The sequence below is a fragment of the Leptodactylus fuscus genome, chromosome 4 (genome assembly GCF_031893055.1).
Source record: "Leptodactylus fuscus isolate aLepFus1 chromosome 4, aLepFus1.hap2, whole genome shotgun sequence".
Lineage (NCBI taxonomy): Eukaryota > Metazoa > Chordata > Amphibia > Anura > Leptodactylidae > Leptodactylus > Leptodactylus fuscus.
This window is the reverse complement of record NC_134268.1, coordinates 127321155-127465333: the sequence shown is the minus strand read 5'-3', so window position 1 is coordinate 127465333 and position 144179 is coordinate 127321155. Positions and strand designations below refer to the sequence as shown.

General features: G+C 42.9%; 2 protein-coding genes across 3 annotated transcripts; one reads left to right on the top strand and one right to left on the bottom strand.

Moving 5' to 3' along the window:
- The first annotated feature begins 61214 nt into the window (after positions 1–61214).
- On the top strand, positions 61215–113603 carry RPRD1A (regulation of nuclear pre-mRNA domain containing 1A). The gene is made up of 7 exons (XM_075271034.1): positions 61215–61570; positions 95727–95856; positions 100718–100824; positions 104573–104682; positions 110198–110324; positions 110783–110958; positions 113201–113603. The coding sequence occupies exons 1-7, from the start codon at positions 61420–61422 to the stop codon at positions 113348–113350; spliced, it is 951 nt and encodes a 316-aa protein (XP_075127135.1). The 5' UTR covers positions 61215–61419; the 3' UTR covers positions 113351–113603.
- A 5290-nt stretch (positions 113604–118893) lies between these two features.
- Positions 118894–143776, bottom strand: RMP24 (ribonuclease MRP subunit p24). 2 transcript variants are annotated; one of them, XM_075270988.1, is made up of 5 exons: positions 143652–143776; positions 136903–136925; positions 135941–136140; positions 125626–125831; positions 118894–121962 (listed from the first exon to the last, which is right to left on the bottom strand). In XM_075270988.1, exons 1-5 carry the CDS (start codon positions 143723–143725, stop codon positions 121806–121808), a joined length of 660 nt encoding a protein of 219 aa, XP_075127089.1. In that variant the 5' UTR covers positions 143726–143776; the 3' UTR covers positions 118894–121805. The 2 variants fall into 2 exon arrangements, with proteins under 2 accessions (XP_075127089.1, XP_075127090.1); XM_075270989.1 differs by lacking the exon at positions 136903–136925.
- Between the last annotated feature and the right edge of the window lie 403 nt (positions 143777–144179).

Here is a 144179-nt window from a genome sequence, read left to right as displayed (position 1 = left end):
TGGGAATTCAAAGAATATATGGGGGTTATGTGCACCCACAATTTTTAATACTGGTATACAGTGCCATTGTCTGACTGGGAATTCAAAGAATATATGGGGGTTACGTGCACCCACAATTTTTGCTACTGCTATACAGTTCCATTGTCTCACTGGGAATTCAAAGAATATATGGGGGTTATGTGCACCCACAATTTTTAATACTGGTATACAGTGCCATTGTCTGACTGGGAATTCAAAGAATATATGGGGGTTACGTGCACCCACAATTTTTAATACTGCTATACAGTTCCATTGCCTCACTGGGAATTCAAAGAATATATGGGGGTTATGTGCACCCACAATTTTTAATACTGGTATACAGTGCCATTGTCTGACTGGGAATTCAAAGAATATATGGGGGTTATGTGCACCCACAATTTTTAATACTGGTATACAGTGCCATTGTCTCACTGGGAATTCAAAGAATATATTGGGGTTATGTGCACCCACAATTTTTACTACTGGTATATAGTGCCATTGTCTGACTGGGAATTCAAAGAATATATGGGGGTTATGTGCACCCACAATTTTTAATACTGGTATACAGTGCCATTGTCTGACTGGGAATTCAAAGAATATATGGGGGTTATGTGCACCCACAATTTTTAATACTGGTATACAGTGCCATTGTCTGACTGGGAATTCAAAGAATATATTGGGGTTATGTGCACCCACAATTTTTACTACTGGTATACAGTGCCATTGTCTGACTGGGAATTCAAAGAATATATGGGGGTTATGTGCACCCACAATTTTTAATACTGGTATATAGTGCCATTGTCTGACTGGGAATTCAAAGAATATATGGGGGTTACGTGCACCCACAATTTTTGCTACTGCTATACAGTTCCATTGTCTCACTGGGAATTCAAAGAATATATGGGGGTTATGTGCACCCACAATTTTTAATACTGGTATACAGTGCCATTGTCTGACTGGGAATTCAAAGAATATATGGGGGTTATGTGCACCCACAATTTTTACTACTGGTATACAGTGCCATTGTCTGACTGGGAATTCAAAGAATATATTGGGGTGACGTGCACCCACAATTTTTGCTACTGCTATACAGTGCCATTGTCTCACTGGGAATTCAAAGAATATATGGGGGTTATGTGCACCCACAATTTTTAATACTGGTATACAGTGCCATTGTCTGACTGGGAATTCAAAGAATATATTGGGGTTATGTGCACCCACAATTTTTAATACTGGTATATAGTGCCATTGTCTGACTGGGAATTCAAAGAATATATAAGGGTTATGTGCACCCACAATTTTTAATACTGGTATACAGTGCCATTGTCTGACTGGGAATTCAAAGAATATATTGGGGTTATGTGCACCCACAATTTTTACTACTGGTATACAGTGCCATTGTCTCACTGGGAATTCAAAGAATATATTGGGGTTATGTGCACCCACAATTTTTACTACTGGTATATAGTGCCATTGTCTGACTGGGAATTCAAAGAATATATGGGGGTTACGTGCACCCACAATTTTTGCTACTGCTATACAGTTCCATTGTCTCACTGGGAATTCAAAGAATATATGGGGGTTATGTGCACCCACAATTTTTAATACTGGTATATAGTGCCATTGTCTGACTGGGAATTCAAAGAATATATGGGGGTTACGTGCACCCACAATTTTTGCTACTGCTATACAGTTCCATTGTCTCACTGGGAATTCAAAGAATATATGGGGGTTATGTGCACCCACAATTTTTAAAACTGGTATACAGTGCCATTGTCTGACTGGGAATTCAAAGAATATATGGGGGTTATGTGCACCCACAATTTTTACTACTGGTATACAGTGCCATTGTCTGACTGGGAATTCAAAGAATATATTGGGGTGACGTGCACCCACAATTTTTGCTACTGCTATACAGTGCCATTGTCTCACTGGGAATTCAAAGAATATATGGGGGTTATGTGCACCCACAATTTTTAATACTGGTATACAGTGCCATTGTCTGACTAGGAATTCAAAGAATATATTGGGGTTATGTGCACCCACAATTTTTAATACTGGTATATAGTGCCATTGTCTGACTGGGAATTCAAAGAATATATGGGGGTTATGTGCACCCACAATTTTTAATACTGGTATACAGTGCCATTGTCTGACTGGGAATTCAAAGAATATATTGGGGTTATGTGCACCCACAATTTTTACTACTGGTATACAGTGCCATTGTCTCACTGGGAATTCAAAGAATATATTGGGGTTATGTGCACCCACAATTTTTACTACTGGTATATAGTGCCATTGTCTGACTGGGAATTCAAAGAATATATGGGGGTTACGTGCACCCACAATTTTTGCTACTGCTATACAGTTCCATTGTCTGACTGGGAATTCAAAGAATATATGGGGGTTATGTGCACCCACAATTTTTAATACTGGTATATAGTGCCATTGTCTGACTGGGAATTCAAAGAATATATGGGGGTTACGTGCACCCACAATTTTTGCTACTGGTATACAGTGCCATTGTCTGACTGGGAATTCAAAGAATATATGGGGGTTATGTGCACCCACAATTTTTACTACTGGTATACAGTGCCATTGTCTGACTGGGAATTCAAAGAATATATTGGGGTTATGTGCACCCACAATTTTTACTACTGGTATACAGTGCCATTGTCTGACTGGGAATTCAAAGAATATATGGGGGTTATGTGCACCCACAATTTTTACTACTGGTATACAGTGCCATTGTCTGACTGGGAATTCAAAGAATATATGGGGGTTACGTGCACCCACAATTTTTGCTACTGGTATACAGTGCCATTGTCTGACTGGGAATTCAAAGAATATATGGGGGTTATGTGCACCCACAATTTTTACTACTGGTATACAGTGCCATTGTCTGACTGGGAATTCAAAGAATATATGGGGGTTATGTGCACCCACAATTTTTACTACTGGTATACAGTGCCATTGTCTCACTGGGAATTCAAAGAATATATGGGGGTTATGTGCACCCACAATTTTTAATACTGGTATACAGTGCCATTGTCTGACTGGGAATTCAAAGAATATATTGGGGTTATGTGCACCCACAATTTTTAATACTGGTATATAGTGCCATTGTCTGACTGGGAATTCAAAGAATATATGGGGGTTATGTGCACCCACAATTTTTAATACTGGTATACAGTGCCATTGTCTGACTGGGAATTCAAAGAATATATTGGGGTTATGTGCACCCACAATTTTTACTACTGGTATACAGTGCCATTGTCTCACTGGGAATTCAAAGAATATATTGGGGTTATGTGCACCCACAATTTTTACTACTGGTATATAGTGCCATTGTCTGACTGGGAATTCAAAGAATATATGGGGGTTATGTGCACCCACAATTTTTAATACTGGTATACAGTGCCATTGTCTGACTGGGAATTCAAAGAATATATGGGGGTTATGTGCACCCACAATTTTTAATACTGGTATACAGTGCCATTGTCTGACTGGGAATTCAAAGAATATATTGGGGTTATGTGCACCCACAATTTTTACTACTGGTATACAGTGCCATTGTCTGACTGGGAATTCAAAGAATATATGGGGGTTATGTGCACCCACAATTTTTAATACTGGTATACAGTGCCATTGTCTGACTGGGAATTCAAAGAATATATGGGGGTTATGTGCACCCACAATTTTTAATACTGGTATACAGTGCCATTGTCTGACTGGGAATTCAAAGAATATATTGGGGTTATGTGCACCCACAATTTTTACTACTGGTATACAGTGCCATTGTCTGACTGGGAATTCAAAGAATATATGGGGGTTATGTGCACCCACAATTTTTAATACTGGTATATAGTGCCATTGTCTGACTGGGAATTCAAAGAATATATGGGGGTTACGTGCACCCACAATTTTTACTACTGCTATACAGTTCCATTGTCTCACTGGGAATTCAAAGAATATATGGGGGTTATGTGCACCCACAATTTTTAATACTGGTATACAGTGCCATTGTCTGACTGGGAATTCAAAGAATATATGGGGGTTATGTGCACCCACAATTTTTACTACTGGTATACAGTGCCATTGTCTGACTGGGAATTCAAAGAATATATTGGGGTGACGTGCACCCACAATTTTTGCTACTGCTATACAGTGCCATTGTCTCACTGGGAATTCAAAGAATATATGGGGGTTATGTGCACCCACAATTTTTAATACTGGTATACAGTGCCATTGTCTGACTGGGAATTCAAAGAATATATTGGGGTTATGTGCACCCACAATTTTTAATACTGGTATATAGTGCCATTGTCTGACTGGGAATTCAAAGAATATTTGGGGGTTATGTGCACCCACAATTTTTAATACTGGTATACAGTGCCATTGTCTGACTGGGAATTCAAAGAATATATTGGGGTTATGTGCACCCACAATTTTTACTACTGGTATACAGTGCCATTGTCTGACTGGGAATTCAAAGAATATATGGGGGTTATGTGCACCCACAATTTTTAAAACTGGTATATAGTGCCATTGTCTGACTGGGAATTCAAAGAATATATGGGGGTTACGTGCACCCACAATTTTTGCTACTGCTATACAGTTCCATTGTCTCACTGGGAATTCAAAGAATATATGGGGGTTATGTGCACCCACAATTTTTAATACTGGTATACAGTGCCATTGTCTGACTGGGAATTCAAAGAATATATGGGGGTTATGTGCACCCACAATTTTTACTACTGGTATACACTGCCATTGTCTGACTGGGAATTCAAAGAATATATTGGGGTGACGTGCACCCACAATTTTTGCTACTGCTATACAGTGCCATTGTCTCACTGGGAATTCAAAGAATATATGGGGGTTATGTGCACCCACAATTTTTAATACTGGTATACAGTGCCATTGTCTGACTGGGAATTCAAAGAATATATTGGGGTTATGTGCACCCACAATTTTTAATACTGGTATATAGTGCCATTGTCTGACTGGGAATTCAAAGAATATATGGGGGTTATGTGCACCCACAATTTTTAATACTGGTATACAGTGCCATTGTCTGACTGGGAATTTAAAGAATATATGGGGGTTATGTGCACCCACAATTTTTACTACTGGTATACAGTGCCATTGTCTGACTGGGAATTCAAAGAATATATTGGGGTGACGTGCACCCACAATTTTTGCTACTGCTATACAGTGCCATTGTCTCACTGGGAATTCAAAGAATATATGGGGGTTATGTGCACCCACAATTTTTAATACTGGTATACAGTGCCATTGTCTGACTGGGAATCAAAGAATATATTGGGGTGACGTGCACCCACAATTTTTAATACTGGTATATAGTGCCATTGTCTGACTGGGAATTCAAAGAATATATGGGGGTTATGTGCACCCACAATTTTTACTACTGGTATACAGTGCCATTGTCTGACTGGGAATTCAAAGAATATATTGGGGTGACGTGCACCCACAATTTTTGCTACTGCTATACAGTGCCATTGTCTCACTGGGAATTCAAAGAATATATGGGGGTTATGTGCACCCACAATTTTTAATACTGGTATACAGTGCCATTGTCTGACTGGGAATTCAAAGAATATATTGGGGTTATGTGCACCCACAATTTTTAATACTGGTATATAGTGCCATTGTCTGACTGGGAATTCAAAGAATATATGGGGGTTATGTGCACCCACAATTTTTAATACTGGTATACAGTACCATTGTCTGACTGGGAATTCAAAGAATATATTGGGGTTATGTGCACCCACAATTTTTACTACTGGTATACAGTGCCATTGTCTGACTGGGAATTCAAAGAATATATGGGGGTTATGTGCACCCACAATTTTTAATACTGGTATATAGTGCCATTGTCTGACTGGGAATTCAAAGAATATATGGGGGTTACGTGCACCCACAATTTTTGCTACTGCTATACAGTTCCATTGTCTCACTGGGAATTCAAAGAATATATGGGGGTTATGTGCACCCACAATTTTTAATACTGGTATACAGTGCCATTGTCTGACTGGGAATTCAAAGAATATATGGGGGTTATGTGCACCCACAATTTTTACTACTGGTATACAGTGCCATTGTCTGACTGGGAATTCAAAGAATATATTGGGGTGACGTGCACCCACAATTTTTGCTACTGCTATACAGTGCGATTGTCTCACTGGGAATTCAAAGAATATATGGGGGTTATGTGCACCCACAATTTTTAATACTGGTATACAGTGCCATTGTCTGACTGGGAATTCAAAGAATATATTGGGGTTATGTGCACCCACAATTTTTAATACTGGTATATAGTGCCATTGTCTGACTGGGAATTCAAAGAATATATGGGGGTTATGTGCACCCACAATTTTTAATACTGGTATACAGTGCCATTGTCTGACTGGGAATTCAAAGAATATATTGGGGTTATGTGCACCCACAATTTTTACTACTGGTATACAGTGCCATTGTCTGACTGGGAATTCAAAGAATATATTGGGGTGACGTGCACCCACAATTTTTGCTACTGCTATACAGTGCCATTGTCTCACTGGGAATTCAAAGAATATATGGGGGTTATGTGCACCCACAATTTTTAATACTGGTATACAGTGCCATTGTCTGACTGGGAATTCAAAGAATATATTGGGGTGACGTGCACCCACAATTTTTGCTACTGCTATACAGTGCCATTGTCTCACTGGGAATTCAAAGAATATATGGGGGTTATGTGCACCCACAATTTTTAATACTGGTATACAGTGCCATTGTCTGACTGGGAATTCAAAGAATATATTGGGGTGACGTGCACCCACAATTTTTAATACTGGTATATAGTGCCATTGTCTGACTGGGAATTCAAAGAATATATGGGGGTTATGTGCACCCACAATTTTTAGTACTGGTATATAGTGCCATTGTCTGACTGGGAATTCAAAGAATATATTGGGGTTATGTGCACCCACAATTTTTAATACTGGTATACAGTGCCATTGTCTCACTGGGAATTCAAAGAATATATTGGGGTTATGTGCACCCACAATTTTTACTACTGGTATATAGTGCCATTGTCTGACTGGGAATTCAAAGAATATATGGGGGTTATGTGCACCCACAATTTTTAATACTGGTATACAGTGCCATTGTCTGACTGGGAATTCAAAGAATATATGGGAGTTATGTGCACCCACAATTTTTAATACTGGTATACAGTGCCATTGTCTGACTGGGAATTCAAAGAATATATTGGGGTTATGTGCACCCACAATTTTTACTACTGGTATACAGTGCCATTGTCTGACTGGGAATTCAAAGAATATATGGGGGTTATGTGCACCCACAATTTTTAATACTGGTATACAGTGCCATTGTCTGACTGGGAATTCAAAGAATATATGGGGGTTATGTGCACCCACAATTTTTAATACTGGTATACAGTGCCATTGTCTGACTGGGAATTCAAAGAATATATTGGGGTTATGTGCACCCACAATTTTTACTACTGGTATACAGTGCCATTGTCTGACTGGGAATTCAAAGAATATATGGGGGTTATGTGCACCCACAATTTTTAATACTGGTATATAGTGCCATTGTCTGACTGGGAATTCAAAGAATATATGGGGGTTACGTGCACCCACAATTTTTGCTACTGCTATACAGTTCCATTGTCTCACTGGGAATTCAAAGAATATATGGGGGTTATGTGCACCCACAATTTTTAATACTGGTATACAGTGCCATTGTCTGACTGGGAATTCAAAGAATATATGGGGGTTATGTGCACCCACAATTTTTACTACTGGTATACAGTGCCATTGTCTGACTGGGAATTCAAAGAATATATTGGGGTGACGTGCACCCACAATTTTTGCTACTGCTATACAGTGCCATTGTCTCACTGGGAATTCAAAGAATATATGGGGGTTATGTGCACCCACAATTTTTAATACTGGTATACAGTGCCATTGTCTGACTGGGAATTCAAAGAATATATTGGGGTTATGTGCACCCACAATTTTTAATACTGGTATATAGTGCCATTGTCTGACTGGGAATTCAAAGAATATATGGGGGTTATGTGCACCCACAATTTTTAATACTGGTATACAGTGCCATTGTCTGACTGGGAATTCAAAGAATATATTGGGGTTATGTGCACCCACAATTTTTACTACTGGTATACAGTGCCATTGTCTGACTGGGAATTCAAAGAATATATGGGGGTTATGTGCACCCACAATTTTTAATACTGGTATATAGTGCCATTGTCTGACTGGGAATTCAAAGAATATATGGGGGTTACGTGCACCCACAATTTTTGCTACTGCTATACAGTTCCATTGTCTCACTGGGAATTCAAAGAATATATGGGGGTTATGTGCACCCACAATTTTTAATACTGGTATACAGTGCCATTGTCTGACTGGGAATTCAAAGAATATATTGGGGTTATGTGCACCCACAATTTTTAATACTGGTATATAGTGCCATTGTCTGACTGGGAATTCAAAGAATATATGGGGGTTATGTGCACCCACAATTTTTAATACTGGTATACAGTGCCATTGTCTGACTGGGAATTCAAAGAATATATTGGGGTTATGTGCACCCACAATTTTTACTACTGGTATACAGTGCCATTGTCTGACTGGGAATTCAAAGAATATATGGGGGTTATGTGCACCCACAATTTTTAATACTGGTATATAGTGCCATTGTCTGACTGGGAATTCAAAGAATATATGGGGGTTACGTGCACCCACAATTTTTGCTACTGCTATACAGTTCCATTGTCTCACTGGGAATTCAAAGAATATATGGGGGTTATGTGCACCCACAATTTTTAATACTGGTATACAGTGCCATTGTCTGACTGGGAATTCAAAGAATATATGGGGGTTATGTGCACCCACAATTTTTACTACTGGTATACAGTGCCATTGTCTGACTGGGAATTCAAAGAATATATTGGGGTGACGTGCACCCACAATTTTTGCTACTGCTATACAGTGCCATTGTCTCACTGGGAATTCAAAGAATATATGGGGGTTATGTGCACCCACAATTTTTAATACTGGTATACAGTGCCATTGTCTGACTGGGAATTCAAAGAATATATTGGGGTTATGTGCACCCACAATTTTTAATACTGGTATATAGTGCCATTGTCTGACTGGGAATTCAAAGAATATATGGGGGTTATGTGCACCCACAATTTTTAATACTGGTATACAGTGCCATTGTCTGACTGGGAATTCAAAGAATATATTGGGGTTATGTGCACCCACAATTTTTACTACTGGTATACAGTGCCATTGTCTGACTGGGAATTCAAAGAATATATGGGGGTTACGTGCACCCACAATTTTTGCTACTGCTATACAGTTCCATTGTCTCACTGGGAATTCAAAGAATATATGGGGGTTATGTGCACCCACAATTTTTAATACTGGTATACAGTGCCATTGTCTGACTGGGAATTCAAAGAATATATGGGGGTTACGTGCACCCACAATTTTTAATACTGCTATACAGTTCCATTGTCTCACTGGGAATTCAAAGAATATATGGGGGTTATGTGCACCCACAATTTTTAATACTGGTATACAGTGCCATTGTCTGACTGGGAATTCAAAGAATATATGGGGGTTACGTGCACCCACAATTTTTAATACTGCTATACAGTTCCATTGTCTCACTGGGAATTCAAAGAATATATGGGGGTTATGTGCACCCACAATTTTTAATACTGGTATACAGTGCCATTGTCTGACTGGGATTTCAAAGAATATATGGGGGTTATGTGCACCCACAATTTTTAATACTGGTATATAGTGCCATTGTCTGACTGGGAATTCAAAGAATATATGGGGGTTACGTGCACCCACAATTTTTGCTACTGCTATACAGTTCCATTGTCTCACTGGGAATTCAAAGAATATATGGGGGTTATGTGCACCCACAATTTTTAATACTGGTATACAGTGCCATTGTCTTACTGGGAATTCCACAAATAATTTGGGGATTCATTCACCCTACATCTCAGGCTCTTGCCATATTCACCCAGGTTGTCAGTGCTGCACCAGCTCGTTCCCAGACAGCTCGGCCCGAAAAACACGTTACCTATATAGAGGATTTGGACAATGAAGACAACATGTTCTAAATCTAATGTCTGCACCTTCTCCAGAATTAAAATAAAGGCAGCGTTTAACTTTCAAATAGCACTGCACAAAGGAAGAGCTTATCAGCTTGTCTCATGACATGCTACTGAAAAGTTTCATTTGTGTATCCTAATGTAAATATAGTTGTATAAGCTTTTTGGGTTTTAGGCACTGCCAAGTTATTTATTACCACCCGCTCCCTTATAATGATGATGACGCCAAAGTCACTGTGGGTGTTCAGAGCTCACAGCTTTGGGTGACATTTGTCTTGCTCTCTGTCGGTACCAGCTGTCTTTTTGGATACCGTAAAGTTATGTTGACTTTATTAACAGCTATAGAAGCTTTAGCCAGGTTGTGACGGTGTGTAACCCTAACAACACTAAGTGGGATACACATTAATAGTCAGTCTATGTACGCTAAACGTATCACTGAAGTAATTTTTTTTCCCTCTCCCCTAATATAAGAAAGGAACAGACATTAGACCTAGACCGGGGTTCGAGGCTTGAAAAAATCCAGTATTATTTGTTCTTCATGATGTGAAATATGTGTTGAAAAGCAACCCAAGATGAAGTCAGCCATGTGTGCCAGTGTGTTACTTGGCATGCCTTTGCTGGCCCCAACTGTAAGGGTCACTCTCCATTTCCTCCATTTTCCACTCCCCTTCACACCATTTGTGGTGAAGCAATGGGATGCACTGGAGTGCACCCTCTAGCCTCGTGTGGGATAGGGACATCAGATGCCACTCCAACCCCCTCGTCTTCCTCCGCCAGCCAACGGTGCGAAGATGAGAGGAGTGTGCTCTGAATGTTTTCTGCCTAGCAGAGGCTAGTTCTCACTTACGAAAATGGCCCCACTTTGACCTGTATATCAGGCACAATGGTGTAGGTTTCAAAGAAACATGGCACCAACAAGTTGGAAAACGTGGGCCATGCGTGGACCGTGTTTGAGTCTGGCAAGCTCCAGATCTGCTACCAGGTTCCAGCCATTATCACAGGCGCAAAAATGCCAGGCCCCAGGTGTAGCAGGGAAAAAAAAATGCCATCTCAGCCAGGATGGCATCCCTGACCTCGGAGGCACTGTGCTGTCTGTCCCCCAAGCTGATCAGTTTCAGCACGGCCTGCTGACATCTCCCCATGTCAGTGTTACAGTGTTTTCCGCTAGTAGCTGGGGTGGAGGTTGCAGCTTCGTAGGGTTTCAGTCTACTCCTGCCATGAATTTTGGCCTGGGAGAGGAGATAGGCCACCCCAGTTTGCACCCGGGGAACAGACTCCACCACATTCACCCTGCCTGTCATTAAAGATAAGCACTGCAGCATCCCTGACCACAGGCGCTTGTCCATGTGTCGGTGGTCAAGTGGACCTTGCAGCAAAGCGCAGAGCTCTGGGCCCGACTGATGTTATGGGACACATGCAGGCGCAAGGCAGAGACAGCACACCAAGAGAAGTAGTAACGGCTAGGCCCAGCATAGGGAGGTGCCCCAGCTGCCATCTGCTGACGGAAGGCCTGGGTCTCCAGAAGCATAAACAAACACCAACATCTCCAGGGCCAGCAGTTTATCGATGAGGCTGTTACAGGCTTGGGCATGGGGGTGGGTTGTATTGTACTTCTGCCTGCAATGAAAAGCTTGGGAAATGTGGAGTGGCTGGGAAGAGGCGCATGATGGTGCAGGCCAAAAGGGCGCATGAGGGTGAACTCCCCAATGTGTCAGAGATAGGTGTGTAGGTGTCCTTGCATCATATACTTGCACCATATTTGGCTTTGGAAGTTAATTTTGTGCCAAAAAGTGGTTAAGACAGCGATCCCTCAGCTACTCCCGTTACACTGTCTATTGAAGTTACCATCTGTGGAAGTGGACCACCATTTCTAAGATCCCAAAGGAAGCAGGCAAGAGATGTGCAGTTCAGAAAAAAAGATGAGAAAATAAGTTTAGGCTGTAGAGCACAGAGGGATCGGAGAGGACAGAGCTGGTGTCGGCCAGGTATTCCCACAACATGCGCCTATACTTGTCCCTCCTGGTGACACTAGGCCCCTGAGTGGCAGTAATTTGTCCAGGGGGGCCATTAACGTGTTCCAGACCTAGGAATAAGTCTTCCAACAGGGTAGAGTTTTGCATGCCTTTGCTTCTACCCACTGTTTTTGCTGCTTAGCTTCCCTCCACATCTACTCTGCTTTCACCCCTAAACATCACCCCAGTTTATGCCTTTGCTTCTACCCAGGTTTTTTGTTGATTTAGCTTCCCTCTACATCTACACTGCTTTAGCCCCTAGACATCACCCCTGTCCATGTGGGGTCGGTGGCCTCGTCATCCACCAACTCCTCTTCCAATTGCGCACTGCCCCCTTACTGCAAACCGCACATGACCACAGCTTGCCTTGATGGCAACTGTGTCTCATGATCCCCACTTAGGTCCAGACAAGTCGGTGGCGGGTCCAAAACCCCAAAATTGGAAGGAAATGGCAGATGCTGCAGTATTTCTAACACCTGTTCCTGGTGCTCGGGCCTGGTCTGTGTTGTACCCTGCACCCTGCTTAACGCATCTGCCATATCCGAAGTTGTGCTGAGCGCATGCTAATGTTTCGTGTCCAGTGCAATGGATGGGATGGGATTTCACATAAGTCTGCCACCCATGGCCACTCATGGTTGAGCAACTGAGGGAGTTGACTTTGACGAACCCGAGGGTTTTGGAGTTGGAACTACATCAAAGGTCTGTGCTGCTCACACACTCTGCTCAACACATGATATGTTTAGTGCCAGCAGTGTGGAGACGTCGCACAACAGCCGTTGTTCCAGCAGGTACAGGCGTTGTAGGAGTGCATAGAGGCTAGCAGCGGCAACTATACACTTTAAAAACTATCCGCACAAGCGCCACACTTTCACCAGTAGCTCAGGAACATTGGGGTACCTTTTTCAAAAGATTAGCAGCAATGAGTTAAAAACGTGGCCCAGGCATGGAATATGTTGCAGGCTGCCAAGCTACAGAGCCAATCCCAGGTTACGGCCATTATCACACATGACAACATGCCTGGGCCCAGGTGCAGTGGCAAAAACCACATTGCCGTCTCATCGAGGATGGCATGACTCACTTTGTAGGCAGTGTGCTGTCTGGCCCCCAAGCTGATGAGCTTCAGCACGGCCCGCTGACGTCTCCCCACACCAGTGTTGCAGCGTTTCCAGCTCGTAGCTGGGGTCAATTTAACAGCGGAGGAGGGTGGTGTTTCAGCCCTCCTCCCAGGAATGTTGTGTGGGGAGACAAGTCAGGCCACCACATTTTGCGACCCGGTCCACGCCTCAACTACATTCAACCACTGTGCCCAAATTGAAAGGTAGCGTCCCTGTCCGCATGCACTTGTCCATTCGTAACTGGTCACATGGAACTTTAGGGCTAAGCGCTGAATTTAGGGACCGCCTCATGTTTGGGGGAAAGTGCTGGTGTGGACGGCACAGTGCGGTGGCGCAGTAGACACTCTGCCCAAAAAGGGCAGAGTGTCCCCCAGCCAGGACTCCAACATCTCCTGGGCCAGATTTCTTGAGATGAGGCCGTTGAAGCCTTGGGCATGTGGGTGGGTTGCGCTGTACTTTAGCATGAAATGAAAGGCTTGGGAGATGGGGAGTTGCTGGGAAGAGGCGCATGATGGCGCGGGCAAAAGGAGAAATGGCAGGAAAAGGTGAGGATAAGGGTGAACTCCCCAAAGTGTCAGAGGCAGATGTGGAGGTGTCCTGGCTCCTGGTCTGGACTGCAGCGCCAGCCCTGTCAACAGTGGAAGAGGCAGTGGCCGCCAGGCCAAACGACGATTATCCTGCGCTTGCTCTCACCCACTGAGCCCAGGGCTTGCCTTCCAAATGATGGCACCCGCAAGAGGTGGTGAGATTCCTCTCCGCAGATCTCCAAACCATCTTGGACTTGCAAATTGCACTAAATTTGTCATGTAACTGACATGTATATGATGAGTCTATCCATTGTCTGTTCATTTTGGTGAAAGTCAGCCTGTCAGCTGACAGACAGCTGTGCTTGTCAGTGATGATGTCACCGGCTGCTTGTACCCCCAGTTTTTGCTGCTTAGCTTGCCTCCACATCCACACTGCTTTTGCCCCTACACATCACCCCTATCCATGCCTGTGCCTCTAGCCATAAGTCTGCCACCCATGGAAACTCATGGTGCAGAAAGTGAGGGAGCTGACTCTGAGGAACCCTTGGGTTTTGTAGCTGGTACTCCATCAAAGGTCTCTGCTGCTCACACACCCTGCTGAACATACGGTATCTAGGGTTAGAGCGTGTGGTGACCTCGCACAACAGTAGGTGCTTCAGGCAGATGTAGGCCTTGCTGGAGTGTATTGCGGCTAGCTCCAGGTACTGTAGACTTGGGAAAGTGGGTGTCCAAGTGCCGCACTTTCACCCTTAGCTCAGCTAATTTGGGGTATGTTTTTAAAAATCATTGCACCACTACATTGAACATGTGGGCCAGGCATGGAACGTGTTGGAGGCTGGCAAGCTCCAGAGCCCTCCAACAAGCTAAAAAACCTGGCCCCAGGGGCAGCGGGGATAAACAAATTGCCATCTCATCCAGGATGGCATCCCTGACCTCAGAGGCAGTGTGCTGTCCGTCTCCCAAGCTGATGAGCTTCAGCCCAGCCTGCTGACGTCTCCCCACACCAGTGTTGCAGCGTTTTCAGCTCGTAGCTGGGGTAAATCTAACAGCGGAGGAGGAGGAGGGTGGTGTTTCAGCCCTCCTCCCAGGAATGTTTTGTGGGGAAACAAGTCAGGAAAATTCTTGAAACGGGAGAGTTTTGCATCTTTGCCCTTGCTGCCTATGGACATCCCTTTGCCTCTAGCCACCATTTTCCCTGCTTTGCTTGCCTCCACATCCACACTGCTTTTGCCCCTAGACATCACCCCAGTCCATGCCTTAGCTTGTACCCCCAGTTTTTCCTGCTTAGCTTGCCTCCACATCCACACTGCTTTTGCCCCTAGACATCACCCCAGTCCATGCCTTAGCTTGTACCCCCAGTTTTTCCTGCTTAGCTTGCCTCCACATCCACACTGCTTTTGCCCCTAGACATCACCCCAGTCCATGCCTTAGCTTGTACCCCCAGTTTTTCCTGCTTAGCTTGCCTCCACATCCACACTGCTTTTGCCCCTAGACATCACCCCAGTCCATGCCTTAGCTTGTACCCCCAGTTTTTCCTGCTTAGCTTGCCTCCACATCCACACTGCTTTTGCCCCTAGACATCATCCCTATCCATGCCTCTTCCCCTAGCCATAACTCTGCCACCCCTGGAAACTCATGGTGCAGAAACTTTGGTTGCTGACTTTGAGGAACCCTTGGGTTTTGTAGATGGAACTCCATCAAAGGTCTGTGCAGCTCACACACCCTGCTCAAGATATGGTATTGTAGGGTTTCAGCGTGTGTGAATGACGGACAACAGCCTGTGTTTGGACAGATGTAGGCCTTGCTAGAGTGTTTTTAGGCTAGCAGCGACTCCTGTGCACTTGCAAAAGTGGGCGCACAAGCGCCGCATTTTCAACAGTAGCTTCGGTACATTTGGGTATGTTTTTAAAAAACTTTGCACCACTAGGTTAGACGTGGGCCAAACATGGAACGTGTTGGAGGCTGGCAAGCTCCAGAGCCGCTACCAGGTTCCAGCCATTATCACAGGCGTAAAAATGCCAGGCCCCAGGTGTAGCAGGGAAAAAAAAATGCCATCTCAGCCAGGATGGCATCCCTGACCTCGGAGGCACTGTGCTGTCTGTCCCCCAAGCTGATGAGCTTCAGCACCGCCTGCTGACGTCTCCCCACACCAGTGTTTTAGCGTTTGCCGCTAGTAGCTGTGGTGGAGGTTGCAGCGTCGTAGGGTTTCAGTCTACTCCTGCCATGAATTTTGGCCTGGGAGAGGAGATAGGCCACCCCAGTTTGCACCCGGGGAACAGACTCCACCACATTCACCCTGCCTGTCATTAAAGATAAGCACTGCAGCATCCCTGACCACAGGCGCTTGTCCAAGTGTCGGTGGTCAAGTGGACCTTGCAGCAAAGCGCGGAACTAAGGGCCCACCTGATGTTGAGTGACACGTGCTGGTGCAAGGCGGGGACGCCACACCGGGAGAAGTTGAGACGGCTAGGGACGGCATAGTGAGGTGCCACAGTTGCCATCAGGTCCGGGAAGGCGGGAGTTTCAACAAGCCGGAACGCCAACCTCTCCTGGGCCAGCAGTTTAGCGATGTTGGCGTTCTAGGCTTGCGTGGGTGGGTGGTTAGCGGTGTATTTCTGCCGGCGCTCCAATGTCTGAGAGATGGTGGGTTGTTGTAAAGAAGCGCCTGATGGTGCCTTTGATGGTGCAGGAGAAGGAGATAAGACAGAAACAGGGGAGGATGAGGGAGAAGTCAACAAAGTGGCGGAGGCAGATGAAGTGATGTCCTGGCTCGTCCTCTGGAGTGCATCGCCAGCACTGTGAGCAGAGGCAGTGGCATGAACGGCGGGCGACGTTTGTCCTGCCGTTGCTGCCTGCCACTGATTCCATTGCTTGGATTCCAAATGACGGTGCATTGAAGTGGTGGACAGGTTGCTCTTCTCAGGGCCCCTACTTGATTTCGAGAGGCAAATTGTGTAGACGACACTATATCTGTCCTCGGCGCATTCCTTGAAAAAACTCTACACCTTCAAGAAACGTGCCCTCGATGGGGGAGTTTTTCTGGGCTGGGTACAAAAGGGAACATCTTCGGACATTCCGGGTCTGGCCTGGCTTCGGTAAAGCAGCTGACCTCTGCCTCTGGACATGTCTCTGCCTCTAGCTACCCTTTTTGGTGCTGCACCTGCCTCAACATCCACACTACTTTCCCAGCTTGACATCTGCCTTGTCCAGGTGGGGTCGGTGTCCTCGTCGTCCACCACCTCCTCTTCCAACTCCTGTCTCGCCTCCTCCTCCTGCACAATGCGCATGTCAACTGGCTGCCCTGACAGCAACTGCGTCTCATCGTCGTCGATGAGGGTGGGTTGCTGGTCATCCGCCACCAAATCGACCGGAGATGGAATGGAGGAGACTCTAGTGTTTGAGCATCTGGACACAGATACTCGTCTGTTAGGTCCGTGGAATCGGGAAATGGAGGGGCAGGTTGCGGTACAGTCAAAGGAAGGGAGAACAGCTCTGGGGAGCAGGGACAGTTGGGGTTATTGTTCTGGGAAGATTGGGAATTTTGGGTGGAAGGAGGACAAGACTGTTGGGTAAGAGGAGGTAGAGGCTGACTGGCTGGTGGACAATGTGCTTTAAGCGTTATCCGACAGCCATTGCAAGACCTGTTCCTGGTTCTCGGGCCTACTAATCTTTGTACCATTCAGCCTAGTTAATGTGGAACTTTTGTGCAAAGCGCAGAACTTAGGGCCCGCCTGATGTTAAGGGACACACGCTGGTACAAGGCTCAACTCACCCTAAGTGCCAAAAACACTGCTGGTGCAAGGCTCTACTCATGCCAAGGGCCTCAATCTCTGCTGGTAGCTCAGCTTAAGGTCATGTAACTTTGTTTGGAAGGGCTCATGTTAAGGGCTAGAAAAGTGAATTTTGGAAGGTCTTACCACATCACACACACACACACACACACACACACACACACACTCAAAATGACAGTTAAGGGTGAGGGCTTTTGGAATTCCCATTGCCTATTCCATTTGTGGTTGTCATGGGGAACGTGATTTAAAGGGGTGGTTGTTACTGTTTGTTGAGCTTAAATTGGGGTTTGTGTCCATCCATTTGGGGAGTAAAGAAGGTTTCCAGGTATTTTCCCACTTTGATAGAGGTTTTTTTGAATGCGGAAAGTGTGTAGTTGTTAGGCAGTGATGTTGGGGTAATAGAGGGTCTTTGGTGTGTTAGATGCCCCCAGACATGCTTCCCCTGCTGTCCCAGTGTCATTCCAGAGGTGTTGGCATCATTTCCTGGGGTGTCATAGTGGACTTGGTGACCCTCCAGACACGGATTTGGGTTTCCCCCTTAACGAGTATCTGTTCCCCATAGACTATAATGGGGTTCGAAACCCGTTCGAACACACGAACATTGAGCGGCTGTTCGAATCGAATTTCGAACCTCGAACATTTTAGTGTTCGCTCATCTCTAGTATTTATTATTTATATGTTTTCTTTTATTATGGTAAACAAAACCTCAATCGTGACCCTTTATTCATTTAGGCCTCCTACTCCTTTTTGATATTTCTTGCATTCCAACACGCCCCTACACATATGATCACGATTCCTCTGTTACCTCGCGGTCATGTGATTTTTTGCTCCTCCGTTGCCACAGAGGGCTTCCATACTTTTTTCTTATTGTTATTGTATTGGTGTATGCGTATGTCCTTTAACCGTCGTGGTCTTTCCCAATGCGTTTTCTTCCCGAAATAATCCATGGTGAGTGATATGCATATATCTTATTTCCATATATTCATTATGACCTCTGACAATCATGAATATGAATGTGTGGAGTATTATATGAGGAGTTCATTCTCCGATAATATACTTTTTTTCTTTAGATGTTATTTGTATTCAATTGTTGATATTCAAATGTGTTATACAACAATATGGGTTTGTATGTTTCCGGCATTCACCAGCTGTTTTTAATTATGTGTTAGTCTTTGTTACATTGATGGTTGTTTTCCTTTCACCTGTGATCGCGGCTATATAAAATCCTATCGCAGGGAACACTTTCATATCGCCATGAGTAAGGTACGGAGGTACTGAAACGCGTAGGCTTTTTTCATCTGAATGCCGCACATACATATGTTGTGAGTTTTTCCACCTACCCTTTTCTTCTTTTTTCCGTATCTGGTGTGTTTTTTGAGATTATTAATTTTATGATCTTGTGAATAAAAGTTATTTTTTTTACTTATATACACCCTTTGTGCTGAAGACTTTTTTGCTGTTGGATTGTTCTTTGCCCTAACCGGTGGGCGTCTTTTCTGGCACTTTAAGGTGTGAACTGATCCTGTTATTTCAGTGAATTTAAAGAGCTGTGGACATTTCTTTGTGCTTTTTTGCCTAAAATGGCCTAGCCAGTATCCAGATCTCAACTCTATAGAAAACCTTTGGAGGGAGTTGAAAGTCCGTGTTGCCGAACGACAGCCCCAAAACATCACTGCTCTAGAGGAGATCTGCAGGGAGGAATGGGCCAACATACCAACAACAGTGTGTGCCAACCTTGTGAACACTTACAGAAAACGTTTGAGCTCTGTCATTGCCAGCAAACAATATAGAACAAAGTATTGAGATGAAATTTTGTTATCGACCAAATACTTATTTTCCACCATAATTTGCAAATAAATTCTGTTCAAATCAGACAATGTGATTTTCTGGATTTGTTTTCTCACTATTGTCTCTCATAGTTGAGGTCGACCTATGATGTCAATTACAGGCCGACCTCATCTTTTTAAGTGGGAGAACTTGCACAATTGGTGGCTGAGTAAATACTTTTTTTCCCCACTATATCTCCTTTAAGGGAAGTGTGTCTTATTAATCTTTGAGTAACTGAAGACTGTGGAAGTGCTTGGATTTCTTGTGAACAAGAAAAAATCCCAACTCTGTCCAGTACAAGAAATCAAATTTTGGGGTTCCTGGTCAACTCACTCCATGACGATGAGACTGTCTATAGTTTTGACATTATAGCTTCTGAGGATTCAGCTTTCGGCAAAGTGCCGCTTAAGGAGTCAACAGAATCCCTACCCAAGTAATATTGCTTTGTAAGTCCCAATGGTGTGCTACCAACAAACAAACAGGAAAGCTGAAATTGCATTTCTTGAAGCCCAGATGCAGAACATGGGACATTATACTGGGGCCATTATAAGACATTATAGTGTGGTCACGGGCCGCTAGGGGATATTATACTGTGTACAGGAGCCGCTATAGTACATTATACTGTGTGAAGGGGCGGCTATGGGACATTATACTGTTTGAAGTGGCTGCTATGGGATATTACGTATGTTGTGTGGAGGCCACTTTGGGACATTGTAGTGTGTGTAAATGGGGTGTTATACTGTCTGGGGGACAGGAAAAGGGGCGCTATGCTGTGAAGGGGAGGGGGGGTCAAGTCAAAAGCTTGCTATGGGGCCAAGTCCTTGCTAGTTATGCCCCTGGCTCTGATTGATTGATTGATTAACCCCTTCCTGCCAAAACCAGTTTTTGACTTCCGGACAGAGCTTGATTTTTCAAATCTAACGTGTCACTTGCAGTAATAACTTTGGAACACTTTCACTCACCAAATTTTGTAAAATAAATGCTTTGTGTTTAATTATGAAAAAAATAGGATTTTTGGTGTAATTTTTTTTTTTTTTTAAATGCATTTTAACCCCTTCCTGCCGATGCCACTTTTTGACTTCCTAACCAAGCTCAATTTTTCAAAAATGATATGCGTCACGTTATTTGGTAATAACTTTGGAATGCTTTAACTTACCAAAGTGATTTTGCGATTGTTTTTTCGTAACACATTGTATTTCATGTTAGTAGTAAACTTTGGTTGATGTGTTTTGTATTTAATTATGAAAAAATAGGAAATTTGGTGGAAATTTTGAAAAATATGCATTTTATAAAGTTTGAAATGATGTGCATTACATACAGATAGTCAGACCGCCAAAATTATATGCCATGTTTGACCGCCGGCATCTCAGGGGTTAACGCCCGCGATCAGACCCGGTTCCAACCGCAGGTGTTACAGGGCAGTGTCAGCCGTATATGACGGCTGATAACCGCAGGGCATGGTGTGCACACAGTTTCAGTACTACGGCGGTTTGCGGGAAGTCCTTCTATAAACTGTTCAGTTTTGAATTCAGCGCACTGTCGACTTTCCAGCAGTATATAGAGCTGCCTGTGCCCCAAACCATAAAAGGTCCTCTTTAAAGGAGAAAATGTATCCAACAATTTGTTATACAATTTCTCTTGATGATGGAAATACCCCACATGTGGAGGAAAAACCACTATATTTGCACACGACAGGGCACAGAAGGCAGGGAACGCCATTGCCTCTTGTGGTGAATCTACTGTATTTGATGTAATGAAATCTTTGCTTTATTGTAGATTTAGATACTCATATGTTTACTTCCTGGAAAGTGTTTTTCATTTAGGTGGATGTTGTGAATGGGTTTTTCTCCACCACTGTTCTCTTTCATGAGAGGGGAGGGAAGGGGTTTGCTTATAGGGGTAGGGGTTTGCTTATACGTAAAATCCTGCCTTAAGCCAGTACTGCGTGAGGACATTTGGGAGGAAAAAGAATATGTGGAGTCCTTATGGGTGTAAATTATGGGAGGAACAATAAATAATAAAATACTGATAGGGGTTTGTTATAAATCTCCATATATAACGGAAGAAGCTGAAAATATACTAATAAAACAAATGGATGAAGCTGCAAAGCATAATAAAGTCATTATTATGGAGGAATTCAAATACCCAGATATCAACTGGGAGGAAGAAACCTGCAGATCCAACAAAGGGAACAGGTTCTTGTCAGTAATAAAAGACAATTACCTATCACAACAGGTACAGGACCCAACAAGAGGCGAGGCACTTTTAGACCTAATTTTAACAAATGAACATACTGTCAAAAGTGGAGGTTGGTGGACATCTGGGTAATAGTGACCATAACATAATAAGTTTTCTTGTACACATTAAGAAGATGTTCATTAGAGGGGGTCCAAAAACACTAAACTTCAGTAAGGCCAATTTTAACCAGCTGAGAGAGGAGTTTAGCAGCATAAACTGGGACAATGTCCTCAATGTGACGGGAACACAAACTAAATGGGACATCTTCAAAAATATACTAAATAAGAGCACTAGAAAACACATACCCTATGGGAATAAGCGGGCCAGAAATCATAGAAAACCAATATGGCTAACTAAAACGGTACAGAATGCAATGAGGGATAAAATGGAAGCATTTAAAGTACTAAAACAAGAGAGTAGCAACACAGCATTAAAAAACTATAAGGAGAAAAATAAATTGTGCAAAAGACAAATAAAGGAGGCGAAGATTGAGGCTGAGAGAAAAATTGCCAAGAAAAGTAAAAGTAATCCAAAATTATTCTTCAATTACATAAATAATAAGAGAATAAAAACTGACTTTGTGGGCACTCTCAAAAATAATCTGGGTGTAATGGTGGAGGAGGATGAGGAAAAAGCACAAGTATTAAATGCCTTCTTCTCTACAGTGTTTGCACAAGAAAATCCATTGGAGCCGCCTGCATAACACTAAAATAGAGAAATCGCCCGGTCCAGATGGAATACACCCCAGAGCTCTGAAGGAATTAAGCATGGTAATAGATAGACCCTTGTATCTAATATTTAAGGATTCAGTAATGACTGGGTCTGTTCCACAGGATTGGTGAATAGCAAATGTGGTGCCAATTTTCAAAAAGGGATGTAGAAGTGAACCTGGAACTTATAGGCCAGTAAGTTTGACTTCTGTGGTGGGAAAGATATTTGAGGGATTTCTAAGAGATGGTATCCTGGAGTATCTCAATGTAAATAATCTTATAACACCAAATCAGCAAGGGTTTATTGAGGAATCGGTCCTGTCAGACTAATCTGATCAGCTTCTATGAGGAGGTCAGTTCAAGACTGGACATGGGTAATGCAGTAGACGTGGTGTACCTGGACTTTTCAAAGACTTTTGATACTGTTCCACATAAAAGGTTGGTATGCAAAATGAGAATGTTGGGACTGGGGGAAAACATATGCATTTGGGTTAGCAACTGGCTCACTGATAGGAAACAGAGGGTACTTGTTAATGGTAAATATTCAGACTGGGTCACAGTCACCAGTGGGTGCCACAGGCGTCAGTATTAGGTCCTCTCTTGTTTAATATCTTTATTAAGGACCTGGTAGAGGGTTTACAAAGCAGGGTGTCCATATTTGCAGATGATACTAAACTTTGTAAGGTAATCAATAATGAAGAGGATAGTAGAATATTACAAGGGGATCTAAGGAAACTGGAAGCATGGGTGGAGACTTGGCAAATGAAGTTTAATGTTGACAAATGTAAGGTAATGCACTTTGGTCGACGTAATAAAATGTATGTGTTAGGATCGGGTCTCACAGGGTTCTATCATGGCACACAGCGCCACCTGCGGGTCAATCCGACTCTTGCCCTCGGCCTCATGCAGTGAGGCAACTGGAGTCTAAGTGCCATTTCTCCCCAACTGAGCATGCTCGGACCTTTTGGAGCCGCTCACAGCCTAAGTGCCAGTTCTCCCCGACTGAGCATGAGCGGTGAGGTCATGGCCACCGCCCCTATTGGGCGGGGACTTCCATTTAAAAGAGTGAGTCAACGCCCGCCCGGCGCTCACACTTTATCTGAAATTTCTAGTCCTGATGACAATAGTCCCAGGGAGAGTCTCTATTGTTCAGGCAGGTTGCAGTATAGGGTGCTATTAGTTAGACCAGTAAATCGTGAATGTACTGACAGCTCTACACCAAGGCCTGGAGCAATAGACATTGTTCCTGCCTGTGGAGCTGCAGCAGGTTTGGTTTCCCAGATAGCCGTGCTTGCCCTGTCTAAAATCTTTGGAAGTTCCTAGCTGTGTGCAGGAGCTCTCCTAGCTACTGCAAGGACCTAGGTGTTTGCCCACTCCTAGCTGTGTGCAGGGCACCCCTAGCTACTGCAGGGGATTATGTTTGTCGCTGACCTGGGGTGAGTGTTAACCCTGGGCAGCTGTCTTTTGTTTGTTTCTGCCTGTTTACATTGGGAGCTGCACTGTCGTTCACTCAGTGAGATTAACTGGTGAACGTGTGTTACTCCCAGTTCACACTGTGCTGTTCCACCCTACTGTTGCATACAGACATACAACCGCCCATAGGGCCTGTGGACCTCGCTGCAGTGCCTTTGCAGCCCCAGAGGTTCTGTTGTTTAAAAATTATTTTATTTATATACACAGAACCATAACAGTATGTGTAACATCTTTGCCCGTCCAGGCTTTGGCGTCATTTTCCACCACACCCATCTCCTTCACCTTCATTTCTCTCTGCTCCTCTAATGGTTAATCTGGCCTTGCCCTGTGATTGACAACCTGCCTTCCTGTCAACTCCAGGGCATGTTCTTTCTCCCTATTTAGTCTTGGCTCTCATTCACACCAGTGCTTGCTATTGCCTTGTGCGTATTTGCTTTTTGCTGTCACTATTTTTGCTTACATTCTAATCCTTGACCTCTGGCTTTCTCTACTGACTGTTCTTTGGACTCCAATTTGGCACTGCATCACTGTTTACTGACCCTTGGCTAGCTGACCTCCCTTTGTTGTTATTCATCTTGTTTGCGTTTTGTGTATCACATATACAGGAAGGGATTGTCTTCAGGGTTGCCGCCTGTTACGTAGGATAGGGCCTGGCAATAGGAAGGGACAGTTGGGCGGGCTTCAGCTTAGGGCTCACTGTCTCTTGTGTCCCGCCCCAGGGTTTTCAGCTACTGGGGAATTGCTGTCCTAGCAATTCCCTAACAGTATGACTATGTACTTAATAGTAAATTACTGGGTAAGACTGCCAATGAAAAAGACTTAGGGATTTTGGTGGATTGCAAGCTTACATTTAATTACCACTGTCAGGCAGCTGCTGCTAAGGCAAATAAAATTATGGGATGCATCAAAAGAGGTATAGATTCTGTAGGCAGGCAGTGGGAATGGTTGTGGAGGGGAGATATATCCCATTAAGATGGCTCCTCTCCACTTGGTGATGGACAAATCCATATCCAGATTTTGGGGCTTAATTGTAGACCCGGGCCAGAAGCTCTATCCCGGGGTTTGTAACAGCAGCAGTGGGAGCCTTAAACCCTGTCCAAACAGTTGGGTGTGTCTCACTTCCCTGGTTTCTGCTGCTATTGAGAAGCTAAGGACCCAAAGACTCTGTTGTGTGGAGAACTACAAGAGCCAGCCTGCTGAGTGTATGGACTTAACTACCTTGTGACTAAAGTAAGCCGTTTGCTTTACGCTGTGGAAAGCTATTTGTGTTGAACTGTTGTGATCTGCACCTAATAAAACAAGCCCAGTATGAACCTGAAGACCGACCTCCATGTGTTTTACTTGTCTGACAACCAGCCCCAAGCTCCCGCATTTTACAATTCTCATGACAAGGACTTAGTTATGCCTCTATACAAATCACTGGGACTGTTATGTCAGTCCAGGTAGTTGCAACGGGGCTAAGGACCATCAGTAGGAAATCTCGCCCTGCACTACTCCCACTAGCTATCCCGGTCCCTGCCTCACGGGTGTAGGTCGGCTGTTCTCAGGCTAAGCCTGACCCCGACGGCTCCTCTCTCACTGATACCGTAGGCCTAGAGGGAAGTGGGAGAAGGAATGCCCTATAAGAACTCTAGGGACTGGAGACTAAAAGGGGGTCACCCCTAACGAACAAGTGAAGCTGCTACTGACAGGGACTGACAAGGGTGTGCGCTGACTAACAACACAAGCAGCACACAGGAAACATGTGGGAAAGGATTCCCCCAAACCAATATGGGAAGGTACCTTACACTAGGAAACAAACACAGGGAAACTGAGTAGAAATCAAAGGATAAGGCAATTCACTCACACAGTCAATTACACACAGAGGTAGGATTGGTGAACACAGAAGGGAAAACTCACACACCAACTAGTTCACCCAAACCTCCCAAAAACCAACCACGGAACTTCCTCTATCCCAGATCACCACCTACTCCTCCTGCTAAGGCCTAGCACTGTAAAAGAGACACTCAGCACAGAACCATGGGAGGCATGGGTTTAAATACAGAGTAGAGATCACTCCTCCCAGGTGCAAATAGGAGGACAGACTAATCAACCAGGAAATAAAGCTGCCTACCCACAGTGCGCACGTGCAAGTCAGAAGGTGTGCACCAATACCCACGACAGGGCAACCCCGCAGCGCCAGGATGCCATCCCAGACACCGCGCAGCCAAAAACTCCCCAGGTAAGAAAAATAGAAAGCAATGAACCTAAATACTCCTAACAGGATCCATCCCTCAAGGAGAAGACTCCGGATTCTCTAGGAGCATCCTTCTTCGGGAACTCCTTGTGGAATTTCTCCACGAGTCTGGGGGCTGACATATCCGACTCCAGAACCCAAGAATTATCCTCAGGACCGCATGCCACCAGATACCGTAGCTTCCCCCGAACATATTTGCTATCCAGAACTCGGGATATCTCATACTCCCCGGACTCAGAAACTGGTGGAACCTTAACTGGAGACGTTCCCTTCTTGGCCTTCTTTAACAAGGAGACATGGAACACCCGGTTTATCTTCCACCTTTTAGGTAGTTGCAGCTGCGCCGCCACTTCATTTACCATCTTAATGATCTTAAAAGGACCCACAAACCTGGGACCCAGCTTCTTGCTAGGAACCTTCAACCTGATATTCTTGGTGGACAACCAAACCATCTCACCAGGGAAGAACTGCAACTCTCCTATCTTCCTATCCGCCTGGACCTTAGCCTGGCGCGACGCCCGCACCAGATTCTCTCGGATACGGGACCATACCCCTTGTAGCTTTTTACAAAATAGCTCCTCCTCCGGAACTGGGGAAGAAATGGAAGAAAATACTCCGAAAACAGGATGTCTACCACCGGAGCAAAAAAAAGGTGTGGTACCTGTGGCGTTGGAATCATGGTTGTTTAGGGAAAATTCTGCCAGGGGGAGAAAGTCAGCCCAATTATTCTGGTTCTCTCGAACAAAACACCTCAAAAACTGTTCCACATCCTGATTCTTCCTCTCTGTTTGTCCGTTAGACTCCGGGTGAAACCCGAAGGAAAACGACAGTGTAACTCCCAACCTGCTGCAAAAAGCCCGCCAGAATTTAGCCACAAATTGCGGACCACTGTCCGAAACGATCTCCTCAGGAAGACCATGCAAACTTACAATTTCTTTAATATACGCCTCTGATCAAATGGCACATTTTCGTGAAGCGGTCAACGACTACCCAAATGACCGTGAAACTCTTAGACACCGGAAGGCCCGTGATGAAATCCATAGACAGATGAGTCCAAGATGCCTTAGGAGGTTCCAATGGATGTAGAAGACCGTGGGGACGGGTATGCGACGCCTTGGCTCTTGCACAGACCGAACAATTTTGAACAAACTGCAAGACATCCTTACTCCACCCTGGCCACCAAAAATTCCTAGACACCAATCTCATGGTCTCTGAAACCCCCGGGTGACCAGTAAGAACCGACTCGTGACACTCCCTCAGGAGACTTTATCGGAGAGTAGTTGGGACAAACAGCTTGTTTCTAGGTATCTTGGAAGGTGCAGCGTGTTACGCTTCGATCAAGGCCTTCTCCAATTTCGCGCCCAATACTGCTACCACCACTCCATCCCCAAGAATAGTGGCAGGCGCCTCTCGTTCCTCCTCAGTCGACATATACCGGGATAAAGCATCAGCCTTAACATTCTTCGAACCCGGCACATAAGTCACGGTAAAGTGGAACCGCGCAAAAAAAAGAGCCCATCTGGCCTGCCATGCATTTAATCTCTTCGCCGACCCAAGATAAACCAAATTTTTGTGGTCAGTAAATACCTAGACTGGCCTTCTGGCCCCCTCCAGGAAATGACGCCAATGTTCGAATGCTAGTTTTATTGCCAGTAGTTCCCTATCTCCGATGTCATAATTCCGTTCAGAGGCAGAGAATTTCTTAGAAAAGAAGGCACAGGGATGCGTACCCTCCTCGAACTCCTGAGAAAGTACTGCTCCCACCCCCACCGAGGAGGCATCCACCTCCACTCGGAAGGCCAACCTCTCATCCAGCTGTCTCAAAATGGGAGCGGACGAGAATCGCTTCTTCAATTCTTCAAACGCGGCTAGCGCCTCTGGCGACCACTTAGCACAGTCAGCCCCCTTCTTCGTCAAGTCCGAGATAGGTTTCACAACCTCAGAAAATCCCTTAATAAACTGGCGATAATAGTTGGAGAATCCCAAGAACCGTTGGACCGCCTTTAGGTTCTCGGGGGGCGGCCACTCCAAGACTGCCCTGACCTTCTCAGGATCCATCTCGAATCCCTTTTCAGATAGGATATAGCTAAGGAAACATAATTTATTGACCGCGAACACACATTTCTCCAGCTTAGCACTTAATTGGTTAACCTTCAGGAGATCTAAAACCTCTCTCACTCTCTCCCAATGAGTCTCCAAATCCGGGGTGTAAATGAGTATATCGTCCAGATAGACCACAACCCCCCTCCCTATGACGGCACTTAGTACATCATTAATAAAATTCTGAAAAAACGTGGGTGCATTGGTTAGACCGAAAGGCATCACAAGACTCTCAAAGTGTCCTAGGGGTGTGTTAAACGCTGTTTTCCACTCATCCCCCTTCTTGATTCTCAGCAAGTTATACGCCCCACGTAAATCTATTTTACTAAACCAGCGAGCTCCCGTAATCTGGCTGAATAGATCCGAGATCAACGGGATGGGATAGGGATTCCGCACCGTGATTTTGTTAATCTCCCTAAAATCCAAACAAGTGCGCAACCCTCCATCTTTCTTCTTTACAAAGAAAAACCCCACTGCTACTGGGGACTTAGATGGGCGAATATGCCCCACCTCTAGACTCCCCTCAATATACTCCTTGAGCGCCTCCCTCTCCGGAATAGTGAGATTGTACAACCGTGTCTTGGGTAGCACTGCATTTGGTATAAATTTAATCGAGCAATCATAGGTGCGATGTGGTGGTAATGTCTTGGCTGCCCTTTCCTCAAAGACCTCCCTGAACTCACATATTTCTTGAGGCAAATTGTCTATAGACAAAGACATAACGGATATGGGCAGACATCGACCATTACACCCCTGCCCCCAAGAAACTACTGACTCGGTCTCCCAGTTGATAATAGGGTTATGCTGCTTCAGCCAGGGCCACCCCAACACTACTTGTGCTGGTAACTTAGACAACAAGAACAAGTCAATCTCTTCCCTGTGGCCACCCACAATAAACTCCAGACCCTCCACCTGTTTGGAGATGACAGCTTGCTGTAGAGGGGTCTTATCAATAGCCCACACCGGTATCTGAGACTTCAAGACCAAAGGACTCACCCTTAATTGCTCGCAAAACTCTGAGTCAATAAGGTTGACTGCAGAACCACAATCAACCAAAATCCGGCACTTCTGCCCATTTACCCATCCATCAAGGGTCAACCCGGCAGTCTGAGTACAGGAAATATGCACACCTCCCTCCTTAGTAGATTTTCTCCCTTTACCCTCAATAGACCTGGGGTTATTACTCTCCTTGGCGAACCATTCTCTGGAGGGGCATACCCTTGCTACATGTCCCATCCTTCCACACACAAAACAGCATACTGTGTGGGACCCTTCATTCTTGGGTCTAGCACTTCGCACAGTGGCCCCAATCTGCATGGGTTGGTCCCCCGGGTCCTCTCTAAAAACAGAGAATTGAGGAGGGTTAGCCCCCCCAGGACTCTTGTCTCCACGCTCCCGGAGGCGCCGTCCAACTCTAATTGCCAGCTGCATGGCCTCATCTAGATCTCTCGGAACAGGGTGAGAAACTAGATGGTCTTTAACCTGGTCTGAGAGCCCTGTCTCAAACTGACTAAGTAGAGCGGGGTCATTCCAGTGTACTTCTGCTGCCCACCTACGAAACTCTGTGCAATATTTCTCTATAGCGTGATCCCCTTGCACCAAACGTCGTAGGTTATACTCGCCGTGCGTACCCTGTCTGGGTCGTCATACAGTAACCCCATTGTGGAGAAAAACGCCTCTACAGTTAGTAAGCAAGCTGAGTCGGCTGGTAACGAATGTGCCCAGATGAGGGGATCATCTCTCAATAAAGTAATAATAATCCCAACTCTCTGTACCTCAGAACCGGAGAAAAACGGCCGTAGCCGGAAATACAAAAGACAGTCCTTTTGAAATCGGAAAAAATCTGACCTCTTACCTCGGAAGGGTTCAGGTAAGCTGACTTTTGGCTCCAGAGGCCGACCCACAGGGGCGCTACTCATCTGCCTCTGTATGCCCTCCACCTGAGAGGCTGTGTGTTGAGCCAACTGCTGTAACTGAGATACGCCAGAAGCTTGGATGGCATCCACTCGTAGCTTGATCCCCTCCATCTCAGTGGAAATCTGCTGCACCGCCTGGTACAACTGTTTCAGGTCCGTCATAATGCAAACGAACCTTTTTTTTTTTTTTTTTTTACGGCTGAGTGTACTGTTATGTCAGTCCAGGTAGCTGCAACGGGGCTAAGGACCAGCAGTAGGAAATCTCGCCCTGCACTATTCCCACTAGCTATCCCGGTCCCTGCCTCACGGGTGTAGGTCGGCTGTTCTCAGGCTAAGCCTGACCCCGACGGTTCCGCTCTCACTGATACCGTAGGCCTAGAGGGAAGTGGGAGAAGGAATGCCCTATAAGAACTCTAGGGACTGGAGACTAAAAGGGGGTCACCCCTAACGAACAAGTGAAGCTGCTACTGACAGTTTAGAGAAAAGACATCTATGGAGAGATCAAATAATAATATACAAATACACGAACGGACAACACAAAGTTATAACCCCACTATTGAAAAAACCCTCCCTGGACCCGTCCTGTGCTGCTATCGACCCGTCTCTAACCTCCCCTTCATCTCTAAACTCTTGGAACGCCTGGTCTATTCTCGTTTAATCCGCTATATCTCTGCTAACTCTCTGCTTGACCCCTTACAATCTGGTTTCTGCGCTCTGCACTCTACTGAAACGGCTCTCACAAAAGTCTCCAATGATCTCCTAATGGCTAAATCCAATGGTGACTTCTCTCTTCTTAATCTTCTGGACCTCTCTGCAGCTTTTGACACTGTTGACCATCATCTCCTCCGCACTATGCTCCGCTCAGTCGGCCTCATGGATACCGCGCTGTCCTGGTTTTCCTCTTATCTCTCAGTCCGAACTTTCAGTGTATCATTTGCGGGCTCTGTTTCCTCCCCTCTTTCCCTTGCCATTGGCGTTCCTCAGGGCTCTTTTCTCTCTACACAACCCACATTGGACAAACCATCGCCAGATTTGGCTTCAGGTACCATCTTTATGCTGATGACACCCAATTATACACATCTTCCCGTGACTTCACCCCTGCACTCATACAGAACACCAGCGACTGTCTCTCTGCTGTCTCAAATATCATGTCCTCACTCTATCTGAAACTAAATCTCTCCAAGACTGAACTACTACTGTTTCCACAATCCAATAGATGTGTCCCAGATATATCTTTTGTAGTCTCAGGCCTTACTATAACGCCTAGGCAGCAGGCCCGCTGCCTCGGGGTCATGTTTGACGCAGACCTTTCCTTCACCCCTCATATTGAATCACTTGCACGTTCATGTCACCTCCACCTCAAAAACATCTCCAGAATACGCCCTTTCCTTACCAGAGATACACTAAAGACACCTATTGTCTCTCTGATTCATTCTCGCCTTGACTACTGTAACTCCTTACTAATCGATCTTCCCCTCACTAAACTCTCCCCTATACAATCTATTCTGAATGCAGCGGCCAGGCTCATCTATCAGTCTAGACGCTACAGAGATGCCTCGGGTCTGTGCCAGTCGCTACACTGGCTGCCTATTCATTATAGAATAAAATATAAAGTTATCACCCTCATCTACAAGGCTCTCCATAATGCTGCACCTCCCTACATTTCCCCCCTCATCTCTGTCTACTGCCCAACCCGTGTTCTCCGTTCACTCAATGACCTAACACTTACATCCTCTATTATCAGAACCTCCCACGCTCGTATACAAGACTTCTCCCGAGCTGCACCACTTCTCTGGAATGCTCTACCACAGACAATCAGATTAACTCCCAATTTCTACAGTTTCAAACGCAAACTAAAGACGCATCTTTTCAGACAGGCCTATCACAATTTCTAACGTAAACCCTTCCTTACTATAATTAGAATCCCCAAAATTTAACCCTCCTCTGTCCCAGCTCCCACATTACCCCACATGATATGATGCCATCTCAGGCTAACTTTATAGGTCCAAGCTCCATCCACATGTTAAAGGACACCACTAGTGATGGCTCATAAAGTTTTAAGTTTGTGTAATGATAGTAACCTCTATTACAAAAGTGTCTGACCTCTGCATAAGCAATGCCGCCCCTTCTACCTCTTGTGTCACCCCCTCTACCTCATAGATTGTAAGCTCTTGTGAGCAGGGCCCTCAGTCCCACTGTGTGAAATGACTTTCTTTGTAATGCATCTTCCTGTCTGTATTTGAACCCTACAAATTGTACAGCGCTGCGGAATATGTTGGCGCTATATAAATAAAATGTATTATTATTATTTTTACTCCTAGGCCAGTGACAATGACAAGAGGACATCCTCTACGTCTGGAGGAGAGAAAGTTTCACCAGAAACATAGAACGGGATTCTTCACAGTAAGAACAGCGAGGCTCTAGATCTCTCTGCCCCAGGAAGTGGTGATGGCGGATTCATTAAACAAGTTCAAAGAGGGACTCAATGCCTTTCTTGAAGAGAAAAATATAACAGGTTATGGACTCTAGATTTTAAGGACACGTTGATCCAGGGTTTTATACTGACTGCCAGATTTGGAGTCGGGAAGGAATTTTTTCACCTGAAGTGGGGCAATTGGCATGAGCCTCATGGGGGTTTTTGCCTTCCCTGGATCAACACTGTAGGGTTTGTAGGGTTATAGGTTGGACTTGATGGACTAATTTCTTTATCCAACCTCATCTACTATGTAACTATGGACTTTAAGGTGTTTAGACTTCCCAAATTCGTCCCGTTCCCCCCCCCCTTTCTTTTTTGTTTACCAGAATTTACCAAACTGTTGATTTCGCCACTCTTAACATTTCTGCTATTTCTCTGATGGATTTCTTCGTTTTTCTGCCTAATAATAGTCTTTCACTTCCAATGAGAACTCCTTTGACTGCATGTTGTGGGTTCACAGCAACATGTCATGTCATATGTCACACCTGGAATCAACTCTAGACCTTTTAACTGCTTATTAGATGAACAATGGAGCATATTAAATAGCTTTTGAGATAACTGTCCAATTACTTTTGATCCATTGAAAAAGAGAAAAATGACAGAGCTGTAATTCCTAAGACCTTCCGCCAATTAGGATGTGAATACCTTCAATTTAAAGCTGGGGGTCTGCACTTTAAGCTAATGTTGAATATATAACTGTATCTTGAATATGTTTTGGTAAACAGCTAAAAATTCAAAACTTTAAACTTTCAACTCCAAATATTTGTGGAACTAACTATATATGTTGAGTTATAGCATTGTGTGTCTTGCTCTTATTTTCAAACTCAGAGTAGTTATCGGTTAAATTCCAGGCTTGTTATAGATCAGACAGCACACTCCTTGTGTAAATGCCCATGGGCACTTATCACCTCTATAATTGCTGTGATGAATGCAACTTGTATTTCATGCACATATTTGTGTGCATTTTGTTGTACAATATTAAGTGTGTTATCTTTCTGCCTCCCAATTTCACTCAGTCCTTGTAATAAAAGTTGAAGTTTGGACATTGCTGCTATATAATTTAATTGCTAGTAGGGAGTTTAGCTCCCCTGCAACTCATACCACTCCCAAACATCATGAGGATTAGCATGTTTCACAACATGTCTCTGCACACAAACATCTCATTATTCCAATTCCCTGTCAGTGTCCAGTGCCCCACATATCTTGCCCCATTTTTTTTTTTTTTTTATACTCTCAATTTTATTAATTTTCAAAGCAAAATTACAGTCTGGAACAAAGATACATATGGAAAAAAAATTGACAAGAAAATGGTAAATATCCGTAGTTACATCTTAACTAAAAGCTAAGAGAATAGAAATAAGTAAACAGTGCACTCGATGAGAACGTCAAAGAGAGTTCACAAGAAAAGACAGTTGGTAGGGACCTCTTTCCAGTAGGGAAGGGGAAGGGGGGGGGGGAAGGATGTAGAGAGAGCAATACATAGGCAGTCACATGGGCGGGTGGGGAGACCAAACAGGGAGGTCTCCTCCCAACCACCAAGAAGTAGTATTCATCAGTGGTCCGAGTTGAGGAGCATGTTTCTGTCAGAGAGCCACAGTTTCCACAATTTCAAGAAGCGATCATGAGAAGCATTGGTCCAGCTCAATAGTTCTTCAAATTGTGCCACCTGGGACACCTTCTCAATCCAGAGAGAAATGGGTGGAGCTGTCTGTTGTAGCCAAAAACAAGGTATCAGGGACTTAGCAATCTCAAGGAGATGGGTCACCAAATTGTTACGACTTGGTTTGAGGCCATCGGAAGGGAGAGAGAGGAGGACAACCCCGGGCGTCTACTCAATCGGGTAGCCAACTATACGTTGAATGTGAGTTTGGACTTGAGACCAGTACGTTTGGATCACTGGGCAGCTCCACCAGAGGTGTAGGTGGGTGCCTCTCTCAGATCTGCAGCGCCAGCACAAAGGGTCGTCAGAAAGATCATGTGTGGACAGCCAGTCAGGAGTTCTGTGCCATCGTGTAACAACTTTGTAGTGCATTTCCTGAAGCCTAACACACCTGGAAAATCCATGCGAGTGTTTCAAAATGCATGTAACATCATCATCAGAGAACTGAGTACCAAAGTCCTTTTCCCATGCCGTGATAAAGTGGGGTTTCTCCAAGGAGGACGAGAAAAGGAGCAGTGATTTACAGGCTGACAATTTCCTCCCTGCTCTCGAAGAAGTCGAGATCAACTGTTCCAGTTTCGTAGGGTGGCGAAACAACAAACCTCGATGAGGCAGGGAAGCAGCACACCATCGGAAATGATTGTAATGAAGGTGAGTAACAGCAGTCTCGGGGAGATGAAACTGAAGCTGTTCCAGGGTTAAAGGGACCAGGTTAAAGTTACAGTCCTATGAAAAAGTTTGGGCACCCCTATTAATCTTAATCATTTTTAGTTCTAAATATTTTGGTGTTTGCAGCAGCCATTTCAGTTTGATATATCTAATAACTGATGGACACAGTAATATTTCAGGATTGAAATGAGGTTTATTGTACTAACAGAAAATGCGCAATATGCATTAAACCAAAATTTGACCGGTGCAAAAGTATGGGCACCTCAACAGAAAAGTGACATTAATATTTAGTAGCTCCTCCTTTTGCAAAGATAACAGCCTCTAGTCGCTTCCTGTAGCTTTTAATCAGTTCCTGGATCCTGGATAAAGGTATTTTGGACAAACAATTCAAGTTCAGTTAAGTTAGATGGTCGCCGAGCATGGACAGCCCGCTTCAAATCATCCCACAGATGTTCAATGATATTCAGGTCTGGGGACTGGGATGGCCATTCCAGAACATTGTAATTGTTCCTCTGCATGAATGCCTGAGGATTTGGAGCGGTGTTTTGGATCATTGTCTTGCTGAAATATCCATCCCCGGCGTAACTTCAACTTCGTCACTGATTCTTGAACATTATTCTCAAGAATCTGCTGATACTGAGTGGAATCCATGCGACTCTCAACTTTAACAAGATTCCCGATGCCGGCATTGGCCACACAGCCCCAAAGCATGATGGAACCTCCACCAAATTTTACAGTGGGTAGCATGTGTTTTTCTTGGAATGCTGTTTCTTTTTGGACGCCATGCATAACGCCTTTTTATATAACCAAACAACTCAATTTTTGTTTTCAAAATGAAGCTGCCTTGTCCAAATGTGCTTTTTCATACCTCAGGCAACTCTATTTGTGGCGTACGTGCAGAAACGGCTTCTTTCTCATCACTCTCCCATACAGCTTCTATTTGTGCAAAGTGCGCTGTATAGTTGACCGATGCACAGTGACACCATCTGCAGCAAGATGATGCTGCAGCTCTTTGGAGGTGGTCTGTGGATTGTCCTTGACTGTTCTCACCATTCTTCTTCTCTGTCTTTCTGATATTTTTCTTGGCCTGCCACTTCTGGGCTTAACAAGAACTGTCCCTGTGGTCTTCCATTTCCTTACTATGTTCCTCACAGTGGAAACTGACAGGTTAAATCTCTGAGACAACGTTTTGTATCCTTCCCCTGAACAACTATGTTGAACAATCTTTGTTTTCAGATCATTTGAGAGCGGGCTGTCCATGTTCGGCGACCATCAAACTTAACTGAACTTGAATTGTTTTGTAGAAAGAAATGGTCCAAAATACCTTCATCCAGGATCCAGGAACTGATTAAAAGCTACAGGAAGCGACTAGAGGCTGTTATCTTTGCAAAAGGAGGATGTACTAAATATTAATGTCACTTTTCTGTTGAGGTGCCCATATTTTTGCACCGGTCAAATTTTAGTTTAATGCATATTGCGCCTTTTCTGTTAGTACAATAAACCTCATTTCAATCCTGAAATATTACTGTGTCCATCAGTTATTAGATATATCAAACTGAAATGGCTGTTGCAAACACCAAAATATTTAGAACTAAAAATGATTAAGATTAATAGGGGTGCCCAAACTTTTTCATAGGACTGTATATAGTTCCGACAGAGTGACATGGCTGAGGCTGTCCCACAAATCCGAATATCCCGTCATAGGATGTGGCAAAAGTTTCGGTAAGACTGAGGCGGGGCATAATCTAGACGGGGGAGGGGACAGTTTCGCATTCCATTTCGCCCACATCTCACAGGAGCCTTTAAGTAGGACATCACAGTTGGAGCTTTTCAAAAAGGAAGGGTTTGGTGCCCATAAGTGATCTAGGAGTTGAGCGCCATATTGTAAGTCCAGCATATCTCGGATCAAAGAGGTTCCCACTGGCGCAACCAGAGAAAGCCATCGGGAGAGCAAGTTGGCATAATAATACAATTTGATGTCTGGGAGTTGTATACCCCCCTCTCCCTTCTTCCTTTTGAGAATAGCATAAGAAAGTCTTGCTGACCCTCCCCTCCAGACGAAGTTTGTGAAAAGCGATCTCACAGCTCTAAGAAACTTCAAAGGCAGCGCTATAGGAAGCATCTGAATCTTATAGATCAGTTTCGGGAGAACGTACATCTGTAAGAGGTTACGCCTCCCAAACCATGACATAAAGGGTAGATCCATATTATGTAACAAATTTTTCAAATCCTGTAACAATGGTGTAAAGTTCTCCTTATACAGGTCAGATAAATTGCTAGTTAGCTTAACTCCTAAATAGGTTATGCAATGGGATTTGACAATATATGGAGAAGATTGAGCTAAGAGTCGCCTTTCCTTTAGCGGTAGCGAAATCACCAAGATCTCAGATTTAGAGATGTTGGGTTTGTAATTAGATAAATTACCATAGTGGTTCATTAAAGAAGTGATGATGGGCAGACTTCGCAAAGGATCAGAAACCAAAAATAAGATATCATCTGCGAAAGCTAAACTGTGCAACGCTCTAGGTCCAATTTGAAAGCCAGTTATGTCGGGGTGAAGTCGAACTGCTCAGGAGGGTCTCCAAAGTTAAAATAAAAAGGGATGGAGAAAGGGGGCAGCCCTGCCGAGTACCATTCAGGATCGCAAAGGCAGGAGAGAGAGTACCATTAATTCGAAGTCTGGCGTGCGGTGCAGAATAAAGGGAAAACACCATATCAATGAATGTAGGGGGGAAGTCAAAAGCTCGCAAAGTCGATGCCATAAAAGACCAGCTGACGCGGTCAAAGGCCTTCTCGGCATCTACTCCGAGAAGGACCAATGACCGGCCAGTAGACCTTGCGAGGGAGATAGCATGTAACAGTTTGTGCGAATTGTCCTTACCCTCCCTGCCCTTAATAAATCCAGCTTGCTCCTCGTGAATGATACTCGGCAGGATCCGACACAACCTGAGGGACAGCAACTTGGCCCAAATTTTTATATCAGAATTGAGGAGAGATATAGGGCGGTAGCTACCGCAGGAAAGAGGGTCCTTACCCTCCTTGGCTATCAAGGTAATGAAAGCCTCTTGCGATTGTTTCGGAAGAGATTCACCAGACATAAGAGTGTTGCACAGAGTAGCCAGCTGAGGAAGTAAGACATCTTGAAACTTTTTGAAGTATAGATTTGTAAGTCCATCTGGACCGGGGCTCTTCCCCAAAGGAAAGGTGCTCAATACATCTCTGAGTTCCTCCGAAGTGACAGGGGAAATCAGTTTTTCAGCGTCAGCCGACGACACGGTAGGAAGTTGGAGAGACTGTAAGAAGTCTTCCGTAGCAGCCACTCTGTCTGCGTCAGTGCCAGTATTCTCAATATTGTATAATTTCTCGTAAAAAGCCTTAAAGATTCGAGCAATATCCGCCGTCTTCTGATGGGTAACACCTAAATCGTCCTTAACTGCATGTATAAATGATTTAGCTCGGGCCTTTTTTATAAGTGCTGACATCATCTTACCCCCCCTTGTCCCCGTGGGAATATGTACGTAGCTTATAGTAAAAATGGTGTTTGGTAGTCTGGTTGTGGAAGATGCGCTTGAGCTTAGCCCTCAGCGAGAGCAAATCCTCCTGTAGCGATGCCAAGCGTGATCGCTTATGTGCTCTCTCAATTGTAGAAATTTGGGACAACAGCAAATCCACCTCCTTCTGTCTCTCTCTCTTAAGGAAAGTGCCCCTAGAAATTAATATACCTCGGACGAAAGCCTTATGGGCTTCCCAAACTGCGCCCATGGAGACCTCAGGGGAGTTATTAAGGCGAAAGAATTCAACTAGCTTCAGCTTAAGATCATCTACAAATACCACATCGTTTAGCAGCTTTTCGTTCAATTTCCAGTTCCATTCTGTAGGGGTAAGTTCCGGGATGACAAAGGAGGTGGAAACAGGAGAATGGTCCGAGAGGGTCGCTACGCCTATACTAGCTGAGACACAAGATTGCAATAAAGAGGTTGAGCAAAGCACATAATCGAGACGTTGGTGGGACCTATGATGGCGAGAGAAGTGTGTATAATCTTTAACTGACGGATTAAGCGTTCTCCAGGTATCTACTAGATGTAGATTCTGAATCGACTTAATCAGGGAACTGAGCGCTATTTGGGAAATGGCCGATTTGCCGGTGGACGCATCCAATAATGGATTTAAAGAGACATTCAAATCTCCTCCCAGAATAACATCACCTTCTGAGAAGAGCTGAAGATCTGAGAGGGTCTGCTTGATCCAGGGGATTTGATTTTCATTCGGAGCGTAGATACACGCCAATGTAATAGGTCTTCTTGCCAATAGCCCTTTAATAAAGACATAACGTCCCTCAGAGTCGTCTGAGTTTGTTTGCAAGTAAAAGGTGTGGAGCGTCCAACAGCAATGGCCACTCCCTTAGAAGCGGATAGAGGGTGGGAACTAAGGAACCACTGATCAAAGTATCTTTTAGGGAGGGTAGGTATTCTAGAGGCCTTAAAATGGGTCTCCTGTAACATTAAAATGTCCGACTTCAATTTGTGTACCAACCTAAGAATGCCATGACGCTTTTGTGGGGAATTCAGGCCATTCACATTAAAGGAAGTAACGGTGACGGCTGCCATAATTCTCCGCAGAGGTTATGCAAGGCCCCAGTTGAGCCCCTGATTTGTTACCTGTCCCTTCGGAGGAAGATGAGCTGTAAAAATAGGGAACGGGCTACAAGAAGGGACGAGAAAAGCCTAGAGAAAGGAAAGAAAAGAAAAAAGAAAAAAGGAGGGAGAAGAAAAAAAAATAGGGGGAAGGGAACAAGGAAGAAGGGAGAGAAAACGAAAAAAAGAGAGGGAGGGAAGAAAGGAAGGGAAAGAGGTGAGATGCGAGAGAAGGCTAGATGAAAAACAATATTGACGAGTATAATCGAGTGCAGTATTAGCAAAAAGGAAACCTGAAGGCTATCCACAAAGGAGATAACAGGGACGGGAAATTACACTATTACTATAGCCTAACCTGTATAACTAACCCGCTCCAGCTCCCTACTCCTATGCATATATGGTATAAAGTATAAATCTCACAACCCGTATAAGGTAGAAACAAAAACAACTTATTTAGGGCAACACAGCAAAGAGCAAGTAAATAACAATTAACTGCGAGGACAAGTTATGGTTATAATGAGAGACTCAGGCATAATAAGTCCTCCTACAGTGTTTGCACTAAAAACCAGAAATGTCACTGAGACCGGGGGTCTCAACAGAACAATTACAGGTAAACCAACCAGGTCCACACCTCCAGCTATGAAATCAAATATGCTGGGGTGAAAGGATGCGGATTTCAGGAAATCCAACTAAAGAAGACAAAGGATATGTAGAAATTTCTCAACGGGGACGAGAAATCGATTTCTTCCTCTTAGGCGACTTGTTGCCGCTACGGTGAAGCCATTGCTCACAATCTGGGAGGTCCGGTAGGTCTGGAAGAGGCGGTGTGGGCAGCCAAGATGGAATATCCAGCGGGTCCATTCGTAGAAGAGCCCAGAGGGACGGGAGGTCAGCTGGTGAGTGTATCGCAATTCTTTTGCCTCTATACATGACTGCTAGGCCGAAGGGGTAAAGCCACGCGTACTTAATGTCCTTCGCCCTCAGAACATCTAGCAGGGGCTTTAGCAATCTGCGTTTAGCTAGTATTGAGGGCGCAATGTCCTGATAAATGGATATTTCAGCCTCTCCAAAGGGCAATGAGTGTTTGTTTCTCACTGCGGCCAAGATTTCGGCGACATCAGGGTATGCCAGGAAGCCACATATGACGTCTCTTGGGGGTTCTCCATTTTGTGGCTTCGGCCTGAGAGCTCTATGGATTCTCTCAATCTTGATACTATTTGCACGTTCCGCACCAAGGATATCTGTGAAAATCTGTAATGCCGTGACACGTAGGTCCTCGGTTTCCTCCTGCTCAGGGACCCCTTTAATTCTCAAGTTTTTACGTCTGCTTCTATTTTCTTGGTCCTCCACTAGGACCAAGGAGCGGTCTATATAGTCTTTAAATAAGCACAGCCTAGCTGCCATGGAAGTAGAGTGATTAGTGATGGCGACTGTGCTATTTTCTAACTGCGACACTCTCTGTGTAGTGGCCTGCATATCTGCTCTTATTGCTGCCAATTCGGACATAACTGGAGAAAGTGCTTTGGTTAAGGCTTTCTGCAAGGTGGCCATGGACACTGTAGCATGGCCGGAGTTACCTTGGACAGGCTGCTCTGTGTCCTCCATCGCCTCTGCTTCCGACTCGTCCTCCGTGTCCTGTTCTTTCCTGGGCGCGGGCGCCATCTTGGAAGGGCCTGCGGGTGAGTAGCTAGGTTTCTTCCGCAGGAATTTTTGCAGGTCCCCTTGTGTTTTGCTCTTTCTGGGGGTGCCTGGTGGGTCTAGGCTGTTATCTCTGCCAAGTTTTCCCATTTCGAGGGTTGTGGGCGCTGAAAAGGAGCTGGATGCAGGTTAATAGTGACGGAGCTCAGCAGTGTCGCATCCTTCACTAAGCGCGGTTAGATTCCGCCCCCCGCCCCATTTTTTTTTTACCACGGCCTGCCTCCAAAGAATCCCTCCTTGGCTATGCTGACCAATTCCTACTTTTTGCATTAAAACTTGAATTATCTCCATTCTGACAGTGAAAGGTTGTGTATCATAAATTTCTTCCATTGTCAAGCACCAGTGTATCAGAAGACAGGATTAATAAATCAAAGGAAATCATAAAGGAGATTGAAGAAGTTTAATAGGCCCTAGTGTGATGAAAGTGAGATGTAGATCTCCCTTGCTTATGGGCCCAATCACAGTTGTGATCACTTCGACCCCCTACAGTTATACCTAGACACATGTAGCATAAAACTAAATTTATTTAGGGTGGCTTTCTGTTTTTTTAACACAAGAGGGCAGCAAAACATCAATGGTAATTTTATTGTATTTTATTTTATGGTACTATAGTACAGTAAGTGTTTATTACTGCAATATTTTTTTTTCAAAAATTGTTACGTTTTGTTGAATATTTTTTAATAAACTTATGTTCAAAGAATAAAAATATGGGATAAATCATAAAACTATTCAATTACCTATACATACACCTAAAAAAAGTACAAAAATTCTATAATAAGATATTACAATGCTATAATCTCATTATCACAAATATTTAGATTTTGTTGACAGAATTTTTTTTTAAATTCACCATTTTAGATAAGTTAGGCCTTCACTTATAGATCACTGAGGTTCTGAACCACAGTTCCAAGAAAAATTAGCTTCCATATTCCATAGTACACAATGAAAAGTAATAGTACGGCGGATGCCAGGTCTGTTATACTACAAAGCAGCCATCATCGCTACCGGTTCTCCACTGTACTGTACAGCGGAGACCAGGAGCTAATGCTGCAGTGCAATGCCTGATCGCAGGCATTGTACTGCTGTGTGCAACTAAAAAATGCCCCTGGCGAGATAGCGGGAGCTTTGGCAGCCGAAACCCTTATGAAGCCTTCCAAGAACTGCAAAAGTAATGTTACTATTGACGCTGGTCTATGAAAACTCCCATAGACTGCAGTACAGTTGTCAAAAGATTGCAGGTTCAAACCTCATGGGGAGGGGGAGAGGGGCTAACAAAATAGGGAAAAAAAAATAAAATAAAGCCCCTTACTGTCATCATAAAATTTCCATTAGGACCTGCTAGAGGCATATCCTAATAGAATGCTTGCTACAATTAACCCCTTCCCGCCGATGACACTTTTTGACTTCCTGACCAAGCTCAATTTTTCAAAACTGACATGTGTCACTTTATGTGGCAATAACTTTTGGAACGCTTTAACTTACCAAAGTGATTTTGAGATTGTTTTTTCCTAACACATTGTACTTCATGTTAGTAGTAAATTTTGGTTGATATGTTTTGTGTTTAGTTATGAAAAAATAGGAAATTTGGTGGAAAGTTTGAAAAATATGCATTTTATAAAGTTTGAAATGATGTGCATTGCATACAGATAGTCAGACTGCCAAAATTATATCATAAATCTCATGTCCCAGATCTCTGCTTTATGTCGGCATAAAACTTTAGTCACCCTTTTATTTTTTACGGACATTATAAGGTTTACAAGTGAAATAATATTCAAAATTTTCACGAAATTTCCAAAACCCATTTTTTAAGGGACTAATCCAGTTATGAAGGGGTTTTGAAAGACCCCTGTATTAGAAACCCCCATAAATCACCCTATTTTTCAAAAATGCACCCCTTAAATAAGCCTAAACAACATACACCAAGTATTTCAACCCTATAAGTGCTTAACAGGAATTAATACAAAATGGAGGTGAAATTTTCAAATTTGATTTTATTTTACTAATATTTTCATTTAGCCCTAGAATTTGCACATTCACAAGGGGTTAAAGGAGAAAACGCATCCCACAATTTGTTATGCAAGTTCTCCCGACTACCATAGTACCCCAGTTGTGGGTGTAAACTAATATATGGGCGCACAGCGAGACGCAGAAGGGAAGGCGCGCCTGTAATGTCAGGAGGTACGGCTGCATTGTTAGAACATGGAGGCTTGCTGCAATCATCCCAATCCAGCAGAGGGAGCCAGTTCTCAGCTAGAGACAAGAGAGTGACCTGGGAAAGTGGAAGCTGGGGGCACAGGAAGTGGAGGACACACAGTGTTTCGAGGGGAAGAAGACTGCAGTGCTGGAGAGCAGAAGCAGTGTCTGCCAACAGAAAGCAAGAGTGCTGTCATACAGTGACCAGAGCCAAACAGAACAGCCCAGTGAAGCACAGCAGTGCTGAAGTAAACACTGAAGAAGGAGAGCAACACAGAGCAGTGCAAGTAACTGTAGTGCAGAGCACATGTGATAGAAGTGCAGAAAAGACACAGAAGTGTGCAGCCAGCTTCCCCACTGTAATAAGGAGAAAGGTACTACCTTGGAGAGTCAGAGCATGAGCCCCAGAGGAATCCAGTGCCCTCCAGCAGGATCAGTAAGCAAAGCCCATTGAGAGACTGTAACAAGTGACACAGTGCCACTAAAGCTGTAACTATACCCCTCCTTTACATACCCAAGTTCTTATAGAGACTATGTCCCTCCTGTATATGATTTACCTGTTGCAATAGTTCAAGAGCCTGTTGCTGTGTTCAAGAATCATAACAAGTAAAGCCGTTCCTGTTTTATTCCGTTGTCTGAGTGAGTTTGTTGCCAGTCACCTGCACCTCTTACACGTGGCGTAGTCGGCAGGATGGAAACAAATATGGTGACAGAAGGGGCAACATCCTCAGTGAGTGGGACACAGCCTATGATTCCAGTGGGGGCGCTACTGAGCCATCTGCCCAAGTTTAATGGATCTAATGTGTTACTAGAGGACTGGAAAGAGAGGCTGGAGGGAGCTGCACGTCTATGTAATATTGCCTCACATCTGAAAGCAGAGCTTGCCTTGAACACATTAGAAGGGGAAGCCAGAAAGACAGTACTGCTACAGCCGGCGAGGTCAAGACAGACGTTTGAACAGATCTCAAGCATCCTGGAAGATGTATATGGGGATACGACATCTGAAGCTATGCTGAGGAAGAGATTCTTCACCAGATACCAGGGGGAAGATGAAACACTACCCCAATATGCAAATGGATTGCAAGAGCTTATGGCCACATTACAAAGAAAAGAAGAACAGGCAGTCACATCCATCACTAATGTAGAAGTGGTCCTGCGAGAGCAGTTTCTCCTTGGCCTGAGGAGCCAGCCATTACGGAGGATCCTACGTGAGAGATTCAAGTCGGAGCCCCACTCAACCTTACACCAGGCGCTAAAGGAAGCCATTGTCTTGGAAAAAGAGGAACTGGGTACTATAAATCCAATATCCCACCAAGCGGAGGTGACACCATCCAAGGAGAAGGGTATGGAGGCCCGGCTGTCATCATTAGAAGAGGTGATTAGAGAACTGAAACAGGCACTGACTGTGAGAGAGGAGAGAGTGGCACCTCAGACCCATGATAGAGGGCAGTCCTACCCTGTTCCCAAACAGTCCTACAGAGGGGCCCGACCTGCAGGAAGATGCTGGACATGTAACCAAGAGGGACACTTAGCAAGGAATTGCCCCAACCGTGGCCTTAGCTGCAACCAGAGGGATTTAAACTAGTCCCACCTGCGATTGAGGGGCAAATCGCAGGAGGAAGCACAGAATTGCGCCCCTTTCTTGAAGCTATGGACTTAGTGGGAGAGAGCCCAGTCGTTACAGCCAAGTTCAATGGAATAGAACTGTCCTGTCTACTGGACACGGGGTCACAAGTGACAACAATGGCCAGGGAAATCTTTGAGGCTCACTTTCCCTCCTCCCTACACCGGGACAGTGCAGACTGGGTGAATCTGAAAGCTGCCAATAGTCTTCCTATTCCAACAGTTGGAGTCATGCAGGTCGACATTGAGCTTTGGGGCCGGACCATGAAGAAGAAAGGAGTGGTGGTGGTACAGAGAGCAATGGACTCAGAAGTCCCTGTGATACTAGGAATGAATGTATTGCGAGAACTAGATGGACTTATGGCTCGAGAGTTGGGTCCCAAATATTGGAAGAATGTCCCAAACTTGAAACCACCACAAGTGGCCCTACAGAGATCACTCAAACAGTGTTGGATGCAAGCGACCTTATCCAGCTTAGCAGGAAAAGTGGGATGTGTGAGAGTACCCTGTTCAACTACCTTGGAAGTGCCAGCTGGCCATGAGGTGTTGCTGCCCCTGCCAGTGGGCACCAGTCACAGATTGCTTGGGGCTACAGTCATGATAGAGCCTGTGCTACAGAGAGAAGGGATAGCTGTGGGACGAACCTTGTGCACAGTCCAGGATGGCCAAGTACTGATGAGATTAATGAACATTAATAACCACAGTGTTGTTCTGGCACCCAGGGAACTGGTGGCAGATGTGTTTCCCATCCAGGAGGTTCAAGCTCTACAGGAACCTAGCTGGCACATCAAGTCGACTGACATGACCACTACCACTCTCACCTTGTGTCAAGTAATGACTGAATCTGTCGGGACGACAGGAGCACAGCTCCTGAAAGAGGTACATTTGGAAGGTGCCGAGATGTCTAAAGAGGAAAGGGAGCAGTTGGCCAGGGTCCTGGGGTCTCACCTAAGTGCTTTCTCCCGTCATGAAGGAGACTTTGGAATGACGCACACAGTGGAACATGAAATTCCTACTGGAGATGCTCGACCAGTGAGGGAACGCTACCGACAAATACCACCAGCACTGTACCAAGAGGTCAAGACCCTGCTAAAGCAAATGCAGGAAAGTTGCATTGTCCAGCCTAGCAAGAGCCCGTGGGCCTCACCCATTGTACTTGTAAAGAAAAAGGATGGGACTCTGCGATTCTGTGTGGACTACAGACGCTTGAATGCATGTACAGTTCGGGATGCATACCCACTCCCTCGTATAGAAGACTCCTTGGCGGCCCTGGGCCATGCCAAATTCTTCTCTACTCTGGACCTGGCAAGTGGGTACTGGCAGGTGCCAGTGGCAGCAAAAGACAGAGAAAAGACAGCGTTTGTTACGCCCATGGGGCTGTATGAGTTTCTCCGGATGCCCTTTGGACTGAACAATGCCCCAGCTACTTTCCAGAGACTAATGGAGTTGTGTTTGGGTGACTTGAACTGTGAATGCCTGCTGATCTACCTAGATGATATAATCATCTTCTCATCCAGCTTTGCAGAACATTTAGAGCGGCTGGATGTGGTCCTCAGCCGCTTAGAGAAGCATGGGTTGAAGTTGAGACCCAGTAAATGCCACTTGTTCCAGAAGAGCATTGAGTATCTAGGCCATGTAGTGACAAGGGAAGGAGTCCAGCCCATGAACTCAAAGATTCAGGCTGTACAACAATGGCCTGTACCCAGTAGCGTCAGTGAACTGCGGGCCTTCCTGGGTCTGGTAGGGTATTACCGGCGATTCATCAAGGATTTTGCCCAGGTAGCAGCACCCTTATACTCCCTCCTCCATGGATGCCCAAATGGAGAAGCAAAGAGGAAGCTTTTCAATTGGAATGAGGAGGCAGAACTGGCTTTTAGGGAGCTCAAAAAGTTATTGACCAGTGCTCCCATTCTGGCCTATGCAGATTTCACAAGGCCCTTTGTGTTGCAAACAGATGGAAGCCTGAAGGGACTGGGAGCTGTACTGGCCCAAGAACAAGAAGGCCAAGAACGAGTGATAGCCTATGCCAGTAGAAGTCTGCGGGAGAGTGAGAAGAACCCTGACAATTACAGCTCATTCAAACTTGAACTGTTGGCAGTGGTGTGGGCAGTGACTGAAAAGTTTGCAGACATCCTGACTGGAGCAGAGTTTGTACTGATGACTGATAATAACCCACTGGTTTACCTGAATACCGCCAAACTAGGAGCCTTAGAGCAGCGGTGGGCAGCTCGCCTCAGTAAATTTAACTTTAAGACGCAATACAGGCCAGGACGGAGTAATGCTAATGCAGACGCCTTGTCTCGTAACCCGTTGGAGAATCCCAGTGGTCCCACAGATGAAGAGCGAGAGGAGGTCGAGACCCCCGATTTCGGTAAAGCGCCTCAACCACTGAAGAGTGCTCCAGTCCAGGAGAGGGAACCTGCAGTTGAGGTCACTGCTGGAGGGTCCATGGAAGAGTGGAAGGACTGTCAGCAGCGAAACTCACAGATTGCCAGAGTAAGAGAATGGCTCCTTAACGATTACCAGCCAGCATACAGTGTGCGGGAGACCTTGACACCATTTGAGAGGAAGTTGTGGCAGCAGAGAGACCGTCTGACCTTCCGTGAGGGAGTCCTATGCAGAAGAGTACAGCTCCCTACAGAGATTGGTCCCACCTGGCAAGTAGTAGTGCCGGATAGTGAAATAAGGAGAATAACAGAGTGGATGCATGAAAGGAAAGGGCATTTTGGACCGGCCAAGACTTATGCATGGTTGCAGAGATTCTACTATCATCCCAATTTACAAAGAGTGGCCCACAACATTTGCAGAAACTGCCGAAACTGCAACCTAGCAAGAGCTGGGGATCAACAGGCCCCAATTGGCATTATACAGACTGGTTACCCACTACAGCTTCTGATGATGGACTATCTGTCGGTAGGAGAGTCCCTGCGTGGATACAAGTATCTGCTAGTCATGGTGGACCACTTTACTAAGTTTGCAGTAGCAGTCCCGACCCGGGACCAAACTGCAGAATCGGCAGCACAAAGCCTGTGGAAGAATTTCATCCTGCCTTATGGCTGTCCTACGCAACTGCACTCTGACCAAGGGGCTTGCTTTGAAGGCAGAGTGATTGAAGAGCTATGTCGGCTGTACCAGATTCGAAAAACACGCACAACACCCTACCATCCACAGGGAAATGGTGCATGTGAGCGCTTGAACAGAACACTACTACAGCTGTTGCGAACATTGGAGGAACAGAAAAAGGAGAGATGGCCAGACTTTATTGCAGAATTAGTGTGGGTGTACAACAACACAGTTCATTCAGCCACCGGTTATTCACCCTTTTTGCTGATGTTCGGGAGAAATGGAAGGTGCCCTCTGAATATGATGATGCCTGTCAGTGAAGAAGGTGAGGGGTGGACCCCTGAGACTTGGATGGGAGACCATCGGAAGAAGGTACAAGAGATGTATGACCTGGTTGCCCAACGGCTGGGCCCCCACACATTATCTGCAAACAAGAAATTGAGGGAATTGCCGTTGCAGGTGGGAGATCGGGTAATGGTACGAAATTGGACTGCCAGAAGGGCTGGGAAGTTGCATTGGCGGTGGGAGACCACTCCTTACGAAGTACTCCAGCAACCCAATCCAAGCATTCCAGTGTTCAAGGTGAAACCTGAAGGTGCAAATGGACCTGTGCGCACAGTGCACCGAAATATGCTCAGGCCATGTACTTTTCTGAGAAGGGCTCCTGAGCCCATACCAGAGAGCCCCAACATGACAGCAAGGCCGTCTGGGGAAGAGGAATGGTGGGTACCACCTCTACCAGAACCAATCTCCTTGGAAAGAAGGGAAGAACCAGTTGTGCAACAAGAGGAGAACAATGTTTCACCTGTGGAGCAGCCAGTTGAGCTACGACATTCTCAGCGTTCTAACTTTGGAAGGATGCCTGCCCGTTATAATGACTATGTCCGGGGTACTCAGGTTGCCGGGACGGCCACCCTCAAATCGGGGAGAGAAGGTGTAATGTCAGGAGGTACGGCTGCATTGTTAGAACATGGAGGCTTGCTGCAATCATCCCAATCCAGCAGAGGGAGCCAGTTCTCAGCTAGAGACAAGAGAGTGACCTGGGAAAGTGGAAGCTGGGGGCACAGGAAGTGGAGGACACACAGTGTTTCGAGGGGAAGAAGACTGCAGTGCTGGAGAGCAGAAGCAGTGTCTGCCAACAGAAAGCAAGAGTGCTGTCATACAGTGACCAGAGCCAAACAGAACAGCCCAGTGAAGCACAGCAGTGCTGAAGTAAACACTGAAGAAGGAGAGCAACACAGAGCAGTGCAAGTAACTGTAGTGCAGAGCACATGTGATAGAAGTGCAGAAAAGACACAGAAGTGTGCAGCCAGCTTCCCCACTGTAATAAGGAGAAAGGTACTACCTTGGAGAGTCAGAGCATGAGCCCCAGAGGAATCCAGTGCCCTCCAGCAGGATCAGTAAGCAAAGCCCATTGAGAGACTGTAACAAGTGACACAGTGCCACTAAAGCTGTAACTATACCCCTCCTTTACATACCCAAGTTCTTATAGAGACTATGTCCCTCCTGTATATGATTTACCTGTTGCAATAGTTCAAGAGCCTGTTGCTGTGTTCAAGAATCATAACAAGTAAAGCCGTTCCTGTTTTATTCCGTTGTCTGAGTGAGTTTGTTGCCAGTCACCTGCACCTCTTACACGTGGCGTAGTCGGCAGGATGGAAACAAATATGGTGACAGAAGGGGCAACATCCTCAGTGAGTGGGACACAGCCTATGATTCCAGTGGGGGCGCTACTGAGCCATCTGCCCAAGTTTAATGGATCTAATGTGTTACTAGAGGACTGGAAAGAGAGGCTGGAGGGAGCTGCACGTCTATGTAATATTGCCTCACATCTGAAAGCAGAGCTTGCCTTGAACACATTAGAAGGGGAAGCCAGAAAGACAGTACTGCTACAGCCGGCGAGGTCAAGACAGACGTTTGAACAGATCTCAAGCATCCTGGAAGATGTATATGGGGATACGACATCTGAAGTTATGCTGAGGAAGAGATTCTTCACCAGATACCAGGGGGAAGATGAAACACTACCCCAATATGCAAATGGATTGCAAGAGCTTATGGCCACATTACAAAGAAAAGAAGAACAGGCAGTCACATCCATCACTAATGTAGAAGTGGTCCTGCGAGAGCAGTTTCTCCTTGGCCTGAGGAGCCAGCCATTACGGAGGATCCTACGTGAGAGATTCAAGTCGGAGCCCCACTCAACCTTACACCAGGCGCTAAAGGAAGCCATTGTCTTGGAAAAAGAGGAACTGGGTACTATAAATCCAATATCCCACCAAGCGGAGGTGACACCATCCAAGGAGAAGGGTATGGAGGCCCGGCTGTCATCATTAGAAGAGGTGATTAGAGAACTGAAACAGGCACTGACTGTGAGAGAGGAGAGAGTGGCACCTCAGACCCATGATAGAGGGCAGTCCTACCCTGTTCCCAAACAGTCCTACAGAGGGGCCCGACCTGCAGGAAGATGCTGGACATGTAACCAAGAGGGACACTTAGCAAGGAATTGCCCCAACCGTGGCCTTAGCTGCAACCAGAGGGATTTAAACTAGTCCCACCTGCGATTGAGGGGCAAATCGCAGGAGGAAGCACAGAATTGCGCCCCTTTCTTGAAGCTATGGACTTAGTGGGAGAGAGCCCAGTCGTTACAGCCAAGTTCAATGGAATAGAACTGTCCTGTCTACTGGACACGGGGTCACAAGTGACAACAATGGCCAGGGAAATCTTTGAGGCTCACTTTCCCTCCTCCCTACACCGGGACAGTGCAGACTGGGTGAATCTGAAAGCTGCCAATAGTCTTCCTATTCCAACAGTTGGAGTCATGCAGGTCGACATTGAGCTTTGGGGCCGGACCATGAAGAAGAAAGGAGTGGTGGTGGTACAGAGAGCAATGGACTCAGAAGTCCCTGTGATACTAGGAATGAATGTATTGCGAGAACTAGATGGACTTATGGCTCGAGAGTTGGGTCCCAAATATTGGAAGAATGTCCCAAACTTGAAACCACCACAAGTGGCCCTACAGAGATCACTCAAACAGTGTTGGATGCAAGCGACCTTATCCAGCTTAGCAGGAAAAGTGGGATGTGTGAGAGTACCCTGTTCAACTACCTTGGAAGTGCCAGCTGGCCATGAGGTGTTGCTGCCCCTGCCAGTGGGCACCAGTCACAGATTGCTTGGGGCTACAGTCATGATAGAGCCTGTGCTACAGAGAGAAGGGATAGCTGTGGGACGAACCTTGTGCACAGTCCAGGATGACCAAGTACTGATGAGATTAATGAACATTAATAACCACAGTGTTGTTCTGGCACCCAGGGAACTGGTGGCAGATGTGTTTCCCATCCAGGAGGTTCAAGCTCTACAGGAACCTAGCTGGCACATCAAGTCGACTGACATGACCACTACCACTCTCACCTTGTGTCAAGTAATGACTGAATCTGTCGGGACGACAGGAGCACAGCTCCTGAAAGAGGTACATTTGGAAGGTGCCGAGATGTCTAAAGAGGAAAGGGAGCAGTTGGCCAGGGTCCTGGGGTCTCACCTAAGTGCTTTCTCCCGTCATGAAGGAGACTTTGGAATGACGCACACAGTGGAACATGAAATTCCTACTGGAGATGCTCGACCAGTGAGGGAACGCTACCGACAAATACCACCAGCACTGTACCAAGAGGTCAAGACCCTGCTAAAGCAAATGCAGGAAAGTTGCATTGTCCAGCCTAGCAAGAGCCCGTGGGCCTCACCCATTGTACTTGTAAAGAAAAAGGATGGGACTCTGCGATTCTGTGTGGACTACAGACGCTTGAATGCATGTACAGTTCGGGATGCATACCCACTCCCTCGTATAGAAGACTCCTTGGCGGCCCTGGGCCGTGCCAAATTCTTCTCTACTCTGGACCTGGCAAGTGGGTACTGGCAGGTGCCAGTGGCAGCAAAAGACAGAGAAAAGACAGCGTTTGTTACGCCCATGGGGCTGTATGAGTTTCTCCGGATGCCCTTTGGACTGAACAATGCCCCAGCTACTTTCCAGAGACTAATGGAGTTGTGTTTGGGTGACTTGAACTGTGAATGCCTGCTGATCTACCTAGATGATATAATCATCTTCTCATCCAGCTTTGCAGAACATTTAGAGCGGCTGGATGTGGTCCTCAGCCGCTTAGAGAAGCATGGGTTGAAGTTGAGACCCAGTAAATGCCACTTGTTCCAGAAGAGCATTGAGTATCTAGGCCATGTAGTGACAAGGGAAGGAGTCCAGCCCATGAACTCAAAGATTCAGGCTGTACAACAATGGCCTGTACCCAGTAGCGTCAGTGAACTGCGAGCCTTCCTGGGTCTGGTAGGGTATTACCGGCGATTCATCAAGGATTTTGCCCAGGTAGCAGCACCCTTATACACCCTCCTCCATGGATGCCCAAATGGAGAAGCAAAGAGGAAGCTTTTCAATTGGAATGAGGAGGCAGAACTGGCTTTTAGGGAGCTCAAAAAGTTATTGACCAGTGCTCCCATTCTGGCCTATGCAGATTTCACAAGGCCCTTTGTGTTGCAAACAGATGGAAGCCTGAAGGGACTGGGAGCTGTACTGGCCCAAGAACAAGAAGGCCAAGAACGAGTGATAGCCTATGCCAGTAGAAGTCTGCGGGAGAGTGAGAAGAACCCTGACAATTACAGCTCATTCAAACTTGAACTGTTGGCAGTGGTGTGGGCAGTGACTGAAAAGTTTGCAGACATCCTGACTGGAGCAGAGTTTGTACTGATGACTGATAATAACCCACTGGTTTACCTGAATACCGCCAAACTAGGAGCCTTAGAGCAGCGGTGGGCAGCTCGCCTCAGTAAATTTAACTTTAAGACGCAATACAGGCCAGGACGGAGTAATGCTAATGCAGACGCCTTGTCTCGTAACCCGTTGGAGAATCCCAGTGGTCCCACAGATGAAGAGCGAGAGGAGGTCGAGACCCCCGATTTCGGTAAAGCGCCTCAACCACTGAAGAGTGCTCCAGTCCAGGAGAGGGAACCTGCAGTTGAGGTCACTGCTGGAGGGTCCATGGAAGAGTGGAAGGACTGTCAGCAGCGAAACTCACAGATTGCCAGAGTAAGAGAATGGCTCCTTAACGATTACCAGCCAGCATACAGTGTGCGGGAGACCTTGACACCATTTGAGAGGAAGTTGTGGCAGCAGAGAGACCGTCTGACCTTCCGTGAGGGAGTCCTATGCAGAAGAGTACAGCTCCCTACAGAGATTGGTCCCACCTGGCAAGTAGTAGTGCCGGATAGTGAAATAAGGAGAATAACAGAGTGGATGCATGAAAGGAAAGGGCATTTTGGACCGGCCAAGACTTATGCATGGTTGCAGAGATTCTACTATCATCCCAATTTACAAAGAGTGGCCCACAACATTTGCAGAAACTGCCGAAACTGCAACCTAGCAAGAGCTGGGGATCAACAGGCCCCAATTGGCATTATACAGACTGGTTACCCACTACAGCTTCTGATGATGGACTATCTGTCGGTAGGAGAGTCCCTGCGTGGATACAAGTATCTGCTAGTCATGGTGGACCACTTTACTAAGTTTGCAGTAGCAGTCCCGACCCGGGACCAAACTGCAGAATCGGCAGCACAAAGCCTGTGGAAGAATTTCATCCTGCCTTATGGCTGTCCTACGCAACTGCACTCTGACCAAGGGGCTTGCTTTGAAGGCAGAGTGATTGAAGAGCTATGTCGGCTGTACCAGATTCGAAAAACACGCACAACACCCTACCATCCACAGGGAAATGGTGCATGTGAGCGCTTGAACAGAACACTACTACAGCTGTTGCGAACATTGGAGGAACAGAAAAAGGAGAGATGGCCAGACTTTATTGCAGAATTAGTGTGGGTGTACAACAACACAGTTCATTCAGCCACCGGTTATTCACCCTTTTTGCTGATGTTCGGGAGAAATGGAAGGTGCCCTCTGAATATGATGATGCCTGTCAGTGAAGAAGGTGAGGGGTGGACCCCTGAGACTTGGATGGGAGACCATCGGAAGAAGGTACAAGAGATGTATGACCTGGTTGCCCAACGGCTGGGCCCCCGCACATTATCTGCAAACAAGAAATTGAGGGAATTGCCGTTGCAGGTGGGAGATCGGGTAATGGTACGAAATTGGACTGCCAGAAGGGCTGGGAAGTTGCATTGGCGGTGGGAGACCACTCCTTACGAAGTACTCCAGCAACCCAATCCAAGCATTCCAGTGTTCAAGGTGAAACCTGAAGGTGCAAATGGACCTGTGCGCACAGTGCACCGAAATATGCTCAGGCCATGTACTTTTCTGAGAAGGGCTCCTGAGCCCATACCAGAGAGCCCCAACATGACAGCAAGGCCGTCTGGGGAAGAGGAATGGTGGGTACCACCTCTACCAGAACCAATCTCCTTGGAAAGAAGGGAAGAACCAGTTGTGCAACAAGAGGAGAACAATGTTTCACCTGTGGAGCAGCCAGTTGAGCTACGACATTCTCAGCGTTCTAACTTTGGAAGGATGCCTGCCCGTTATAATGACTATGTCCGGGGTACTCAGGTTGCCGGGACGGCCACCCTCAAATCGGGGAGAGAAGGTGTAATGTCAGGAGGTACGGCTGCATTGTTAGAACATGGAGGCTTGCTGCAATCATCCCAATCCAGCAGAGGGAGCCAGTTCTCAGCTAGAGACAAGAGAGTGACCTGGGAAAGTGGAAGCTGGGGGCACAGGAAGTGGAGGACACACAGTGTTTCGAGGGGAAGAAGACTGCAGTGCTGGAGAGCAGAAGCAGTGTCTGCCAACAGAAAGCAAGAGTGCTGTCATACAGTGACCAGAGCCAAACAGAACAGCCCAGTGAAGCACAGCAGTGCTGAAGTAAACACTGAAGAAGGAGAGCAACACAGAGCAGTGCAAGTAACTGTAGTGCAGAGCACATGTGATAGAAGTGCAGAAAAGACACAGAAGTGTGCAGCCAGCTTCCCCACTGTAATAAGGAGAAAGGTACTACCTTGGAGAGTCAGAGCATGAGCCCCAGAGGAATCCAGTGCCCTCCAGCAGGATCAGTAAGCAAAGCCCATTGAGAGACTGTAACAAGTGACACAGTGCCACTAAAGCTGTAACTATACCCCTCCTTTACATACCCAAGTTCTTATAGAGACTATGTCCCTCCTGTATATGATTTACCTGTTGCAATAGTTCAAGAGCCTGTTGCTGTGTTCAAGAATCATAACAAGTAAAGCCGTTCCTGTTTTATTCCGTTGTCTGAGTGAGTTTGTTGCCAGTCACCTGCACCTCTTACACGCCTAGGAGCTTTTAGAGGGCAGATCTGGCTGTGATCAGTTTTAGGAACCATGTCGCATTTATAAAGCCCTTGAGGTATCAAAACAGTGGAAACCTCTAGAATGTGACCCCATTTTGAAAACCGCACCCCTCAAAGAATTTATCAAGTGATGTAGTGAGCATTAGTAACCCCGAAGTGAATATGTAAGCTGTGCGGAGTAAATTAGGTACACCAAATCCCATTCTATTTTCTCACTAGCTCCTATGACACGGACGGGGAAGAGGGGCATTCTGGGGGATCAGCGCTGGTGTATTATCTCTCGTAAGCGCTAAATATAGGGTGTCCCCTGAAAACGCTCGCACAGCTTATACATTTCCTTCTAGTCGCAGCCACTTATGTCCTAATGATTTGGCGACTTTTGGGGTTTTTGTCTTCACATTGTACAAGCTAAATTTTTATTTTCTGGCAATGTGGCCATATGAGGGCTTGGTGTTTGCGGTATTAGGGTGCATTCACACTGAGTAAACGCTAGCTTATTCTGAACGTAAAACACGTTCAGAATAAGCGGCGTCTAAAGCAGCTCCATTCATTTCTATGGGAGTGGGGATACGAGCGCTCCCCATAGAAATGAATGGGCTGCTTCTTTCACTCCGTGCAGTCCCATTGAAGTGAATGGGGAGTGCCGGCGTATACGGCAAGCTCTGCTCATGCCGGAGCGTACACGCCGGCACTCCCCATTCACTTCAATGGGACTGCACGGAGTGAAAGAAGCAGCCCATTCATTTCTATGGGGAGCGCTCGTATCCCCGCTCCCATAGAAATGAATGGAGCTGCTTTAGACGCCGCTTATTCTGAACGTGTTTTACGTTCAGAATAAGCTAGCGTTTACTCAGTGTGAATGCACCCTTAGATGTACTTTTCTATGCCACCATTTTGGGGCCTGTAATTTATTGACTACATTTTATTAACTCTTTCTGGGTGGGATGTAAAAAAGGAAACGTCAATTCTAGCATTGTTTTTTAGCATTTTTTTTTCCCCATGCAGCGTACAGCATAAGTAACATGATACCTTTATTCTACGGGTCGGTACGGTTACGGCGATACTTCATTTATATGATTTTTTAATGCATTGCTATTTGTGCAGAATAAAATTCAATTTAGGGGAAAAAATCAATTATTTTGAATCGCCATCTTCTGAAAGGCATAACATTTTTATTTTTCGGTAGACAGAGCTGATTGAGGGCTAATTTTTTGCGGGATGACCTCTGCTTTTTATTGCTACCATTTTGGTTTTCAATTGACCATTTGATTACTTTTTATTGAACATTTTGTAAGGCAAAGATGGTGAATAATCATTATTTTGTGCGGTTTTCTAAGTTTTTTTTAATGACGTTCGCCGTTCGGGTTAAATAATGTTTTAATTTTATTGTTCAGGTTATTACAGACGCGGTGATACCAAATATGTAATGTTTTTTTCTATTTTTCTTTATTTTACATAATAAAACATTTTATATGGGAAAATGGGATTTTTGGGGCTTTATTTATTTCTAATTTATTTTAAACTTATTTAATCTTTTTTTTCTGTCCCCATGGGGGATTGAAGCAGTGATCTGCTGATCACTGCTTAAAGGGGTATTCCCATGTACATAATCATATCTATATTTGTAGATAATTAAAAGTTAAACATTTTTGCTGTGTCATCTCGCACCGCCTGACCTTGACCCCAATCCTTACAATACCATTTTCTACTGATACGTGGGTGGCTGGGGAGACAGGCAAAAACTATGGTGGGGACCTATTCTTGTGGATCATGCAGGGCATATTGTTCCATCATGATAGACAAAACATTCCGAAGCAATTCTACTTGGATAGAGTATAAGAGCAAAAATTTTATCAACTGCAAAATACAGGGAGTAATTTATTTGGCTACCTGTTCCTCCTGCGGGACCCAATATGTGGGTAAAACCATTAGGGAATTCCGCAGAAGGATCAGGGATATTAATGACATTGGACACCAGGCTGATATCCAGTTCTGCGAACTGCAGTGGCAATTCATCCCTCCTTAAATTTCAAGGGGTTGAACTGGTTTATACATCTGCTAGAGGGGGGATGTGGATCAAAAGTTGCTTCAGAGAAGCTAGATGGACGTTCCTTTTGAATATTAAAAAGCCGTTGAAGTTAAATGATAGCATTTCATATGCCTGCTTCATTTATCCTGCCTTATCATATGCCCTGCAGTTGTTCTAGCTTTATTCTACCGATTATATTTACAGTATATTTATTTTTCTCTCCCCATACTGAGATTTGTCTTTTAGCCAGTATCATGTATTTCTATCTCTATTTCATAGAAATTAGGGGCATATCACGTTACTATTAGAGTTGAGCGAGTACTGTTCGGATCAGCCGATCCGAACAGCACGCACGCACGCATTGAAATCAATGCACGCAGCCGGCACGTGGCGGGTTAAGCGGCCGGCTGCCGTCAAACCGGAAGCACCAGGTGCTTCCATTCATTTCATTCATTCATTTTCAGTACTCGTTCAACTCTAGTTACTATCGCTGCTCTTCTCTTCCAGTTTTCTATATTTTAATTTTGCGTTATCCTAGTTGGTTCCCTTTCTGTCTTTGTGGATCTTTTGTCCGTGTGCCTGCAGTATACTATGTCAGGGCTATATGGGTTGTCATATTGTCACCTGTGAAAGCATCCTACTATGTTGAATCACTATTATTATAATGTGATCTATTTTTCTTTAGACACGGTAGGGTGGTGCTGCTGTTCCGCCCTTCTTATGTCTCTTGGTCTATACTGCAGGTGCGCTGTATATGTTGTCTTCCCTTCGGAATTAGGTAGGGGCGTGGCCTTGTGAGAGGCTAGTCACGTCCCCCGCTCCTATTGGATATTGCTTGCGCATGAGCACTAAGTCCTTCTGACCCTGGATCCGGCCGGTACTTTTTATCAGCTGTTCTGCCGATGCAGCAATTGAGTGTGGTTCCGTTTAAGGGGTGGGGCCTTTGCTTTATTAGACTGCTCTGCCCGCAGCCCCTTACACCTGTTTGTTCACTAGTGTTCTGTAACAAACCACTGAGGCCTTCACAGAATTGGCAACTTGTATAATGCGGGAGTTTAGTTTTTCCCATAGGACTTCATTGACGGTACTCTTGAGTGTATCTCGGGCTGAGAAGGAGGCAGCCACGGCAAAGTTGAAGTATATTTATACTGAGACTAAATCACACACAGCTGGACTCTTTGGTCTTACATCGACAAGTACCGGTGGTTCACCATCAGAGCCGTGGCTGGGAATTGCAGTTATTACTGCAACTTTTTTGTTTTTCAACTCAAGTCCTATGACTTTATCGCTAAAGACCTTTAGCTGAGGATTTTGGGCACATTAAGACTCCTAATGAATCTGTCAATTCATGGGAAATGCGTAGAGGCATTTTAGGAGTCTGAATAGGCCATCAGTTATCATACTTGAGTGATATATGCCAATAGCTGAGTGTTCCGATTACGAGCACGCTCCTTATTTTGATTTTACAGCCAGCTTAGAAGCCAGAACAGACTGCTGATTTAGGAACTCTAGCGAGAGACGTGAAGAGCAATACATTTTTAACACAAGACGCTCTTACATTGAGTTTGATTTATCAGCCAGCATATTTTCACCGTAACATATATGGGCACTGCAGGATTTCTCTGAATCTGAGAGGTAGCATGGTTATGTTACCTTTAGCTGCACCAATTGAGGCTATTATTAACCCCATAATGAGACCAAAAGTCTGTGGTTTCTGACTGCAGTCTAAGGCTGCATTCGCACTACGTAACGCCAGCGTGTATCACAGCCGTACACGCCGGCGTTACAGCAGGGCTGCCGAACACTTCCCATTCATTTCTATGGGAGCCGGCATGCGAGCGCTCCCCATAGAAATGAATGGTCTGCTTCTTTTACTGCGAGCAGTCCCATTGAAGTGAATGGGATGTGCCGGCGTATACGGCTCGGCATGAGCAGAGCTTGCCGTATACGCCGGCACTTCCCATTCACTTCAATGGGACTGCTCGCAGTGAAAGAAGCAGACCATTCATTTCTATGGGGAGCGCTCGTATGCCGGCTCCCATAGAAATGAATGGGAAGTGTTCGGCAGCCCTGCTGTAACGCCGGCGTGTACGGCTGTGATACACGCTGGCGTTACGTAGTGTGAATGCAGCCTAACTGCTATCTGCGCTGTGTGAATAGGCCAGCTGGTCAACAGCCTGAACAGTGTTAAAATTATGAAATAATACAGGCAACTTGCCATTCATGCAGGAGACTTCGCTCATAAATGCTTAGCTTTTCCACAGCTAACTTTTCCCCATTTTATATATAGTAGAAAAGGGATTTTATCTACATGAGGGATCAGGGGGGGGTGTTGTATGAAGTAGTGTGAGGAGAGGGGGGGGGGAGGATATCCATACTCCTACTCACATACAATATCAATTCAGAGTGTATAGCTGTAATCACTCGTCACATCTACAGATACAAACGGCTTTCCTCATATGCATGTTGATATATAGACGTCTATACACAGAACATATGTTTTTTATACATATTTATTAAAAGATAAGTTTTATTGTTAACAATTTCCCTCACTATGACATCATATATAGTAATTTTTTTTTTTGACTATTGTCCACCCCGTGAGACAGTCCAGGGGTTTCTCTGTGCAGCCCAATTGCTCGTTTAACAGATCTATGGAAAACATATACAGGTCATTCCACAGTGGTTACAGCTGCATATATTCTGCTTTATACGACTTCTGAAGGTGATTGACTGCACTGGGTTGTATTTAGGGGTATTCACACGGAGTAACACGGCGCTGATTCTGGCATAATAATTCACGTAAGTATCAGCGCTGCAAAACAGAATCCCATTGAGTTCAATAGGTTCTTTTTAACGCACGTAACACATTGAAATTAATGGGAGGCTTTTTAACCCATTGATTTCAATGTGTTAAGCGCAATGTTTTTTCAGATTTTTGATTAAAATGTCGAAAACCACGTATCATTTTCAGTCCACTTCACAATTATCTGCTAATTTGTGTTGGTACGTAAGTTGGGCAGTATGATGTAGCCCTAACCTTACAGTAAAGAAGACTGATGACATAGAATAGAGACAATTATAGAGATAATTATTATTAGTAAAATGATCAAAAGAGGGAAAAAGCTGAAGAAAAATTGATGTAAGTTATTATCTGTGAAAAGGGAATGGTATAACAAAAAATACATAAAATCTTCTGCTCTATGGGTCCCCAGCCATGCAGCTATGCTAATGCCATGACCAGGATTCAATCCCTGGCCTCACTCCTAGAGGTATATGAGCACAACGGCCGTGACTGAGTATGTGACATTATCGCTGTACTACATGAGCACACCACCACAGTGGAGAAGGAAGGATCTACTATGATCTACACTCTATGAGCTGCTCTCTTTTCATTTCGTCAAAAATATTGTCTTTGTTCTTCGGCAAGGTATTGTTATAGTCTATATTCTTCCTGTCAGTTGAGTTTTTCTATGGTTTTTCTTTTTTGCACGAGGCGTTCTGTATTTCAGTGAGTATTTACTCAGTATGGATGGTAATCCTCACTAAAGAACACTCCAGTGCATTGCAGCCAGCAACCGCTGAGCGGCAGCTCCTGTTACGTCCTCCTCCCCTCATAAAGGAGAGCGCGTAACAAGATGGCCGCTACTCCTCTCTGCTATTGGCTAGGCGCCTCCAACATGACGTAATTTCCGTTTTTACACTATCTTAGTGCCATTGGTGATATAGCAACATTATAAACACGTCTTTAGCCGGGTAATAAGGCTATCACATTGCATAGAGCAGGGCACGCTGCTGACAGTAGTCTACGATTAGACGGGACGAGCAGGACATTGTACAGTGCTGGTTCTCTGTCAGCGCGTCCTGTAGCATAGCTCGACTGCATTAGTTGGAGCTGGTTCTCTGAAGCCGGCAAGTATGTCTGCGTTCTCCGAGACGGCATTGGAGAAAAAGTTGTCGGAGCTTAGTAACTCTCAGCAGAGCGTGCAGACCCTGTCCCTGTGGCTCATTCACCATAGAAAGCATTCTCGTGTTATTGTCTCCGTGTGGGATAGGGAGCTGCGGAAAGGTAAGGCAGGAAGAAGCCGCCCTATACCGGCGTGTAGCACATGGCTAGGAATGGCAACATTGCGTGTAGTGCTAGATATCTGCTCTGGATAGTTCACCTCACACGTTGTGTTTGGCTAGTTATCATGTTCTGCTAGATGTTTATTGCATCACTTACTAATAAATAAAATTACACTGCTGTCCCTGCACAGCCAATGTCTGGAAACCTATCCACTGGTTATAAATTGGCTGCTCATCAGAAAGCTGCTGCTATTCCAGCAGTGGGGCCTCAGTCCTCTATCTCTGTTTACAGCCCTACAGTCATAACCTCAGTGGTCCTGGTGGTCCCTTGGGGTAATTGGTAATTATTGCTGCAGACATTCTGATGCAGCAGTGATGTAACTAGCAACCCATGTGCACCAGCTGGATGAAGGAAAGGTGAGTAACCCTTGTATTTTACATTCTTCATTGCCATCTTTTTTTTTTATTTTACTAGAAAATCCTTGAGAGGACCTTAAAGGGATTCTACCATTAAAAACCTTTTTTTCTCCCACCGTTCGGTTAAAATCCTGTAATTCGCAGGTATGCAAATGCGTTCTCTTGCAGCACTGGGGGCGGGCCCCAGCACTCAAACAGCACTAGAGGCATCCCCAATGCTGTGAGAGAACTCTCTCCAGTGCCGCCTCCATCTTCTTCAGGAACGGGGTCTTCACGCATCTTCTTCCAGGCTTTGGCTTCAAACCTCTAGACTTAGGACAAAGCGCCTACCCGCTGGCCACAAGAAAATGACCGCTTACAATACCAGAAACACCCAGAAATTAGTCAAAACACTGGTAAAGGTATTTGGGTGTATTTATTAACCCATCAATAGCAGTTGGCTTTGCCCGAAGACCCGTGAAGACCCTGTTCCTGAAGAGGATTGAGGCGGCGCTGGAGACTTCTCGTGCAGCATTGGGGATGCCCTCAGTGCTGTTTCAGAGCTGGGGCCCGCCTCCAGTGCTGCAAGATAACTTATTTGCATACCGGCGAAAAACGGGATTTTAAATGAACAGCGGGGCGGACAAGACGTCTAATGGGAGAAGAATAGCCTTTCTTAAGGCTATTCTGTCGTGTCAACGAGAAAAAAGGTTTTTAATGGTAGAATCCCTTTAAAGGTGTTGTCAAGGATAAAAGCTAATTCCTACACTACTCCAAACACCCTCCCCCTTCCTACTTTATAAACTACATAATTTATCAAAGATGCACTCCTCATACTTACCACTGCATTATACTTGCCTCTCGTCCTCCTGCTGGACAGCTCCTTCCTCTTTTTTGACTGTTGGCACGCAATAGTTCTGGCGCTTCTGTGTTCTGCAGCCGATAATCCACCTGTATTGTGCATGTGCAATCAGCTTCCACACCTGCGCTGTCGAGATGGGCTGTCAGCCACAGAGCAGCCCTGGGACTATTGTGCATGCTGGCAGTCAGAAAAGAGGAAGGAGGAGGCCTGGAAGGAAGAGAGGTAAGTATAATGTGGTGGGCTGAGTTACTTTAGAAGGGCTAGTAGTGAGACAGGAAGGGGGTGTATAGGAGGGAGGTGAGAGGGGCTAGTGTGAAAGCTACATAGCAGGAAGCTGCACTATGTAAACAAATGCAGAAGATGCCAGATGCTACCAGAAACACCCAGTAATTAGTCAAAACACTGGTAAAGGTATTTGGGTGTATTTATTAACCCATTAATAGCACTAACAAAACTTTTTTTGTTTCGAAAAACATTTTACATAATTTAATAGCTGCTCCTCTGATTCTGACACAATTGGAATTATTTTCTCTAGCCTCCACCATTCCCACACAATCAATGCTGTTAGTTTTTGTGCCTGGTATGCTATTTAGTACCGTCAGGAGGGCGGTGTCAGGCAGGAGCATACAAGGGATGTGATTCTGAGCTTAAATGTCACATTAGACACCAAAACTACATGCAATGAGTGAGGGGGAATTCCAAATGCAATTGAATCAGTAGAATGGCATCTATTAAGAGTATGCTCACATGGAGTTTTTTTGGCAGTGTATTTTAATGCGGAATCCGTCTCAATATATGCTGCCAAAAATGGCTCCCATTGTCTTCAATAGGAGCCGCTCGCTTCTTTTTTCCACTAGCTAGTAGCGGAAAAAAGAAGCGACATGCGCTATCTTGCCACGGATTCCGTCGCTAAATCAGCCACAGCGTTCACGGCTCGAAACTCTCTTCAGTGTAGGCCCATTCATTTGGGCCTACACAGGAGTGGAATACTGTGACTGTATGTTCACACGGCAGAGAAAGTTTCTGTGACCTTTTCCTCCATGGGAACATAAGGTTAAAGCCGTGTTTATGACTAATTGACCAATCCTGGGTAATTGAATTGTCGTTGTCCTAATTGATATCAGCCAAGGGCTAGAGGCGAGGTATTAATACCAGACACACAGGTTAGTATTAACTCCTCTCTTAGCAGAGGAATATGTGCTGACGCACTTTTATTAAAACAACGTGGGGTTAAATAGTAGCAGAGAAAGGAAGAGAGTTAACAACAACGTAAGTTTTGATATTTGTTCCTGATTGGTATAGTACGTTTCAATTAAATAGAAAAAGTTTAAGCAGTTCCATATATAGCCAGCTACTCCCGGTCCTGCATGGTAACCTTGAGGAGCTGTCTTATGGCAGCAAGCCAAGCATTTGTTCTTGCTTGCACCCATCCTGGATGCAGGCGCCATCTTATCATATAACATTATACCAGTATCAAGCATAAGCAACTATATCTAGCATTCAGCTTTTAAGAATAACAATGTTTTTCATACATTACATTATTATAACCTTCACAAACATGCCCTAAAAAATGTTACAAAACTTGAATTGGTGAAAGGTCCTCTTGTCTGTTATTTGCAGATTCCAGGTTTTCACTTTAAGGGATGCTTAAAGATAGTAATTTTCTATTAGCTTAAAGGTCTCTGGAAAAAATAAACAGAGAGAGCTCCATTTTAATATATGGGTCCTTCATAATCATGGACACCCCCAGGATGCCATATGTGTGCTTTTTCCTTTCATGTATTTTAGGGACAGTAGCCAACCTGAAAATAAGTAGAGATGTGTGGCATGTGAATGTAAGTGCTAATGGTGCTATTACACTTTTTCTTTTTTTCACCAAGGGTTGCTCTAAACTGCTATGCCTTGCACTTGCCTGCCTCCCTGCCATCACCCTTCTTTGAGTGACAGGGCCTGGTGAGATTTCAGTTTAGCTACTTTGAGCTGTCAGTTTAAGAAGGGAGGGCATAAAAGGCATTCCTGGGCAATGGTCGTTAGTTTCTCATTAGATTGCTCATTTGTGTTCTCTGAAATAACTAGGTTAGGCTCACCTGGTGTCACACTTATTTCCTATGAAAGTGTATGCCTCCATTGCAGAGATATACATTCAAGCAATGCACTGCTCTAATTCATTTTTCTTCTCCCTCTTCCTTGAGTGATAGGGCTAAGCAAGAAGAGGTTGGGGGGGGGCAGTTTAAATATTCAGAATTAACATTGTCTGCCCTGCCCCTTTCTTTGACTGACAGGGCAAGAAAGCTAAACTAAAAACTTTCTTGGCCCTGTCACTCAAAGGAGGATGTATTAGAGCAGTGCAGAGCTTAATGGTTTGGAGCTTCAGCTTGCTCATTTGCATTTTCTAAAATGAATGAATATCTCTGCAATGAAGGCACAAATTTTCCTGGTGGACAGGGGAAGGGGGAGAAAGGTGTTACATCAGGCTCACCAGATTGCATCTGTGTTGTTGGTTACAGACTCCTTTTAGCACATGTCTAGCATGCAACTATAGCAGCAACATACATGTCCATTTAGTTGCTGTCTAGCATGTTAACCATGGTTTCCAACAGTGTTGTGTGACCAAGGCAGCATGGTGGCTCTGAGGCTAGCACTATTGCCTTATCCGGCTTGAATCTGACCAAGCACAACATCTGTGAGTTAATATGTGGGTTTCTTCTTGGCACTCCGACTTCCTGCTAAACTCCGAAGACATACTGGTATGGCCTACAATGTTAATTCCCAATATGAGACGGTGACTGACAATAAGCCTGTAAATGTCTGGTTTATGTTGATGCTATAAGAAAAAAAAAAATGTAAACAAAAATATATACCATAAAATCCTCTAGTAGAGGATTTTGTCCCCTACTAAATGGATGTCCTGGACCTAGTGAAGTCAGTGTTTGGACTGTTTGCTGATCAGCTATTTTAGCCACCATAATCTGTATAGCTCCCATTCACCTGTGGTTCGGTGTGGTGGTTCAACCTATGCACTATACTGGTTAGTTTTCAATCTATGGGACTTATTGAGATAGTTGAAGAACGCCAAGCACTGTACTCAGTAGTCTCATGAACTTTGAATGTGAGCAAGCCCAACCACCATTCCATAAGAAAATTAAGGACTTGGAACTCCCATTTTTGTTATTGTGGGGTTTCCAGTATATGGCTACACATTTATGTATTGCTTTTACTTGTATAGTGACATCTGTAAAGCGATGCAGAGTGTGTTATCAATCATTGTCCTATACAGGGCTCAATTTACCTTTAATGAGAGAGTGAGTCTTTGTGCTGTGTGTGCCAGGTCACAAACCTGACCTGGCATACAGTCAGCAGTAGCAGTATGATGCCCAGTAACTCGTACTCTGAAATGTGTTGGTGAATCTGTAACTTGTTTCTTAATGAGTTTTAGGGTACACAGACCCCGTTTTCAAAAAGATAAAGCTTACAACTCACAATGCACATGTCTGTATTTAAAATGATGGCAAAAAAAACTTCTGTTAATGCCCCTTTAAGCTCTGGGGGATGGAGGAGTGAACACATAGAAGTGCCACAAGAGCTCATTTTGAACCTCACCTGATTGTAAGATGTAAATGAAATCTGGAAGTGACAGGCCAAATGCTGCCCGCAGATCAAGATGTTCTGGAGAGGATACTTGAGCCAAGACGATGGGCTAGGCTGTACATTCATGGAATGAGCGGACAATCAGAGCAAGGTGGTGGATCAGCAGCTAGGGGCACTCATTCCCTAGCTATCAATCAGAGCTTGTTATGAAATGCTTGATGTGAGTACACTGCTATGCTACACTATATAAAAATATCTTTGAACTAAACAAATTGCTACAAAAATGACACTATTCCGAAAACTGAGTTTTCAATTCGGACACGAGGACTACAAATGTTTTAATATTGGCCAAAAATTAGGATCCTTCACCAGTACTGCTACAGAAAAGAATTGATACTGAATTTTTCATCTAACATGTGGGTCCTCATTTGTGATGGTATCGACTAGAATGTACCTGCTGGTTACAGAACATAGGATAGATTACACAGCAACTAACAGGTCTATGACCACTTACACCTAAGGTACTAAAGGGTTACCTAAAACTCGTCAAGACTTATGTTACAAATTCATAACTATTTCTCTTCAATGCTAAAAATTATGCCAATAGAGCAGGTTGTAGCCACTATTCCAGACAGATTTTTATAACTCTGAAAATGGGCAATATACTGGATATTTATGTGAAACTCCATCTCTACACTTGAGTTAAATGAATCCCTTAAAGAGGACCTTTCATTGGTTTGGGCACAGGCGGTGTTATATACCACTGGAAAGCCGACAGTGCGCTGAATTCAGCGCACTGTCTGCTTTCCCAATCTGCACCCCGGGTGAAGAGCTATCGGTGCCGGTACCGTAGCTCTTCACAGTCAGAAGGGCGTTTCTGACACTCTGTCAAGAACGTCCTTCCGCACAGCAGCGCCTATCGTGCTGTACAGTGTGAGCGGGGAGCAACGCCTCCCTCTCCTCCTGATGCTACTCGTTTATGGATGAGTACTATCAGGGAGGGGGCGTTCCTCCCCATCTCACAGTACAGCACTATAAGCGCTGCTGTGCAGAAGGATGGTCCTGACTGTCAGAAACGCCCTTCTGACTGTGAAGATCTACGGTACTGGCACCGATAGCTCTACACCCGGGGCGCAGATCGGGAAAGCCGATAGTGCGCTGAATTCAGCACACTGTCGGCTTTCCAGTGGTATATAACACCGCATGTATCCAAATCCATGAAAGGCCCTCTTTAACTTCTAGTAAGCAAGTTCACGTAGCTCATCTATAATTGGCTTTTATAATCACATCAATCACTTATTTGCCTCCACCATTTTTATTTTCAGACAATATATCCTTTTAGGTATGAACAGGTTACGGGTAGCTAATTTAGATTTTTTGCATATGTTTATAATCATTTGTCTTACTACTTGCATCAACAATCTATTCAGTTATTTATGTGTATTTTATATGTATTTATGCAAAATTACAGGACTGGTTTCTTTAATTCCTGCCCAAGACAACCAGTGGAATTGTATTCATTGATTTTATCTCTATCATTGAAGGGGAAACGTGTGTGATATATATGTCTGTTTGTTGCATGTTATATGTTATCATTCACAAACTAATTTTAATATTATCCATTATTTAGGAACTATTTTTTGTCAATTATTCTGCGTTAAATGTTCTCTATATGGTAGTTCCATAGTACTGTTTACTAGATTCCACTATTTCTCCAATTACAAGCGGCATAGCATTCCTCACGGGTTCACTGTAGCGATCTACTCTTGTCAAGCATTTCATCTGATTGATAGCATTCCTAGCTGCCGATCCAACATTCCATGGGCTATCCATCCCTTCGATCCTATTGACCGGTCAACACGTGGTTAGAAGGAGCGAGACTGACCAGTCTTGGCTCGAGTGCTTTCTCCAGAACATTCTGATCTGCGGGGCATCATCTGGGCTGTCTCTTCCAGACATTTAGGTCTCTCAATCAGGTGAGTTTCAAAATGTGCTATGTGATGTGCACTTACTGATATGCTATCGATCATGACTATTTAGGTTGTATTTATGTGTTCACTCCTCCTTAAAGGGATTTTACCATTAAAAACTTTTCTTTTGACACGTCGGAATAGCCTTAAGAAAGGCTATTCTTTTACCTTTAGATGTTTTGTTTGCCCCACCATTCGGTTAAAATTCTGTTTTCCGTCGGTATGCAAATGAGTTCTTTTGCAGCTCTGGGGGCATCTCCAATGTTGTGAAAAAACTCTCCGACGACTCCTCTATCTTCTTCTGGAATGTCCTCTTCATGCATCTTCTTCCGACGCAGGCGGTGAAACTTGTAGGCCTTGGGCAGAGCTGACTACGCATGCCCACAGGCCACAAGAAAATGGCCGCTTACTGTGTAAGCGGCCCTTTTTCTTGTGGCTGCGGGCATACACAGTCGGCTCTGCCTGAGGCCTACAAATTTGACCCCCCAGCGCCGGAAGAAGACGCGTGAAGAGCCCATTCCTGAAGAAGATGGAGGCGGCGCTGGAGAGTTCTCTCGCAGCACTGGGGACGCCCCCAGTGCTGCAAGAGAACTCATTTGCATACCGACGGAAAACGGAATTTTAACCGAACGAAGAAGACTTCTAATGATAGGAGAAGAATAGCCTTTCTTAAGGCTATTCCGACGTGTCAACGACAAAAAAGAAAAAAGTTTTTAATGGTAGATTCCCTTTAACACCACCCCCCCTTCCCCTACATCCCCATCTTCCCCAAACTCAAAGTCGTGTTCACCTGAAGCGCTTTTGACACCATTTTAGTTTTTAAATACAGGCATGTGTTTATAACCTTTTTATCTGCTTGAAAAAGGGGTCTGTGTACCCCCAAAAAAGAAACAACCTACAGATTCACCAACATATCCCACAGTTCACAGCGTAAAGATTATTTCCCACTGGGCAGCAACCTTCTCACAGAAACATGTATTAGAATTCGTTTTGCTTGCATTGATCAAAGGTGAGTACCAACCCACAGGAGGTTAGGATTTCACAGGGGTTTTTTTGTGTTTTGTTTTTTAGGGTTATATTCATTGTATAATCCTGGGATATGCTTAAAAGCAAGGAACTCTGTCTTCTATATAGAAAAATGGCATATATGGTCTTGGATATATTTTAGTGTCCTTTTTATTTTTTCTTGTCTGCTCGTTTGTAGATAAAACATGGGACATATAATCCCATACTTTGTTACTGGAGGTCACAGTGGTCTGACCCCATTCAGCCATATCTGCCACATGACATTTGAATACATGATACATTTTTCTCATGTGAGCAATTTATCCTGGTTGAACTTGATTTGAGAATGCATTTTTGGGGGGGAAAGAGGTATACGTTGATCTATAGGAAGATATGTAGTTCTTTATGGACTTGTAGACTTAGTGTGACACTCATTTAATTTTTTTATTGTGTTGGGGGATGAATATTTTTGTACTATAATAACACAGTCCTGTGATGGAAAAAAAATTACAAGGGATCGATAGCTGAACTGTATATATTATATATGCATTACAGACTATGTAAGACAACTTTATTTTGCGTATTTTGGCATGAAACTCAGAGACCAGGACAAATAGTGGAATCCTCATAAAGTTTGTTAAACTACACATACTATATTCTAGGTAATAATGCTTCCCATTCCTCCTAACTAAGTAATAAACCTATATGGAATGAAGAGTGTGCGTACACAAATCAAACCAAAAACTCAAATACCAAAAAATACTAAAATATTTTATTAATAAATACTACAAACAAAACAAGGACACACAAACAATTTAAATGCAAAAGGAGATGTCACGGTGCTTCAGTATAGACAAATTCAGAGACGATACACAAATCAGTAAAAAGTACAGCAATAGTAACTAACCAAAGGCAGGCACTGAAGTGCACCATAAAATAAATATGCATAGATATGCAAAATAATAGCTGTGCATCAGATAGGGCTACGCCAATATTACACCTCTATGTTCAGGTAAAATACCCCATGTACAACATCCAAAGCTCCACTGTCCCCCACCTTTCTTACCAAGGATGAAATAGATCAGCAAAACTGAAAGCACCGTGACCTCCACCTACAGTTCCAACGCACGTTTCACTCCGCTTTGTCAGGGGGATGCACAATGGAGGCCACATACCCAGGATAAATCGTGGGCTCCTCATAAAGTTTGTGTGCAGTGTCTCAACGATCTACGCTTTTGGCTCCAAGGAAAGAAGACTATTTTATGATTTGGAATGCCTATAGAGGGACCTGAAAAAACACTGTTACTTTTGTTCCTGCCATTTTCGTGAGTATAACAGCAAAAATCAAAAGCTAACCTCTTATCTTGATAACATTCAATTGGCCATATGCCCTGTTCCTCATGGACCTGATGTGCCAGTGCCTTTGCCTCCAACTAAATTGCCAGAAATCTCTTCAGACTTGGAACATCCAGAAGTAAAAGGCTCTGATACCGAATATGAGCCCTCTGGAGGTGATTCACTTCAGCCCTTCTCTGAGGTTGAACTTAATGATCTGGGCCTTTTCGAAAGAGGCAGCTGAATTGTTGGGCTCCAGAGTGAAAGAAAAAAACTTATTGGCCAAAAAAATTGGTACAGGAATCGAGAAAAGGAATTTAAGTACTTTGAGAAAGAGGAGAACCTGGTCTATTGTTCTGATGTTCACGGATTGTATGCAAATTTAATATCTCCTACGATAAAGATGAATGGAGGCACTATAGATTCATCGAAAAGGAGTCTTAAAGTTGTTCTTCATTGCAGAAGTCAGTATGCATCTGTACCAGTTGGACACGATGCATTTAAAAGAACGCTATGAAAACCTAGCTTTCGTCCTCCACAAAATAAAATATGCCGACCACATTTGGACCATTTTGCGGTGATTTGAAAGTTCTCTCCATGCTTCTTGGTCAACAAGGTGGATATATAAAGTACCCATGTTTCATTTATGAGTGGGACAGCTGTGATAAGACTCAATATTGGGTCAAAAAAGAATGGCCGGAAAGACAAAATCTTGAACCAGGCACCAAGAATGTGATTTGGAACTGCTTAGTTGAGCCAAAAAAAAAAAGTATTGTTACCCCCTCTGCATATAAAATTAGGTTTAATGAAGCAGTTTGCCAAGGCTATACCAAAAGATGGCGAATGTTTCAAATACCTGTGCAAAAAGTTTCCAGGTTTATCTGAAGTCAAGTTGAAAGAGAGAATCTTTGTTGGTCCAGGTATTCACAAGCTTATGAAGGATAAAGAATTTGAGACTAGCATGACAACAAAGGAAAAGAAGCTTGGGTTGCCTTCAAAGATGTCGTCAGTAAATTTCTGGGTAATTACAAGGATCTTGACTATAAACCAATTATAATGAATATGCTTGACAAATTTCAAACGTTGGGTTGCTTCATGAGTGTCAAGATACATTTCCTTCACTCACATTTGGATGTTTCCCTAAAAAAATTTAGGATCAGTCAGCGAAGAACAGGGTGAAAGTTTCCACCAAGACATCGAAGATATGGAGCACAAATATCAACGAAGATGGGACCAGAACATGCATGCTGACTATTGTTGAATGTTAACAAGAGATAGGTCTGAGATTGAACATAAAAGAAAACTGTCAAAAAGAAGTTTCAAAGGAAAAAAGTCTGTACTTAAATAGAGACGTGGGTTGTTTGTTTTTTTTCTTGTTTTTGTTTGCTCAGTTTAAAATTTGTTTCAAACTTTCATGTACACATTTGCTCCTCTTGATCAATTGTCTAATTTTATGTAAGTTTCCTTAATAAAAGCAAATTAAAATAGTATGTTGATTTGCTTCTAGAAACTTCAATATAATTTAATGTTAAAAGTTTAAACTCAAGTGAACTTTTTGTTTTTCTCTCAACCTGAGGCGACTCATGCAATCTGGCAACAGTGGTTTTCATCCATTTAAAGGGATTCTACCATTAAAACACTTTTTTGTAGATAAGACGTCGGAATAGCCTTTAGAAAGGCTATTCGTCTCTTACGTTTAGAGGTGATCTCCGCCGCGCCGTTCCTTAGCAATACCGGTTTTTACCGGTATGCAAATTAGTTCTCTGGCAGCGATGAGGGCGGGCCCCAGCACTGGAAATGCAATGGGGGCCATCCCCACTGCTGCTCGAAAACAGGCTCCAGCGACGCCTCTATCTTCTGCTGGATCCTCTCCTTCTTTCTTCGGCGTCACTAGTAGAGCTCTACTAGTGTCTCCTTGGCAGAGCCAACTGCGCAGGCGTCGTAGGTGACGCCGAAGAAAGAAGGGGAGGATCCAGCAGAAGTTCTAAATTATATTATTAATCAAAAATGCCTATTTACCCATATCCCTCAGGCAGTAGTGTGAATGCCCCAGGGACATTTTTTTGACTATCCGGGGACGATCCATTTCTGGAAACGGATCGTGATATTACCAAAGAATCTTATTTTTCTAGTTGGTACACAGTCATTTTAAGTGACCGCTACCCCTATGGTAAATGCTTCTCTGCATATTCACAATACAACTATGTACAGACTTTCCTTATAACTCAAACTGGGGTCCCTTGATTCTGTTGATATTCCATAAATGACCAAGCTTAAATACTTTTATAAGGAGAATGCCACCACTTTTGATGTATTTATACTAGTAAGTTATTACACACAATGGGCAGATTTATCATGCCTTGTATATCAGTTTTCTTACATATAAGGCATTAAAAAAAGCTTCATATTTTTTGCGCAAATGTGGTTTTGTGTGACATGGGGGAGCATCTGAGCATAATGATACATGGGCACTCAGCCAGTAGAAGAGTGGCCTGGTTCGGAGGGTGGGGCTTTGACACTGTGCTGCATTTTGCACCAGATTTGAAATTTAAAGCAACCTAGCTAGTGTTATTGCGGAGGATCCAAAGGGGGGGGGGGGGAGTATGCTCTTGTCCCTGGATGCCTTGATCCAAATATACTCTAACTCTGGCGACTAGTTCCAGGTCTCAAATGTGCAGTATAGCTGAGTGCTAGAAGCCCCTGTGCCCGTGGCATTACGGCGCTATACTATTGCAGTGCTGAGTCTTAATTATACACTTGGCTTTACATAATAGTGCGGGTCAGGAAGGGGTTAAGGGACACCTTTCAAATAAAGACCAAAGGTCCTGTGGTCTAGGTGAGAAGATCAGAGTTTTCCTGATTCATGAAAAAGTCAAAAACTTAATCCCAGTTGGGATAGCATCCTTAGGCTGTATTCACTCTGAGTTTTTTGCTCAGAAATCCGCCTCAAAATCAGCCTCCAAAACAGCCTCCCAGTATAGTTCTGTTGGGAGGCTTTTTATGATTTTTGAAGCAAATTCCTGACCAAAAAAATTGCCAAGATCTCCAAAAAAAAAATTAAAAAAATTCTAAATTCTGGTCTATTCCTGAAACCAGATTAATGACCATAATCAAAAATATCTATAATCTTGTGTCCATGCGCCAAGACTTCTGCAACTATCCTTAGATAATTTTGGAACACCTCGAATTCCTGAATCTGACCTTAGGGCTTTGTGCAGCCCCAAGTGTATTTGATAATGTCAGATGTCTGAGCTCTTACATCTACTTGCCATTTGGAAAAATCAAGTCTAAAGCTGAGGAGAGATGCATAAAATATATATTTATTTAGAAATAATAAATATATATTTATTTAGTTTCCCCTCTTTGTAACATGTACCAGCTGGCACCTCCTTTTTGACCTGGTCACCAGCCCTATTACACTTATCTTTGCTTCCTTTAAGGTCCGTACTTGGAACATAATCGGCATTTGTATTGTGTATGCGTGGGCAACTGGCACACGCAATGGAGTATCGGTCTTCCAACAGTGATGTCTTGGGATCTGTATAGCCACAGGAAGGTTACGTAAGTATAATGGGGCTAGGAGGCAAGCTTGTTTCCAGTGACTGTTTTGGGGTGCGGCTATCCCAGGACATCAGCGGAGAGTCAAACAATGTATGGAGGTTACATGACCTACATATATGACGGTAAACTAAGATTAGAAATGTGATTTAGAAAGGGGGGAGGGGTGTGAGGGCTTATGCTTTAAATATTAATTTATCCCAGACAACTCTTTTAAAGGAGTTATTTGATTTCTAACATTAATAGTCTATTCTAAGTGGGCAGTATTAGATCTTTGGGGGTACGACACCTGGGATCCTCACAGGTGACCAGTACCGACACAACGCTGTATTGAATACATACCGCATTCTGTGTTAATTTGCCTTACAAACTGTTGCAGCGAGTGTAGGTACGGCAGGGCTACCACATAGATCGTAATTTGTATGGCGAATGAGCAGTGTGGCTCGTAATATGTAAACAATACCACAAACTTTTCTGTTTCAGTAACTGTGTCCTGGGTGTTGGATCCCTGCAGATCTAATATTTATGTCCATATTAGAAAACGGATAACCTCTTTAAGGGGACCTCCAAGATGTGCCATTACAATAGGTGACTTGTAGAAGAGATCCAAGCCTTCGCTTGTAAACATACAGACTTTTCCATCCTGGAGGATCGAATAATATTAAAACATCAACCATCTTTTCTGCTGAAAGTTGTCCTCCTATTTCAATATCAAGAAATCTACCTACCCTCCTTTTGTCATAATCTAGCTTCTAAAAAAGAATTCTACAACCCCTGGCAAAAGTTATGGAATCACCAGTCCCTGAGGATGTTCCTTCGGTTGTTTAACTTTTGTAGAAAAAAAAGCAGATCACAGCCATGAAAAAAAAAACTAAAGGCATTTTATATGACAACGTTCTGGCTTTAAGAAACACTAAAAGAAATCAAGAAAAATAATTGTGGTAGCCAGTAACAGTTAGATTCTTAGAACAAGCACAGGGAATAAATTATGGAATCCCTTAATTCTGAGGAAAAAATTATGGAATCATGAAAAACAAACAAAATAACACTCCAACACATCACTAGTACTTTGTTGCATCACCTCTGGCTTTTATAACTGCTTGGCAGGAATCAAACTCAGGACTCCAGCACTGCAAGGCTATAGTGCTAACCACTGAGCCACCGTATTGCCCCTAAATGGCAGCATCATTTTATCCCCTTTTTTCTGCAGCCATATTTTGTTCTTGTTTTCTTTTTCTTTTTTTTTTTCAGGTGAATAAGTTTATTTATTTTTTTTCCTCTTCTTCCTCAGCCTGACTGCCATGAAACTGTTAGGGAAAGTGTGTGTGTGTGTGTGGCTATTGTAGCCACTCATCTCGTGACCAGGCACCATATTTAATCCTTCTCAACATCCGCCATACTATTACAAAGCCACCTGCTCAATTCTACAGTGGAGATCTGGAATTAAAGTCTTTGTGCATTGTGAGTCTATAAACAGCCTCAATAGCTATGTAGCAGATCTCCCATAGACTGCAATACAGTTATAGTCCCTATTGAATTGGCTCCCTATGGGGCTAATAATAATAATAAACTGGTAAAAAGAAGAAAATTATATATATATATATATATAAAAAAAAAAAAAAAATTCAAATCACCCCCTCCCCTTTCCATAGTTTAGAAATAAACCATAAACAAACTATACATCTCTGTACTCCAAAACTCCTGATCTACAAACATATATATATTTTTTTTTTTTTTTTTAATCTTCACATATAGTGAATGCCATAGCAAGTTCTTGTTTTTTGCTTTCCAAAAAATTTTGAATAAGTGATCAAAACTTCAAACCTTCCCAAAAATGTTACTACTGAAAAATACATCTGGACTAGACACTGGTGTTATTAGTGCTCGTAATTTGAACAAGAGGTAAGTATAATGTGCACCCCCTGTATCTAACCTAGCCACTTCAAATGAAATATTGGCTTGATAATAATAATAGCAATGGATCCTATATTATGCCGATCTGATCTAGACAAATACACGGGATCAATATTACTCTTGCTATTATATCAGGTAACTAAAGGCTAAGGAGTACTATAGTGTGGTGTCTAGGGATCAGTCATAAAAAAGACAAACTACCGTAGTTTAGAAGTGCAGTCGTGGTAGTGTGGTTCACTATGGCTCTGAACTAACGAATACACCGGACTCTGTAACCCTAAAAAGATCCTTCAATGCATTTTCCCCCTCATTTGAGGGTTTTTCAGGAGATCCAGATGATATTCGATCAAGCCAATAGCTAAGATGGTGTAGTTAAAACTACAGTTACTGGTGTCCTGAAGCTGGACAACAGTGTTGAAGAGTAGCCGTCTTAAATATCTCATGGTGCACAGCAGATTCAGGTAGCTGGCATGGATGCTGCTTACGCTGGGTTCACACCAGCGTTTGGCACTCCGTTCTCAGGTTTCCGTCTTCTGCATGCAGAAGACAGAAACCTGTCAGACCGGGTCCGGCTGTGAGCGCCGGTGAGCGTTTTATGTTCTCCGCGTCGAAACCGTTTTTTTAATCCGGACACAGAGTACTGCATGTCCGACTCTGTGTCTGTCCGGTTTTAAAAAAAACGGTTTCGCCGCGGAGAGCATAAAACGCTCACCGGCGCTCACAGCCGGACTCAGTCTGACAGGTTTCTGTCTTCTGCATGCAGAAGACGGAAACCTCAGAACGGAGTGCCGAACGCTGGTGTGAACCCAGCGTAAGCAGTATCCCTGCCAGCTACCTGAATCTGCTGTGCACCATGAGATATTTAAGACGGCTACTCTTCAACACTGTTGTCCAGTTTCAGGACACTAGTAACTGCAGTTTTAACTACACCATCTTAGCTATTGGCTTGATCTAATATCATCTGGGTCTCCTGAAAAACCCTCAAATGAGGGGGAAAACGCATTGATGCAAATGAATGGGTTTGAAAGATGCTCGCAGGTTTCCGTCTCCTGCCCTGTTTTGTGCAGGAAACGGAAACCTGCAGAACGGAGAGAAAAAGGCCTTTTCCTCTTGCCATCTTTCCACTTTTCTATTCCTCTGTATTGTGTTTTTGATTTCAGCGAGGGCATGGTAGTTTCAAGAACAAAAAGTGGTTCCAGTAGGGAGCAACATGGTGGCTCAGTGGATAGCACTGTAGCCTTGCAGTGCAGGAGTCCTGGGTTTGAATCCTGTCAAGGACAACATCTGCAAGGAGTTTGTATGTTCTCCCCGTGTTTGCATGGATTTCCTCCCATACTCCAAAGACAAACTGATAGGGAAAAATGTACATTGTGAGCCCCTATCCATTATTTGGGGAAAGAGAATAGAAAGCTACAACCTGCACGGAATTTTCTGCAGACATTTTCAGTAAAACAAATCTTTCTCCGTCTGAGTGACTCAGCAAATTTTAATATCTCTACAGTGACGTTCCCTAAAATTTTAGTGGATTTTTATTTTTCAGACATTTGTTTTGTTTTTTTCCATAATGATGAGAGAAATGGTCCAAGTTAAAAGGATTGCCTTTCCTTAATGAAGATGAATATTCTTACCGGTAATTGTATTTTCTGTCATCTTCACAATGGCACTATACATGAGGATGGACAAGAAATAACATTGAATCTACAATAAAAATCCCCCTCCTCCATCAGGATACCAGTAAATAACCAAGAACAAGAGGAAAGATATGTCAATTCTGATAAATAAGACTGGAGGGGAAAAAAAAAAAAAAATCCTTTGCCATTGTGAAGGCTATAGTAAATCCATTTACCAGTAAGGCCAGGTTCACACGGGGTATTTTGGACTGGAATTTGACACAGAGGCCGCCTCAGGTTCCGGTCCAAAATATGGGTAGCTATTACTGGATGACGGTGCAGTACATCTGCATCCAGTCGCGCTTTCTGCTCCAGATTAGGCCTAGAATGGGCCCTCGCGAATCCGCCTGAAGAATGAGCATGTCGCTTCTTTTTCCCAGGAGCCAGAACAAACGGCTCCCAGAAAAAAAGTACTGACCGGCTCTCATTGATTTCAATCTGAGCCATCTTTTTGGTCAGGATTCGGCCTCGAAATTCTGACCAAAATACCCGGTGTCCACACAGCCTTAGGGGTAGTTCACACGGAGTAAACTGGCGTGTAATTTTACACGTGTAAAATTTGACTCCCATTGACTTCATGTAAAAAATACACATCAAAATACACGTGTAAAATGTCATTGAAGTCAATGGGAGTCTTATTTTACACGTGTAAAATTACATGCCAGTTTACTCCGTGTGAACTACCCCTGAGAGTAATCTTCATCTTTTCCTTTCACCTTCACTGCACTATACAGGAAGATTAACAGAGGAAATAAATTGGGGAAAGACAGCAGCAGACTAATTTTCTCCCAAATGTCAAGTCCAAGTCAAGTCTTATCACATCAAGTTTATAGTGACGAAAGAAGGTGGATTAGACCATGCAACTGCCTGGCATATCTATTCTGTGGAATCGGCAGCGCACTCAGCCCAAGATGCAGAGACTATGCTGGTGGAATGGGTCTTGAGTCCTTTAAGAGGAATGTGGTTCTTGGTGCCATAAAGCATCTTAATCTAGCAGGCAATGGTTGCTTTACTTGCTGTGGCCCCTTTATTAGACTGCTTTGTCAGTTCCAGGGACCTTTCAGTTTTTCTGAAAACTTCAATCCTACTAAAGAAAGAATACAGTGACTTGCGTCAAGACAGTGAAATGTTTCTTCTTTCTCAGGGGGTAGGTTTGGACAATATTATGGTAGGACAATTTCCTGCTGACGCTAGGTTCACACCTGCGTTCGGGTCTCCGTTCTGTGTTTTCTGTCTTCTGCATGCAAGAAGACGGAAACCACAGACTGGGTCCGGCAGTGAGCGTTTTATGCTCTCCGCCGCGAAACCGTTTTTTAAAATCCGGACACAGAGTACTGCATGTCCGGATTAAAAAACCCGGTTTTGCGGCGGAGAGCATAAAACACTCACCGCCGCTCACGGCCGGACAGCTTTCTCACCCATTCAAATGAATGGGTGAGAGAGTCCTGCAGGTTTCCGTCTACTGCCTCTGTTTTGTGCAGGAAACGGAAACCTGCAGAACGGAGACTGGGCGCAGATGTGACCGAGCCCTGACCATGGAATTTTAATACTACTTTTGGTAAAAGAAAATAAATCAAGAGAGTGTTGATGCTTCAAAATGATTGCCAGGAAACATTTGAGGTTCTCCCACCCTCCTTGCAGTAGTAATAGCCAGTAGGAAAGCCTTTTAAAGGAAAGAAACCAGAGAAGAACTTAAGCAATTGGCTTGAAGGGGGTACCTGAAATAACACCATACTAGATTCCGATCCGATCGAGGTAGTTATAACCAGAAAACTGGATGAAGGTGGCTGGCTCCTTTTTAGAAATCTAATAAATGGGTCAGCTGTTTAGTTTGTAATCCATAAAAGCACTTAAAGCTGAACTCTGCACTTTGAGGGAATGATTGGAATATTAGGTATAGAAGATGGCTTTCTCTTTTTTTTTTTTCTTTTTTTCTTTTTTTTTTTTCCCAGATGTAAAGTTTTTCAAACCCAATGATACATTTTTGTCATCACTAGCTTCCTTCAATATGTATTTAAATTTTATATATATATATATATATATATATATATATATATATATATAATTTTAAACGCCATGGAATCCGCAGCAAAATAGCGCAGCTCGCTTCTTTTTCCGCTACTAGCTAGCAGGAAAAAGAAGCAAGCGGCTCCCATTGAAGTCAATGAAAGCAGTGGATTTTGAGGTGGATTCCGCCTCAAAATCCGCTGCCAACTTCCCCCGTGTGAACTAGCCCTTAGCAACCTGAGATGTTACAGGAAGATGGGGCTAAGTGAATAAAAATGTGTAGCTAATCAAATTTGAACGGTACCTGAAATTTAATAAACCTACAGCACAGTCAGGGATCTGTACATACAACTCCATACCAAGGTCTAAACACATCTATAATAAAATCAGGGACTTGGATATACTTAAAAGTCCAAAATGTCATTAAATATATAAAATTCATTTACAGAAAATCCTTTTGTATAAAGTATAGGTATATAAAATTAGATAATATAAAGAAGAATTGTGGGCTAAATGAAAATGTCTAGAAAATATCTAAGGGCTCGTTCACATCTGCGCCCAGTGTCTTGCAGTGTTCTGCAGGTTTCCGTTTTCTGCACAAAACAGAGGCAGGATACGACAACCTGCAGAATTCTTTCTCACCCATTCATTTGAATGGGTTTGAAAGCTGTCCGGCCATGAGCGGCGGTGAGCGTTTTATGCTCTCCGCCACGAAACCGTTTTTTTTTTAATCCGGACACAGAGTCGGACATGCAGTACTCTGTGTCCAGATTTTTAAAAACGGTTTCGCGGCGGAGAGCATAAAACGCTCACAGCCGGACCCGGTCTGTGGTTTCCATCTTCTTGCATGCAGAAGACGGAAACCACAGAACAGAGACCCGAACGCAGGTGTGAACCTAGCGTAAAGCATCATTTAACCACCTTCTTGCTGCAGCCGTTTTTCATTTTGTTTTGGGACAATTCCATGGATGCCAAATTCATAAATATATATATTTAACCATTTCTAAAGATAAAAAAAAAAATCACTGTATTCTGACACCTGTAACGATTCTTGTATATGCAGGTCTAGGTAAACTTTTTCTTTACACCATGTAGGGGAATATATGATGCTGAAAAACAGTGATTTGGCTTTTTTGATTTGTCACCCCCACCCCTCCCCTAAGGGATCAAATGAGTATGGTTTATAATTTTAAATAGCTTTTAAAAAATTGTATTTTATTATCCCCCTAGGGAGATTGAACCTGTAATAATCTTGACTGCATGTCCCTCAATAGCTATATTTCTACACTAGGCCAGGGAGACTTTATAAGATGCCTGACTGCCATAGGAATAGAAGGGCTTAATCCTGTAACAGTTAAGGCACAGAGCCGGTGTGGGTCTCTTAGGCACGTCAGGGAGTGATTATAATAAAGCTATACCCGCAATCAGAGTTCACAATTAGCAAACCCACATTTGGCTACGGATTTCTACTGTGTACTACAGAGGAGTTCCATTTCACATATTCGCTATCAGAGGCGAGAAACGCATGCGCCTCTTCAACAGTAAAGGAGTGCTGGAACATTTTGGTGTGAAATACAGGTGTGTTCAAAACTGTAATAAAGAAAAAATAATATACCCCAAAAATTAGGTAGATAAGTGAAAAGTTTGGACTTTACTATACTACACTAAACTACGGATTCCCTAAACTAACACTACACCTAAACTAATTTTATGTAAACTTCCCTGATATAGTTACATAGTAGATGAGGTTGGATAAAGACATCAGTCCATCAAGTCCAACCTATAACCCTACAATCTCCTACAATGTTGATCCAGGGAAAGGCAAAAAACCTCCACGAGGCTCATGTCAATTTCCCCATTTCAGGGAAAAAATTCCTTCCCGACTCCAATCTAGCAGTCAGTATAAAAACCCTGGATCAACGTGTCCTTAAAATCTAGATTCCATAACCTGTTATATTTTTCTCTTCAAGAAAGGCATCCAGGCCCTCTTTCAACTTGTTTAATGAATCCGCCATCACCACTTCCTGGGGCAGAGAGTTCAAGAGCCTCACTGTTCTTAGGGCCCCTTCACACGGTGTAAGCGCTCGGCTCATTCCGAGCCGTACACGCGAGCGCTTCTAAATACTTCCCATTCACTTCAATGGGAGCGCGCGTAAAGCCGGCTTTACGAGCGCTCCCATTGAAGTGAATGGGAAGTGTTTAGAAGCACTCGCGTGTACGGCTTGGAATGAGCCAAGCGCTTATGCCGTGTGAAGGGGCCCATCCTGTGAAGAATCCCCTTCTATGTTTCTGGTGAAACTATCTCTCCTCCAGACGTAGTGGATGTCCTCTTGTCACTGGCCTAGGAGTAAAAAGATCCTTAGAAAGTTCTTTGTATTGTCCCTTCATGTATTTGTACATTGTTATTAGAGCTCCCCGTAGACGTCTTTTCTCTAAACTGAATAACCCCAAGTTTGTTAATCTATCGTTGTACTCCAGTCCACCCATTCCCCTAATAATTTTGTTTGCCCGTCTTTGCACTTTTTCAACTTTACTTATGCCTTTCTTGTATATTGGGGCCCAAAATTGCGCACAATATTCTAAGTGTGGCCATGCCAGTTATTTGTATAGAAGCATAACTAAGTTCTTGTCATGGGAATCTATACCTCTTTTTATGCATCCCATAATTTTATTTGGTTTGGCAGCAGCTGCCTGGCACTGGTCACTAAAGGTAAGCTTGCTGTTCACCAAAATCCCTAAGTCTTTTTCATTGGCAGTCTTATTCAGTAATTTACTATTAAAAGGGTATTCCCATGTCCCTTGCTCAACAGTCTTCTCTGCTGCAAAGACTTCTCTCTTCCTGTTTTTCGACGTCAATTGGTGGACGGGGTTTCATATGCAAAGCCACACTGTCCGACTACCTCCAGTTTAGCTCTGCCCCAAAATTAGTGTGTAGCTCCACCCACCACATAGCGTGATCCTATGGGACGACTGAAGGGCCTGTGATGTCATCAAAGGTCCTATAACATTTGGATTTAGCTTGTTCTATATAGATCTTAGTGGCTTAAGGGACCAGGTCCCACTAGGATTTAGACTGTTTTATATAAGGAAGCAGCACTCATTTCCCCCCTCCTTTATTTGAGAGCAGGAAGCTAGGTCACAGGAACAACTACAGACACAGGATTGCTGCCGTGTTCTTAGCCCCTCCCCCTGAGAGCAGGCAGCTACGTCACTTGACATTTGGGCAGATAATCCCAAGTGCCATAGAAACGCAGTGTCAACAATGAAGTGAATAAATTAAGATAGTGGACAAACAAAGCAGTTTTGCTGAAGCAGTGTATTTAGGAAAAGTCTTAAATCCACATTAACAAGCAGTATAGATAGGGGACAACCCCTTTAAGCACATAATCATACATTTTATTACGTCGACCAAAGTGCATAACCTTACGTTTGTCAACATTAAACTTCATTTGCCAAGTCTCCGCCCATGCTTCCAGCTTCCATAGGTCCCCCTGTAATATTCTACTATCCTCATTATTGATTACCTTACAAAGTTTAGTATCATCTGCAAATATGGACACCCTGCTTTGTAAAGCCTCTACCAGGTCATTAATAAAGATATTAAACAAGAGAGGACCTAATACTGACCCTTGTGGCACCCCACTGGTGACTGCGACCCAGTCTGAATATTTACCATTAACAAGTACCCTCTGTTTCCTATCAGTGAGCCGGTTGCTAACCCAAATGCATATGTTTTCCCCCAGTCCTAACATTCTCATTTTGCATACCAACCTTTTACGTGGAATAGTATCAAAAACCTTTGAAAAGTCCAGGTACACCACGTCTACTGCATTACTCATGTCCAGTCTTGATCTGACCTCCTCATAGAAGCTGATCAGATTAGTCTGACAGGACCGATTCCTCATAAACCCATGCTGACTTGGTGTTATAAGATTATTTACATTGAGATACTCCAGGATAGCATCTCTTAGAAAGCCCTCAAATATCTTTCCCACCACAGAAGTCAAACTTACTGGCCTATAGTTTCCAGGTTCACTTTTACACCTATTTTTGAAAATTGGCACCACATTGTATATGTAATGCAACATATTATGGTGCAGAAAGTTAAGAGGTTAAATAAGAATCATTATGCAACATCGGCCAGTGCTGTGATGTTATTTGCACAGTTGTTTTTATTAATAAAGTTGTCTTTAAAACCATTATCCTTCTGGAGACTTGATTGTAGACAGTCACTTTAAGGCAGCTATTGCTTGAGCTGACTGTATTAACCTTACGCTTGCTCCCATTGAAGTGAATGGGATGTGTTTTGAAGCGCTCGTGTATACGTGTCTGAATCAGCAGAGCGTAAACTCCATATGAAGGGGCCCTTACAGATTTGTTATATAGTGATTGACAGTTTTTCTGTAGCTGTGTGTGTAGATAATAATTTATATACTTACACAAATCCAGAAATAATCAATACAAGAATAACTATACCAGAATTAAGCAGAAATACATAAAAAACAGCAACATGGCTGCTGTTAAGTGTGAACAAGCACCAAGGCCAAGTCATGCCCAGGGATAAGTGTGTACAAGTACCAAAAGTATTCAAAAGGCCAGTTTTGCATTATAGAAAAATAATCTTCACATAAGATCATAAATTTAAATTAGAATGGTTACAAGACAGAAATTGACATGGCTTCTCACACCCAGGGGCTCCGAAAAGGGTATAATATCAACATGTGAAATTAATGGAAATTATTATTTTTTTGTCTTTTCCTAGTAAAACAAAAAAAAAAAATTGACCTAAAACATCTAAACAAGCTTTTAGCTGATCATTACTTCAAGATGGAATTCATTTTATCGGAAGTGGGGAGAATGTCTCATTCCAGTACATCTAACCTATCAGAATTTTTTGTTTTCGTTTTGCTGTAGCCCAAGATCAGTGTTATGTTCCATTCCCTGTCATCATACCAGCAGCACAAGACGGGGTTTTGTGTGCTGGTAGGACAGGTGAAATTTTTAATTAGCAACTTATGAATATGCATGACTATATAAGAGGGCACAGGAATCTCCCCCGTGGTTTTTTTTTTTTTTCTGTCCTGTGATGGTGGGACAGGTGGTGGAGGCCTCTGTGGCCTCCTGTAAGGTTTTGGAAGAAGGTGTCTGTAAACTTTCTTCTTTGCGCGCTACCTGGGCTGCAGTCGCAGCTAGAAGTTGTTAAGGAGCTTTCAGCTTCCCTCTGTGTTTAATGCAGAAACTAAAAGAACTAATATCTATTGCTTTGGGTGTTCTGTCAACTCCCTTTCTGTTGTGTTTGTCAGTGCCTGAGCGACCTTTCTTTTGCTGCAGTCACAGCTGTGGGGGTGCGTGGTGCAAGTAGCAGAACGAGGCTACGCTATCAAGTTTTCTCATCCTCTGCCTGATGCTCATCAGTCCATCCTGGAGAGCTCCATCCTCGACTGTATCCAGAAAGGAGCCTTGGATAAGATCCATCCTTCAGTAGAAGGATTTGGAGGCTGTAGAATGATCATAGACTTAAAGGGGTATTCCCACCTCGCATACTCATCAGTCTTTACTGCTGTAAAATCTTCTTTCTTCCTGGTTTCTTGCATCATTTGGTGGGCGAGGTTTCACAGGCAACCTGTCGTTTAGCTCCGCCCACCCATATTGAACTATGAAATACAGACAGCAGCAACTCCATTCTGTGTTACATACAGAGACTGCCTGTCTCTGCCATAATGAACACAACTGAATTAACTAGCCTGATAACTGGGAGAACAGAAGAAATGAAAGCAGCTCCTCTCCGCTATCTGATAGCAGGACTTAGGTCACGTGGTGTAGACACATTAATAGCTAGATACACAGGCTCGCTCCCTGCACTTAGCCCCTCGCCCCCTTCCCCCTCGAGAGCAGCAGATACATCATTTGACTCATGAGCAGCTAAGTCAGGGCTGTGGCCACAAAGAATTGAATAAAGTAAGATAGTGGACAAACAAAGCAGTTTTGCTGAAGCATTGTATTTAGGAAAAGTCTTACATCCACATTAACAAGCAGTATAGATAGGATCCTTGTGATGGGACAACCCCTTTAAGATATCTGAATCGCTTTATAAAGAAAGCGCTTCAGGGTGGAGTCTATTAGTAACATCCTTTCTCCAACGAGGCGAGGTCATGGTAACACTAGACCTGAAGGACGTGTATCCATCTTTCGGCCACACAGCAAATACCTCAGGATTGCATTCAAATTTCTGGTCACAGGGAGCATTACCAGTTTGCCGCCCTACCCTTCGGCATCTCTTCCGCTCTTCACAACTTCATCAAGGTGGTGGCTCCCTTCCCTGCCGCCCTCAGACTTCAAGGTCTGTTCAGAGTTCCCTATTTAGACGACTGGCCCACAAAAGCTCAGTCAGTTCCAGTCCTCCAACAACGTCCAGAAGATAGCCATCTCCTTCCTCCAGAGGCTAGACTGGCTAATCAATTGGGAAAAATCCGTGGTAGTACCATCCACCCAGAGGGAAGCTGTAGGGTTTTGGCTTGGACTCAGAGGCTCTGCAGATCTCATTATCCGCTTCAAGGAGGCTTAGAATAGAGACGGCCGCCTGTTTTCTATACAGCACTTGGCGTGTATCCATCAGAACCGCCAGGAGAGTCCTCCTCAGCCAGGACGATCCCTTAGGTTTTATGGCATTCCCGTCCGCCAGACGGAAGTATTGAAGATCTGGAACAAGACTCTAAGAGGACTCCACAAGGGTATCTGCCTTTCTCCCGGTTCCCTTCTTTCCCTCTGAAGGTGGATATACCTGAAAGATGGAAGGTCCTTAGTCCAACCAGTTTGGACTCTGTTGATAACAGATGCATCCCAGTTTGGATGGGGAGCCCATGTGGATGCGGGGACTGTGAAAGGTCATTGGAGCAGCCTGGAAGTAGGATCTTCCAACCAGAGGGATCTCAAGGCGGTATACCTGGCATTGCTGCACTTCACCTCGTCCCTTAAGGGGAAGGCTATCAGAGGCTGGTCGGACAACATGAACACAGTGTTGTACCTGAACAAACAGGGAGGAACCAGGTCCAAAGCTTTTCTGAAAGTAATCAGATTTTTCCTGGGCAGAGAAGAACCTGACCCAGTTATCCTCTGTTCACATCAAGGGCTCCCTGAACATAGTAGTGGATTGGTTGAGTCGAGGTATTACCATATCAGGAGAATGGTCCCTCTATTCAGATGTGTTCCAGCAAATTGCCCAGATGTGGGGTCTTCCAGATGTCAACCTCAAGGGAACCCGACTCAACGCCAAGGTGGTGAAGTTCTGCTCTCTGTATCAGGAGGACGATCCCTTGGCAGTGGATGCCCTGTCCATCCCTTGGAGGTTCAGGCTGTATACATATTCCCATCATACCCAAGGTATTGATGGAAATAAGACAGGACCAAGTACAGGCGATTGCCATAATCCCGGTCTGGCCAAAAGGACTTGGTTGCAGCTCATTCAGATAAGTCAAGGTATATACTGGAGGCTTCCCCCCTCCCAGAACCTGGTCACTCAAGGAGGACAGAGATGCCAGGATCTGGTGAGATTCAACCTGACAGCCTGAAGGTTGAGCAGTCCCTATTACTGAATAACGGACTGTCAAAGGCCGTTCTGAAGACCCTTGCCTGTGCCAGGGCAGAATCTACAAAAACTAGCAAAGGATTTGGGAAATCTTCAAGTCTTGGTTCCTTGGACAGGATATGACTTTCTCTGATCCCCCAGTGGGGACGATCATGGATTTCCTTCAGAACGGCCTAGACAAAGGGCTATCTCCTTTTACCCTGAAGGTACATGTTGCCGCTTTGTCCGCCTGTCTGGGGAAGCGTTTGACTCATCACCCCTTGGTATCTGGATTCCTAAGGGGGCCATGAGAATTAAACCTTCGGTGTCAGCCCCTGTACAACAGTGGGATCTTGGTACAGTCCTGTCAGCCCTATGCAACTCTCCATTCGAGCCGCTAGAAGAGGTTGATTTGAAGTTTTTGTCCTATAAAACAACTTTTCTTTTGGCCTCACTTTGGCCAAAAGGGTAGGAGAGCTTCAGGCTCTGTCTTCGGAAGAGCCTTATATCTCCTTCTTCGAGGAGAGAGTACAGTTACGCTTTCTTCCAGAATTTAGGCCAAGGTGCCTTCCGTGTTGAACATAAATCAGCTGATTTTGTTGCCAGTTGACTTTCCTGCTCCTTCCTCTCCGGAGGAAGAAAAATCTCCATATGCTGGATCTGGGTAGATGCCTTCAGATTTACTTAGAGCGTACGAGGTCCTTCAGAAGAACAGAAAATCTTTTGGTAAATCTGGCAGGAAGGTTCAGAGACCTAAAAGCCTCTAAATCTTCCATCTCTCGGTAGGTTAGAGAAGACATAAATGTGGCATTCTCTACACAAGCATTACCTCCTCCAGCTTGCCTTAGGGCGCACTCTAGAAGGGCGGTGGCTTTGGAACAAATCTACGCTGCAGCTTCATGGTCCTTACATCATACATTTGTGAAGCACTACAGACTGAGCTCTCGTGCTTCTGACACTACTGCCTTCGGGCGGGCGGTCTTGAGCTCTGTAAGTCGAGGAAACCCTCCCTAAGGGGATTACTTATCATCTCCCCGTGTTATGCTGCTGGGAATTGTTGATTATGTAGATAATTTGTTTTTTCTTAGTCATAACAGCAGCACAAGGCTTCCCTCCCTATTTTTGATTATTATTGTACTTTTGTATTAACATGTAGGGGGAGGTTCCTGTGCCCTCTTATAGGGCCTAGTCATGCATATTCATTAGTCGCTGATTAAAAATTCCGCCTGTCCTACTAGCACACAGGGCAGAAATACCCCGTATTGTTCTGCTTTTATGACTAAGGGAAAACGGATTATCTACATAATCAATGATTATCAATTCTCTTCCCTCCCTTTTTGAAATCAGTTCTGCACTTTTGGATTTTCACAAACTGTCATGGCCAAGGTAATATCGATCTTTGGAAAAATATCCCTATTTTTTCCTTATTTAGACTGCCAACTGATAACTGGTCCATCCACATTGCTCAACAAAGGACAAAAAGAAAAGATGACAGATTCTTTGAGAGCTGGGTTGACTTAGAGAAAATCAACGTGGTTCACTCACTCACTGAATTTTTGAATTCTGGATTTAAAAAGGTGGACTTGCTTTCTTAAGGAAGTAAAAGATCTAATCCATAAAACATACTCTTTCCAGAAAAAGGCATGACTTTCTTTGTGGGAAGCAATGACATGTCCTGGGGTCTATGATGTCTTGCACCCAAGCTGTTCTAAGGAGCCATTACAGAGAACTGCAGTCTCTAATCTTCAAAAAATTTCTCTAACTCTAGAGAAGATTATTCTTCATCCTCCCCCAGGTGATAGCTTCCTTGAATATGTGGGTAACACACAAACTTTTTAGAAAGGTATTCTTTGAAACAGATGTCAACAAGCAAAGTTGAGGAGGGCTTGTCAATCCCCTTCACTTCCAGGGAGTTTGGCCTCAGTGAAAGTGGCTAAGGAATTTTCAAATTTCTGAGAATTGGAGGCTGTATGGAAAGCCCTGAAACTGACAATTCATAATCAATAGTTCTCATGTTTGCCTGTATTTGGACAACATTACTGAGCTCGCTTGCATCTGACACCAAAGGGGATTCAAGGTTTAGAAACTAACACCTGGCTAAGGAAATATTTTTCTGGCCGGAAAAAACTTGCTTTTGGTATTGTGAAAAAAAAAAATATTTTCTGTCCCTATATTATTTCGAGAGATATCACTGGTTGAAACACAGTCTTGATTAGGATATTTATATTGTATAATGCAGCTGCATTTACATTTTGTACATTTTACACAGCCCCTTGCTCCAAGAACTTTACCATCACCATCTAAATGTTCATAGATCAGCAATTTTATATTGTAACCTGTTCCTGGAGACCAGTTCAGAACCTGCCTGTACCATTTTAAGTTCCCAACGAGGGGAAAGTGTCCAAAAGCACCATTGCCAACTTGATTAAAAATAGAGGCAATCACAGCTTATTCTCAAAATCTTCTTCCGCCCATTTCACCAGAGCCAAGTTAGTCTCCTAGGCTGAGAGGGCTAATGCATTAATTGAACAGATCTGTCGAGAACCAATTTGGTGCTCTTTTCACACCTTCAGTAACTGCTACAGATTTGCCAAGCCCTTCAAGCTGTGGTACTGCCTTGATAGAGTTAATTGGTATTCTCCTGTGGTACTGTCATGGAGGATGGGAAAGGGGGAGATCAAATTATTTCTTACTGGTAACTTTGCTTCTAGGAGTCCTCCATGACAGCATCCTTATTACTTTCCGTTCATGTATTTTTTGCTGTTGGGAGGTACACCTTTTATTTAACAATTCTGTTTCCTGTCCCCGATAGGCCATGATGTCAACCTCCTATGGTGCTATAATGGAGGATTCCCAGAATCCAATAAGAACCTGTTGAAACTTAAAATATCCAACCTAACCGTATCGTGGGATCTGAATTGGGCTTTGGTGGGATTAATGCTGCATCCCTTTGAGCCCTCTTTGAGAAAGCTAACTCTCAAAACAGTGTTTTAGCCGCAATTACCATGGCTCAGTGAATAAGAAAGCTGTCTCTGTTAAATGAACCTTTCCTTACTGTCCTGGAGGATAGACTCATTCTGAATATAGACCCAGCTTTTTTTCCAAGTTGCTAACTGATTCCACAGTTGACCAAAAGCCAACAGTTGCAACAAGCCAAAAAATAGGCTAAGGCTAAGACCCCATGTTTCAGAAACGCAACTTTTTTTGTTGTGGTTTTTAGCCAAAGCCAAGTGTGGATTCAAGAGCAATGGGAAATATATAGGATACATCTCCCTCCTGCTCAATCCAATCCTGACTTTAGCTCAAAAAACTGCAGCAAAATCTGCAAAAAAAAAAGCCTGGAAGTATGACATTTTTTACACGTGTAAAAAACGGGTCAAAAAACGTGGCACATTTTTTGGCGCTTTTTTACAAGTGTAAAAAATTTCATTGAAGTCAATGGGAGTCTTATTTTTACACGTGTATTCTTTACACGTGTATTTTGCCAAAATGAGTGCGCGTTTACTCCATGTGAATGGACCCTTAAAACTTATTTCACAAGAGCTGTTGCAGTATCCTTGGCTCAGATATATTCAGCATCTCTTAGTCTACTCCCCATACTTTCTTCAAGCACTATGGGCTGGACCTGTCATTGTCTCAAGATCTCTCTTTTAGGCGTAAAATTTTGCAGGCAGTAGTCCCTCCCTAATGTAAGTATTATCTGGTGTTTCTCTTGTGTCGGTGGTATCATGGTAGTGAGGTTAAAGGTAAAATTATGCCTTACTGATAATCCAGTTTCACAAGCCACCATGACTGTACCTCTGAATTTCCCTCCCTTGGATATATTATGATACCTTTTATGGGTGATCCTATTATTTATAAAACCCCTGAGAAGTTTAGGGGCGGGAAAGTTCTTTTAATCTGTGTTCCTGTTCCTCTTAGGGTCGAGCTCTGGTGTTGGCGCTGTCATGGTGGCTCATGAAACACAAAAATATCGGTAAGGCATAAGTCTACTTTTTTTTATGCTAAAATTTTTTGTGGACTACACAATTGCAGCAATACCAAATTTATGCATTTTTTCCCTATTTATTTTTTGAAATTTTACTACTGATTACAGATTCTTTTTAAAAAAAATAAAAAAATCGTTCGTTATTGCTTTCCAATATCCTTAACTTTAGGGCTTTTACAGCATTTTTTTTTTTTTTTCATTGTGGGAAAACAGCAGCTGCACCAAATGATAAATCATATCACTAAATTCATATCAGTATTTGCAATTTCAATGTGTACACTAAATAGATCTAATATATATTTTTATACAATTGTATAATCTGTACAATTAAGTGGTAAGTCAATTCATTTTAAGGGGTTTCTGAAGTGTGTGTGTTTTTTGGGGGGGTTTTAAATCAATTTTTTTACTGTTTGTAGGGGACTTTCATATTAATCTTCAAATTTTTGTAGAATCCTTAATTTATTATGGCATACACCGCCAAAATAACAATTATAAGAATCGGGTAAGAGAAGATAATGTGGTGTAGTGCATAAAATAAAGCTTAACTTTTATTAAATATAATTTAAACAGCCAAGATTGGCAAAATTAGTCTAAAAAGTAGGGAGAGAAGCCCACAGATCATGTCAGATCCTCTCTTCATCCCCCCAGGTACAAGGGTAAAAAAAAAGGCAACTACACTGCACAAAAAAATAAAGGGAAAACTTAAGCAACACCATGTAACTCCAAGGAACACTGATTGACTATCAATTTCACATGCTGTTGTGCAAATGGAATATACAACAGATGGAAATTATTGGCAATTATCGAGACACACTCAATAAAGGAGTGGTTCTGCAAATGAGGACCACAGACCACATCTCAGTTCCAATGCTTTCTGGATAATGTTTTGGTCACTTTTGAATGTTGGTTGTGCTTTCACACTGAATTAAATGGACTCTACTATCGACACAAGCACATCCAGGATGGTACATCAGTGCGAGCTGTGGCAAGAAGGTTTGCTGTGTCTGTCAGCACAGTGTCCAGAGGCTGGAGGTGCTACCAGGGACAGGCCAGTACAGCAGGAGATGTGGAGGGGCCGTAGGAGGGCAACAACCCAGCTACTTCCACCTTTGTGCAAGGAGGAAAAGGAGCACTGCCAGAGCCCTGCGAAATGTCTTCCAGCAGGCCACAAATGTGCCTGTGTCTGCACAAACAGTTAGAAACTGACTCCATGAGGATGGTATGAGGGCCTGACGTCCACAGATGGGGGTTGAGTGCTCACAGCCCAACACCATGCAGTATGTTTGGCATTTGCCACAGAACACCAGGATTGGCAACTTCGTCACTGGTGCCCTGTGCTCTTCAGAGATGAAAGCAGGTTCACACTGAGCACAAATGACAGACGTGACAGAGTCTGGAGATGTCGTGGAGAGTGATCTGCTGCCTGCAACATCCTTCAGCATGACCGGTTTGGCAGTCGGTCAATAATAGTGTGGGGTGACATTTCTTTGGAGGGCCGCTTAGCCCTCCGTGTGCTCGCCAGAGGTAGCCTGACTTCCATTAGGTACCGAGATGAGATCCTCAGACCCCTTGTGAGACCATATGTTGTTGTGATTGGCTCTGGGTTCCTCTTAATGCAGGATAATGCCAGACCTCATGTGGCTGGAGTGTGTCAGCAGTTCCTGCAAGATGAAGGCATTGAAGCTATGGACTGGCCCGCACGTTCCCCAGACCTGAATCCGATTGAGCACATCCGGGACATCATGTCTCACTCCATCCACTACAGACTGTCCAGGAGTTGGAAGATGCTTTAGTCCAGGTCTGGGAGGAGATTCCTCAGGAGACCATCCACAACCTCATCAGGAGCATGCCCAGGCATTGTAGGGCAGTCATACAGGCACATGGAGGCCACACACACTAACTGAGCCTCATTTTAACCGCCTCATTTTAACATGTGTTAAGGACATTACATTAAAGTTGGATCAGCCTGTGGTGTGCTTTTCCACTTTAATTTTGGGGGTGACTCCAAATCCAGGCCTCCATTGGTTAATAAATTTGATTTCCATTGATGATTTTTGTGTGATTTTGTTATCATATTCAGTTTTGTACAGAATAAAGTATTCAATGAGAATATTTCATTCATTCAGATCTAGGGTGTGTTATTTGAGTGTTCCCTTTATTTTTTTGAGCAGTGTATGATGTGGTCCATATATGCACCTATGTGTATTTAATTTTAAAACCAACTAGGCTACATGCCTTGACTCTACAATTTATTACAGCCAAGCCCCCTTCCTTTCCTTTTAAGAACACAAGGTAGTTTATACGTTAAAGCTTGTCAACTTTTTGCATATTAACTCCCCCTTCCAGATTATTTTCAGTTTCCCGTCTATATTGCTATGTGAGGGCTTTGCATGACAAGTTGTACTTTCATTTGCCACCATTTTGGGGTACATATAATGTTTTGATTTAGCTTCTATTTACATGTTTTGGAGGTCAATGTGAAATAACACTCAATTCTATCATTCTTTGAAATGTGTTTTTACAGCATTCTCTGCATTAAAGATGGAGATACTGTATGTTGTTAGGTATCCACATATGTATATAAGTGGGGACTTATACGCGTATGTGGATACCTAACAAAATATTTTGTTTTGTTTTGTTTGGGGTTTTTTTTTTTTTGTTTAAACGTTGAGGTTTTTTATTGTTTTTACGTGTTACACTTGAAGCTGGGATCTCAGGTCCGCAGTAGTATCCAGCATAACACATCTGTTCCTAAGGGAACCAGGAGACTGCAACCACTTGAACCCACAATGTTATTGCGGAGGATCCGAGGGAGTGACAGGAGCAATCTCTTTCCTCTGACCCCCTGAATGCCGTGGATTGCTATTGATCATGGCATCCAGGAGATAATACGCTGGTGAATCTTCTGATTCCAGTGGCTGGACAAGGACCTGGTTAATGCCAGCTAAAGTATGTGTACTCCATATGTACACACATAAATGACAGCTATTGTGCAGCAGAATTTATTAAACGCAGCATCTAGAAAAATGTGAATTTTTAAGAATTGTGCAGGGTACCAGATGGGTCTCATGGCTGGTGATTGCAGAAGAGATGGTTCTTGTGTCGTTGTGCCATAATGCCAGTCCAGAACACATCCACACTTCTATGTTTAATATTTATTCTGCGCAAAGGCTTAACCACCTGTACTAGAAGAAATGTATTTTGGGGAAATGGCACTGTATTTACAGCAATCTAATCATTTATTTTTATTGGATTCATATGTAATCTGAAAAAAAAAAACCTTTGCATACCTACAAATGGTATGAGATACATAAAATTCGCAATAAAGGCTACGTATATATTGTGAGGCACTTTTCTTGGGATGCTGCATTGTGCCATACTTTCTCACAACATTTTAATACACTGACAACTGAATGTTACGTTTCCCTTTGTCAAATAGTGTATTTCTACTGTCTGTCACTTTCAACAATAATTGGGCAAAGTGAGTGTGTAAAAAGTTATATCATTTATAAGAGTAACAGCAATACCCAGTTGTCAATGTACTCATATATTTACAGGAGGAACGTAAAGATACAAGTAGCTACTAAAAAACTTTTACAGGATAGTTGACTTAAAGTTGACACTAGACCTACAGTATGCATGTAAGATTATTGCATAGGAATGCAGTGTGTATGTAAAGGTTTTGAGATGGGTCATCTGGTGTTTTAATTCAGAATTCCATCAAAGGAATACTTACAGGGTATTGTGTAAGACTTATTAAACAAAAAGGTTAACTTAAAGGGGCTTTATCATTGGGAAAAGTCATTTTTAACTAAGCACATCCTTGCATAGCCTTTAGAAAGGCTATTCCACACCTACCTTTTGTATGTAAATCGCCTCAGTGGTTTTTGAATGAGCCCGCTTTTATTCATATGCTAATTAGCTTCCAGCCTGCACAGGAAGTTCCCAGCAGCCTCCTCTCTGCTGTTCTTTCCTCTGTGTGTGCGCGCGATCAGGGAAATGAGTCTTCATCAGCAGGAGCAGCCTGTGCTGTACATACACATAGGAGAGAATAGCAGAGGGTGCATGATGAGACTTCCGGGGTGCATGTAAGAGGATAATTAGCATATGAATAAAAACAGGCTCATAAAAAAAAAACTACTGAGGCGATTTACATACAAAAGGTATGTGTGGAATGGCCTTTCTAAAGGCAATGCAAGTATGTGCTTAGCTAAAAATTACTTTTCCCAATGATAGAGCCCCTTTAAGAATTATATGATGATGTTCTTGATGACTGTATTAACACGTCATTTTCTTCTAGCAAAACCCAACAGGAAACTGACCTTTCTGTATCTAGCAAATGATGTGATTCAGAATAGCAAGAGAAAAGGCCCTGAATTCACAAAAGACTTTGCACCAGTTATAGTGGATGCTTTTAAACACGTTTCAAGGTATTTATATTGGTTTCCTCTCTATGATTAAACTGTGCATCTCTGGCTTTTAACCTATTAGTGGCTGACTTATAAACTATCTATGTGTGTGACTAATTGCCTTATTCCGATTCAGGTGATCTACTCCAAGGCTTTTAAATGGTTTTGGACAGAGTGGATCCATAATCTAGGTATCATCTCTTCCTGAGTACTGGATACCAGGATACTGATGCCTGTACATAACAACTGAGGGGCCTTTTATATATTTCCAGTAGGCTAATCCAAAGGCATGGCCTAATAGACTGTCAGTGTGACAGGCAGTATAATACATTGTGCTACATAGATTGTTTGTATAATGAAGATCACCAGTTCAAGTCATCTTGGGTGACTAAAAAAAAAAAATTACAAAAAAAATATTCTTAGAAAAAAGTTTTATAAAAAAAAAAAAAATCACAAGTAATATGAACCATTAATCTCCCCCACTCTGAAATGTTCAGTAAATAAAAAATGAAATCCTAACGATAGTATATAGGGAGTGCGGTGAGGTGAGTCCAAGATTTATTGTTTTATGATAAGGAATAAGGATTACCTGCTAAGGAGGCAAATATTATTTATAGGGGAGCTAATATTTATAGTGGGGGAACTTTTAAATATAAGAGGGCTAGTATTTATAATGGGAAAAACTATCATATATAAGATGCTTTATTATAAGAAAGGAATTATTATTATATACATAAGGGAGACTATTATAAGTGGGGACCATTATATATAAGGGGGCTACTATAGGAGAGGAACTATATATAAGGAGCACTGTTATAGGAGAAATTATATATTGAGGGGGTTATTATAAAGAGGGACTGTTAAATATAAGGGGGGCTATTATTGGAGAGAAAATAATATATTATATATGGGACAACACTGAAGATATGACACTTTGATACAATCTAAAGTAGTCAGGGTACAGTTTGTCTAACTGTAAATTTGGGGTGCCATAAATATAACTCAGCACACAGCCATTACTATTCTAAAAATGCTTGGCAACAAAAGGGAGTACTAAGTGAAAACGGACATATAGTTTACTATACTCTTCTACTCTTTCATGACTACATCACAGAGCTGGTGGATGTTAGAGCCCTTGTGCTCCTCCATCTTCAATTTGTGGGTGATTCACAAATGCTCAATTGGGCATAGGTCTGGAGACATGCTTGGCCAGTCTCACACCTTTTACCCTCTGTTTCTTCAGCAAGGCAGAGGTTGTCATATAACCGCCACCCCTTTCACCCCTCCGCATCATATCCAGAGGTTTGTTTTTGCGAAATAGATGTATGAACATCTATTTCGCAAAAACAACCTCTGGATATGATGCGGAGCACGGACACTTGTTTGGATGACCATGGCAAGGCCTGTTCACAGTGGAACCTGTCTTGTTAAACCACTGTAAGGTTTTGGCCACTTTACTGAAGCTCAGGTGTAGCCTAGGCTATCTTTATGTAGAGCAACAATTCTTTTTTCAAATCCTCAGAGCATTCATAGCCATGAGGTGCCATGTTCAACAAATGTTAAGACATCTGTTTCCCATTCACACCTAAGACCTTGTAACCCTAACGAGTCACATGACATCGGGGAGGGAAAATTGATTATTGTCCACAGCTTGTTTAGTTTCGCTTAGGGTGTACTCACTTTTGTTGCCAGGTGTTTAGAAATTAATGGTTGTGTTTTGAGTGATTTTGATGGCAAAATAAATTTACACTATTATATGAGCAGTACGCTGACTACTTTAGATTGTATCAAGGTGCCATATCTTCAGTATTGTCCCATGAAAATATATAATAATTACAAAAATGTGAGGGTTGTACTTGTAGAATACCTTGATGGTGATTGTATATTCTTTCAGGATATATGTGTGTAGATAGATATATATATATATATATATATATATATATATATATATATATACACACACACACACATATGGAATACTGTTATGCCATGTTCTGGTTGATCTACAGAAAAAATATCTGTTTTGTTGAAGTACAACTTTGAAAACTTTTTTCTCTGCAATTCTTGTGGTATATAGTCTTGGATCATGGTCTGCACATGGCCCCAGGAAAAAATGGGCTATTGAGAACAGGCCTTATCCTGTTGGCTTTCAACCATTAGAGAAGTTCATTGGCTTCTCCAACTCTTATAGACAATCTATTTTGAATGTGCCCATCCATTCTACACAATGCTGATTATATCTAAGCAAATATTAAGCAAGCTTAGTCCTTGGGCAGTGTTTTCCCAGAAGAATGCCAAAGGGAAGTTTGTCACCTGTCTCCTCAACATATCGCTGATCCTTCTTATATATACTCTGTGGCACCAGAAAACCCCAATGATATTTCCCCTAGCAAAACTTTAATTCCTGTTTGTAGGAAGAAAAGATATATTTTCCTGGGATTATGACACAAAACTACCCAGTCATCTTGGAGTCTTGCCACTTCTGGTGTCATTCCTTGGCTAAAAAAATCTAAGATTACATGAGCAGCTGCTTCACATGCACCTAAAACTAGTCCTTTAAGGAAAAACATACAGGCCTGTCATCACCAATTCTGGAATCTATTTTGACATATTTTATCTTGGATTTTCTGCCTTCTACTGGTTGATTTCTTCAAAATATCTTACTATGTGCACTTTTCTGGAGTTCTGTCAGCTACCTCTCTGACCAGAATATTTGTAGACCAAATATCTGTGGCCTCCTAGATATCAAGCTGGACTTTTTCTTTGTTAGTCTGAAATCAAATGGTCAAGTGGAACGGATCAGTCAGATTCTGGAGCATTATCTTCATTTTTTGGGGGACAGCAAGACAGTTGAGTGAACCTTCTAACTTGGGTGGAATTCTGGTACAACTTCTCCGGTTGATGACCATTTTTAGAAGCACTTACGGTTTCCACCCTGTGTGATGTTCCAACTGCCAACTCTGCTTATGGGACTTCCCTTCAGGTTTGCCAAAAAAAAAAAGTACAAAACCGAAAATGGCCTGCATCTTGTTTGAAAGTTAGCTGTCCAGAAAAGAAGACCTTCTCCCTTGTTCACTCTCGGGCTATCTTCCAAAAATAACTGTATGAATGTTCCTTTTTGCTCCTTGGTTCCTTTGTCCATCCCAGGTACAGCAGTAGATCAATCCAGTATTGTAAAAACTTGCCTGTTGTCTCCAGTGATGTTAACTGCCAGACCATGTTCACACTAGGGTGTTTCTGCGGTTCAGAGTCCAGTAGAGCTCCGCAGGGTTTTTGTTTTAGTTTTTTTTTTTTATAAACTCTGCTGACCATAACAGGCTGTGCTAATGTAATGGCAAAATCCTGCTCCTCTCAGCAGTAGTGTCCACTATTTCTCAAAGGGTTAGTGTCTGTACCAGTAGTTGCGTCTCAAGCCAATCCCTGCTGGCCCTCCTTTTATATGTATCTTCTGCCCTGCATGTGAGCAATACGTTTCCTAGCTAACTGGACCTGCTGTAAGGTGTTTCTGTGTCTGACCTGATCTAAATGGTCAGTTTGCTCCTGAGTTTGCAACTTTCTTTTGTTCCTTTCCTGCTTATTACCTGTGCCCAACTTCTTGCTCTTCCCTGACCCCTGAACTATGCCTTTGCTTGCTTGCTTGTTGATCTATGGGACCACTTAGCTGAGGAGAGAAATATAAATTGCAAAAACATGGTACAGCAGGTCAAAATGTGAGACCATACATAGTGTGTTACATATTATGAAGGCTCAAAGTCCAAAGGTATTATTCATGACGGGTCGAGAGGGTTTAAACATATAACAGAATTTCAATAAACGCATACTAACCAAGAGCGTAGACACGCACTTCTGTGTTAAAGTCTGTCTTGCCCAGTGACAGACCCAAAACATCACTGTTCTAGAGGAGATCTGCATGGAGGAATGAGCCAACATACCAGCAACAGTGTGTGCCATCCTTGTGAAGACTTACAGAAAACACTTGACCTCTGTCATTGCCAACGAAGGATATATAACAAAGTATTGAGATGAAATTTTTTTTATTGACCAAATACTTATTTTTCACCAGAATTTACAAATAAATTCTTTCCAAATCAGACAATGTGATTTTCTGGATTTGTTTTCTCATTTTGTCTCTCATAGCTGAGGTCTACCTATGATGTCAATTACTGCCCTCTCTCATCTTTTTAAAGGGATCCTATCATTAAAACGCAATTTTTTGTGACTAACACGTAGGAATAGCCTTAAGAAAGGCTATTCTTTTCCCACCTTTAGATGTCTTCTCCGTGCTGCCATATGGTAGAAATCCCGGGTTTTTTTCGGTATGCAAATTAGTTCTCTCACAGCACGGGGGGCGGGCCCCAGCGCTCAAACAGCTGAGAGAACTCTTCAGCACCGCCTCCATCTTCTTCTGGAACGGACTTTTCACTCATCTTCTTCCGGTGCTGGGGTCAAACTTCTAGGCCTCGGGCAGAGCCGACTGTGTAAGCGGCCATTTTTCTTGTGGCCGCGGGCTTGTGCAGTCGACTCTGCTGAGGCCTAGAAGTTTGACCCCTAGCGCTTTAATGATGGGATCCCTTTAAACTCGTTGCAGATGTTGTTCCTGGCAGGATTTGAAGTGCTAACCACTGAGCCACCGTGTTGCCCCATAATGCCAGTATGATTTTTATGACTTATGTATTATAGAGCAGAACAGAGTCAGCAGAACTGGATATATGTGCTGAGGGTTAAAAGAAAATGTTGATCCCTCCAGTGTTCAGAGCATTTTCATGAAATGAAATACATTAGAATTTGTGGAGGAGTCTTTTAATAAAGCAAATATCTAATACAATATTAGTAAATATGTTATTTGCTGGCTAATGGAATTTTGTTTACCTTATTTAAACAGTGATGCAGATGAAGGCTGCAAGAAGCACTTGGGCAGGGTATTGTCAATTTGGGAAGAAAGAGCTGTGTATGAGAATGATATCCTGGATCACTTAAAGAATGCTTTGTGTAAGTAGAAGTAGCATATAATTTTTTTTTCTTTTAAGTAACAAATCAATTTACATGTTGTTCTGCAAAATGTTACTAGTAATCTTCCAGACAACATAATATGGAAAGATTTTGTAGTAAATGTTTTTGGTTGAAACCTTTGCAATAATAAATCTTCCACTGACAGCAGGAGGCTGTAGAGATGCCATGGCCAATTATAATGACTTTTCCATAGGGTTACCTGAGCTACATAATTATACAGTGAAATTTTTTTAAGCTAACCACTCAAATTTGCACAAAATAATGGACATTGACTGATGGCTATTCATCTCATTGCTGGTTCCTAGCATGACTCCCCTCCCATTCCTAGATCCCAACATGGTTCCTGTTTACATTTTCCTATTTCACTGCTTACTTTGACATTACTTGACATTTCATAAGCCAAAATCTGAGCTTTAAAGCCCACAAGGGAGTACACCAAGAATGCCCATTTTGGTGTGCGGTTTACATAAAACCCTTCCTTTTATGCTCCAGTCCCGAGATTGTCCTGGCAAGATCGGGATCTTAGTGCCAAATTGCTTTGGCTATGACAGGGGTAGACAAACTACAACTCCCAGCATGCATACTTTTTCTTTTCTTGGAACTCCCATGGAAGTGAATGGAGCATGTTGGGAGTTATAGTTTAACAGCAGCTGGAGTGTCGAAGGTTGCTGACCCCTGCACTATAACATGGATTCTTATCCAGTGTGAAACTGGTGATGGATTTTCCTTGCATGTCTGTCTATCTATAGTCCTGTGATGCGATGCATACATAATTAAATAGTATGTTTGAAAAAAGACATATGTCCTGATCACAAAGCTGTCAGCTGTGACTGCTACAAACAGCTCCTGGGTTAAGCTATTCCACAGATTCATAGTCCTTTAAAGTGAAGAAACATTGTCACTTTTTTTTTTCCCTGCAGACAGAGTGTCCCCTTGTCTTTTGAGGGGATTTTACATGGAACAGCGTTTCCCCATATTTCTTGTATGGGCGATTTATATATTTATACATGTTTATTTGTATAGGTTCTACTTCCTCTTGTCCAATCAAATCAGATTAGTCTGACAACTTTTGTCCTTAGTAAAACCATGCTTACTGGCTGTTATACCATCACCTACACCTGTATATAGTATTTTAAGAGGCCCTCAAACCATTTCCCCGCAATAGATGTTGAACTCTCTGGTCTATAATTACATAGGGGAAGACAAAGAAACCCTTTTTGAAAATGGGTACATTTGTCTTGCGCCAGTCCCTTGGCACATGTCATAGTCAATGCAATGTGACTATGACGCATAACTAATATACAATAGAAATGTTTTTAATGATTATTCATATATTACGTCCTTGGATTACATCGTGGTATTGGTGTCACTTGTCTAATTAGCGGGAATTATATATCGATGCTCATAGTCTACTACATTTGTGCCTCTTTAGTGGTCCAAAACATAAACAACATATTTTAAAATTAGAAAATGTTAAAGATCAAGATCTTCATGATAGCCCTTACAGATCCAAGGCGATTCACTGTTTATAACGCTATTTGGCATTGAGATCCCATTGCAGATCTCAATTCCCGACAGCGCATTTAACAGCGATTCGCTCTGAAATTGTAAGGGCTATCGTAAAGATCTTGGTATTAATTTAAAGGTGAGATTCTTATCTTTAAATTGAATACAAAATCATCATCATCATAGCCCCATTCAGTCCTGAGATATAGGGTTCTAAAGTGTCCCTCCCCCCATCCTGTATCAGGAAGCATCTTAAGAGCTGCTGTAGGAGGAGGATGGGAGAGGAGGAGCCCTGCAGATTGCACAGAGGTATCATCATCATCTCTGCATAACCTGTATGTTACCCCAGGGGGGGAAGGGTAGCATGAACTTCTGTCCATGTTATCCCTTTTCTTATCAATCAGATAGCATACTATACTTTTGCTCTCTGATTGTCACATAGAGGGAAAATGTAATTCCCCTCTGTGCCTTACTAGAGGGTTATTCTTATGTCATACCAGGAAATGTATTGGCACTGTGACCCAGATGTTTACTATTGTCCAGGTTGCAGCGCCAAAAGAGTCGCACCAAACACTTACACAACACATGCGCAAAGTTATCAAAATCACAGCATGTCAATTATACCTACAAAAACGCCAGTGGTTTCCCCATAGGTATCATTGTAACAGAAAGTCCGCGGAGGAAAACTCCAACTTTCTATTTAAAGAGGACCTTTCACCACTCCAAGCACTTTTTAGCGGCGTTTCCGGCCCGTCGGGCCTTAGCCTAAAAAATATAAGTGAAAAACTTAAACGATGCATCCTTTTGTCCAAAAATGCGCAAGTTACAAACTTATACAATATTTTGCTCATATGCAGCAAGAAGAAGAAAAAATTAAAGGGCTCTATCATTGGGAAAAGCCATTTTTAACTAAGCACATCCTTGCATAGCCTTTAGAAAGTCTGTTCCACACATACCTTTTCTACACTTATCGCCTCAGTAATTTTTGATTGAGCCTGGTTTTATTCATACGCTAATTAGGCTCCAGAGAGCACAGGAAGTCCTCAGCAAGCACTCCTCTCTCTCTCTGCTGTGTGCTGTGTGTGAGAGCAGGGAGATGAGTCATCAGCAGCAGCAGCCTGTGCTGTACGCACAGGAGAGAGACAGTGCTCGATGAGACTTCCGGGGTGCACGCTGGAGGCTAATTATCATATGGTGTTAAGATCATTCCTCAGTGCCTCTTGTTACCCAGAATGAATCCCACCTTACTAAGGCTCCATTTGTTTCTGACACAATAACATAAGGCTCCATTTAAGACACAATAACATAACTTATTTAGCTTACTTGTATTGCGCCATCGTATTGCTGTCACTGTCCCACACAGAGCTCACAATCTACATCCCCTACCAGTCTTTGGAGTGTGGGAGGAAACCCATGCAAACACTGGAAGAACATACTAACTACTTACAGATGTTGTACTTGGCATGATTCGAACCCAGGACTCCTGCGCTGCAAGGTTGCAGTCCAACCACTGATTCACTTCTCTGCCCACATAAAATATTCTTAGGATACATCTGTATGTGTCTGACTTCAGATCAGCATGGTTAAGACCCACCTCTACATATTGTGTGGCTATCTGCATGTTAACTTTATGGATCAATGCACTGTTCTAAAAGGGGCTCTATCATTCTACACCTACCTTTAGTATGTAAATTGCCTCAGTGGTTTTTGAATAAGTCCATTTTTATTCATATGCTAATTAGCTTCCAGCCAGCACAGGAAGTTCCCAGCAGCACTGTCTCTCTACTATTCTCTCCTATCTGTGTGTACAAGCATGAAAGCATCATCAGCAGCAACCTGTACTGTATACACCAATAGGAAACAATAGCAAAGAGGGTGCACGATGAAAAAAAGGACTTATTCAAAAACCACTGAAGCAATTTACATACTAAAGGTAGGTGTGGAATTTAAAAGGATATGCAAGGATGTGATTAGTTAAACATGACTTTTCCCCATGATAGAACCCCTTTAAACAACTGAGCTAGTATCAGAACCAGATCAAGACTCCTTTTCACCTGGGTTCTGGATCCTTAGAACCAGGTAGAAGCAGCAGAACACTTGAATGTAACCTAAGGTGTGTGTATAAGATTATGACTTCAACTGTATAATTACTGTTTTATATAATACTATGGCTTGTCAATGTTAGTACTGTGGGTATTAATTTTTAACATTGACTTTAAAGATGGTGAGAAAAAAACTAAAAAGCGACCATATGAAGATGCAAAGATTGACAAAGATGAGGATGAGGATGATGAAGATTTATCCAAAATAACTCCAGAGGAACCTCCGCAGGTATTGCATGAGTTCATGGTGATCTTTAGTATTTGGACTTCAGTTCACAATTCAGAATAGCAGGGAATTTTTGTCATTGCAACCATTTATTTCCTACTTTTTGATGTCAGCTGCAGGAGCAAATATACATTGAGATAGATAAGCAAAAATAACCTTAATTTCTTATGCATAGAGTGGTATACGTTATTTATAAGCTCTTTTGGCTCTGTCCAGTGAGTTGGGGACCTATGGATACGTTCGTGTGTGCCTGGAGTTTTCCTGGTGCATATGCCAAACAAACTTCAACTGCAATGTAACTGCAATGTGTGTTTATAGAGTAGTTATTCTGAAAGTTTGGGCTCATTTGCTGCAGATAACCAACTGGCAGTATAGTATTGTGATTTATTAACCGATAAATTGCAGAGCTTTATTAAACAAGAATTTAAGGGGAATCTTGCTAAGTTATGTTGCCCCTATATAAGTACAGCATGAATAGTGACATAGAGACTCAATGCCTGTACTTGGTAGAGCCAGTCACTTATGTTTAGTTTTCATTAAAAAGCACCACAGCCTCGTTGTGTCTTGCACTGAGAGAGCCCCATTGTTGAGCTCCTGGGATGCTGCAGTTCTGCTATAAACTGTGGTATACAATGGTTTAACGTGTCAGATTTGTTCTAATGCCTGTCTCCCTAGTTGCAGTGGGATAAGAACTATGTAATGCAGCCTTACCAGCCTTTCCTCTTGGTAATACTCAAAATTATGACATCCACTTATGAAAGATACATTCATCATTAGTAGAGATGAGCAAACACTATTCGAAACAGCCGTTTCGAATAGCACGCTCACATAGAAATGAATGGAAGCAGCCAGCACGCAGACTTTGGCGGCAGCCGGCCACTTAACCCCCCCCCCCCATGTGCCGGCTATGTCCATTCATTTCTAAGGGAGCGTGCTATTCAAAACGGCGGTTTCAAATAGTGTTCACTCATCTCTAATCATTAGACATTAAAGGGTGTATGTTTTGTTTCATGTATTGATTAACTGTAAAAAATAAATAAAATGTATGTTTTTATTTATTACACAAATGTAGTGAGTTAACCCAAAACTTCTGCAATTGGTTAAACTGTTGCAATGTGAGGCCCGGTTCACTGCGTTCGATATTCCATTCGGGGAGTCTTCTTGGGGACCCCCTGATGGAAACTTATAAACTTTAAAAAGCAGTTAGCTAAGAAATCACATGGACCCCATAGAACTATAATGGGGTCCATGTGGTTTCCAGTCAGTATCCGCATGAATCGTGCAGAGAGAACAGTACTATAAGCAGCACTTTTCTCTCCACATGTTTCATGCGGAAACCATTATAGTCTATGGGGTCTGTGTGGTTTCTTAGCTAACTGCTTTTTAATGTGGTTTTACCTCTCTGTTGGCCAGAGTTCCAAATTGTTTAGAGGCTGTAGCCTCCTTTGTCTCCTCCCACTTTCTCAAACTCAACATGGAGAAAACGGAGTTCATCTTCGTCTCATCCCGTACGGCCCCTCTACCTGATCCATCTATCAAAGTTAACGGAACAACCCTTACCCCTGTCCCACAGGTCCGATGATTTGGGATAGCCCTGGACTATCCTTCAAATCGCACGTTCAAACTCTCAACACTTCCTGCCACCTCCAACTCAAGAACATCCATCAAATCCGCTCCTTCCTCACCCCAGAAACTACTAAGATGCTCGTCCATGCCCTCATAATCTCCCGCTTAGATTACTGCAACACCCTTCTCCATGGACTCCCAGCTAACACCCTCGCCCCCCTCCAGTCCACCTTAAATTGCGCTACTCGCTTAATTCACTTTGTCCCCCGTTCTTCATCGGCTGCTCCCCTCTGCCTATCCCTTCACTGGCTACCCATTGCCCAGCGTATTGAATTCAAGCTACTAACGTTAACATACAAATCCATCCACAACTTGTCCCCTCCATATATCTCCAACCTAATCTCACGCTACCTGCCGACACGTAGCCTCAGAAACAGGAAATGGACCAACCTAAGCCGGATTCAGGCCAAAGGATAGCGCTCACCCAGATTGTTCAAATACCTAATTTATTAAATGGCAAGAAGTAGACAAGGCACAACGCATTTCGGACCTTTCTGGTCCTTTGTCAAGTGCAAAAAATAAGTTAAGAGTAACCACAGAATAAGCTTGATTTACAATTAGAAAACAAATCGATACATTCACAAACAGATCAATACGGCACATTTGTAGCCCTAACACAAGAAGGGTTTATTTCACAGGCATTGAGGTCAACCTTAGTGGATTTACATATGCAAACATTCATGATAATTCGGCATGAATCAAGGAAGCTACCCCAAGAAGTTATGGCCCCCTGCCGTATAAGTGCATGCAGTGTAAGCCTGCCAGAGTGCAGATAGGCTCCACAGTTAGCATTATTAATCAAGCACTGTCAATGCACTAGCAAATGTTAAACACCACTAGTAGGAACTAAAGCAGCACTAATAGGCAAATGGATATATGGAAGGGGTGAGGCCAGTGCTAGGCATGATTACATACATATTGCAAGCCGATGGCTGGTCAGGTAATGGAGGGGGTGTACATCTCACCCAGAGATGACAAAACTCCAGAAGGAATCTTTGTACTCAGCAGACAACTTTCTTCCGCTGAGCATTTTGGTAAATGCTCAGTATTGGGCTAAATTTTTAGGAATGGAAGGTAGGTTGGTAGTGGGACATGTCATTCCACCCCCCTCCAGTCCACACTTTGGGGATGTTCCGGCAGCAACGCAGCTGCAGAGAGTCTGCTCATCAAGGAGGCTTAAGAAGTCAGCTCCAGCAGAAGACTTTGGGCAAAGCTTGGCTGGAGAGCCAAAGAAAGAGGTCATATTTTTGGAGCTGTGTCCTGAGTGATTCAACTGGCTTTTTGATTTCTGTTATTTTAGGTGAGGTAACCTATTCTATGTTTAGTTAGAGCCTAGCCGGGCAGGTATTTATTTTTGTATTGTTTCCTTTTATTCCTGCACCTTTTTGAGTGAAAATAAACTCTACCTTTGTTTGGACTAAAGAATCTGGACTTTTGTGTCTGTCACCCCACCTAGCAACCCCATACCCTGACAGTATGTAGTGGTAAATAACTAGACTGATACTTCCCACAACTTCAGTTTTATATAGTAGAACTCACCAAATACTGAGATCAAATCTCTGCATGTCAAGGGTGCTTACCTGGCTTGGATGGAGACCAGCTTGTCCATCAAAGGCTCAGGGTCCATATATAGCCTCATTGGTGTAAGTGGTGGGCGGCGGAAAGTTTTCCCGCCAATATAGTGGCTGCTCATGCGCCCAAGCCGCCCAGCCCACACATGCAGGAACAGCACGGCGTCGGCAGCGTACCAGAGCATATGCTGAATCTCGGCCGAGTTGGCAATCAATAGCCGGCACTCAGTGATAGGAGAGAGTGCTGTAAGGCTTACAGCACTCTCTCCAAGCCCACAGTAGTAGAAAACTGCAGTGCTGATAGAAAAATCAAAGGTATAGCTTGTGGTAACCACAAGTTTTAATCAATGGTGTTTTAAAAGTAGGTGTATTCTGTTGTATTGTGTTCAGGCTATGACTAAGGGGCGTGTCCCCGAAACACACAAGGCCTGGTTCACATTTGCGTTTGGCATATCTGTTTAAAATCAGTATTTAACATCTTCAAAAACTGATTTCAAACTGTCCGGATGAAAACTGTGTCAGTATGTGTTCAGTTTTTAATCAGTTTTTCTTTTTCTTCCCCTTTTTCATTCTGAGCATGTGCAAAACAGGCACAAACTGATTGCTCTCAGTATGTTAGGGTGGGTTCACACCTGCGCCCGGTCTACACTTTGCAGGTTTCCGTCTTCTGCCGAGAAACCAGACAGGAGACGGAAACAGTCAGTCATTTTTCAAACCCATTCACTTTATTGGGTTTGCAAAGTGAACGCACGTGAGTGTCTTCTGCCTCTCCGCGGCAAAACAGTTTTTTTTAACCGGACATAATGTCGGACATGCAGGACTGTGTCCGGTTAAAGAAAAAACATTTCACCACAGAGACCAGAAGACGCTCAGGGGCAGATACTGACTGCCGGGTTTCTGTCTCCTGTCCAGTTTCTTGGGCAGAAAATGGAAACCTACAAAGTGGAGAATGGGCGCAGGTGTGAACCCGCCCTTATCAGTATGTAATCAGTTTGTTTGTTTCCATAGACCTCAATGTTAAAACAAAACTAATTGCTTGCTGTCCATCTGGAATCCTTATTTTCAGTACGGAGACAAAGTTCTGCAAGTTCTTCTTTTCTCTCCACACAAAAAAACTGAAAGCAGATGGAATGGCACAAACTGATTACATACTGATAACTAGAGATGAGCGAACACTATTCGAAACAGCCGTTTCGAATAGCACGCTCCCATAGAAATGAATGGAAGCGGCCGGCACGCGAGGGGTTAAATGGCCGCCCGCCGGCAACGTCGGCGTGCCGACCGCTTCCATTCATTTCTATGGGAGCGTGCTATTCGAAACGGCTGTTTTGAATAGTGTTCGCTCATCTCTACTGATAACTTTTAAAACCCATTGAAATGAATGAGTTTTTATCTGTACTGTTTGAAATCAGTTTTTGAAGATGTCAAATACTGATTATGAACAGAATGGTCAAACGTAGATGTGAACAAGGAGTTTTGTATGATGTTCACCTATTAAAAGCAGTTTTAGTAACAGAGTTGCCCTCAGCGCTCCAGATTCTTGCTTATAGATTCAATTATTTTAGTATATGCAATGAGCAGAGGCACATGTTTTCAAGGGGAAAAAGCTGTTACAATCTGATGAGCCTGACCTGTCTGTCCATGTCTTTAGGGATTCATGGTACAGCCCCTCACTCAGTCAACTATTAGTTTTGTCTGGACTGTTCTGCTAACATACCATCTCAACAGTAAAGCATTCTGAGACTATTCATATCTGCTCACTATTATGGTCACTAACAACACTATCATGAATTAAGAATGGTAGCTAAACATTCTCCAAGAGAAACTTCTCCCAATTATCCAGGAGCCGCAATTTGTAGATGAATATTGTTTTTTGGTCCAACATGATGGAACACAATGCACAAGGCTAAAGAAATAATGTCTTGATGAACAAAACCTTAATAGTTTGGGTCCATGGGCAGGAAAATCCCAATCTCTGAATCCCATTGAGAACTTGCGATCATGTCTCAGAAGGTGAGTGGACAAGCACTGATTAGGCAAGAATGGGTTACCAGAATTTGTTCCAAAAGCTGTTACCCAGCATTCCAGGGGGAATTTCAGTGGTCTTGAACACTGGATCCATACTGTAAATACTTAGTCTTTGCATAAACTTGATGTTTATCTGCATAAGTTTAAAACCTTATGAAATGCTTAAAATTGTACTTCAGGATACCATAGAAACAAGTCACTAAATATGTGAAAACCAAAATTTGTATTCATCTCAAAACTTTTGACCACAACTGTATGTCATAAACTTTACATATTTTCTCTTTCACTTTTAGACAACAGATTTAATCCGTGCATTGCAAGAACTTGAAAACGCAGCTTCTGGAGATGCAGCTGTACACCAGCGAATTGGCTCTTTACCTGTGGAAGTGCAAGATGTGTCACTTTTGGATAAAATTACTGGTAGGTAACTATAGTATTTAGATTAAAGGAATTTTCTAGGACTTTTTATTAATTGGATAGGTTAGGTCATCAAATGATGATAAATGGGGTACCACACTCCTTGAGCACCACTTTAGCTTCATAGCCTATGTGAAGTCAAGTTCATTGACCACATGGCCTGATTGCAGCTGAGTCCCATTCAAGTGAATGGGCTGAGCTTCCATACCAGACACCGCTTCAGTAAAAATGTACGGCAATGTGCTTGGTAAGTACCAAAGAGGCTGCAGCCTCTTTGAGCAGCTGATCGGCCATGGATTCGGTTTAGGATTCTTGTTGATCTTTAACTGATGGTCTATCCTAAGGATAAGTCATTATTTGATTAAATCCCAAAAATACCTTATTAAAGGGTAAATCTGTATATTTATTTTGTTAATACACAGAATGGATTGGTAAACTAGGAAAACTGTTTCTCTTTTTAGATAAAGCTTCTGGTGATCAACTTTCAAAGATGGTGGATGATGCCTGCATGCTTCTTGCAGACTACAATGGCAGATTAGCAGCAGAGATAGATGACCGTAAACAACTTACAAGAATGCTTTCAGACTTCCTGCGATCTCAGAAGGAGGTACTGGATGAAAAGGAGCAGCAACTGGAAGTTCGTAACAATTTTAACTTTTTTTTTCTCCTAATTTTCCCATAAAGTTTTATATTTTCTTACATTTTAAATCATATTTTAAGTATGAACCAAGTCAGAGATTTCAGGTTTACATGTCATTCCTGTTTTTTTAGCATTACACATTGGTAAAAGTGAAGTTTAGGTCTTCTATCTTATGTGTAAGACACACTAACCCAGGTTCTGAAATCTTTTAATTATATTACAAAACAATTACAGGGAATATGCAAATCTATTTTCCAGGATGTAATTAGGAAAACAATGCCTCTGCTCGCTGCCTCTAGGATAGCCCCCTTAAACATAAGGCTTATTCCTAAGAATCCCCCAGTGGAGCGAAAATGGCTTGCAAGTCTCCATATGCCTGCAAAGGCACTCTCCCTAAGAAGTTTTCTTAGTCCCCTGAAAGCAATTACGGTAATTTTTGGATCCTAAGACATGTATGACAACATTTGAAGGGTGAAATAACTTGATTTAGTGACTTTGCCTGTCTTAAATTACCTTTCATAAATGAATAGTTCAAATGTATATGAGAAACTTTGTAATACACTTTAGTAAGGATATCAGTTTCCTTCACCAATTATTAATCTGATTTTCTCCTCCTTATCTTCAGACTGTTGTTTACATAGTATTGTCTCCATAATTAGTAGTAGAAAAGTAGAAAAAAAGCGGCACTACTGAACACACAAAGTTCTTTGTTCCTGAGAAAAACAGATGCAATGAGGTGGAGCATAAAGTACGGGTAATCACGTTGGCAAATATAAAAGCTAACAAGCTTGCCAAATGGTGCTCTCTGCATAAGAAGTCCATACAAAAAGTAGCAAAAAAAATAGAAAAAAAGCGCAGGGCACTCACAATGGGTTCTTTAAAAGCAGAAGGCTTTATTTCATCTTTTTAAAAACATCCAGTGCATAGGGATAGAGTAGATGGTATAACAAACGGATCAAGCGACGATCGTTTCATGCAGTAAGCATTTCATCAGGCTTGATAAAAGTGCTAAAACAGCACGAAACGGCTGTCGCTCCCTCTTCTCAGGCATGCCTCTTCCCCCCCCCCCCACTTACTTTTACACTGCACGATACATGGATAAAATCTTGTGCATGCGCAGTTGGCTCTGACAAATTTGGGTTAAGGCAGAGCCAACTGTGCAATACGCTCGAGTAACAACATTGCACTGCACCCAAAGTGGCAGAGTTGACTGCGGATGCGCAAGATTTCATCCCCATATAGTGCAGCCCTGTGCTCCTTGAGCGTTATTTGCATATCACAACAAACGTATTTTTGCAGAAATGCCAGAGAAAGAAAAAAAAAAAAAAAGAATGGAAGGTAGGAGTATAATAGCTTTTTTAAAAGGCTATTCCAACATGCCATTAGTTCAAAAGGTGATTTTCTAATGATAGACTCCCTTTTTGAACTAAGGCCACACCAGAATAGCCTTAAAAAAGCTATTTCTTCTGCTATCTATTATTCTGATCCGTGTTGCCGTTCCTGAGAAACTTCATATTTCTCCCTTATGTAAATGAGTCTTCTCCTTTGCTACCCGAAGACTCTCCAGCAACGCCTCTGTCTTGTTCTGCCGCCAAGTCATCACGCACATCATCAGCCAGCAGAGTTGACTGCGCATTTTCCTGTGGCCTCTTACACAAGTATCCGTTCAGCCTCAGAAAATTGGCAAAATTGACATGCGCAGCCAGCTCTGCTGGATAATGAAGCGTGTGATGACTCAGCGGTGGAACAAGACAGGGGCATCTCTAGAGTCTTCGGGTAGCATAGGGGATGCCCCCTGTGCTTTCTGAAGACTTCGATACATAAGGAAGAAATATATTTTTCAGGAACGGTCGGGTGGATCAGAATAACAAAGGTAGGAGAAGAATAGCCTTTCTAAAGGCTATTCCGATGTGGTAGTTGTAGAAAAAGGGATTTAATTATAGAATCCCCTTAATATCACCATACCTGCCTGTGCCCGCCCTCAGTTTTCTTATACAACTGACAAACAGCTACAAAGTCAGAAGATTATGTTAGGGGGTCTGTAGATTAAGCAAATCAGTGGTTGGCTTAGTGGTCATTTTCTTTGTGTAAAGGACCAGAAAGTTTTGGAGTAAGAGCTGTGTTAGATTAGTCTGGTATGTGCTGTGTTTTGTTTTATTAACACCATTGTAAGGCTTTTATGGCAGCTAGTATACAGAATTATATTACTTAATTAATATTATCAATTTTTGATTTTCAGGAGTACAAGCGCAAACTGGCAAGGGTTTCCCAAGTCCGCAAAGAACTGCGTCTACGTATCCAAAATCTGCCAGATCTCTCACGTCTACCAAATGTTACAGGTGGCAGAGTCCATTTGCCGTATGCTGGTGATCTCTACAATGACGACTGAGTTGAAACTAGAAAGTCATATATCCATGATGGTTGAAGATCTACAGTTCTGAATAAGTGAATTTTGTTAGTATTTTTTTATGGCAGTGTGGTTTAACTAAGACAATTGGGGTTGTAAATAAAACATTTCCAGTGAGTTACAATGTGATCTCTATTTCTGTCAAAAGACCTGAGTTGAAATGGAATTGTTTTGTGAATAGTATTTAACTAATAGATCGCTGTTTAAAAAAAAAAAAAAAAGCCTTTATTGTACAATGTGTTAAACTTTTTTTTTTTTGTTTAGTGTAAATTATTAAATTAATTGTTTTTCTATATATACACATCTCCGTATTTATAATGAAAAAAATCTGTGCAATATTGCTTGATCATTATAAACAATATACAGAAAATACCGCTGGTTTAATTATTTGTTCATAATTCAGATATAGAAGGCTAGAACTATTTCACACAGTAACAGTACAAATAATCCAAATTTAGGTCACTGTTCGTACCACATATGCCAACCGTAATATGGAAGTTGTGGCCAATTTATGGCTATGTGAAACTGGACATAGGCTTTAAATAGTAAACCATATTTCTCTACCTCATTTAACACCCAGAAATGGATCATGTCCATTCAGGACAATGCAGAATAAGGGGGCGTTCACACTAGCGTCAGTATCCGCCAGCTAGTGTCCGATGCTAATGTCCATGCAAAATCTTACGCGGACATTAACATCAAACACTAGCTGTGTCCCTTACATTTTGCATTGATTTAAATGGGACATCAGGTGCGTTCTTTACAGTTCGTATCTGTCCTTAAGTGTCAGTTCCCAAAGATGTCCGACGTTTCAAGCAGACAGAGAACCTACATGTAGGTTTTGCTGTCCGCTTGAAAAATCGGACATCTTTGTGAACGGACACTTAAGGACAGACACGGACTGTAAAGAACGCACCTTATGTCCCATTTAAATCAATGCAAAATGTACGGACACAGCTAGTGTCCGATGCTAATGTCCACGCAAGATTTTGCGCGGACACTAGCTGTCAGACACCGATGCTAATGTAAACGCCCCCTAACGTTATGTAAAATATAAATTTCTGAAAGTGGCTTTCTACTTACATAGTAAGACAAGGAGGTCTCCGAGTAAAAAAAAAAAAAAAAAAGCTATACCTCACAAATAACTTCTGCTTCTTTTCTCATGCTACCCAGGTCCTCTGATGTTCTTTACTTCTTGGTTTCTCATGATACAGTCACTGGCTGTGTCAGGTCAACACTGTACCATTAGCTGAGTAGTCATGTCCTATTGTGTCCAGAGGGACTAGGAAATGTCAGAATAGTAGCAGACAGGAACAAACATGAGAATATAGCTTTTAATTTTTAGCCATTCGTGGCCCTTTGTCATTGTTTCCCCCACCAGACAATCACTTTCATAGATTGAAAGTAATTATCCTTGTAAACCCAGAAATAGATGCTGCATTCCCATCTCTATATGCAGATGTATTTAATGCAGAATTAAATGCCAACATTACCACTTGTGTGAAATCTAAATGTATTGTACAAAATTCCACAAAAGATCTTTATTTTCAGAAACAGAGACACTCTTCAACGTTACTTATTTCATCAATCTTTCAGGTATTTCAGATTATCCATACTCAAATCATTAGGACTAAATGGCAATACCAGTAAGAGCATGGACAGGAGGGTCACATACTTTTTCATTTCTTTCTGTACAACACTGTTATGTGCATCATCCTAGCATAGAAATGGAAACCAATGCTTTGAGTTGCAGCAAAAACAATCAGTTGGCTTGTAAATACTTCTAGAATAACTTCTATACAACAATTTAATATATAATCACTAGAGATGAGCGAGTAGTACTCGATCGAGTAGGTATTCGATCGAATACTACGGTATTCGAAATACTCGATCGAGTACCACTCGCTATTCGAATGGAAAAGTTCGATGCAGAACCAGCATTGATTGGCCGAATGCTATACAGTCGGCCAATCAACGCTGGTTCTTCTCCTACCTTTAGAAGTCTTCTCCGTGCAGCTTCCCCGCAGCGTCTTCTGGCTCTTCATTCACTCTGCCAGGCATTGGGCCTGGGCAGAGCCGACTGTGCATGTCCACTTGTAGTGCAGGCATGCGCAGACTGCTCTGCCCAGGCCCGATGCCTGGCAGAGTGAATGAAGAGCCGGAAGACGCCGCCGGGACGCTGCAAGGAGAAGACTGCACGGAGGATCCAGCCCGACCCTCCCTCGTGGACTTGGTAAGTATAATTTGATCGAACGTTGCCTACCCCTGAAACGAGCATTTCCCCCCATAGACTATAATAGGGTTCGATATTCGATTCGAGTAGTCGAATATTGAGGGGCTGCTCAAAACAAATATTGAACATTTTACGGTTCGCTCATCTCTAATCATCACAGATTATATTTAACCCCTTCAAGACCCAGCCTAAAAGTATCTTCATGACCAGGCTTCATTTTTCAAATCTAATGTGTCACTTTATGTGGTAATAACTTTGAGGCAATTTAACTTACACAAGTGATTTTGAGACTGTTTTTTCGTGACACATTATAGTCCATGTAAGGGTGCATTCAGACTACGTAACGCCGGGCGTGTATGAGAGCCGTACACGCCGGCATTACGGCAGACTGCCGAACACTTCCCATTCACTTCAATGGGAGCGCTCGTAACAGCGGCGTTTACGAGCGCTCCCATTGAAGTGAATGGGAAGTGTTCGGCAGTCTGCCGTAATGCCGGCGTGTACGGCTCTCATACACGCCCGGCGTTACGTAGTCTGCATGCACCCTTAGTGGTAAATATTGATCAATATTCTTCTATTTATTTATAAAAAAAAATAGGATTTTTTTTTTTTTTTTTGGGGGGGGGGGAAATCGCAATTTTCTAAATGTGAAATTCTCTGCTTTTCAAACAGTCATATCACACAAATACATTAGTAAATGTTATCCACCATATCTTTTAATTGTGCTTTAATGTATTTTGGACATTATAAAGCTTACAAGAGTAACAGCGATTTTCCAGATTTATAAAGAAAATTTCCCAAACTATTTATTTATTTTTTTTTTTTTTTAGGGACCACTTCAGTAGTGAATGGGATTAAAAAGGTCCTACATATTATAAACCCCCATGAATCATGCCAATTTCAAAACCTCACCCCTCAAATAATTCAAAACAGCATTTGGGAAGTTTGTTAACCCTAAAGGCATTTCACAGAAATTGAAACAATATGGAGGTGAAATTTAGACATTTCATTTTTTTTTTTTTCAATAACACATTAATTTAGCCCTAAAATTAACAGAATTACAAAGGGTTAAAAGGACAAAATGCATCTCACAGTTTGTTATTTCTCCCAAGCACAGAAATACCCATGTGGGTGTAAACTGATCTTTGGGCACAGGGTAGCACAAGGAAGGGAAGGAGCGACACCGGGGGTGTATGAAAAACAGATTATGCTGAGATAGTTTTTGGTGCCATGTCTCATTTGCAGAGCCCCTAGAGTACCAGTACAAAGGAAACCCACCCCAAAGGTGACCCCATTTTGGAAACTACACCCTTCACAGAATTTATCAAGGGGTATGGTGAGCATTTTGACCCAACAGCCTTTTCACATATTTTATTAACATTGAGATGTGTAAAAGAAAAATTAATAGAATATGTCTTTCACCAAATTTTTCATTTTCTCAAGGGGTTAAAAAAGAGAAAAAGCCCCACAGTTTGTTAAGCAATTGCTCATGAACGTGGCAATAACCCCATATATGGTCATAATCTGCTGTATGGGTACATACAGGATAAAGGAGAAAAAGCTCCCCAAGATTTGTTACACGACTTCTCCTGAACACAGCAATACCCCATATGCAGTTGTAACCTGCTGTATGGGGACATGGTGGGGCTTAGAATGGAAAGTGTGCTATTTGGCTTTTGGAGGGAAGATTTGGCTGCATTAGATTTCGGATGCTATGTCACATTAGCAGGGCCACTAGAGTTCCAACACAATGGAATCTTTCAGAAGTGAGCGCGTTTTGGAAACTACACCCCTCACAGAACATATCAAGGGATATAATGAGCAGTTTGACCCTACAGCTGTTTCACAGATTAACAACATCCCCTGATCATAAGTTGTAGGGTGCTAAGGTCTTCCACTAACCTAGATAAATCAGGATCCATGACAATCCCTCCAAGTAATCTACTAACACTAATATGCCATGGATCACAAAGATCCAGACGGTCTATCACCCAACTGGACAACCGAGAATATATGTACCAATCCTTAGTCCATGACAAAGTCAAGAATCGATTATATCCTACTCCATAGCTCCCGATTTGAGAATTCTGACGACTCAACTATCCACATAATACTGATCTCGGTCCACGCCCTCTTGACCAAACGCAGCATTACCTGTAAGTTCTATTACTACCTATTCAGTTTCCCAAACTTTTGAGCATACTTGAAAGCCAACTGGACGAACTTTGTACACCATAATGTTCAATATACGGAGGATATAAACTATGTTAGCCATCTACATTAACACCAATATGATCAATTCCAAAGCTTACGCTAAGACCTATAGAAAATGTGACCATATAGAACTGCCGCCCCCAGAAAACACACAAAATTTTTTTTCAAATTCTATACACCTCTCTTCAGGCCAAGCAACATGGCACAATACAGCCATACAAAACAATTACTATAGATGGGGTAATCAAATGGGCCATCCTTTAGCCATACTCTCACAACCTCCATGTACACAAGGCCATATTTTGAGTCTGCGAGACCCAGTGGGGGATTTCTACACATAAATGAACAAGAAATTGCCGATATACTCTATAACCATTTTGAAGATCTATTTAGAGCCTCCCCCCAGACACACATGTGATAGACAGATTTCTGTACTCACTATCCATACCCAAACTCACTGAAGAACAATTGTCCCTCCTTTCACATGACCGGGTGCCATCTGTAGAAAACGATCTCTGTGTGTGCCACAGTGCCAAACTGAACTGCTATGTGCATTGGAGTCACTGCATCATAGTTATGCAATGAGGTTTCGAGCAGCCCAATCACTACTGTAATAACCTAAACAAAACATCCGTCCCTGATAGTTTCACCAGTGAATACTATAAGATATTGGCACCTGAAATACTACCACACTTGGTCCGATTTTGGCTCCGATTGCAGGCATGATTGCAGGGAGCTCCGAGGTGCCGGTTGGTATGGCAACCGCTCTGAAGCAGAGCGGCACCATTATAGTTACAGACCCGGCATCCAGACCCCGGGGCGGGTGCCGGGCCGCAGCATCGCCACGCTCATAGCAGGAGTGTAGCGATGCTGTCAATTTCAAACTGCAGAAGTACTTACGGTAAGTCTGGTAGCAGGGCCGGAACGCATATACACGCCAGGTGCGGGCCTGAGCTTATGTGGCCACGTCACCTGGTGTGTGATGGAGTGGGGGCGGCGGGGTCTGTATTCCGGCCCTGCTCGCAGAAGTACCGTAAGTACTTCTGCAGTTTGAAATGAGCAGCATCGCTACGCTCCTGCTATGAGTCTGGCGATGCTGCGTCCCGGCACCCGCCTCGGTGTCTGGATGCCGGGTGTGCAAATATATTACCGTAATGACCCGAGTATAAGCCGAGGCCGACTTTTTCAGCACAAAAACTGTGCTGAAAAACTCAGCTTATACTCGAGTATATACAGTAAAGGTTCATCTCAAATTAGAATATCATCAAAAGTTATGGACTGTTGCTCAGTGATGAAAGGTGTTTTCAGATTAAAGTAAATTTTTCATTTCATTTGGAAGGTCCCAGTGTGTGGAGGAAGAGTGGAGAGGCTGCTGTACACAATCCAAGCTGCTTGAGGTCTAGTGTGAAGTTTACATAATCAGTGATGGTTTGGGGAGCCATGTCATCTGCTGGTGCAGGGTCCACTGTGTTTTATCAAGACCAAAGTCAGTGCAGCCGTCTACCAGGAAATTCTAGAGCACTTCATGCTTCCCTTTGCCGACAAGCTTTTTGGAGATGGAATCTTAATTTTCCAAAAGGAAAATTGGCAACTGTGAACACTGCTAAAAGTGCCAATTCCTGGTTTAATGCTTGATTGGCCAGCGAACTCGCCTGACCTTAAAGGGGCTCTATCAGCAAAATTATGCTGATCGAGCCCCACATATGCGTGAATAGCCTTTAAAAAGGCCATTCAGACATTGCTAATATTATATAAAACTACACCCCCCCATTTTAAAATAATACCCTAAAACAAGAATATGAATCATACCTTATTGTGCAAGCTGGGCGTCATCTTTAGCCACGCCTACATCTTCTTTCTCTTTGCAGCGATGTCCTCGGGTCCAGTCCTCCAGTATTTTAAAGGGGGGGGGGGGGTAGTTTAATATAACATTAGCAATATCTGAATGGCCTCTATCAGTATAACTTTAGAGCCCCTTTAACCCCATAGAGAATCTATGAGGTATAGTCAAGAGGAAGAGGAGACACCAGACCCAACAATGCGGGCGAGCAAGGGCAACACGGTGGCTCAGTGGTTAGCATTGCAGCGCTGGAATCCTGGGTTCGAATCCCACCAGGAGCAACATCTGCAAGGAGTTTGTATGTTCTCCCCATGTTTGTGTGGATTTCCTCCCATTCTACAACGACATACTGATAAGAAAGAAAAAAAAAAAAAAAAAAAAAAAAAAAGTACATTGTGATCTTTAGATGGGGCTTACAATCTACATTTAAAAACAAAACAAAGCAGAAGAGCTGAAGGCTGCTATCAAAGCAACCTGGGGTTCCATAACACCTCTGCAGTGCCACAGGCTGATGGCTTCCATGTCATATTGTCGCATTGATGCAGTATTTCATGCAAAAGGATCCCGACCAAGTATTGAGGGCATTTACTGTGATAAATATTTTTTTTTTTACAGTTTGTCTTATAGAATATTCTAATTTTCTGAGATAATGACTTTTTTGGGTTTTCCTTGGCTGTAAGCCATAATCCTCAACATTAACAGTAATAAACACTTGAAAAAGTTCACTCTGTTTGTAAAGACTCAATATAATATATGGCTTTCATTTTATCAATTGAATTACAAAAAAACCCCAACTTCTTCCTGAGATACACTAGTAGTTTTAGGTAAACCATATTTGTTTGCATATACAGTAAATACAGGTACTAAAATGATCAAATTTGTAACAACTCTTCTACTTAAAGCAAGCCATTAAATTGTGTACTATTACACATCTATTGTTTGTACCACAGTCAAACATTTTACAATGCGTCAAACAATGCAATTAGCACATAAGATAGGAAACATGTTAGCCAGAAAAAAATCATGCAATATTTGATATTTTTGTGTTAAAGAAGGAAGACCACAAAAGGCAACAAGCAACCTTAGTGGTTACCTAAAAACCCTCAAATGAACATATTGAACCAATATTTCCCAGGAGCAGTAAACTACATGAAGTATTCCCAAATTTGTCTCTCCTCGCATATAAACAACCACCAAGCTTAAGGAATCTTCAGGTTAGAAGTGTCTGTGTGTCATCAGAGACTTGTACATTTGCATTCAACAGCAACATAATGCAAACTAGGATGATTTTACACAGGTACATAAAGTTTCAGCTGGATAACCCTGTGGGGAAACATTTCTCCGGGCCAGACAAATCCTAAAAGGTTTCTTCATGATTGGCAGGAAAATCTGGGAATTCAAGCTGATAAAATTCAGATCATTACCCCATCAGGCTAATTCTAGGTCATCACAAACTCTGTCTCAAATGCCTCCCTCACTCCCCATACACTTTACCCATACCTTAACTCACAAACATATCACCTCAGGAACTAATCTGCTTTTTTCCAATAAAAGGACATTTTCCATCCATACAAGTTGCTGACAGACAAAATAGTTTTTTCTATTGCAAACCCTTGTGCCTGGAGAGGGGTTTCTGCCCTGCAATTTATGGGATGATACCCAGATTTGCTGGTGCTGCTGCAATAGTTTTTCTTAAAATATAAATAAATAATTATATTTTATACACGCGCACACACACCACAACTTTATAACACAAAAGTATGGGGGCGTTCACACTACGGTCTGTGTCCAAACAGACATGTAGGGTTCTTCTGTCCGCTTAAGAAGTCTGACATCTTCACTTGTGGACAGGGAAGGAAGGGCACGGAGTGCAAAAGAACGCACCCGATGCCCATTTAAATGAATGACAAGTGTCACGGACACAGCTAGTGTCCGCTCCTAATGTCCGTGCCAGATTTTGAGCGGACACTACCTGTCGGACACCGACGGTAGTGTGAACGCCCCTTAACAAATGTTGCATAATTTACTAGTAACATAGGATGTGCTTGTACGTTATTTATGGGAAACAATGATCATCTAGAAGATTCTGTTTTAGCATTATTTATATCCTTCAATATGTTCAGAGTCCCAGACTTCAAAAATCAGTTAAATCATTCAAGAGATGTAAGAAATGTCTGTAAATCTTGCTTTTTCTTTTGTCCTTTTTCTTCTTGACTTAGCAGCATTTTTAATCTTGAAAAATGGAATTTGCCCTTTTTTGAGGACTTTGCTATTGTAGCCGGTGATGATGTAGCAGAGGCACATGACCTGCAAAAATTAGATGTATATTAATGATATACCAAATTATAAAATACAAATCCATTACAGACCATCAAATTAATTAATTCAATACAACATTTAGCTAAATAAAACCGTAATAGCTGTATACAGATTAATTAGCTTAGGAAAAAAATAAATAAAGAAGAATTATTTCTGTATCCAAAGCATCCCCATCTGAGGGAGTGTACAGATTGGTAGACTGAATATTGGAGTGCTGAGATATTTTCCTGTGACGTAGTTCATTTGGACTAGACCATAGGCAAATTAAAAATACTTCAGAAAGAATGATAGATCTGCAACTCGTCTGTATTTTTTCCTAAAATTTAACTTTTAATCCATTTCGTTAAAAATACATAAGAAAGTGCAAAAAAGTCAGAGAAAAAGTGCAAACAAAAAATTTTATAAAAACCGCTGTCTTAGCATATTAGCTGACGCGTTTCAGGACCCTACTGTCCCTTAGTCGTAGCTCTTGTAATGTGCTTGCTGAAACTAATCCTTTTAAATCGACAAATTAACTCTAATAAGACTACCATAGGACATCTATATGAAAGTTCGTACAAATGCAGATGTGTTCTTGTAAGTAATGTGCATAATGCAAAGAACTAATTTTCTGTTGTGTAAGCTAAATAGGACAAATAGATATTATTAAATTCAGAAATGCATGCAGACATTGCTTTAGCTGACTGTAATGGTCGATATTTACTATGATTTTTAGAGGTTTACTAAGATTACATTGTATGTTTGGGTGTGGCTTGTGTCTTATGGAAAGGCTAAGTGATGCAAATTTTACAGCTTTATAAATATATACCCAGCCTCCTCTAACATTGTGCCAAAAAACAGCAGCCATGGGTTCTTCTTAGCAGCTGTCTAGCACTCTGAAAATGACAATGGTATTGGCCCATAAAGCAGGAGAAGGCTATAAGAAGACAGCAAAGTGTTTTCAAGTTGCCTTGTTCTCAGTTCGATATGTAATAAAGAAATGGCAGTTAGAGAACAGTGAAGTCAAGATAAAGTCTGGAAGACCAAAAAAAATTTCAGAGACTGCTGCTTGTAGGATTGCTAGAGTGGCAAATCGGAACCTCCACTTGACTGCAAAAGACCTTCAGGAAGATTTAGCAAACTCTGGAGTTGTGGCACATTGTTCTACTGTTCAGAGACACCTGCATAAATATGGCCTTCAAGGAAGAGTCATCAGAAGAAAACCTCTGCTGTGTCCTCACCATAAAATTCAGCATCAGAAGTCTGTAAAAGAACATCTAAACAAGCCTGATGCATTTTCGAATCAAGTCCTGTGGACTAACTAGGTTAAAAATAGAACTCTTTGGCCACAATGACCAAAAGATATGTTTGGAGAAAAAAGGGCACAGAATTTCAGGGAAAGAACATCTCTCCAACCATTAAAGAGGACCTTTCACCATTTTGCCCATAGGCAGTTTTATATACTGCCGGAAAGCTGACAGTGCGCTGAGTTCAGCGCACTGTCGGCTTTCCCGATGTGGGCCCAGTGTGAAGAGCTTACGGTCCGGTAACGTAGCTCTTCTATGGTCAGAAGGGCATTTCTGACACTCAGTCAGAGACGTCCTTCTTCACAACACAGCCAATCGCGCTGTACTGTGAGAGCCGGGAGGAACGCCCCCTCCCTCTGCTCGCAGTACTCGTCCATAGACGAGCATTATCATTATCATGCATTGAAGAAGGATCTAATCCGAAACGCGTAGCATTATTCCAGCGACACGCTGAGTCTGCCGATGCAGATACTGCATGTACATGGACAAGAATTTTTATATATGAAGTAATAAAAGTTGGAAGTTTTATCGTATCCGGAGAGTGCTGGAATTTCTTCGTTTTTCTGACTTATATTTATACCTTTTGCTCAATCCACTCCTGCTTTTGGCACAAAAAGACACAGCAAAGTCTGTAGCAAAAAACACAAAGTAGGGTCTCAGCCTAAAAGGGAGTACATTAAAGAACCCATGATGACATAATCACAGGTCTTTGAGCCGTTCTTGATAGGATCACGCTATTGGGTGGGCGAGCTACACACCATTTTGTGGGCAGAGCTATATAGCAGGAAACTGGACAGTGTGAAAGCTGCAGAAAATGGAGTCTCATGGAAGATCAGGAGAGTACAGAACATGCAGGCTGTGTGTGGGCAAGAGAAGTATATCGGGTGTCGAGTTTCTGTGAGTACGATGGAGAATGTGTGGTTTAGCCTCTGATGACGGAGGGGGTAGAACTGTGGCAAATTTCAGCAACATCCGTTCAGCCATCTCTAACACAGAAGCAGCACACACACTCACATAACCAAACCCCTGTACTCAAAATTGCCAGATGAAGCAGAGCTTAGCCAGCGCTGTAGCACAGATCAGTAGGCTCTCCATATGCAAAGATGTACATACAGCACATATGTACATACACATATGCAGCGACGTAGCAGAGCTGAGACATGGGAGCAGGTGGATCAAACTGTGTCAAATTTCTGCCACATCCATTCAGCTGTTTCTAACTTAAGCTGCTCAGACACTGACATAAGAAAACCCCTGTAATCCAAATGGCCAGATGTAGCAGAGCTTAGGCAGCACTGTAACACAGCTCAGTAGGCTCTCCATATGCAGTGGTGTACATACAGTTGGGCATGCTACGCATATGCAGCGATGTAGCGTAACAGAGCCAAGCCGCAGGAGCAGGTAGATCATCCACAACTACAATTGGCTAAATACAAGTGGATCATCGCCAACAATACGCAGACGACGTCGCGGGCAGATGCTAGTACTATATATAACTAACTATATATATATATATATATATATATATAAATTATTCTTTGCCTGCTGAGCATTCTTAGTGTCAGTCCACACACAGTTTTTTGGCAGTGGATTTTGACGCGGAATCCGCCTCCAAATCAGCTGCCAAAAATGTCTCCCATTCAATTCAGTGGGAGCCACCCGCTTCTTATTCCGCTAGCTAATTATATATATATATATATATATATATATATATATATATATATATATATATATAATAACTATATAGATACATAGATAGATGAAAGTCAGAAAATTATGACTCATGTGAAAAAGGTAAAGAAGATTTAAAATGTAGATCATTTTGTGAAATATGAAAAAAAACAAAAAAACTTTTTAAGTCTTCAGTAGGTGATACCTTTTTTAATGGCTAACTCATAATGATGACAGAATATGACGTTTCGAAGCTTCCTCTGAGCTCCTTCTTCAGATATATCTAAAAACACTTTCTAGAGGCTGCATATCTGTCATCATTATGAGTTAGCCATTAAAAAAGGTATCACCTACTGAAGACTTAAAAAGTTTTTTTGTTTTTTTTTCATATTTCATAACCACTGGCTAACACGGTACCAAAACAAACATGATCATTTTGTGGTGACACATTCTTTTCACAAATGCACCAAGTCAATCACCATGCAGCCTTTGATAGATGTAGTACAATTTATGGCCAAGCAGCATCCAGCAGAACACACTTTAAAAGTTTTCCTCAAAGTAAAACTACTATACCATGCTCAAGAAAATTTGTAACATACTGTAAATAGAATTTATAGCTCTTAATAGAAATCAGCTGCAATGTAAACCCAATTGTATAAACAAGGGACAATAAGCACACATGTAAATGTGATACCTGGGTGTCAGTACAGGGCTTCGAGTTTTAGAACTGAGCTTCTCTTCACTGTAAGATAGGTTAATTTTTTGGTTAAATGCACGCTTTCTTAAATTCGGAGATTCAAAATTCCTCTTCATCTGGGGAGTGCCAGGACTGTTTGCAATAATAACTCTGCTTTCACCGGGATACTTCGAAACCATTTTACATGTATTGCATGTAACCACCTATAACAACATGAAGTTAATATTAAAATATATAAATATAAGATAAGATACAGCTGTAAAATACTAATTCACTACAAAGGGAATGATCATATAACAATTATACAAATTAACATGCTGAGCTATTAGAATAAGATTATGCTATGCTAAGGTATTAGAGAAAGGTATTAAATGGTCATACCGAGGCAAAAGCAGCCATTCTTTACAGAAAGACAACCAGATGTCTCCCCAGTATGCAGGACAGACTGTTTTCTGATAACAGCCACTGACTTATATAGCACTATTGATGTAAATCCTGTTCAGTCAATAACAGGATAGCCTGCAATACAGACGTCAGTTCTATTAGTCAATTATGTCCTAAAATACTATGGTCACAGAACAATCATGTTCTACTCCAAAGGGATTTCCACACAAGACTATACAGTATTCTAAATGAAAGTGTCTCCATACTAGTACCACACAGATCTGAAAGTGTTGCTGGAAAAAATATGAACAAAAAAGCCAAACACACACATCTGTTGTAGTGCTCCAGTAACCTCCCAGGGCAATCCTGCTGCTTGGCTGCCGGAAGTCCTTGCCAGCTGTGACGTCCCATATCTCTTCCGCTGATTGGCCTTAATGGTCACATGACCAATGAGGCCAATCAGTGGCCTAAGGAAAGGACTCCAGGAAGTCCCAGGTAGAGACGTCTGTGTCTTTCATTGAGGCTGCTGAATGCCACAGCAGTCACATGCAGAAGAAAACAACATAGCGGCAGGACCAGACCCTGCTGGGAGACACCAGGGAAAGGAGCGTGCGTTTCCCCTCGCTCAGCCCAATTTAAAAAATCCTGGACAACCCCTTTAACAAAAGCAATAAATTGACTAGGATGTTATGCATCAACAGAGGTAATTACCTCTATATTTTTAGAGAATAACTGTTTTTGTTGTTGGCAGAAAGGGGTCAGAGTAAATATTTCATATAACCACATACCATACCCCAAAACCCAACTTATAGCTGATGGTCCATCCATGGAGGCATTTGTTTCAGAAGGATACATAAAGATGCAGTTTGTCCCAGCTGCTCAATTCTTTCCTCTACTGCATCTTATATAAATAAAGTGACTCCAAAGAGCATCAGACTCATCTCTGAGGTTCCTGGCTCCTGTGCAGTTCTTCACTGGCATGTTTTTTTTTTAAAGGGTGTCTACATCATCTCCTAACCATATTAAACTAGCCACTACCATGTTACACAGCATATAACAAATGCATGAATAATAATAATAATAAATGTCACTTTTGTAGATATGGAGAAAAATAATTTTGAAGTCTTACACAAATGTGGCTGGAGCGATGCTGCTATTCCGTTTGTCCGAAAATGCCCGGTCTACTAATAGTTTTCCTGTACAGTGAACGTCAAAACCAGTGCCAAACCGACGGGTTTTTTTCCACCGGTTTGCCTCTGATTTATATAAAAGGTGATCTAAGCAATAGACATTCCCCAAAATGGTATAACTAAAAAGTACATCTGGCCCCGCAAAAAAATGCTCTATGCGTCCCCGTACAGCTGCAGGGTCACCTGTCAATGTGGCCTTGCAGCTGTTGCAAAACTACAACTCCCATATATTATTTTACCATTTTTGACTTGAATTTTTTTTCCCTATTTTCCTCCTCTAAAACCTAGGTGCATCTTATAGTCCGAAAATAAACTAAACTAAACCCTTCTGACTTATCAGAAGAAATGGTGAAGACTATTAACCTATTATGAATTATAATGGCTGGCTCAGAAAGAGAAAAAAAAAAAAAAAACAACCTTTTCCCTCAAGCTCAATATGCCCTTGAAATCTGTATGCTGCAACAAAAGGCAATCCCACTGTGGCAGATAAATGAAAATTGATCTATTAATTTACAAGTTACATAAAGGCATGGTATGTGCGTAAATGCTAAACAACAAGCAACATGTTTTACTCTGAAAGTCAAGTCAGTATTATCGACTACAAACACACGCAGACAAAATCTGTTAAAGTCAGACAAAATATGACAGATTTATTGAAACACCATACAGGACATCACTTGCCTTCAAAAGATGGTTATATGAAAACCAATACATACATATTTATCATAGCAAGAGATTTTTCAAGAATTATCACTATAGGAGGAGGTTAAACAGGAAAAAAAAAACAATATACACACAAACACACACACACAAAGAGGGGCACGTTTCAGAATATTTTTCAGTACCAAATCCTATTTTGGCAGGGTTTTTCCCCTTTCGGGTCATTCCGTGTCAAGTGAACTAATGATTTTTACCTCTATATTTTTAATTCTTTTAAGATTTTGTTGTTATTTGGTAATAGTGTGTCAGAGAATACAAAATGAGGGGAAAAAAACCAAAAACAATATATTTTTTTAATTTTTTAATTGATTTTCAAAGTTCTGAAAAATTGCGAATTTCTGTGTTGCCTGCCTTTACATTTCACCTCATAACTCAAGCTAGAAAAAAGAGAGAAACAAAATAAACACCATTCTACTCAGAACTGTAGGGCTTTCGCCAGATATCTCAAGAGTATCTTTTTTAATATTTTACCCATGCAAACGCAAAAATTTTAAAACGCATTTCTGAAAAAAAGTGTAATTTAAAAATTTCCAAAAATGCACATGTGCCTGCTATACTCCTAGCCACATCTGTACCAAAATTCAAGTTGGGATCACGATAGGATCATATTTTAAAATATAACTATTACAGTGTCAATTCAAAAATCTTGAATTCAGATCTGCTCAGCCTGTGGTCTAAAAATGTGGGGTCTATATTTACCAAATAATCCAGGATCTTTAGATATTACTTTTATTATTTTATTATGTTACAGCTTAAGGGGCATTCACACTACCATTGTTGCCTGCTCAGCAGTGTCCATGATTATTGTCTGTACAAGATTTTAGCAACGGACACTAGTTGGTCCGCTTGCAATTTCCATTCATTTCAATGGGATTTTATCTTGTGTCCTTTAGTGTCCGTTTACAACCATGTCCATTTTTTCAAACGGACAATAAAACCCTACATGCAGGACTTTTCTGGCTGTTCGAAAAAACGGACAGTAAGTGTCAGTTTTTGTTTGTTTTTTACCATTGAGGTCTATAGTCAACGGACATATAACGGACAGTAATTGAAAGACATCAGTTACTGTCCGTTATGATAGGTGTACGTTTTTGGAGGGGGTTTAACAGACACCAACGGTAGTGTGAACCCTACATTAGAAGCAGGAGAGCACAGAGGAGAAAGCTTTGTTAGGGATAGACTGTGAATGCAGGGCAGATGACAGGCCAGCAACTCTGTCAGTCATGTGAACTATCTGTCCACCGCAGAGTTGGAAAGCAAGACAGAGCTTCAGAGCTTTCATGTCCTGACTACGAAGAGGAGGAGAGTTTGTTAAAACATCGGTTACAGGAAGGAGAATCCATCAAAGGGACTTAGCAATACCACACTTTCATTCCATGTAGTGAAACAAATAAAAACAAGGACTTTTTCTTTAAGCAATGACAGTGAAGTCCATGAAATGGTAGAAGGCGGCACAAGATTGGCAAGGATGACATAACTAGTTCTGTGACCTGTGAATATGATCGGCGCTGATGGCTGCTACTGCGCATGCCGGCCGGCCGCCATTTTTGGGAAGCCGATCTTGCAGGTCAATGCAAGAGTGGCCTCCCAAAAATGGCCGTCGGCCGGTATTCGCACTCGGCTTTGCTGGTGTCTCACTGGCAGAGCCAACTGCTCAGGCGTCAGAGGTGACGCAGGAGGAAGACGACAGAGAAGGAGAGGATCCAGCCGAAAATAGAGGCGTCACAGGATCGTGTTCTCGAGCAGCAGTGGGGAGACCCCCATCGCATTTTCAGCGCTAGGGCCTGCCCCATCGCTGCCAGAGAACTAATTTGCATACCGGTAAAAACCGGTATTTCTAAGAAACGGCGCGAATGAGCTCACATCTAAAGGTAAGAGACGAATAGCCTTTGTAAAAGGCTGTACGAAAAAGTCCTAAAAGCACCCCCAAAATAACGATCAATATAAAAGGTCCCAAAACCTAGACGGTTCCTAAATCAGTCCCCTAAACAAAGAAGAAGGTGGTGAGCTGCAATCATTACCACTCTGCTCTTTTTTTCCTCGTGACTCCAATGCCTGCTGTGACATAAGCTCCTGGCACCTGGAGCAGAGGAGTGCGTAATGAATGCAGCTCACCGCTCCAAAGAGTGCAGGTAACTGCAATATTGCCCTCTATCAGTGCTCATCATGTTGTTTGAAGTAAGGTTGGAGCTGTGGCCATATGTAGTCGTACACCCTGTGTGTGTGTGTGCACACACACCTTTCCGTACATTAGAGAAGAGAGTGGTTATCAGCCACAGTGCGTACCACCTGCAGTACATGAATCACTGACCTAGGGGACTTGAGCCCTAGGGGGTATAATCAAAAGTACAATGAGTTGCAACACAACTGTATTACAGCACATATCTTAAAGTTCATTCACTTCTGTTACCAGAATTATAGAAGTGACCTGTTCCATCACCTTATCTAGAATTACAGGAGGGGAGATGCGACTTACTGTTCCCTGGATGGGATCTATCATATCAAAGCCGCCCACCAGTTTGTGGAAGAATACAGGAAGTGAGACACACACAGCAGGCAAAGTTGGGAAGATGGGAGATGGGAAAACCTCTAATTTATTCCATAACTAGCTGGTACCCGCGACTTCGTCTGCGGTGATTGTAGAAGTGGGTATATACAGGTGCGGGTAAGGTTTTCGTAGTGTGTATAAGGTATGGGATATGAAATGTAAGTTTGTATCTTGTTTTTGCTGTAATTCTGAGAATACGTGAGACTTTTGTGTTGAAGCTAATTTGTATTTGAGCTGCTATACGGTGTTGTGAGAAACTTTACATAGTGACTTTGGGACAGAAGTATTTGAAGTTAACCCTTTCCCGCCGATGGCATTTTTTGATTTTCGTTTTTGACTCCCCTCCTTCTAAACCCCATAACTTTTTTATTTCTCCGCTCCCAGAGCCATAAGAGGTCTTAATTTTTCCTGGGACAAATTTTTCTTCATGATGCCGCCATTATTTATTCTATATAATGTACTGGGAAGCAGGGAAAAAATTCAGAATGGGGTGGATTTGAAGAAAAAATGCATTTCTGCAACTTTCTTACGGGCTTTGGTTTTACGGCGTTCACTGTGCAACCAAAATGACATGTCCCTTGTATTCTGTGTTTCGTTACGATTCCGGGGATACCAAATTTATATGGTTTTATTTACATTTTGACCCCTTAAAAAAAATCCAAAACTGTGTTAAAAAATTATTTTTTGAAAAGTCGCCATATTCCGACAAGCGTAACTTTTTTATACTTGCGTGTACGGGGATGTATAGGGCGTCTTTTATTGCGGGAATGGGTGTACTTTGTAGTTCTACCATTTTTGGGAAATGTTATTGCTTTGATCACTTTTTATTCAAATTTTTAGCAGAATCAAAACAGTGAAAAAATGGCAGTTTGGCACTTTTGACCATTTTTCCCGCTACGGCGTTTACCGAACAGGAAAAATATTTGTATAACTTTGTAGAGCGGGCGATTTAGGACGCGCGGATACCTAACATGTATGTATTTCACAGTTTTTAACTACTTTTATATGTGTTCTAGGGAAAGGGGGGTGATTTGAATTTTTAATACTTTTTATATTTTTTTTTACTTTTTTTAAACTTTTTTTTTTTGCATTTATTAGACCGCCTAGGGGTATTGACATGGGTGGGCGGTGTCGCGGATTGTCAGAGTGGTGGGGGCAAACATGGCTGCTCCGGAGCGTTAAAGAGCGCCTCCTAGAGAATCGTTAAGGTGAGGGGCAAAGTGGTAAAGTCTATGTATATGAGATTGTGTGGGGTTAGGGGCGAGGCTGTAGAGGGCAATATGAATTTTGTGGCTTGCTATGGTCCAAAGTGTGTGAGATTGCAGAGATGGTGGTGTGAGTTTGGGTTTTGTGGGGGTCCTGGCACAAACGTATGTGCGCTATTGTGACGAAAAGTAGCCTATTGTTTAATCGAGTGTAATAACTATGTTTGTGGAAAATTTCAGCCAAATCGGTGGAGCGGTTTTTGTGTGATTGACCGTCAAACATCCGAACATCCAAAGGGTCCTGGGAAAAACGTATGTGCGCTATTGTGACGAAAAGTAGCCTATTGCGCAATCGAGTGTAGGGACTATGTTTGTGGAAAATTTCAGCCAAATCGGGGTCCAAAGTGTGTGAGATTGCAGAGATAGTGGTGTGAGTTTGGGTTTTGTGGGGGTCCTGGGAAAAACGTATGTGCGCTATTGTGACAAAAAGTAGCCTATTGTTTAATCGGGTGTATTAACTATGTTTGTGGAAAATTTCAGCCAAATTGGAGGAGCGGTTTTTCCGTGATTGAGGAACAAACATCCGAACATGCAAACATCCAAACACACAAACCCACAAACTTTCACATTTATAATATTAATAGGATTCGGCAATCCCTCCAATTTCCAGCCTGTAGAAAACTTCATGGAAATCTTTAAAAACATATTTTCAAAGTGTTTTGATTTTTTCTTTAAATTTTCCATCTCACTATTTTTTAACCCCTTCCCGCCGATGGCACTTTTTGACTTCCTAACCAAGCTCGATTTTTCAAAACTGTCATGAGTCACTTTATGTGGCAATAACTTTGGAACGCTTTAACTTACCAAAGTGATTTTTAGATTGTATTTTTCGTAACACATTATACTTCATATTAGTAGTAAATTTTGTTTGATATGTTTTGTGTTTAATTATGAAAAAATAGGAAATGTAAATTTTGAAAAATATCTGATACCAGATCTCTGCTTTGTCGGCATCAAACTTTAGTCACCCTTTTATTTTTTACGGACATTAGAAGGTTTACAAGTGAAACAACAATATTCAAAATTTTCAAAAAATTTCCCAAACCCATTTTTTAAAGGGACTAATCCAGTTATGAAGGGGTTTTGAAAGACCCTTTTATTAAACCCCCCCATAAATCACCCCATTTTCAAAACTGCACCCCTTAAATAAGCCAAAGCAACATATACCTAGTATTTTAACCCTATAAGTGCTTAACAGAAATTAATACAAAATGGAGGTGAAATTTTCAAATTTGATTTTATTTTACTAACATTTTCGTTTAGCCCTAGAATTTGCACATTCACAAGGGGTTAAAGGAGAAAACGCATCCCACAATTTGTTATGCAAGTTCTCCCGACTACCATAGTACCCCACTTGTGGGTGTAAACTAATATATGGACGCACAGCGAGACGCAGAAGGGAAGACGCGCCAAGGAGCCTTTACAGGGCAGATCTGGCTGTGATCAGTTTCAGGCGCCATGTCGCATTTACAAAGCCCTTGAGGAGTCAAAACAGTGGAAACCTCTAAAAAGTGACCCAATTTTGAAAACCGCACCCCTCAAAGAATTTATCAAGTGATGTAGTGAGCATTAGTAACCCCGAAGTGAATATATAAGCTGTGCGGAGTAAATTGGGTACACCAAATCCCATTCTATTTTCCCACTAGCTTCTATGACATGGATGGGGAAGAGGGACATTCTGGGGGGGGGTCAGCGCTGGTGTATTCTCTCTCATAAGCTCTAAATATGGGGGGTCCCCTGAAAACGCTCGCACAGCTTATACATTTCCTTCTAGTCGCAGCCACTTATGTCCTAATGAATTGGCGACTTTTGGGGTTTTTGTCTTCACATTGTACAAGCTAGATTTTTTTTTTTTTCTGGCAATGTGGCCATATGAGGGCTTGGTGTTTGCGGTATTAGATGTACTTTTCAATGCCACCATTTTGGGGTGCCTGTAACTTATTGACTACATTTTATTAACTTTTTCTGGGTGGGATGTAAAAGGAAAACATCAATTCTGGGATTGCTTTTTAGCATTTTTTCCCCGTGCAGGGTACAGCATAAGTAACATGTTACCTTTATTCTGCGGGTCGGTACGGTTACAGCGATACCTCATTTATATGATTTTTTAATGCGTTGCTATTTGTGCAGAATAAAATTGAATTTAGGGAAAAAAAGCAATTATTTTTGCATCGCCATCTTCTGAAAGGCATAACATTTTTATTTTTTGGTAGACAGAGCTGGTTGAGGGCTTATTTTTTGCGGGATGACCTCTGCTTTTTATTGGTACCATTTTGGTTTTCATCTGACCATTTTTACTTTTTATTGAACATTTTGTAAGGGAAAGGTGGTGAATCATTATTTTGTGCGGTTTTCTACGGTTTTTTTTTTTAATGACATTCGCCGTTCGGGTTAAATAATGTTTTAATTTTATTTTTCAGGTTATTACGGACGCGGTGATACCAAATATGTAATGTTTCTTTCCATTATTCCTTATTTTACATAATAAAACATTTTATATGGGGAAAAAGGGATTTTGGGGGCTTTATTTCTCATTTATTTTAAACTTATTTAATTTTTTTTATTTTTACTTTTTTATAACCTTTTTTTTCTGTCCCCATGGGGGATTGAAGCAGTGATCTGCTTATCACTGCTTCAAACTAGATATACGCTACAATACACGTGTAAGTGTATTGCAGAACACAGGAAGCTCTCAGCCCCATGTAGATGCACAGGGCTGACAGCTTCCTTTTGGGCAGGATCAACCAGGTGCGTGGAGGGGGTAAGTGATGGGGCAGACCCGGGGTCACTGATCAGACCCCAGGCTGCCCCCTACGAACACCGGCCCCCCCCGCAACCGTTGCGGGGGGTGCCGATCGGCACCATAGTATACCGAAACCCCTGAGATGTCGGCGGTCATGTTGACCGCCGGCATCTCAGGGATTAACACCCGCGATCGGACCCGGTTCTGACCGCGGGTGTTACAGGGCATTGTCAGCCGTAACATACGGCTGACACCCGCAGGGAATGATGCGCACACAGGTTCTGTGTGCGCACCATGCAGCCGCTGTACTAGTACGGCGGTTTGCGGGAAGTCCTTCCCGGCAGCGCCGTACTATTACGGCAGATGTCAGGAAGGGGTTAAACAAAAAAAACCTCAATGAGGCAGCTCCAGTCTATTGTTGCGCATGGCCATGAAAATGTTGTGAAGCATGCTGCTGTTAACAGAACAGATGAGAACCTCAGGCAAGATGAAAGTCTCCATATAAAAAAATATTCTCAATCGGAAAAACAGATTAGAAAGAGTGATATGATTCCCAATCTGATTTTAATTACAAAAAATAAAAAATAAAAATTATGTACCACAGCATTATAGACACAAAAAAAAGAAAGTTACATTGTGCTGTGGTCAATAAGTAATTGGCACATGAACTCTAGCGCAGACAAATGAAGTGTTGCCATTGTCAATTGGGGTGCCACTGTTAATTTCCTGACACGCTGATTGATAAAAAAAAAAAAAGGCCCCCATACACAGAGGGGTTGTGCATTAGCAAAATGAGGGGGTGCTTAATATTATTGCACTCCTCTTCACCATACCTCGAACTAAGTTTTATGACGAAGAATTTGTCATTATGAGTTTCTTTTGAGTTATGTCCTATATATCTTTTTAAAACAAATTCATAAAGATTTATTGTTTTCATACGTTCGCACTTTTTGGCAACTAACAGATTCTGGAGTAATTTCTTTAAGGCTAAGTACCCATGTGGCGTCCCACAGCAAAGAAGCGCTGCAGGAAAAACTGCGGTGGCTAGGCATCACGGTTCTTAAAGCAGCACTCCTCTGCCGACTTTCTGCTACAAGTATACCTACAGGGAAACCGGCAGGTAGAATTGACAACTGCAATTTCCAAAACCACAACTTTTTTGAAAACTGCTGCGTTTCCACAAAGTGTATTTTACTTCAAAGTGGAGATGGGACTCTCTAGAATCCAATCTGCCTTGCTGTGACTGTAATATGCCATTCTTTTTATTGTGGCGTTAACACCACATTGGGCCCAGGCCTAAATGGGTCAGGAGTCATCCTCTCCAATTAAAGGCTGAAGAGGAAATCAAACTTCAAATATAAAAAAAAAAAAAAAAAAAAAAAAAAAAAAGTGACCCCGCTGAATGGCAATACAGATACCTTTACACTTACATGCAGTTACAGATTTTATGCTCGTTTCTTACCAGATAACTTCTAGACAGTTTGAACTTGCTAAGTAGCTTTGTTTGCTTCAAATTAAGTCTGTGGCATTTGGCCTCTTTCTTGAGCAGATATTCAATATGTGGTGTAATTTTCATTTTGGGTTTGAGTCGAACTTTGTGATTATCGGGCAAACGGATTTCAAAACAAAATGGACAAATTCCTTTTTCATTACTTTGCTCCCCTGCAACAAACAGTACAAAGCATTAGAATGTAATATTACTGGAGTTGTTTAAACAAATTAAAAAAAACAACAAAATTAATTCTAACAGGGCTTGCAAAAGGCACTGACCAAAATGTTTCTAACTTTATAAGCCGTCATTCTTTAGAAATGTACTCAGCTTGTCACAATGTTCAGAGTGTTTTCAACTTACCTTGAGATGACTGGCCATGTACTATACAACTAAAGGTCTACCCTTTTACTACATATATATACTGACCCAAATATACTATATTCAATCATAATTTCAATGTCTTTTCAAAAAGCAGTTCTGATCCCTGGGTGAAAATGAATACAGTCTTAAGATTAGTACTGTTGTGGTTTGCTACAATGTGCTGCTTTCTGAGAGGGTCACCATATTATTAGGGAAAGGAAAATTAATCTTTATAGACTCCATCAGCTGTATTCTGTTAGAGACAAGAGTAAGATGTGTAAAAGTGATAAAAGCGTATGGTACCAGAAGTAAACATCATTAACAGATGGGCAAGAATGCATGCGATACAAGGGTGGAAAACAGATTGGTAGAGATTCAATTCACACAAAGAAGAGAATGAGATCTCCCTGTTAATAAGAGTGCTAGGTTAGCTCAGAATTTTGGATAAATGCCTATATACCCATTACATTAGTAGCTCTTTCTATTCAGTAGCTGCACTTTAACAAGTACAAAATACTTTATTATACAAAGTTTATGAAAAGTATACCTTTACCTGTTTACAACAAACTTACTTTTGGGTGAGGAATGAAGCGACCTAAATAGAAGAAGAGAAAAAAAAAAAAAAAAAAAAAGAAAAAAAAAAAAGGATAACTTAGGAATGTCCACAGATATACAGCTGCATAAAGCCTATAAATAGAATGTACACATTATAATAAAAGTGGAGAACATTTAATTTAACTTTTTCAGATTCACTTAAATGGATATACTCAAAGACAGGGCTGTGGAGGCCAAAACAATGATGCCCACCGTGACTCCTGATCTGATCTTCATAAATGGCTGACAGATTGATGGAAAGATACAATAAAGCATCTCTAGATCACAAAATAAGTCATTGACTGAATTCCAATAAACTTAGAGCTAGTTCACAAAGGGGCAATGAGGCAGATTTTGACAGCGGATTTCGCCTCAAAATCTGCCTCCATATAATGGTGGTCTATGGAGACCACTAGCTTTCGTTTGTCTGCTAGCAGACAAAAGAAGCGACATGAACTTTCTTCAGGCGGATTACGCCTGAGGAAAGCAATAGAAGTGAATGGGAGGCAAAAAACACGTCACTTTTTTTTGGAAAAAAAAAATGTCGCTTTTTTTTTGCGTTTTTTTTTCTTACAGTCCATTCACTTTTAGGGGAGGGGAAAACCGCCTGGCGTTTTCTGAAGCAGTTTTTACCAAGTGTTTCGCTACTTGTGGCCTCCCCCTGGGCACCCCCCGTGGCGAGATCGGGGGTGCCCTGATGAATTTTATGTAGCACGGGGTCTGGTTAGTGATCCCGGGCTGCTAGGACACCCGCTTACCTGGTTGATCCTGCTGTGATGCCGGAAGTGTGTCTAAGCGTCTGCATAGACACACTTCCTCTATAGTCTGCAATACAATTGCAGAGACTGTATCAAGACTGGAAACAGACTTCACTTTGCATGAACACAACTATGAAAGAAATTCCAATAGCAACAACACACTTAGCCAAACATCCACAGAACTCCCCAGCATAAATGGAGACACAATAGAAGAAGCCATTCACAAACTTTTCCAGGAAAATGCAAATCTGAAAGAAAAGATAGCAGCCTATCACCAGGAGTACACAAAACTGTGGGATAATATGACACTCTGCCGCCAGGAAATTGCAGATTTGAAGAAAGAGTTAACAGACCTGAAACCACAGACACAACACTGCACACAAGAGAAAAGATATAAAGAAGAGGGGGAGGAAAACAACATAACAGACTCTGATCAAGGGATCAACAAATTAGAAGAGTCTGACACAACACCAGAAAGATTAGAACTGTCCAACACCCCAGAAACAGAGACAGGGCAAACCCAAACAACAAAAAACTCAAACCCTGATATAGTCCTGATCACAGACTCCAATGGCAAGTACATTAATACAAGGAAGCTATTCCCATGGCAGAGTCAAGAAAATCCACGGCCCAACCATTGAGAAAGCAACCAATATCATCAGCAAGCCCTTCTTCACCTCCCCCAAGCACATCGTCATACACACAGGCACAGAAGGTCTCCCTGACCAGCACCAACAGATAGCGGGACAACTGGTCCAACTAGCAGAGAAAGCAAAACAACAGTTCCCAGACTGTAAAATCATCCTGTCATCTCTGCTCCCACGAAAAGACATCTCTGAAGATATCATAAGGGAGTGATTAATACAGAACTGATAACCAAAATCAGATCAACATCAGGCATCACCCTGGCACAACACTCCTCCATAGACAAGTGTCACCTATATAATAACAAACACCTCAATAAACATGGAGTCAGCCTATTAGCGAAGGAATTCAAAGACTTAGTGCTCAAGAGACCCCAGGCCTAGACACCAAACAAGACAAAGACTCATAGAGAAGACACCCGACAGGAAGAAACCAGAAATACCATACCCCCACCAACATACAAGACAAAACCCCCCAAAGAGGAAAACACCACGCACCCCAAAGCCAGCCAGAGAAACTCAGAGCACCAAAATGGAGGTGAGAAAGATGGTGAGGCTCAGGCTTATCAACATGGCGGCACAACTGGATGAAGCGCCCACCAACATAGGGCTACCAACCACGAACACAGCCCGTGCTCTGCAGGACAGCTCATTACAAGGTTTACCCACCAAAGATGATACCACTAACTATCAGTAGTTTGAACATACAAGGGCTGAACGCCTCAGCCTTTGGATCTAAACCAAAAGATCCAGGCTTCATAGACAGAATAAAAAATATAGACATCCAAATCCTCCTAGAGACATGGACCCGGGCAGAAGAGCAGTCCCTAACGAAAAAGGGCTACATAGAATTCTCCGTGCCCGCCCAGAAAAATAAGACCATCAAACAAGGCCGACACTCAGGAGGCATACTAATATGGTTTAAGGAGGAGCTCAAAAAACACGTAAAAGCTACCAAACGTGGAACCAACCACATATCGATAAAAATAAGCAGCTCCATCCTCAGCGGCCAACAGGACATCTATCTGTGCAGTATACGTCCCTCCACCAGGGTCCCCCTACCACGACCCCTACGAGGCCCTACAAAGGGAAGCTGCCCAATTCCAACCCAAAGGCAGAGTATTAATATGCGGAGACCTCAACACAAGGACAGGCACAGAGACAGACTACCTGCCCCTCGATGACAACCCACATACGCACGGTAGTGAGATCCACCACCCAGAACCCACACAGACAAGAAGAAACGGCCAAGACAGAATTGTCAACAAGAGCGAGAGACAACTGCTGAACATGTGCCGAAGCCTAAGTCTATACATAATGAATGGACATATCAGAGGCAACTCCATAGGACGCTTCACACTAAACTCCCAAGTGAGCCACAGCGTGGTGGACTATGCCATTACAGACCAAACCAATAAACAGTCCCACAAATGGTTCGACAGCGACTGCAGAGCATTATGCCGTTCCCCAAGAACAGCCTCCAACAAAAAAACACAGGGACCCCAACAACAAGGAGGCGAGGGAAGCCTATGACAATCTACGCAAGCGATACAAAGGCACCCTCAGAGAGGAGAAACAGAGGTACCTGTCCCACAATATAGAGCAACTAGAGGACTCCCTGAAAGACAGCTCATTCTGGGAGACCTGGCACCATATGGGCACAAAGCCCAAGAAAAACTCCCTCCACATCAAAAACGGCAATATCTGGCTCAACTACTTCAGCGGTCTCTACAAAAACATCCCTAAAGAAGACCTAACCCCAGAACAGCAACAGATAACCAAACTGAGGGATATGGAGAAAGTCATCAAAGACTTCCAGAACCCTCTGGACTCACCAATCACCATAAAAGATATATAAGAAAGAATCGCCCTGATGAAAGCCAAAAAGACCAGTGGCCCTGATGGCATCCTACCAGAGATGATCAAATACAGCTCTCCTGCAATACACGCGGCACTGGCAAAACTACTCACCCTCGTCCTCAATACAGGACATTTCCCACAAGACTGGAACAAAGGCCTCATAACCCCCATCTACAAGAATGGAGACCAATACGACCCCAACAACTACAGAGGGATCTGCATCAGCAGCACGCTGGGAGAACTGTTCAACAGCATCATCAATAACAGAATCCTCACAAAACACGGGGTCCTCAGCAAGAGCCAAGCAGGGTTCATGCCAAACCACCACACCACAGACCATATCTACACCCTGCACAGCCTCATCAAGACCCAAATCCACAACACCAGAAGAGGCAAGATATTCGCCTGTTTCATGGACTTTAAGAAGGCGTTCAACTCAGTATGGCACCCAGGCCTGCTCTTAAAACTCCTAGAGAGTGGAATAGGAGGAAGAAAGTATCACGTCATCAAGAGCTCCTACACCGGAAACCAATGCAGTGTGAAGGTGAATGGGAAAAGGACAGCATACTTCCAACAGGCCCGAGGGGTTAGTCAAGGCTGTAGCCTGAGCCCAACGCTCTTCAACATCTACATCAATGAACTGGCTACAGCCCTAGAGGCATCACCAACCCCAGGCCTCACCCTGAACAATCGGGAGGTGAAGCTCCTGCTATACGCCGACCACCTACTCCTGTCCCCCACCGAGAAAGACCTCCAAGACAGCCTGTCAGTGCTAGAAAAATTCAGCACCACATGGGCCCTACCCATCAACCACAAGAAGACCAAAGTCATGGTATTTCAGAAGAAGGGTCACAACAAAGCCCCAACCCACAATTCACACTGAATAGCTCCACACTGGAGAAAAACAACAGCTACACCTACCTGGGGCTGGAGCTCAGCCAATCAGGAAGCTTCAAAACAGCAATAGAAACCCTGAACGCAAAAGCCTGCAGAACCTTCTACTCCATCAGAAGAAAAACTGTACCACCTCAAACCACCGGTGAGGGTCTGGCTGAAGATATTTAACGCAGTCATCGCCCCGATCCTCCTCTATGGCAGTGAGGTTTGGGGCCCAGCCACCTACCGAGACCAGCCAAAATGTCCACTAGCCCAACAGAGACCTTCCACCTGGAGTTCTGCAAATACCTGCTCCATGTCCATCGCAGCACCTCCAACATGGCCTGCAGGGCAGAGCTAGGCAGACTCCCCCTATGGCTCACCATACAGAAGAGGGCGCTAGCATTCCAGGCGCACATTCAGGGGAGCAACGCCGACTCCTACCACCACAAAGCATGGCTAAGCCACAGAGACCTGAGCAAACCCGACACCCCCCAACCAAACAGCAACCAACCACCAAACCAAAAACACCAACAGATGATGACCAAGGCTCAAATAAAGGTGACCACAGAGGCAAACAGAGAGGTACACTGAAGAATGGAGAAACAAAATAAATAACTCCAAGAAACTCACTGTGTACCAATCCCTACAAAGAGACTACACCATGGCCACCTACCTGGAGAGAATACGCCACCCCAAACACAGACAGACCCTGAGCCGGTACAGTCTGAGCGCCCACAACCTAGAGATCGAAACAGACCGACGTACAAGCCACGGGAGAACAGACTGTTCCAGCACCGCAACTAAGGGGCCCTAGAAGACGAGACCCACTTCCTGCTACACTGCACCAAATACTCAGCTGTGAGGGCCATCTACTACCATAGACTCTCTAGCCACATCCCAGACTTCACATCTGCAGACGAGAAGAGGAAACTCTACATCCTACTGGGAAAGGAGGGGCCACTGTGGAGATCGCTGCCCAATACATGTCCAGCTGTCACCAAACAAGAGGAAGATGAGACGCATGGACTATCAAACCCCCCCCCCCCCATCACCTGTTTACCCCATACCCACACGCCCCAAACAAGAACGACGAGACCTTAAGGACACTCAAACCCCCAACCCACAGACCTCATACCCACCCCCCTCCACCACCCCCAACCCCCCCCTTTTTTTTGCTTTGGCAACACCAAATGTTTTATTCTTTGGTAATGGTAATAAAGCTCATTTGTTGTTGTCATTGTTCTCTTACCACCACCAAGCCTGGCTGAGCCACAGAGCCCTGAGCAAAACTGACACCCCCCAACCAAGCATCAGCCAAGCCAAAACCCCCAGAATGCCCTGAACAAGGCTCAAATAAAAGGAGTAATTGAGAGAGACAAAGAGTGGTACATCAAGGAATGGAGAAGCGCAATAAATAACTCCAAGAAACTCACCGTGTACCAGTCATTGCAAAGAGACTACACCATGGCCACCTACCTGGAGAGAATACGCCACCCCAAACACAGACAGACCCTGAGCCGGTACAGACTGAGCACCCACAGCCTGGAGATGGAGACAGGGTGACACAGGCAAACGTACAAGCCACGGGAGAACAGACTGTGCCAGCACTGTGACCAGGGGGCCCTAGAAGATGAGGCCCATTTCCTGCTACACTGCACCAAATACTCAGCTGTGAGGGCCGTCTACTACCAAAGACTCTCTGCCCACATCCCAGACTTCATATCTGCAGATGAGAAGAGGAAACTCTACATCCTACTGGGAGAAGAGGAGTCCAATGTGGAAATTGCTGCCCAATATGTGTCCAACTGTCACCAAATAAGAGGAAGATGAGACTCCTCGGACTGTTATACCCCAAACCACCCACCCCACACCCCCTTTACTAGCTTTGGCAACGCCAAATATCTATTCAGACGTGCCAATAAAGCTTGTTGGATTCTCTACAGCCTATCCTTCCTATGTATACATTAGTGTATACTCTATACCCTATGTGCACGTGTATACATATGTACACGCTACACCCCATGTATACATAAGTGTATAACCTACACCCTATGTATATATGTGTATACATATGTATACACTACACGCCATGTATACATAAGTGTATGTATACAAGAATCAAACAAGCCTTATTGGCACGTCTGTATAGATATTTGGCATTGTGAAAGCTAGTAGAGTGGGCGGGGTGGTGGGTGATTTCAGATATAACAGTCTGTGGGGTCTCATCTTCCTCTCTCTCTCTGTGTGTGTGTGTGTGTGTGTGTGTGTGTGTGTGTGTGTGTGTGTGTGTGGTCTCATCTTCCTCTCTCTATGTGTGTGTGTGTGTGTACTCTATTATGTACATATGTATACTCTGCACCCTATGTATACATCTCTATATGTAAACTGTACACCCTATGCATAAATATGTATACTCTACCCCCTATGTATACATAAGTGTATGCATATGTATACTCTACCCCCTATGTGTACATGGCTCCTCACTCGTGTACGGTCACAAGGCTCTCACACGTGGAGGCCTTCCAGCGTCCAGCCAAACCAATCAGAAGCGCGGAACTCCCCGGTAACATAGTGGCCATTACTCACATGAGGTGACGGGACAGCCCGGGACATACATCTCTCGTGGCAATAGCCGCTCGTCTAAGAAACTTCTCTGTCATGGTGTTTCTGCCGAAACGCTCGTGTCCAGAACGGAGTAGCTAGGTAGGTGTGATGTCGAAGGAAGGGGCAGAGCCTCCGTGAGGGTGGGCGGGGTCTTTTGTATTACAGCGCTGTTCTGTGCTGGACTAGAGGAGTTCAGGTGGTGCTGGAGGTAATGTATGAGTCTGGTAGGCACAGTGCGGGGTCCTGTGTGTGGAGCAGCGTCATTGGAAAGGAGAGGAGTGATTGTTTTACACGAGACTGCATCATGGAAGGGCGGTGGAGAGAGAAGGGAAGTTTTTAAATGGGACTGTATGTTGAAGCAGGGTAGAGGCTAGAATTAGTAAGATTAGACTTGCCATCACTTCTGGTACTACTGGGGGGAGGGGCGGAGCAGAGTTTGGGCTGAGCAGAGTTGTCCTTGGGGGTGTCTCCCTGTGGTTTGAGGGGAGCAAGGGGAACGACTGAGGTGCT

Excerpts from the sequence above, each read along its gene's own strand:
- RPRD1A (XM_075271034.1), top strand. The coding sequence starts at position 61,420 with ATGTCTGCGTTCTCCGAGACGGCATTGGAGAAAAAGTTGTCGGAGCTT. Across the intron at positions 104,683-110,197 it reads CTCCAGAGGAACCTCCGCAG|ACAACAGATTTAATCCGTGC; the intron begins GTATTGCATGAG and ends TTTCACTTTTAG. Across the intron at positions 110,959-113,200 it reads AAAAGGAGCAGCAACTGGAA|GAGTACAAGCGCAAACTGGC; the intron begins GTTCGTAACAAT and ends TTTGATTTTCAG.
- RMP24 (XM_075270988.1), bottom strand. The coding sequence starts at position 143,725 with ATGACAGAGAAGTTTCTTAGACGAGCGGCTATTGCCACGAGAGATGTA. Across the intron at positions 136,926-143,651 it reads GGGCTGTCCCGTCACCTCAT|GTCGCTTCATTCCTCACCCA; the intron begins GTGAGTAATGGC and ends TCTTCTATTTAG. Across the intron at positions 125,832-135,940 it reads AACTGTCTAGAAGTTATCTG|GTGGTTACATGCAATACATG; the intron begins GTAAGAAACGAG and ends ATGTTGTTATAG.